The 135454-nt window shown below is 48.5% G+C and overlaps 2 protein-coding genes and 2 long non-coding RNA genes across 6 annotated transcripts; 1 reads left to right on the forward strand and 3 right to left on the reverse strand.

The window, feature by feature from the left end:
- Positions 1–26057: 26057 nt before the first annotated feature.
- Positions 26058–78962, forward strand: Gsn (gelsolin). Of its 3 annotated transcripts, XM_005082127.4 has the most exons (18): positions 26058–26140; positions 37857–37946; positions 54906–55110; positions 55562–55716; positions 61359–61520; positions 63606–63755; positions 64630–64719; positions 66108–66240; positions 67590–67678; positions 67825–68040; positions 70160–70293; positions 73184–73274; positions 74254–74424; positions 74942–75116; positions 75683–75807; positions 75992–76069; positions 77674–77734; positions 78560–78962. In XM_005082127.4, the coding sequence occupies exons 3-18, from the start codon at positions 54915–54917 to the stop codon at positions 78727–78729; spliced, it is 2196 nt and encodes a 731-aa protein (XP_005082184.1). In that variant the 5' UTR covers positions 26058–26140; positions 37857–37946; positions 54906–54914; the 3' UTR covers positions 78730–78962. The 3 variants fall into 3 exon arrangements, with proteins under 3 accessions (XP_005082184.1, XP_005082182.2, XP_021089713.1); XM_005082125.4 differs by lacking the exons at positions 26058–26140; positions 37857–37946 and adding an exon at positions 53380–53553; XM_021234054.2 differs by lacking the exons at positions 26058–26140; positions 37857–37946 and adding an exon at positions 53637–53675.
- Positions 33049–39455, reverse strand: LOC121136072. Its single transcript, XR_005873184.1, has 2 exons — positions 38730–39455; positions 33049–38588 (listed from the first exon to the last, which is right to left on the reverse strand). It is a non-coding gene; the product is annotated as an uncharacterized LOC121136072 (long non-coding RNA).
- A 6086-nt stretch (positions 78963–85048) lies between the features above and the next one.
- Stom (stomatin) lies at positions 85049–106061 on the reverse strand. The gene is made up of 7 exons (XM_005082124.4): positions 105903–106061; positions 97185–97288; positions 96150–96222; positions 94485–94567; positions 92102–92305; positions 91053–91187; positions 85049–86951 (listed from the first exon to the last, which is right to left on the reverse strand). Exons 1-7 carry the CDS (start codon positions 105991–105993, stop codon positions 86760–86762), a joined length of 882 nt encoding a protein of 293 aa, XP_005082181.1. The 5' UTR covers positions 105994–106061; the 3' UTR covers positions 85049–86759.
- A 4975-nt stretch (positions 106062–111036) lies between these two features.
- LOC121136070 lies at positions 111037–116785 on the reverse strand. Its single transcript, XR_005873182.1, has 4 exons — positions 116527–116785; positions 114147–114204; positions 113538–113716; positions 111037–111194 (listed from the first exon to the last, which is right to left on the reverse strand). It is a non-coding gene; the product is annotated as an uncharacterized LOC121136070 (long non-coding RNA).
- Between the last annotated feature and the right edge of the window lie 18669 nt (positions 116786–135454).

Here is a 135454-nt window from a genome sequence, read left to right on the forward strand (position 1 = left end):
GCTAGAACCCGTCTTATTAGAAGACAAGACATACACCCTAAGTTTCAATGCAACTATGCTTCCTTGTGCACTAGAGATTGTAGTACACCGGGAAACTTTCCTTTTTCCAAATTGTACTTGTTTTAAATATGCCGACAATGAATTGGGTGGTATCAGACTCCCCGATGTCTTGGTCCAGGTTGATGCAGTCAATCTGAACAGAGTTTTCTTTTTCACCTCTTGGGGTTCACTTCCAGGCCTTCTGTGACAGCCTGCAGGGTTCCCCTCAAGCCCCTCCTTTGTAAACATTGTAGCATCCCTGCTGTGCTCAGGAAACTCACATTCCCATCACTAAGAATAAAGGGCAAGCACGATTGCATTCTTCAAACAGGACCTATCAGCAGTCTAGGAAAAATCAAATCAGGAGTCCACTGGTCCATCTTGTGGTAGTACAGATTAGGACACATGGGATTGGGACAATGTAGGTTAATTTTACTGGGGAGAAATCACTTACATGAGAAACCAATATAACCCAGGGCCAGCACTCCGAGCGTGCAATCTCAGCTGCCCTCCGAGACCCCACGGGAACCCAGAGAGAGCAAGCCTGTCCTTCCTCTCAGACCAAAATCCCACAGGCTCATGTAGGCACCTGTGACCACGCCCAAACAGGCGTGGTCAGCGCCACAGGTACCTAGTAAGATCTCTCACTACAATTTAGTCTAGAGAAAAAGATTTAGAGTTGATACAAAACTATATACAAAGGCAGAAAATATCAAGTGTGCACAAGGAGAAGGAAAAATAAGATCATATACCCCCAAGATCTATTGTCAGTGAAGCAACTAGAGCAAATGGCAAGAACCACACATCCAGTCCTAGGGTAAAGGCATGACAGAGATTTCTATAGATTTCTAAGCTGGAAAGTTTAAGTCTTGTACCTATATCTCCATCTAGGAAGAGAGAACAATAATTGTGGCAGTCTAATCTTCAACCTCATCAAAGACTTGAGAAGAAGGATAGCAATTCTAGGGAAGGCAGGAAGTGCAGGCGAGCAACTCCCAGAAGGTGCAGTGAAGACTGAAACAGCAGCTACCTGGACAGTCACCCAGAGTCTCACAGCAGCATAGGGACAGCCAGCTTTGGCTAAGGCCTAGAGTATCTGACTGACCAACGCAGAAGCAGGGAGGTAGAACGGCTGTCTTACCCTGACTTGGCAATGTCCAGCAATCTTCTGATTTATCTCCTGCAAGCACAGTAGGACAGCATGTCCTAAGTCATCAGTCGAGGTGAGGGCAGTTCTTTGCCCAAGAGGTCATTAGTGGAGGAGAGAATGGACTCCAGAAGGAGTGACATCAGTGCCCAACATATTCTCGGGAAGCTTGGTGCTGTCAGGAGCAATTGTGTCTCATGTCAAAGGAACACTAATATTAAAACATTTAAATGCCATATTCTACAGCCTATGAAGTGTTTGGAGATCAAAATCTATGTCTGACTAATCTCATAGATATAAGAAATGTGGGTAAAAATGTTTGTAATCCTCAGGAACCTAGTAGTACAATGTCTTAAGCTTCTCAAAATAATTTAGCAAGGACCATGATTATGGCAATATAACTATATATACACATATATGTGAATCTCTAAAACAGGTAGAATTGAAGTGTCTTAATCAGAGACAGAACTGTAAAGTGCGACATGATAAAAATATCCTAAATGTTGTCAATACACAAAATATCTTAAACATATGTAAGAGCATATATACATAGAATATGATAAGGATATTTGTGCACCAAATATCCTGAATAGAAGGAAGACCTTACACAATATGACAAAATAAACATATACAAATTATCCAAGAAAGGAATACAAATTGATCGTGTGTAAGTTACATCTTACAAGAATCTATAACAATGTAAGTTGTCTGTAGCTAATAATTACTAAGGTAGTTCAAAAGAAGATATGTTAATCTACCTATATCCCATCCTAACCATACCTTTCCCAATCATACCCTAAATTTATCTAAAAGAGATACCTGAGTCTGAACATCCCCTTCCATACCCAACCCTAAACAACTAAAAGCCAACCCTACGCAGGTGTTTATTATCCCTTAATGCCAAAAGTAGGTAAACGGGGCGTTGTAGTCTTAGAATTACTTCCTGCTGAAATGGGATGACAATAACTCCATAAGATTCTGCAGGAAAAAATCTTTTTTAGCATAATGAAAGTCTTGAGAGGACTAGCTGTAACATTTGCACCTAGTCTCTGTGTGGCGGGAGATGCTTGACTCAAGTTCTATCTGAATCTCTGGCCAGAGTGTAATAAGAAGGTGCCCCATTTCAGCTAGCTAGTCTGGACTTGTCTAGAGCAATAGAGTCCCAAACCGGTTTTAGGGTAGTAATTGTCAGTTCAGATGTATCAAGTTGGATCAAGTGGAATCGATGAAGTGGGGCCCCATCTTCTTTCCGGAGAGTTCAAAATTGCTATTAGGAATTTTTTTGTTTGCTGTGGAGGATTTAAACATTAATATCAACACAGAAATTTCAACTTTTATAGGCATGCGTACCAGGAAAGGCAACACTAAGGATGAAAATAAATATGAGGGAAATTAGGCTTTCAGAGAAAGAGCTCAGTTTAGGCAAATGACAGTTCCTAGATTTTGTTTTCTTTTGATATAATGCAGAAACTCTGGATTTTATTTTAACAGCTTACTTGGATTTAGAGGAGGAGACCAGATCCAACTCCAAAGCCAGCGTTGGTTTAAGTGAATTGGGACTAAAAGAGTACTAGAAAGTAAAGAGAAAGAGGTTTTTTTGTATAGAAATAGTTTAGTAAAATTAGACATTGGTAGCCGGGCGTTGGTGGCGCACGCCTTTAATCCCAGCACTCGGGAGGCAGAGGCAGGCGGATCTCTGTAAGTTCGAGACCAGCCTGGACTACCAAGCGAGTTCCATGACAGCCTCCAAAGCCACAGAGAAACCCTATCTAGAAAAACCAAAAAAAAAAAAAAAAAAAAAAAAGACTTAGACATTGGTACCAGGTGTCAGATTCGTCTTTGTTTGATAGCTGTCCTCTCTTCTTTAGGCATCTACACATTCGGTGTCTTTTTGTTTTTTGGAGATGGGTTTTCCTGTTAAGACAAGCTCAATCTCATCATTGCCTTGTGCTAGAGAACCTGGCAGACCCATATGGGATCTGATGTGTGTATAGGATGAGTCCTATTCCTGATTGTTTCTTGTAATTGTGTAAACAATGAAGTTAATTCCGTACCATCAGGAATAAATTTAGCAGTCTCAATGTGTAAGATGACTCTCTCTGCATATTGAGTCAGTAACTGTATTGAGAGGGTCTGTGAAATCCATAAGTACCATGAGAATGGTGTACAACTCTGCCTTTTGTACAGAGTTATAAGGGCCTTGAACCACTTTACTTATATTTCCTGATTTATATCCTGCCTTAGCTGATTTGTTTGCATCAGTGTACAATGTAGGGACTCCAGAGATTGGTGTTTTCCTTACAATACATAGTTATGTATTTGATTCTCTCCCGACCTCCATGCCTGTCCTCTGTGGAGATGAACACATTAGTTTAGGAGCAGACTCTAATATTGCTATTTTTTTTTTTTTTTTGTCTGAGACAGTGTTTCTCTGTATTGTTTTGGAGGCTGTCCTGGAACTCGCTTGGTAGACCAGGCTGGCCTCGAACTCACAGAGATCCGCCTGCCTCTGCCTCCCGAGTGCTGGGATTAAAGGCGTGCGCTACCAATGCCCGGCTTTGCTATTTTATTTGTTGTGGTAAGAACACAACACATGACCTAGTCTTTCAACTTAATTGTGTGTGTCTAACACATTTGATGCAGTGTGGCCCCTGTTGTCATCTTAAGCCAAGGCACGGGAAGGAGAGGTGTTATGATAAAGCTCGAGGGGAGCCTTGGCAGGGGGACAAGCACGCCAGGCAGACAGGGCTTAGAGAGAAGTTTTATTAGAAAGGGGATGGGGCGGGGAGGAAAGAGAAAAGAGGTAAAGAGACAGAGAGAGGACAGGGGAGAAGAGGCAGGCAGGGAAAGTCCTGTCTGCCCCAGGGGAACAGCGGGAAAGAGAAGAGAGTGGAAAGACAGGAGCAGGAAAGAGGGGCAGGAAAGAGAGCGTGAGTGTGCGGGTCGGTCTTTAAAGGGTCCTTTGCACCTGTGTGCAGATTACGTAATCATGGAACCCTGGGCTGACCAGGGTCCTGCCTGAGTGCATTCTGCCCGGTGAAAGAGGCAGAATGTCTGAATCCTTACAGGCGGTGTCCATGTGTGGACCTGACTGGGAAACTCTGCATAGGCCTGGGCTTCCCAGAGCACTGACAAGTTTAGTCTTAGGAAGACTAAACACTCAAATCGGGAGGCAGCCATCCACTTAGCCTTTTCTTCCTTTACATTTTTAAGTTTATGATTACTGTGTGTATGGCTGGGGTGAGAGGCGTGCCTGTGCCACCGGGCCGTGTGGAAGTCAGCTGCACGGTCACTTTTCTCCCTCCTTCTTCACGGGAGCTCCTGGAAGGACCTCTGGTCATCAGGGTTAAGAGGCTGAGCTATCTCAGTAGCCCCATTTTTTTTTTGAGACGGGGTCCCACCATGTAGCCCAGGCTGGCATGAAATCACGGTCCTCAGTCATTCAAGTGCTGAGGTAACAGCTGTGCCACCATCTTGGTCACGGGGCTGCTCTGACTAACACATGTACCCCACGCTCTCAGGCATTTGAACACTTGGTGCCCATTTGGTGAGCTGTTAGGGGAGGTTGGAGGGTGCAGCTTTGTTGAAGGAGGTTTAAAAGCCTCCCCCACTCCAGTCTGTTCCCTTTGCTCTGTGCTCACCTTTTCAGACGTGGGCTCTAGACTCATCAGCCCCGAGGCCACTTCTGCCATCCTGACCCCTCTGGACCCGAAAGTTACAATTAACTTTATAAATTGCTTTGATCATGGTGTTTTGGTCACAGCAACAGAAAAGTAACTAATGCAGTCTCCTGTTTGGTGTTTTGTGACCCTAGGAGACAAAGTAGCCAGATGACACCTCAACCATGGAGGCATTCCCTAGGTAGGCTTTTGCTCTCAAAGGCTTTTTGGTGGAGTTGAGAGGGTTGTAAACTTCTTATCTCTTCATGTAGAGAGGTTAGCTTTGCTGCTTTGTTTGCTCTTGCCTGTGACTTCACCTGAGACTTCGTAACTAACACTCTGGGGTGGAAAAGGAGTTTGGTTGGCTCTGGGTTGACAAAGCAGGCAACTTCCTCTTCCTCCCAGAGCCCTGAACACTGCCTCCTCCCCACCACACATACCAAAAAAAAAACCAAAACAAACAAACAAACAAAAAAACTCTAAGGTCCTGTTGAGGCCACAGGCCACAAGAAAACCACTGGGCTGGAGGCACACATGTAGAAGCCACCTATAAGGTCCAGCTCAGTCAAACCTCCCAACCCAGCTGACACCAGACTGCAACCTCAAAGCGAGGACCACCCAGTGACCCTAGCCAAAAGCAGAGAGAGCACAAGAAGAAGAATGTTAAACTATCAAGTTGGGGGAAGCTGGTTACACCGTAATAGTTTAACAAAAGAAACCCCCAAACTGGAGGTGATCAGAGTCCAGAGTCCTAAGGCAGCCGACTCACTTCGACAGGCGCGTTATTTGGTGTTACTCTGGGCACTTCTACTCCTGGGCTCCTGAACCAGATGCATTGCCAGTGATTCAGTTTGGTGAAATTGAACAACAGAAAACCCCAGACGCGAGAGCTTTAAACAAACTGGTAGTTTCTTTCTCTCAAAAAAGCCTGGGCGAGCAGTCCAGGCTGGAACATTGGTCCAGCATGCCAAGGACACTGGTTTCCTTTTTGCTCTGCTCTACATGACATCAGCCTTGTGGATTAAAACCTTGAGGCCCTGGGTTGGAGGAAGAGAACAAAAGGTACTTTCTCCTGAGGAAGTGCGTCCCTCAGGCTGCGTTCCATTGGCCCTTGGGTCTCTCCTCGCCACGCCTACTTGAAAAGGGGGCCTCAAGACGCTGGCTGCTCACTGACTCTAAACCCTGCCACTTTGGGTAAGCAAGCTGCTGAGCGACTCTTGCCAAAATCTGCCTCCCTGCTGTGTCTGGGAAAAAGGGAAAAGCAGAGAGTTTTGCTTGACCCAGGCAAGAGCGGGAGCAGTTGCCTAACCCCTCCTTCCCCCAACTGTGTCAGAGTAGGGACTAGTGCAAGCCTCAACATGTGAAAATGGCCAGTTGGGAACCATGAAGATCCCATGAAAAACCTCCAGATGTGGTGGCTCACATCTATAATCCCGCACTCCAGATGGGGGACAAGGCAGGAAAAATGACTGGAAGCCTGTTTAAACTGTGCAGCAGCACAGCAGACATGAAAAATCTCTGACCTGCATACCTGCACTCACCCATACCTCCCGGAAATAAATGGAGGGAAAGGAAGGAGGGAAGGGAAACAGCCAGCTGACAGGAGACTGGACATGCTTCTCCACATGCAGCAAGCCTGCACCAGCAGAGCCTGTGGGATGCAAATGAGAGAGGCAAATGCACAGTAAATGACCCATGAAAGGGTTAACTAACCTCTGCAGAGTAATAATAGCCTTCCGGCCAAATGCTCTTTCCTGTTCTTGAGTGTACTGTATCTTAATAAATGTTGTTTTGGTTGTTATTGCTCTTTCTGTGAAGCTGTGGCTGTCTGGCCTTGAACTTACAGAGATCCACCTGCCTCTGCCTCCTGAACAAGGCGAGGAAAGCCAAGCGCTGTTACACCTTCCCAGCTGTCTCTAATTGCACAACCTTACTCATGTGCTTAGTGAGATCCTTTGTTTAGGAATCTGCACCTGTGATACTGAGCTCAAAGCAAACCTGAAACAAGCCCTTGGATAAGACAGAGAAAGGCCAGCCCCAGGCAAATGTTCCCAATCATCTCCTACAAGATTGTGCTACCATGTCTTCCGGTTGGTTGCAGGTCTCTCAAGGCACACAGTTCTTTTTTACTTCTTCTTCTTCTTCTTCTTCTTCTTCTTCTTCTTCTTCTTCTTCTTCTTCTTCTTCTTCTTCTTCTTCTTCTTCTTCTTCTTCTTCTTCTTTCTTTCTTTCTTTCTTCCTTTCTTTCTTTCTTCCTTCCTTCCTTCCTTCCTTCCTTCCTTCCTTCCTTCCTTTCTTTCTTTCTTTCTTTCTTTCTTTCTTTCTTTCTTTCTTTCTTTCTTTCTTTTTGGTTTTTGGAGACCAAAATTGCTTTGGAGGCTGTCCTGGAACTAGCTCTTGTAGACCAGGCTGGCCTCCAACTCACAGAAATCCGTCTGCCTCTGCCTCCTGAGTGCTGGGATTAACGGCGTATGCCACCAATGCCTGGCCTCTTTTACTTTTTAATTACATATTTATTTATATTTAGTGTATATGTGCATTGTGTGTGTTGGTGCACCACAGCATGTGTGGAGGTCAAGGGACAACATAAAGGAGTCGGTTCTCTCCTCCCACCATGTGGATTGAACCCTTGAACCCAGGTCATCAGGCTTAGAAGCAAGTACCTTTACCTTCCGACCATCTTGGGCCCTCAAGACACACAGACAGGCATCCTTGAAAGAGATAGTTTGGCTGGCCTATGGGGGAACCAGGGCGTCTTTGGAATATGGAAGTGGCATCAATGACAATCTTCTTAATACCCGATGGAGTGTGTGTGTGTGTGTGTGTGTGTGTGTGTGTGTGTGTGTGTGTGTGTGTGTATCAGGGGTGGGGGTTGGTCAGATCCTTCCAAAGAAGGGAGATTAGAATCTGTATCCAAAACAATGGTTTGGGGAGTGAGGAGGGGACAGTGAAGAAAGCATCTTGATGTTGGCTGCACATAAGAATTTATTTGCAAAAGACTTCCAAATCACGAGGCAGCAATGCCTCTAAATATGGCATCCAGTAAAGAGTCGTTTAGTCATCTGGAAAATGCAGCGCTGTGGGAAAATTCTGCCGCACAAGGAGGAAGGAAAGCGCTTCTCCCTGCTGCTCAGTTCCTCAGATGGTTTTCATCCATCCCCAAAACCAAAAAGCTCACGGAAACAAGAAAAGTTCTACCACGTATCAAGTCTCTGGCTGCAAATAATACAATTTAACCAGGGTGATTCACCAGCTCTTGGCTGAACTCTGTCTCCCCTGCAAAGAGACAGAAAGAAGGAGAGGCAAATCTGGGAAATTGAGGCTGATGGCTCCCCTCAAATGTTTCTCCGCTTGTGTAACACATTGGTTAAATTGAGAAACTACTTTTTCCCCTGCAAATAACTTTTGAGGTAGTTTATTGCCAGCCCCAAAGTGGCTCTTTCTTTTTACAATAGGGGCTCCAAACACAACTGTCCAGTTTCCTACAAGGTCGAGGTAGCCTGCTTTTTTGTTTTTTTTTTAGACAGGATTTCTCTGTGTAGTAGCCCTGACTGTCCCAGAACGCTCTCTGTGGTTCAGACCTGCCTCTGCTCCCCCAGTGCTGGGAACTAAAGGTATATGCCACCACCACTTGGCTAAGGAATCCTGATTGCTATTCTAAGTGGTTAGTTTGGGAGATATGAGGACCCTGTGCTTCAAGGCTTCTGGGGAAAATTTCCTCATTCTTAAAAGTAGCAGACATCCCTGTGGCCACCTTTAATCCCAGCACCCAGAGGCAGAGGCTGAGTGATCTCTGTGAGTTCTAGGTCAACCCTGTCCTCTAAGTAGAATTCCCGCCAGGTTGGGCTACCTAGTGAGATTCTGTCAGATAGATAATGATAGACAAGCCGTGTGTGTTCACTCAAATCACGTAGTTTGTAGAGTTTTGTTCCCAACAATTCAGGGCACATGGTTCCTCTCTCATCTGTCTCCAAGGTCGGCAAACCTGGATCTTCAAATGTCTGTCCTCACATTGCCTTCTCCGCCCTGATAAGATCTCCATTTCTAAGAATATCTGTAATTCCATGGGTAGAGGGTAACCTGCATCACCCAGGAGCCCTTTTCATGTCGGCAGTCTCAAATCATGTCAGCAAAATTCCCTTTGGCCTTATAAGGTAACATAGGTTCTAAAAACTAGGATTTAGGAATCTGTGGTGACTGGTAATTACCATATTAGCAGGGATTTAGCAAATTACCTGTGTAATCCTCCTCTCTTCTCCTTTCCCCTCCCTTTCCTTCCCCTCCCCACCCTTGTCGGTGTTTTTTGTTTGTTTGTTTTTTGAGGCAGGGTGGCTTTGGAGGCTGTCCTGGAACTAGCTCTTGTAGACCAGGCTGGTCTCAAACTCACAGAGATCCGCCTGCCTCTGCCTCCCGAGTGCTGGGATTAAAGGCATGTGCCACCACCTTTTTTTTTCTTGTGTGTAGGGGGTTGAGCAGGGTTTCTCTGTGTAACAGCTCTAGCTGTCCTGGAACTAGCTCTGTAGACCAGGCTGGTCTCGAACTCACTAGACCCACCTGCCTCTACTAAAGGCATGTGCCACCACTGTCCGGCTTCTTTTGTCTTTTTCTGGTGGTACCGGAGACTGAGCCCAGGGCCTTACATTAAGAAAGAGCTCTACCACTAATCTGTGTCACTGCGCTGACGACCTACCCTCCCCTGTCCCACCCCCTCCTTTCTTTAATTTTGAAACCAAGGCTCTCTGAGTCCCCAGGCTGGCCTCAAACTTGTAATCCTCTTGATTTGTCAGCCCTTTAAGTAGCTGGGAATATAGGCATGTACCCACTCTACCTAGCTCTTCATTTCATTTTTACTGAAGTGTGATTTGTACATAGTCAAATTTGCTGTGCAGCCTGCTGTGTGTGAGGGGTGGTGGGAACGGACAGAGAGCTGCCCCTCTGCTTCTTTTAAACATGCAATTTAGTCTCAGGAGGTGGCTTGGTGGCTTAGAGCACGTGCCGTCCCGGCAGAGGATTCAGGCTCAGTTCCCAGCACCCACATCAGGCAGCTCACAGCAGCCCGTAACTTCAGCTCCAAGAGATTTGATGCCCTCTCCTGACCATATCAGGCACTTGTACATACATGGTCCACATGTCCACATACATGGTGCACATACATACACACGTGTGCACGCATACACACAGATAAAAGTAAATAAAATTTGAATGTACAGTTAGGTGATTTTAACAGCTCATGGGAGGAAGTACACCATAGTCAAGACAGAACTGGGTCGTCACAGCACAGTTCATAATCAAGTCCTCTCTTCTCCAGCCCTGGCAGTCACCAGTCCATCCTCTGACCCTGTGACATTGCCTTTTTGAGAAAGTCTTGTACATGGAATCATGGGAGTAGGAAGTCTGCTAATCTGGCTGCTTTCCCTAAACACAGTTCATTTGCTGTCCACTTAAGTCACGGTGGACGGAGTGCTGAAAGAGAAAAGTGACTTCCACTCTCAGAAATTTGGAGTTGGGCCAGGTGTTGGTGGTGCACGCCTTTAGTCCCAGCACTCGGGAGGCAGAGGCAGGCGGATCTCTGTGAGTTCGAGACCAGCCATGTCTACAGAGCGAGTTCCAGGACAGCCTCTAAAGCCACAGAGAAACCCTGCCTCAAAAAACAAACAAACAAAAAACCAAAACAAACAAACAAAAACCCAAAAACAACCTAGGGGTTCGGAGAATACATGCTAGACTGTGGCCAGTTCATAATCACCAGCATTTGCATAGAAACAAACTACCTGGTGCTACTTTATGAAGGAAAGGACTGGGTTTCAAAGAGAAACAAGAGACTTTGTTAACCCAGCCTCCCTCCCTCTCTCCTTGCTTCCCCTCCTCTTCCCCTCTCCTCCTTCTCGTTTCTCTTCGTTCTCTTTCTTCAGGCCCCTTCTCTTCCCTTCCGTTTCTCTCCTTCTCTTCCCTCCTCCTCTGATGGGGGAAGTCCTTCTGTGTATATGTTGTTCTACTTGTTGATTAAATAAAGCACTGTTGGCCAATAGGGAAGCAAGATAGGTGGGACTAGGAGTCGAGGAGGATTCTGGGAAACTGAGGCACAGTCAGTCACAATATAGGACACCAAAGGAGTAAGAGGTCTGGACCCTTTCTCCAGTAAGACCACGTGAAAATACTCAGATTAACAGAAAACCAGTTACGGGCTAATAATTAAGTCAGAGCTAGCCGATAAGAAGCCAAGCAAGTGACCAACAGATTCATAATTAACATAGTGTCTCATGTGCTATTTGGGAGCTAAATTGGCAACGGGACCCAGGCGGCCTCCTCCATCCCTCCCATAGCATCCCCGAATTCCTGATGCCAGCAGGGTATGAGCTCAGAGCAGGTTCAAGGTAAAATGACACAATTATTCCCATGAGAGAACACAGCAGGGGAATCGTTGTATCCAGATCTGAATGGATGCCACATGGAGACCACAGGGGAGGAAGATTTGAACTTGAAGAGTGAGCAGCAGCTGCAGCAGCAGGCAGAGGTGGTAGGATGCATGCGGAGAGCATCCTGGGGAGAGGGAACAGAGAAGGCAGACACCATAGGACACTGGCGGTGGGGAGCAGACGGGGGGAGCAGCCCTGGTGAGAGCAGAGGGGGCTGGTCCCACCAAGGAGGGCCTTGAGAGCTGTGCCAGGCGGCTGCTGTAGACACAAGGAACTGACAGAATTATGTGTTTGTGAGAAGGGTCATTTGGAGGCTATTATGAGGGTAGATGATAAAGGCACCATGAGACTAGAAGTTAAGTCAGTTAGGAGGATGTTGCCTGTCTAGACCAAAAATGATGAAGCACTGTCTGAGGCAAGAAGTTTGTGAGGAGGGAGTTAGTTCATTGAAAGAGTTATAAGATGGAATAGAACTGTGTTGATGGAGGTCCTTGCAGTGTGTAAGGGGATGGCAGGGAATGGAAAGTCCTTCTCAAATTGTGTCCTTAACATCCATTGTTTGGTAGGAAGTGTTTGTAGTTACACATCTCTTTCTGAAGCTGTTTCTCGAGAAAAGTTTATGATTTCTATAAACAATGATTGCTCTTTTTTTTTTTTTGCATTCTTGTCACTGATCTCTGGAGTTTAGTTCTTCATAAGAGCAAAGTCAGTCCTGTGCTGTGGCCATAGGTACAGCCAGGGGCTTACCTTAGCATCCAGGAATGGCTTAGCACCCAGGTATGGAGTAGCACCCAGGCATGGTTTAGACCCAGGTATGACTTAGCACCCAGGCACTGATAACAGCTTTTCTCTGGAACCTTAAAACCAGAACAGAGGATAGGGCTAGCATTTTGAAAGGAATTGGAACCTGGGTAGCTGTTGGCTATGGCTCAAATGGTTGCTTTCTGAGCAGAAGAAAACCTAGGCTTGTTGAGTGAGAATAATAAAGCGCAGGCCCAGAGAGAAATAGATGGCAAAGTCTCGATTCTGCTTTATCCCGATGCTGTCCCTTGAGTCCCTTGTTCCTTTGGCTTTGGTTGGTTTACCCAACCCAAGGGGGTGCTATCAGCTTTAGCTATGGATAACATTTCAAACCCACACACCCGGGACCGCATCTGATGGCAGTACCTTTGTATTCGTGAAATTTACTCTCTAAGTAGTTCCCTTGTTTATTGTTCCTGCTTGTGTTATAAAAGAGGCTTTGAAATTGAGGCACAGCATACATAAAGCTTATGTTCATTTTCTTAAAGATCCACTGGCAGTTATTTTAGGATTACTGTCCAAACTTAAACCCAGGGCTGGTTGGGACAAAAGTGGCCAGTGGAGATGAACAGGTACCAGTTAATTCATTTTACCTTGAGGGATCAAAATGGAGAAGACAGAATCCAAACTGGGCTTACCGAAGTAGAAATGCGGTGGATGGAGAAGGAAGAGAGAAGTCAGCACGCACAGAGGCATGGAGGAGACTCTCGGGGTACTCACGCAGAGTGGAAGGCTCGCTGGAGGTAAACTGAGTCTGGGGCAGCATGGCAGGACACGAGACCGCAGGGCTACCAAGCCGGGGTAAAAGGTTGTTGTTGTTCTTGTTGTTTTTAATGTTTTTTTAAGATAGGGGTTCTCTGTGTAGTCCTGGCTGTCCTGAAACTCACTATGTAGACCAGGCTTGTGAGATATTTTTATTTCACTATGTAAAGATACATCGCGGTGATTGGTTTATTTTTTTAAGATTTATTTATTTATTACATATACATGCCATAAGAGGGCCCCAGATTGAATTACAGATGGTTGTGAGCCACCACGTGGTTGCTGGGAATTGAACTCAGGACCTCTGGTAGAGCAGTCTGTGCTCTTATCCTCTGAGCCATCTCTCCAGCCCCACGGTGATTGGTTTAATAAAAAGCTAAATGGCCAATAGCTAGGCAGGAGGTACAGGCAGGACTTCTGGGCAGAGAGAGCTCTGGGAAGCAGAAAGGGGGAGTCCCCAGCCAGATGCAGAGGAAGGAGGGCATGCAGGAGGGGAGGTGAAAGCCACAGGCACTGTCTCCCAAATGCTGAGGCTAAAGGCTTAGATTAAAACGATTTAAGTGTCACAGAAAACAGAGAACTTCCCACCCCAACCCGCGTGCTTTCCCCTTCTCCCAGTTTCCATCATTGTGGGGAACCGCCTGGTTAGTCTCATCCATGAGCTGTAAGCAGGCATCTCCCTATCAGTTCCTGGATTGAGCATGAAGGAGCAAGTACGGGTTGTACCTTAACTTTCTTGCCTTGCTCTAAAGACCAAAAAGGGTCCCAGTGATCAACTGCAAGGTAGCAGTCCCTCTACCAGTCTGGGTCCATGGAGTACAACGCTAGATACATACTATGGGCAAAAGCTAAACCTGTGTGATACTGAGCCACGAGAACTTGGAGTTTATTGCTTACTATAGTATAACATAACTTCCCCTGACATACGCCTGGCTTTGTAATTTTCTCCGGAAGTTTGACTGGTTTGACTTAGTCAGCATGGGGCAAATAAGCAACAGAGATTCATTCCTCCCAGTTCTGATGAGGCCAACTCTGGGTGGCCCAGCATGACTGTGTCCTGAGGAGGGCCCTCTTCAGGGTCACAGGGTGCTAAGTTCTCACTGTACGTTCATATGATGGACAGACAGACAGCTCATACTCAAACCACCTCCAAAGGCCCCACTTCTAAGTCCCACCACAGAGCTGTTAGGGTTCCAACCCGTGATCTGTGTGAGCATGTGTGAAACTTGACAACCTGTGTGAGCATGTGTGAACCTTGGTGAGTGTGAGCAGGTAACATTTTCAGACTCACCATGACACTCATCCAGATTGCTCCCACGCACCTATAGGGCCAATGTCACCGGGCGCTGTCCCATCCAGCAGCATTTGAGATCAAATTTGCTTCCCACTTTGCTGCTCCCCTTCCCTGCACTGAGCACAGGCATCTGGTTATCTTGTTACCGTCTCACTGGGTCCAGGGCCTTCTTTTCTTGCTTTGGGTTTAGTCTGCGAGCATTGTAAAGGACCGTGATGCCTGGAGCACTAGGTTGCTTGTTGGGAGCCTGCCCCTGCCTGAGTAGGCGTTCGGCTGATGAGCTGTCAGTGCTGACCGAGTGACCCATAGGGGAACAGGCTACACACACGCTTTCGGAGAGGGCAACAGGAGGGTCTCTATGGCCATGGCTGTGTCAGAGCTCAGGTCTAGCCTGCTTCTTGGAGCTCAGAGTCCCCCAAGGCCCCACTGTGAGGCAGTCACCTGTCTCGGCTGATGTACTTCTCGATAAACTGCTCCGGGTCAGCAGTCAGGGCTGACCAGGCATTGGTGTGAGCTTACTGCCAGCCCCTTCTGCCTGCACTCCCCCAAACTCCCCCTTCTCTGACCTCCTTGTGACCTCTTTTTCAGCATCTTTTCCTATTTAAAGGTGGCTTCTCGTCTGAATGCGAAATGTCCCCTACAGGTTCCGTGCTTGAACCCTCGGTGCCCAGCTGGTGGCAATGTTTTGGGAGGCCCTAGAGCCTTTAGGAGACAGGCCCATTCTCAGGGGCTGTCTAAGACTATCGGGAAATACTGACACTTACATCATGACTCATAACAGTGGCGAAATTACAGTGATGATGTAGCAGTGAAAATAATTTCATGGTTTGGGGGTCACCACAACATGAGGAACTGTATTAAAGGGTTGCAGCATTAGGAAGGTTGAGACCCACTGCTCTAGAGAATGTTTCTCTATATTCAGGGGCCAAAGAAGCGTTATGAGTTGGGGTGGAGGTGGGGGTGCAAATGTGGGGGGACAGGTGGGGGAGCCTATTTTCAGGTCAGACTTAACACTCAGGAGTTCATACAAAATAAAGCAGACAGAGGGTCTTGGAAATTTAATCTGAAGGGGGATTTTTTTTAATTTTTAAAAAAGAATTCTATGTGCATTGGTGTTTTGCCTGCATGTATGTCTGCGTGAAAGTATCAGATCTTAGAGTTACAGACAGCTGTGAGCAGTATTGTGGGGGCTGGGAATGGACCAGGGTCCTCTGGAGGGGCAGCCAGTGCTCTTAAGACTGGGCCATCTCTCCACTGCTGACGAGGGAATTCTTAATCTGGAGAAAAGAAAGACATACCATGCCCAAGGATGGATTCTGCAGAATTGCTTGTGGGTTAAGGGAAGTCTTTGGATAATGATGGTTAGGACTGAAAAACCCTGACGTGTGACAGACCCTATGAGAATCAACAATGTACAGCAATAATCACACCTCTAGGAACAGTAATATTATTAACATCTGGCTGTGTGTCAGGCACTAGGTTAAATGTTTTATGTGGGGCTGCTGAGATGCCTCAGCTGGTAAAAAGGCGTTGCGTTTGCCCAGCAAGCCTGACAGCCTGTGTCCCAAGTCCTGGACACCTGTGGCAGAAGGGAAAAATTGACTTTGACCTCCACATGTGACCCAAGGCATTCTTTTGAGTCTCCAGATAAATAATAATTAAATGAATAAAAATGATTTTAAAAAAAGTTGTATGTGCTTTAAAACAAAACAAAACCCTAAACTGTCTTACAGACTTGCTGTGTAACACATTGTGATTTGCAGTTTTCGGATGAAAAAACCTGAAGATCAATGATGACAAGGGATTTTCAGGTACTCTAGAGGGGTGTGTGAGCTCCCCGCTTACCCTCTCACAAGATGGGACGAATGAACAGCCAGTCCCTCCAGCCCCAGAACTCTGGGCCATTGGATCGCAAGTGGGGCCCTAAGTGACTTATTCAGAGGTCCATAAAGAGAATGTGGGGGATGAGCAAGGCGTGAAATAATATGACAAGGAGGTTAAAAAAAAAAGGACCGTGTGCAATCACCTACATGTAATGACCACAGCTGTGTGGAAATAGAAACGCCTGTGGGATGCAGAATATTCTAGGGCAGCCCCACGTTTAACAATCGTGGCTGATGACAGGCTTATGTGAGATGCTGTGCTCTGAGATCTGGCAGCTTGGGCACATACGACTACTTAAAGCCAAAGGCTATGCTGAAGACACCTAGACAGGTAGCGTTTTTTGGGGGAGGAGGGAACTAAAGGATGATATCCGATACAAATCTAGGATTAAGGAGCAGCCGTTTGAAGAAGCTATCCCAGTGTTACTAACTAATGTAAATGACACCAATGTCTTACCTAGTCATCAAGAGGCTACTCCAGTCATTGGTTTTCTGTGGTGAAAGGACCAACTTCAGTGGAAATCGTCCCCCCCCTTCACCCCGCAGTACAAGCAATCGGAATCAAAGGAGAAGCCTTAAGCTCACTTCTAGTAGTGAGCAGCAATTATCCATTGATTGTCTCCATCTGGTTTTTTGGAATTGTTTTTATTTGATCATTTTTATTACCCTGCATTCATTTAGCTCTTCCAGCTTGTCATTTCACCCATGGATTGGTTGGTCCGTCCATCCATCCATCCATCCATCCATCCATCCATCCATCCATCCATCCATCCTATGTCCTGAGTTCCGTACCAGCACTGAGAGCTCTGAGCAAGTTCCTGCCCATGATGGACTCGCTGGTGCATCCAGGACTCAGGGGCATATTAGAACATGTGATACCCCCAACTGGTTAGTTCCTTTCTGTGGACATGCCCCTGAGACGCTGTTTCAGCCAGGGCACAGTGCTTTCCCTAGGTGTTCTTTTTCCAGGGAGCTGACAGGCCAGTGGAGGAGACACAGGTGGGTAAGTTGTTACAGACAACCATCAATCACAAGAGATTTTAGCGGGGTTCTGGGCTGAAGAGTAATAGGATGGAGGAGCCCAGTTCTACAGGATAGAGAGGTGTTGAGGGCCCTGGGAACACAGAGAACAGCTAACTTTGGAGAAGTCAGAGAAAACCTCCTAAGGGGTCCCCCCAGAGGAAGCGTCCTAGTCTAGAAAGATGAGGAGTTTAGTGGGAGGCATGTTATAGTGAGTAGGAGAGAGACACAGAGATGGGGGGAGAGGAGAGAAAGGAAGGGAAAAGGAGAGGGGAGAGGAGAGAAGAGGGGAGGAGAGAGGAGAGTGAGAGAGAAAGAGGAAAGGGAGAGGAGAGGAGAGGAGAGGAGGGGAGGGAAGGGGAGGGGAGGGGAAGAGAGGAGAAGAGGGCAGGGGAGGGGCGAGGAGAGGAGAGGAGAGGAGGGGAGGGGAGGGGAGGAGAGGAGGGGAGGGGAGGGGAGGAGAGGAGGGGAGGGGAGGGAGGGGAGGAGAGGAGAGGAGAGGGAAGGTTGGGGGGGGTTGGTAAGCTGCCAGGGCACTAGCAAGTGATTCAGCAGCTGTGGTCACAGAGTTCTGGCAGGAAGGAACGAGATGAGGCTGCAGAGAGAGGCCGGATCACCTGTGGTCACTGTGCCAGGCAGGGCAGTGGGAACCGGTCTGTCTCGGTAGCGATAGCTGCCATGCTTACCAACCCCACCCAATCCGGGTTCTGGACATGTCGAATTCCTGGAGTCCCTCGCAAGTCCCTGTAAGGCCAGATCACACCACTAATTGTGTTTTATGTCATGACGAAGCTGTGTGCTTTAAAAAGCAAATCACAGAGCCTGGAGAGATGACTCTGTGGCTAGGAGCCACAGAGGACCCAGGTTCGATTCCTAACACCCACATGGTAGCTCACAACTGCTAACTCCAATTTCAGGGGATCCAATGCCTTCTTCTGACCTCTGCAGCAATCATGCATACATGAAGGCAAAACACTCATACATATAACATGATAAAATAATTGTTTAATTTCCTTGTTTTTTATTTTTTAACTTTTTATTGATTCTTTGTGAATTTCACATCATGCACCCCAAACCCACTCATCTCCCTGTCCCTCCATATCTGCCCTTGAAACTTCCTCACCAAAAGACAACAAAACAAAACTCTGGCCATGGAAGCTGTGGTGTGTCATCCAGTATACCCTTAGCCCAAATTTTACTGCAAATGTTCATTGCAACCAGTCATTGAGCTGGTTTGAGGCCTGTGGTTCTGCTACAGTATCACCACTGGACCCTTATCGGGAGTCCTCTTGGACATCCTGTTGTTGACCTTTGTTGTGGGATCCTGTGGCTTTGGGTCTGCAGGACTGGCCCCTTCGTGCATTCCAGTAGCTGATAGATGGGGTAGATGTTGGGGTGGGCCAACTCAAAGGCCTGGATCTGGGCTTGGGGTGGTAGCTGAGTGGGTCAGCCTGCTCACTTTCCTGCACCCACCCAGGGCCAGCTCTCCCACTCTGCCCAGGTGGGGGGGAGTGGGGGACAGGGCCAGCTCTCCAGTCTGCCACAATAAGATAATTTTTTAAAAATTTAAGTCCTTTTGGGGTACTTTGCCTCAAACTTGCCTTAAGGCTGCGTTTTTATTACTCAAGTGACGAATGTGGAGGACATCAGAAAACAACAGGTAGCCAGAGTTTGTAAGTGGGGTGAAGGATTACACCAACAAACTTTGGTATAGGGTTCTTAGCCAGCCGGGACCTTGGAGAATGGCTATATGAGAAGCTTTGGGTCCCCTGCACCTGCTCAGTGACCTGCACCTGCAAGGGGCCACTCAGCAGGAAAAGCAAAGCAGCATGCTTCTTGGGAATCTGTTATTTTATTGTCTGCACAGCGACTGCACCTGATTCTACTGCTGTTTCAGCTACAGACGGTGGCTGTGCAATCACCGAGGCCTTCTGTGTCGTGCAGGAACCACCTCTTCTGCTGCAGCTAGATGTAGTTTTTAGCTAAGCATCATTCTTTTTACCTATAAAGACACAGGAGTCAGATACTGTGCTGAAAAACTGCAGGCTCAGAGAGGCCGAGAAGCAACCAGATAACCTTCCTTTTTAGCCAGCGACCTAGGAAAGAGGTTCTTCCCTGATCCCAAACCAAAAGAGACCGCCAAACTCAAAAGTCCTCCACACTATTTCCTGTGCGCTTTTTTCACTTGGTTTTCCGAACTCCCTCTAACTCTCTATGGCTATTTCCTGTCGGCTAGATTTACTTAATTAACACAAACTTAGGGTTCATGGTGTGATCAGACGTCCCTCAACAGGGATCAGAGTTTGAGTTTCTGGAGTCTTGATTTCCTTTGCAGAAATAAATGAAAGGATTGTATCTGCGCTGAAGTCTTAGCACATTCTTACAAACTAAAGATGTTGCGTCAGATAGCCCAGAGTGACTTCCTAAAGGTTAGTAACCTGGAGGTCAGCTTTAGTGGGTCTTAGGAGATAGCCGCTGGCCCCCTGTCCTTGGGGCCGGAAGCTAGTACTCGGTTAGTGACCACAGCCAAGAGCTGGCCACACCTAGTGCCAGAAGCCAGGTGTGTGCTCTCTGAGTAGTCACTTCAGAGTCTCAGTTTGCAGATAAGATGCTGAGGTGCGTGGGTTGGGCTCAGAGAAGGGAGCTGCTCACCAACATTGTTTTGACTCCAGCAAAATACTGTTTTCTTCCAGGCAGTGGTGGCACACACTTTTAATCCCCGCACTTTGGAGGCAGAGGCAGGAGGATCTCTGTTTTCGAGGCTTGTCTGGTCTACAGAGTGAGTTCCAGGACAGCCAGGACTATACATAGAAACCCTGTTTTCAAAAAGAAAAAGAAAAAAAAAAGGGAGGGTCTCTTTTCTGCTGAATAGTGCTGAGGGAAGGGAGGGAAAAAATAAAACCCAGGAAGGAGGAAAAAAAAAGAGAGAAAAGCAGCGGAAGAAAGCCCTGAGGATGACAGAAAAGGAGGGGGCTATTAGCTTCTGCTTGGATTTTTAACAGCTTCTCTCTATGTGGCTCAGGCTGGCCTCCAACCCGTGAGCATGCTGCCTCAGCTTCTGTAACTGTACAGCATTGTCTATGTATTTGTTTGCATGTATATGTGTATTGGGGTGCACGTGGGCGTGTGTGTATAGAAAATAAGAAGTCAACCTGAGGTGTCTTTCTCAGTCACACTCTCTCTCTCTCTCTCTCTCTCTCTCTCTCTCTCTCTCTCTCTCTCTCTCTCTCTCTCGGTCTCTCTCTTTTATTTATTTATTTGAGTCAAGGTCTTACTATGTATACCTGGCTGCCTTGGAACTCTCTTCTGTAGACCAGGCTGACCTTGAACTCACAGGGATTCACCTCCCTCTGCCTCCTGAGTGTTGGGATTAAAGGTGAACACCTCCAAGTCTGACTCCAATTTATTTTATTTATTTATATAATTTTTGTTTTTCGAGACAGGGCTTCTCTGTATTGTTTTGGAGCCTGCCTCTGAGTGCTGGGATTAAAAGCATGCACCACCAATGCCTGGCTCCACTTTATTTTTGGAGTCAGGGACTCCCTCTAAACCTGGGTGCTTACCTGTCTGGCCAGCAGACCCAGGAAGGATCCTCTTGTCCCCTCCCCAGTCCTGGAGCTGCAGGCACAATGGGGCTTGTGGAGTGCTGGAGCTGGGACTCAGGCCCTCTGGCTTCTGTGACAAGTACCGACTTTCCTCAGTCTTTAGTTTCCTGACTAAAATCTCAACCTCAGCCCTGTCAGGGTCTCTGCTGAGTTTTGTTTTTTTCGAAGTTTTGTTTTTAAATCCCAAAGAAGGTAATGCATTGCCAGCCGATTGTGTTTCAACTCTAAGACACATTGCCACATCTGAAAAGCCATTGTTCTGTATGCTGACAATTTAAGTCTGTCATGGTACAGTCCTGTATACAAAGCACCGCCCCTCCTCCCACTGGTGACCTGCACGGACAGCCTAATGCCTTCTGGTATGCGGCACCCAGAAGAGCAGGGCTGGCCTTTCACAGACAGCTGGCCTGATTCATCCAGAACAAAGACTGCTCTTCCTGCTAAATCCCTGGCAGGCATGGGCTAGGAGCCAGCAGGGCCTCATGCCCTCCACTAGAATCAGTCTCTCTCTCTCCTCTCTCTCTCTCTCTCTCTCTCTCTCTCTCTCTCTCTCTCTCTCACTCTCTCTCACTCTCTCTCTCTCTCTCTCATTCCCCCTTTCTGTTTTAGTTACTTTTCTTTTTGTTTTTTTGAGACAGAGCTAGCTCTGGCCTGGAGCTCACAGAGATCCTCCTGCCTCTGCCTCCTGAGCACTAAGATTAAAGGTGTGCTCCACCGCCTCCCAGCTTAGTTACTTTTCTATCACCTGGACAAGACGCCGTGATCAAAGCAGCTTTTAATTAGAAGGAAGAGTTTATTGAGGCGTACAGTTTCAGAGGGGGAGTATATGTGTTGGGAGAACCCACAAAAGCCCTTGGCCCACACTCAGGAACCAAGTTCCTCCCCCTCCTTCAATGACACAGTGCTAGCGCCTGGCCCCTGTCATCACTAACAGCCAATCTGACCCCATATTTCCATATCCCCTGTGAAGCCCACTACCACAGCCTGTTCCACTGTGCATCTCTCCTCCCCAGCAAATCTCTTACATGAGGTCTGTTATGTGGTGTGACCTTTGTGGCATGCCTTGTTCCCTGGTTGCCAAGATCCTGGCTTCTGTTCCAACTTGGTCATTTTTTTCCAGGCGTGCAGCAGAGATAAGAGGCCTCCCCCCCTGCTGAACCTCGGTTTCTCCATGTGGAAAGTGGGAGTCAGAATGGTACTTGGCTGAACTGTTGCACATTTGGGCTGTCTTCAGGAGCAGCGAGTACTTTCAGCCACTGAGCCGTCTCTGGAGCCCCCTAGATGAAATACTTGTTGATACTGTATAGGGGCTTGATCCACAATTACCTTTCACGTTGGCCACAGAAAAGATTTGTGCTAGACACAGATCTGGGTGCAAAGCCCATTCTGTGGCTCTCCTGGCTTGCTAATTTGTGATGTTGAAGTTAATGAGGATCAATGCAAGTAATGCGATGTGTGGCAGCTGTAATTGTGCTTCTCATGTCGTTATTATTGTGAGTGTCATAGGGCCTGCTGGGAGCAGACTGAAAGGATGTCTGGTACTTGACAATGGGCTTGAGAGAGGGGGAGGCAGGGAGGGTGTGTGCTGTGTCACAGAATCAGTGGGCCTCCTGATGTCAGTTGTGCAGAAATTAAGGCACAATTACAGAATCATGCCTGCTAGAAACCCAGTGGTCTGGAAACCCATAGACCATGGGTCTCGTAGTTGGCAGGGGTTGCCTGGATCCCGGTCTAGCTCACAGGCACTTAGCACATAGTATAGGTATGCCAGGTCCAACCTCCCTCGCACTCAAACCAAATCAAACCAAACAGGCATGCAATAAACCAAAACAAAACAATGGTGCAAACACATTCCTGCCCAGGACACTCAAAACATTTGGGTTGGTGGTTCTTTCAACTCTCTCTCAAGTCCCACAATGTATTCCAATCCCTGCATCTGACCAAATGCATCTCCTCACTAATTAAACCACCGAAAATGTTCAGCCCTTGCTCTGGGCTGAACACTATTTGACAGTGGGGCTATAGTTGAAAATGAAGCGGACATATTTTCCCCTTCCATTGAGTCCCAGTGGAATGACCTGACTTCAGAGACTAGGCAGGTGGGGGCAGGGTGGGGTGGGGTGTGTGCTGTGCTGTGCTGTGCTGTGCTGTGCTGTGCTGTGCTGTGCTGTGCTGGGCTGTGCTGTGCTGGGCTGGGCTGTGCTGGGCTGTGCTGGGCTGTGCTGTGCTGTGCTGTGCTGGGCTGTGCTGTGCTGGGCTGTGCTGGGCTGGGCTGTGCTGTGCTGTGCTGGGCTGTGCTGTGCTGGGCTGTGCTGTGCTGTGCTGGGCTGTGCTGTGCTGGGCTGTGCTGGGCTGTGCTGTGCTGGGCTGTGCTGGGCTGGCTTTAGAAGGAAGGCTCTCAGGAACTGAAGTGTTGGAAGCTCTGACTTAAGGTTTTTGCTGATTCCAGTAAAGATTTCTACCTTGGCTAATTTCTGGTACCAGCACAATATCAGGAAGGTAGAACTGGGAAGAGACAGGAAATAGTACCCAATTACATGTAGTCTTTTAGCTGGACATTGGTGGCACACGCCTTTAATCCCAGCACTCAGGAGGCAGAGGCAGACGGATCTCTGTGAGTTTGAGACCAGCCTGGTCTATAAGAGCTAGTTCCAGGACAGCCTCCAAAGCCACAGAGAAACCCTGTCTGGAAAAACCAAAAAAAAAAAAAAAAAATAAATAAATAAAAATAAGTGAATAAACATGTAGTGTTTTTACCTTATGAGAATATAGCTAAAATGACCATAAAAGTCTAGCCAATAGTGAACTATGGTGAAAGTAATTTGGAAATCATGCTTTGAGAATGAATTTCCAGTGTAATTTATTTAATTATGAGTTTACATGAATTGTTATTTATATACATTGTGTTTAAATTGGCTTTAAAACATTCCTGGAGGCTTACCTGTGAGTTGGTGTGAGCTCGCCCTACTCAACCCTTGAAGGGCAGCAGGTGGAGTACAGCAGATTCCCTTGCTGCCTCCAGCTATGTCTCCCGGCATCCCCCACCAGCCTGTTCCACACCCTTGCAGAAGAGCTGCTCCCCTTTCTCACACCCGTTCTTTCTCTTCAATCCTTCCAAAGATGCCTCAGCCTTCTGTCTGGTAAAACTGTTTTTCAGAATTCCCTCAGTTATTAATTAACAAAAAAATTATTTTTGAGACGGCACTCATGTAGCCCAGGCTGGCCTGAAACTCACTGTGTAGTCAAGGATGGCCTTCAACAGCAGATCCTCATGCCTCTGTCTGCTAAGTGTCAGGATTACAACAGTCATGTAGCGCCTTTCCTGCTGTATCAAATACTGGGGATTGGGCATAGGGCCTTGTACATGCAAAGCAAACACTCTGTCAGCTAAGCTACAGCCCCTTGTCCTGGAATTGCATCCCTGCATCCACAGATGAGGGTATGAAAAGCCAGGTTTGGGTAGTATGAACCTGCTACTCTGGCTGGGTATGTTGAAAAAGAGGATATGGGAGGGATATAGTACAAGTACAGTCTCCTAGTGAGAGGAATCTGTGGGTGAGGCATTCTTGAGAAGGAAGCCAGCACCTCCGGATTGTGTACTGAATGACCTGTGTGGCCTTCACCTCTCTCATCTTCATTCTGTCAAAAGACTACATCAAGATTCTTCCGTCTGCAGGTGAGGATCCAGGGCAAACACACCTGACTGATGCTGGGCTTCAAGGAGTCCAGAAAAGAAAGAGGATGGGACACGGAACAGAAGGGGACTTCTAGAACCCCTACAAAGCAGACCTCACCGGAAAGAGCAGGTTGGAATATCCCCTGAGTATCTGTGAACACCAAGAAGCGAAGGAGCAGGAACATGTGAGGCCCTCCTCTGCAAGTGTCAATCAATGTAGCTTCATCCTTATAATTAATTTCAGGTGACAGCTCTGCACTTTCCAGCCGAGAGGTACAGGAGCAAGCCCTTTCGATCTGTCCCCTTCTCTCTAACATGAGGGCTTGAACAAATGTTCTTGTTTCTTCTGTTCCAATATGATGCCCTTCAGCTCCAGGGGACTCAGATTTAAGGTTCCTCTCCCATGGCTGACTTTGGAAACAATGTGCTAGGTATATCTGGATTCCCTGGCTTTGGAAACAATGTGTTAGGTACCTGGGTTCCCTGGCGTTGGAAACAATGTGTTAGGTGTGTCTAGGCGTTTGTCTCCCAGCCCATGGACCCTGCAGAGGGAGTGTGATCTTTCCGGTGTGTGGCACTCTAGGTTTTAGAGGAAATGAATCTGGGCAGTTTACCAAGCCAGGAAAGGTGGCAGAGTATGACACAGGACATTGACCACATAAGCCACATTGCAGTGTCCTGAGAGAGCAGGTGAGAGGACCAGCCAGCCTAGGATTCCCCAGGCCTTGCGGCTTTCCTGGCTACGTCTCAATGAAACACTAAGCTAGGAAATTCTGAGTTCTTCTTTCTCTGCTGCTGAAATGCCAGTCTTGGCACCTAGCAATTACTAAATCCCGGAACGTTTCACCTTGTGTTGGAGGGAGCTCTACTCCGGTGAACATGAGCTGCTGTCAGACTGGAATGGACATCCTCATTTGGTGCCATCCCCTGTGTGGTGTGTGAATTCTTCCAAAGGGAAGCCATGCGTGTACAGCCTGCATCCTGTATCCTGCTCCTTCATGAATACGCAGGTGGTATCTGGTGCCATGGGGAGAAGTCAGTTCTTACATGGCATGGAAGTGCCCTTCCACTCATGTTCCCAACCGGTGCCTTGAGGGAAGAGTTGCTTTTGCACTAATGCGAACATCTGTTTATGAGGGATGAGCCTCTGTGTTTGCCATTGTGCGAAGTATCTTTCCTCACAGAGTCGAGTCATGTCCCCGCCCACCACGAGAGGCTCATTTGACAAGTGGCTGCACTGAGCCTTGGATGTGGTAAGTTCATAGTTCATTGCCCAGAGTTCCTCAGACTGGACACGTCAGGATGGGGTTGCCTTGGCATTTCTCCTTCCTTACTTCTGGGTGACATTAGAAGAGATTCTCCTTCGTTCTCTTCAGTAGGGCAAGCTGCTGGAGGACTGCACATCACTCCCCTCTTCCTGCAGGCAGCTATTTCCCAGTCGGAGGGCTTTGCCACTAAAGGACCTCCAGGTACTGCTTTAGCTTTGCACGCAGACTACCCACTATTTGCCCCCAGCCTCACCCTGGTGAACCCCTGAGTCTGCTCCTCACTACCTTAGGCCCCTTCAGAACTGTCCTCCATGTTCCCGGCTTCAGTTTCCTCCTGTGGACCGCAGAGGGCTTGATTGATACCTCCAGGCGACAGAGGATTAATGCTAGCCTGGAGCCGGTCTTCATCCTCCCAGCTGCGCTCCTCCCCGCAGCCTGCCCCGCCTCGAGGGCGGCTCCGGTGCGCGCCCTGCCCACCCGGCCGCTCGCGCAGCGCACCCCGCCCCGACTCCAGGAACCAGCTGGGCACACAGCTGGACTGAGCAGCCGCTGTCGCCAGCGCCGCCGCAGGTAAGGAGGTTGGCCACCCGGATCCCGGGTTTTGGGGGTGGGTCGAGCCCAATCTCCTCTTCTTCCCGTGTGCATCCGAGGTCGGATGAGCCTGGAGTTCGGACCACGCGTGGGCATGGCGGGAGAAGGACGTGCTCGCTTACGAGGAGGGTGACTGGGAGCTAGAGGTGAAGAGGAGCGGTCCATTCCGCCACGCCTAGATCCTCAGTGCTGCAGGCACCGGACCTCACCTCGACCCGCCCCGCGGGTGTGGGGAACTGGGTCCGGGTCATAGTTGCTTTGGGGGTGACTGCCCATGCATGGTTTGAACAGTGGTCGGGTGAGGAGTCTGCGCAGCAGAGCCTTCATTCCTGAGCCTTCAGGGCCCAAACTGTTAGAAAGTTCCTCCTTGTATGTGCCTGACATCTCCATGACTGCACTGGAGGCATTTAGCTGTTTTATTTCCCGCCTTGCAGTGTTGCATTCCCTTCCAGCCTGGAGAAGAAGCTTCTGACCGCCTGTAGGGGAAGCCTCAGGTCTGAGAACTGGGGTGTGGGCAAGCAGGAGATCCGACTGTAGGTTGTCCCCTGCCCAGACACTCACCCCTTTATTCCATTCTAAAAAGAGTCTCCACAGAGCAGGGAGGAACCTTTTCACAGACCCAGGAGTTCTTCCTGGCCTTCCTGGGGATAGAAGCATTTTTGGAAGGTGTAGCCTCTGCCTTTGACCTCTGGGACTTTTCAAAGACTTAATCCTGCCCATCCTGTTCCCCAGGGACCACGATTCTGTCCCGGGCACCAGGACCTTAGAGCAACTTTATACTGACCCCCTCTGTGGAGTTGCACTCCATCTCCAAGTGTGACCCAAGGGCCATTGTCACATAGGGAGACAGTGGCAGGGCATGGGCCCAGGGCCAGCCCACTCCTCCTGACTCCTTTTGTGGCACCTTAGACTTGTGGGTGTTCCATGCAGTACTGGCCAGAGGTCTCATGCCACCCCACACTTGGGGGTGCCTGCTGGTACTCCTTCGGAGACTTTAAAAGGAAGAGGAAGAAGCATGGGAACAGGGAGCCGGTGGCGCCCAGCTTCTTTGAGACAGTCTTCCTTTCTTGGGCCTCCCTATTTATAAATGCCAGGGAAATCATAAGCAGCCAAGGGAGCTTGTTTTGGCGCATGTGTAAATGACCCAGCAGCAAAGGTTTCCGTGTGAGCCAGGGGAGGGAATTTATGCCACAATTTTCCATAGTCTTTTTATGAGGGCCTCACAAGAGCCTGGGGAAGCAGGCAGGCTTGCCTGCCAATCAGATTCCTTTCCTCCAAACCTGATGTAGTTGTGCTCTGGGTCCTGACCATGGAGGGGCCCAGGAGCCCCAGGGAGGAAGGCACTCTCTATACCTCCCATCTTGCCATATTTAGACCACAGGCAGTTACTTCAGCATAGTAAGAGGGGGTGACTAACTCAGTCTGGGTGAGCCAGGCCTTGGAAATGAGTAATAGTTTGCCAGAAGAAGAGGGATCAGGGCAGGAGCTGCTCCAAGCAGCAGGGACAGGTTTGTGCAAAGGCCCTGAGGTTTTCTGTGCCTTCTACATAGCTAGACTGGAGGAGGGGACAAGGCTGGAGCGCTGGGATGGGGACTGTGAGTGAAGACGCAGCTGGGTAAAGTAGGGACTTAGACTTTACTCCACAGGCAGTAAGATGCCAGGAAACCAAGAACTCATTGACCCGGTGGCTGATGCGGGGGTGCATGGGGAAGGCCGCATTAGAGGATGAGTCTCAGCAGGCAGGTCCAAGCCAGAGCAATACCTGTTGGGATGGCCAACAGCGGGTCCTGGAAACCCAGGCAAGTTTTACCTGAAAACAGATGGTAGACGCTGTTATTGTCAGTGTCTCAGGGCTGTGGATTTTCCTCTTAAACATAGTTTTGAAATAAAAAGACTATTGCTGTAGGTTCAAAATGAGGGGCAGGCTCGTTTGTCTTGATTGTCCCCCTCCTTTCTTCGGGGTGGACTGTCACAGTGAGCACTGTACCTGGGAGGGAGCACTCCCTGCTTTCTGGTCCTCTGGAGCCTGCGGGCTCCTCCTGACTCTGTGTGGGCAGTTTGGCTCTTAGATGACATGTGTCTGGCCACAGAGATGTTATCATTCTGTCCTGTAGCGCTTTGATGAAACACTGATCTTTGGTTTTCTTCAAGGAAACGCTTCTGACCTGGGCCCACAGCTGTTGAGTATTTGCTGACCAGAAATGATAGGCTAGAGAGAGAGAATGTAAGAGAAATTACAAGTGCTAGCTTAGGCGTGGGCCTGCATTCTTAGTTCTTTTTATATGTCTGTGGTGTGTGTGTGTGTGTGTGTGTGTGTGTGCGCGCGCGCATGCGCATGCATGTGTAAAGGCCAAAGGTCAGTTTCACTTTATTTTTTATGAAAGCTTTTATTTACTATTAATTTATTATTGCTGCATGTATGTGTGATGTGTCTGTGTGGGTAAGCACGCTGGGGTGCACATGTGGCGGTCTGAGAAAAACTTTGCAGAGTCAGTTTTCCTTTCTACCTTTACCTGGGTCTGGGGGCCAAACTCAGGCCATCAGGCATCTCTAGGACGGTACTCACTCTGCCCAGCCATCTCACCAGACCCTCCACTATTTTTTGAGAGTCTCTCAGTGAACTTGGAGCTCAACAGTTCAGCTAGGCTGACTGGCCAATGAGCCTCAGGGACTCATCTGTCTCTGTTCTTTCCACACTCAGCACTGGAGTGACAGATGTACGCCTGTGCACCCGGAGGTACAGATGTGCACCTGTGCACCTGGAGGTACAGATGTGCGCCTTGCACTCGGAGGGACAGATATGCTCCTGTGCACCTGGAGGTACAGATGTACGCCTGTGTACCGGGAGGGACAGATGTACGCCTGTGCACCCAGAGGTACAGATGTGTGCCTGTGCACCCGGAGATATGGATATGCATCTGTCCACTGGCTTTTACATGGGTGCTGGGACCTGATCTGCACAGCTCAGGGAAGGCTGGAGGGGCCTCACAGTTTTTTATAAGCACATATGTTCTTTTTACCATCAACAGGTTTCTAGAGTGTGGCTCAGTTTCCCATCTATTTTAGGAAATTGAGGCTCCTGGAAGTAGGCAAGGTCTTTTGTTAGCTGGGCACCTGGCCAGGACTGGCCCTTCCTTTCTACTCTTAGATACCCCAAAAGTCTGGGAAGAGTACCGTCTAAGAAAATGTGAGCTGAAGCAAAGAAAAGTAGATCCCAGGAGTTACGTGTGGCGGTGGTGGCGGGGAGGGGAGAGCGGTGCTTAGGCAGCTGAGGGATGTTAAGTAAAAATATCTCCTCCCTTTCACCCGAAATAGCGTGTGTCATATTGCAGCCTGGTGTGGTTTGTGAAGTTGGAGACCACAGGCAGGCTTAGTTCCTGCTGCTGCCGCCGGCTTCCCCTCCCCCCTCCTCTTGAGATGTGTCTACCAGCTCCTGCCCTGCCTGGGACCACATGGGCAATTGCAGGGTAGGGGAAAGGAAAGCAGTGGGCGTGGTGGGTGAGGCAGCTAAAGGCTGGAGTTGGGGTCCTGTCTGTGCCACTGACAAAATGGAGGGTAGGATTTGGCTCCTGCATGCTTTTTTTAATGGGCTCCAGTGTCCATTGGACACTTAAGTAGGCAGCATACTGTTAGGTTTGCCCAGCCTGCACGGCTTCTGAGTTGGAGGGCTTTGCGCTTGACATACCAACATGGTACCTCCTTGCCTAGAAGTGGCGGTAGAGCCAGATGCAGAAGCTCTGTGACCCTACTTGAATTTGGACAGAGTCTACAAGAATTTGAGCAGAAACCATTGCCCCATTTTGCAGACAGGAAGTTGAGAGTGGGGTTTCACTCCCAGACACTATTTCTTGGTCTCCAGTTCACCTTCAGCTTTTACTGTTTTGTTTATTGTTTAAATAGTCTTAGGGAGGAAGAAATATTGACTCTATTTTGCAGATGAGCAAACTGAGACCTTCCCAAGAAGAGTGAAGTGGCTTAACTTTTTCCTTACAGTAACCCTGATGTTTTCCTTATGTAACCCACTTTGCAGATGAAGAAACTGAGGCCTGGAACACTGAGTCTCCTTGCCCGGAGGTCCCTTCCCATGTCTTGTACTCTGTAATTAGTGCCACCCATTGTTACCTCTGCACAGTGCCTTGGCACCTCCTTCATTCAATGTTTGATTTAAGAAATGGGAACTGGGTCTCACGATACAGCCCTGGCTGGTCTGGAACTCACTCTGTAGACTAGGCTGGCCACAAACTCACAGAGATCCATCTGCTTCTGCTTCCCAAGTCCTGGGATTAAAGACATGGGCCACTAAGTCTGGTCCATTTTCTGTTTTGTTTTGTTACTTTTTTTTCCTGGTTATAAAAGTGTCCTTGAAACTGGCTTTCCCAAGAGGAATCCAGAAAGGGTTTGAGCCATGGAGCCTGGTAGGGAACTCTGATGAGGGGTCAGGCAAGTGGTGTGTGTGTGTGTGTGTGTGTGTGTGTGTGTGTGTGTGTGTGTGTGTGTGTGTGTGAATTCTTTCATTTTGCTAAATTGGTTAAGCAAACTGTGTCTTGTTGCTTTCCGACCTCAGCAGAGCTATCATTTGGGTCAAGTACTTATCTAGCAAAGGATACATGTTCCATGTATGTCCGCCTCCAGGGTGGGGCCCTTGCTTTGCCTGCTGTGGTTGGGCTGGATTCTTGTGAATACTAAGTAAATACTGGTTAAACTTGGGGAGTGGCTTGATGGCATTTATGCTTCGCCTCTTCAGTGGACCTTCCTTCCTCATGGTAACAGGAGCTTGTGATAGAAAATAAAAATATTTAAAGAATTAAAAACAACAAAATCTATCCATGACTGGCACCCAAGTGATCACTACTAACTTTTGGGTATGTTTTCTTCTGGGCATTTTTCTCTGTTTGTTTTTTGAAACAGGATTTCTCTGTGTAGCCCTGGCTGTCCTGGAACTCCCTATGTAGACCTTGAACTCACAGAGATCCGCCTGCCTCTGCCTCCTGAGTGCTGGGATTAAAGGCATGGGCCACTATTGCCTAGCTGGCATTGTCTTTCTTTTTTGTTTGTTTGTTTGTTTTGGTTTTTCGAGACAGGGTTTCTCTGTATCGTTTTGGAGGCTGTCCTGGAACTCACTCTGTAGACTAGGCTGGCCTGGAACTCACAGAGATCTGCCTGCCTCTGCTTCCCGAGTGCTGGGATTAAAGGTGTGAGCACCGATGCTTGGCTGGCATTTTCTTTTTAAAAATGTTTATTTTATTGTTTTGTGTGTATGCAAGTGTTTCTGTGTGTGGCGCATGCAGGTTGTTAGTGTACATGCTTGCAGAGGCGTCTGATCTGGAGTTGGAGTGACAGACGTGGGGCTGCCTGATGTGGGTGCTGTTCATGAGTGGTCCTGTGTCCCTACCACCATTGGTGGGGAAACCACAGTTTTGAAGGAGCACTGTAGCTGGCTATCAGTGCAGAAGGTCTAGAGACCATTTTCCTGAAACCTCAGACTTAGCTCATTCTCTCAGTAAATCCTTTTGCTTAGTCCAGTATCAGAAAAGGGTGGAGTAGGGGCTCTCGGCCAGTGAGCAGAGGGAACGTGGCTCTCTTTCCCGTGTCTGCTTTTCACCTGCGGTTTGGACCCGGAGTGGATCACCTCTCTGCAGAGGGAACTTGGTTCTCTTTGCACTTGCAGTTCAGACCTCGAACAGACCACCTCTGTGCTTTGGTTTCCTCAAGGGTAAAGTTCAGATTTCAACACTAGCTCGGTACATTTCTGTTAGTTTGTTGTTAGGATGGGGTTTCCTCTAGCCCAGGCTGGCCCTGAAATCACTATGTAGCTGAGGATGACCCTGAATGCCTACCTCCATCACAAATGCTAGGACTGCAGTTGTACACCACAGTGCCCAGCTGTTGGTGCCGGACAAGCACTCTGCCCACTGCGCCCCAGCCCCAGCCCCTTCTTAGGGGTCTGAGACGTGCCAACATGCCGCTTCCCCCTTGTAGGTCATTCAGGCTCTCAGAATTGATGCTTTCTCATCAATTCAAAGCACCCTGGATCTGGAGCAGAAGGGTGAGGGTGTTGTCTTTGTATGGTCACACGTTGTTGGCTTCTTGAGCTTCAGGTCAGGGAGAGGGAGCCAGTTGGGATGTGTCCTTCACAGTGGGATTTTCATGGGTTAGCCTCGGCTCTGTCCCCTTTGCACTTCCCCAGACTATTTCTCTACAAGACCATGAGAATACTTCATTCTAGAACACTCCTTTAGAAGCTGGGGACTACCTACCTGACTCTTTAAATGGCCTTTTAAAAAACTTGTAGAATTCGTGGTTGCATAAAATTCCATTTTGAGAGTGGAAAGTGATATTTTAGACGCAGCAGGGCTGCATTTGGGAGCTTTTTAGAAATGTGAAATCTCAGACTCTGCCCTTAGGGTGGCCATCTTTAGCAACTAAGAAAACAGGATGCTAGTTAAATTAGAATTTCAGATAAAGAATGAGTAATTATTTAGTATTACTATCTTTCCTGCAATATCTAGGGCATTCTTATAAAGAAAAATCAATGCATATCTGCAGTTCAAATTTAAATGGACACGCAGAGTTTTACCGGCAACCAGACCTCTCCTGGCTTCTCTGCACTCCTACAGGAGGCTCATGGGACTCAGCTATGGGAAACATGATGCGCTGGAGGCCTTCCCATCAACGCCCAAGCCGAATCCTTTTTGTAATGACTGCCTGTGTAAAACTGAGTATTTGTTGGGGGACTGATAATTCCCACATCACTCATCGGTGTGCATCCGAATGTTCCTATATTGTGTTTTCACGCTACAGAGAACTGTAGAATTTAATATATTGCCATTAGGCCCACACACGGGTCCCCAAAGTCCCCCACATTATGAGGAAAATAACAATCTATAGAGGGATGGAAAGTTACTTTATTTGTGGTTATGTCCAAAACTGAGGTGGGTCATTAGTCCATCTCCACCTGGTTCCCAGCAGAGTGACAAAATGCAGAGGAGAAGTACAGTTAGGAAATATGCATGCTAGCAGAGTTTCTCTTGGCATCGGGGTTTCTGTAGGTGGCCTGTCTCCACCGTCCACATGGAATTTTCCTGGAAGGGTTCCTACGCCCCTGTTACACCGCATTGTTAGCAGCTGAAGGGACAGATTCTTGGCTTTAGGAGAAGCCCTGGCAAGCCTCCGTTTCCTCACCACTCTCTAAGTGCCCATGCCAAGCTGCTGTCTGCCTCCACACTTGGGACGGTAGCATCAGCCTTCGTGTTCCCAACCCTGAGACTGTGTCTGTGGCGACTGCAGGTGCCACTCTTGACTGCCTTCTCAGCCGACAGGTTTCCCCATCTGACCTGGAGAGATGGGTCCCAGGAGCTGTCTGGGCCTCCTCCTCACTCTGGGGGGGACAGGAGCTGTCTGGGCCTCCTCCTCACTCTGGGGGGGGACAGGAGCTGTCTGGGCCTCCTCCTCACTCTGCAGGCGCAGGAACTGTCTGGGCCTCCTCCTCACTCTGCAGGCGCAGGAACTGTCTGGGCCTCCTCCTCACTCTGCAGGCGCAGGGTCTTAGGAACTGTCTAGTCCACCTCACCTCTTCAGGCCAGGGTTCCCATGCCCTGAGAGAGTGAACATGTTTCCACAAACACCCACCTAGCTCCCTGAGTGCCGTCACTTGTGGTATTTCAAAAGTACACATCTAAATCAAAAGCATTTCAGCTAGTGTTCAACCCAAGGCCTGGGGAGATTGGGGGACTTGGCCATGGACGTGCCCTTAGCTCATCTTGGCTGCTGAGTTTGGGTGAGTCATTTGCACACCTGTCTGGCCTGGCTCTCTAACTGGCTCCCACTCCTCTGTGAAATGGGAATGCTGCCTTCTCCTCTCCTCCCAAGTCAGCCTCCCTGCCTGGCTAGGATCAGATCTCAAGATCAAGAGAAGGCCTGGTCCTTCTCTTGGACCTGCGTCCTGGAGTTTGCTGCAGACCTGAGATCAGGGAGGAGACACTATGACACCTTAGATGTCTAATGATTTGAAGTTAGACAGAAACGATATTCTGAAGAACTCCCAGACTTATCATGTCCATAACCACCCACAAATTCCGTGAAAATGTAGGTAATGATTCCTTAGGACTGGGTTGGTACCTGGAATCTGCATTCTAATGAGCTCCTGCTGATGCTGTCAGTCCAGGGGTCACACTGAACTGGAAGATTCTAACCCAACAATGAAAGCTTATCTAGGTTATCTAACATGCTTGTAGCCCTGAGTGAGATCCCCAGCATGTTCTAAGGTGGGTGTGGTGGTGCTCTCCTGCACACAGTGGGTGTGGTGGTGCTCTCCTGCACACAGTGGGTGTGGTGGTGCTCTCCTGCACACAGTGGGTGTGGTGGTGTTCTCCTGCACACAATGGGTGTGGTGGCGCTCTCCTGCACACAGTGGGTGTGGTGGTGCTCTCCTGCACACAGTGGGTGTGGTGGTGCTCTCCTGTACACAGTGGGTGTGGTGGCGCTCTCCTGCACACAGTGGGTGTGGTGGTGCTCTCCTGTACACAGTGGGTGTGGTGGTGCTCTTCTGCACACAGTGGGTGTGGTGGTTCTCACCTGTACACAGTGGGTGTGGTGGTGTTCTCCTGTACACAGTGGGTGTGGTGGTGCTCTCCTGTGTAAAGTGGGCAGAAAGATCAAAAGTTCAAAATCATCTTTGTCTGTGTCTTGAATTCAAGGCCAGTCTGAGGTAAATGAGGCCCTCAGGAAAAAAGGGGGGTGGGCAATCAACTATAGTCAATTTAGAATGAATATCTAGAAGTTAAGTCTATGGATAAGGCATGAGCAGCCAGTCTAGATTCAGGGACTTTTGTTTTCTTCAGAGCTGGGCATAGGACCCAGAGCCTTGTGCTTGCTGGGCAAGCATCCCACCCATAAACGGTCCCAACCCAGGTCTTCCAGTGTTTCACCCCGGAGAGTCTGTCTACACATCCTACTGCCCCCTCTTCTCTTCCAACCCTGGTCACACTTTATTCCACTGTTCCGAGAGTGTGAGCAGTTGTCGAAATAGTTTCCTGCAAAGTCATGGAGAGGTGGAGAGGTAAGGCCCTTCAAGAGGAGAGACTGACTCACTGGGAAGCTCTGAAGGGAGAGAGCAGCTGGCCTTGATAAACATCTCCACCAGAAGGTTTTACATTTAAGATGATAAATACTGCTCTCGGTAAATATGTGAATGGCCACTGTTGCTGGGAGCGCTCAATCTACTTTTGCATGGCCCTGAGCTAAGAATTTTTAAACCAATAAACAAAATAAAAACATAAAGAAGAAAGTAAGGGAAAACAACAATAAAAGACAAGAGACAGCAGTGTCCTGCTGTGGCTCAGATCAGGTTCCCGGTAGCCCTCTGCAGAAGCCCTCTGTAAACTGAGCAACCAAAGCTTTGGGTCTTTCTCCAAGTGAGCAGGAGGCATAGCCTTATTTACAGGTTGATGCTGAGTAAAGCTAGACCCAAGAGCAGCAGTATGACTTGGTGGGAGCTGCCTAGCTGTGTGACCGGACCTATGGCATCTTCCTTCACCTCTCTGAGCCTGGAGTCTGGCTTGAAAAGATGAGAGTCATGCTAACTGCCTATCAGGCTTCCTATGTTGCCTGTAGAGTCTGATAGCCTGTAGGTGTACAGAAAATGACAACTTGTCACTGGAGGTGGCCATTTGAATCTTTGGTGTGGCTGGACATCAAGCCCAAAAGTCCTCCTGGTGACTTGGCAGGGGATGAGACTAGCCGCAGCTGCAACCTCCACCACCCACGAGGCAGAATACTCCCTCCTGGTAGCCTAGACGGAGGTCCCCTGGTGGCTTGCACACTGTCAGTGAGCACCCTGCCCAGAGGCTAGCCCTTTCTTGGTAGACAACTTGACTCTCGGTAGCTGCCTCCTCCCTGAGCTCTGAGGTTGTGCAGGCAGATGTGCAAGCAGATGTGCAGGCCAACTCAGAACCAGCGGCCTGCAGCTGGCCTTGTGGGGCTGCAACAGAAACCCCCCCTTTCTTGTTCCATTGGGAGTGCGTGGGTGGAGACCCAGCTAGCAGTGCCAGCCGCTAGCAGACCTTGTATTGAGTTGCTACAGCCTTCCCCAAAGGGGAACCCACAAACTTAGACTTAGCTGGGGTGGTCGTAAACGCATGAAAGCTGGTGTCCATCTCAGGGAGCCTGTAGTACTTTTCTTGCCCATAGATGGCAGCATCTGTACTGTGAGCAAGCTCTGTGGGAATGTGCCTGTGAGCACGCGTGTCAGGCATGTGTGCAAGCATATTGTTCCCTGACTTCTCCCAGGAGCATTTAGAGCTGCTGGGGTCCAGGATCTGGGGTAGCATACACAGATCTTAGCTTCCTGGGAGAGACCAATACAGAAAGAGACTGCTTCAGTTTAGTGTGGCGGAGAACCTAGTGGCTGAGGGCATTCAAGAAAACAGTGTATACAAAACTTATACAGAGGGCACAAGGGACGGAGCGCACCGTGTCTGGCTGGAGTCGGGCAGGCACAGATGGAGGATGGCACTGGATGAGAACTGTGGTTCAAGCGCTTGGCCATGACAGACCACAGAGAGCAGACATTGGAGAGTAGATAATGGGTCCTGGGCTTTGTCGGGGGGCTGTGTGGAGCCACAGCAGCGTCTGAGCAACCCAGCGATGTGGTCTGGGCCTGCTCTGAGGAAGTTTGCGCTGTGAGCGAGTCAGAGGCGGGCTGAGATGTCAACAGAGAGGTGACAGTGGGGACGGAGAGCGGAGGCGTGCTCTGGTGTAGTCAAAGGCTGAACTGCAGTGTTGGGAGTCAGCGCGAACTGGAACTTGTGGGGGGTGATGCCTGGACCCTTGTGTGGCTGGGAGAGGGTGGCCAGGGGTACCCTTTGCTGAATGGGAAGTGTGACAAAGGAGGTACACTTGGGAACACATGCAGCCCCCACCCCCAAGGCAACAGCTGAGACTGGCTTGGAGTTCATAGAATGCACAGTTGTCTGTCATTTTTAAAAACAAACCCCCGATGTGCTTTGCTGCCTCTAGGAAGGCCCTCAGAGGTGCCGTTTAACTCAAATTCCCCAGACCTAGATACACACGTGACCTCTGACCTCTCTGCCCACGGCTCCAGGTCTACTACTGTGTCACCTACTGACCCAAACCATCAGCAATGTCTGGGCCATTTACTATGGTTAAGAAGGGGCTTGTTGTATCCTCATCGTCATCTCAGGAGCCTGTGAGGCCCCTTTGTTTTGGGACCCTGGCTCTCTTCCTTGGCCGGAAGAAGCTGGTTTGGGTAGCGAGATCTCGCTCGAGTGGGCAGGAGCTGACTGGTTGATATGTAGGATTGAAGTTCTAGGTTGTCCCCACAAGGCAGGGGCCCAGAAGGCTCAGCTGTACAGCCCACCATTGGTCTGGGATCAGGATAGGATGGTGGTTCAGCCCCTCCTCTAACACACTTTGGAGGAGGCGTTTGCCAGGTCATACTGGGCCACAGCCTCAGAGGGAAGCAGTTCCTACTCCAAGGAGTCCATAGCCTGGCGTCCTGAGGTCCACTAGTGGCTGGTCAACCGTCCCCCCATAGTGGCTGGTCAACCCCCCCAGCAGCAGGTGTGGGCAGCACCGCCAGGAAGTGAGTGTCTCGTCGCTAGAGATATGCGGGGTAGGTGGGATTTACCCATGCGACCCCAGACACTGACCCTGAGATTTCTGGGCCCCTTTCCAGGTACCACCAGCTCTCGTTTTCCAGTGCCTCAGCGGCTGTTACAGCATCTCCTCACCGAGTGGCTCTCCTCTCCTTGCAAAACCCTGTAAGGTAGGTAGAACACAGAGCCACAGGCCACCTAGTGTCCCGGGGAATCTGGACGATTGCTGAGTGGAGGTCTGAACGGCCTTTGTGGATTGAGAGGTTTTCCCTGGTGGCCATACTGTTTTCACCACCTCATCTGCTCCTCACCAAGCAGAAGGCCAGCGAGAGCAGCCCTGAAGGCAGGCAGGGCAAGGCAGCCCCGTGCCGGCTCCCACCCAGGCTGCGCTTCTTGCTTGCTGTGTTTTCAAGCCTTCTGGGAGCCCTGTGGTGGGGTAGGTTCCCTCGAGGAGGAGAGATAGGAGCTCTCCCTGCAGGCTGTGGAGAGCTGGAAGAAGTTGGGTTGTGGCCACCAAGTCCCCTGCTTGTTGACCTTAGGAGGCACCTGAGGACTGTGAGTCCGGGAGGGTGAATGACTCATCCCCACCTGGCTGGCTGGCTAGGTGGGTGGGCCCACCTATCAGATTCCAGGGCGAGCCTGAGGAGCAGTGCTCTGGGAGCTGGGTAGAGTACGGAGTGCTGGGCTACAAGCCAGGAGGCCCAGATTCACTCACAAACGGGTCCTGGGCTTTTCCTCCTGTAAGGCAGGTGCTTTCGGTCCCCTCCTGGTCTAACGAGGCGGTGGCGGGGATCTGGCAGGCCTGTAGATGCCTGTGTGAGTTGGAAAGCCAGGAGAGCCACTGTGAGAGCATTTCAGCCAACAAAAGAGAGCTGCTAATTGTGCGAGGAGTAAGGAAAGTGCCCTCCAGCCTATGACATCAATGGACAACCCACGATGTCACTGTCACTTACCTGCATTTCGTAATCTTCCACTGCACCCAGCTTCCGGGCAGTGACAGGAGCTGACCACGGCTCTGTCCCTCTTCAGCTCTAGATAAGAGGGTCATTGATGGTCATCAAGGAGCCAGGGGTTTCTAGAAGGTTCTCTAGGCCCAGAGGCCTGGCCTTGCCTGGATCACACCTGACTTCTGGGGTGCCTGCTTCTGGCAGTCCATAAGCTGGGGTGCTTTTGCTAGCTGTGTCACAAGGCCCTTGCATTCTGGCTGCCTGCCCAACTTCTGAAAACACCACAGGGCCACAGCCAGGCCTGCTCGGGCCTAGCTGAATGTCTCAGGAGGCTCCTGTATCCCCCACATTGCGGCTGCCCGAGCTCACCTCCAGGAACGTGGGTGTAAGTAAGGCACACTGGTGTCCTCCCATCAGAGCCTCACATGTCCTTGTCCCAAATCTCTGGCACATTGATTCCTCTCCATCTAGAACTCTCTCCCTTGCTGCTGGAAGGCTGTGCTGTCTGTTTCCCGTCTCACTGCACCTGTTCTGACTTCCCACGGGGCTTTATTTTTTTAGCGGACTCTAGAATCCATTCATTCACGGAATCACGTGACAGATATCTAGGCTCTGAGCTGGGGGTTGGGGAAGGAGCAAAGAGTGAAACCTTTCTGTACCTCCTGGGTCTTGTTAGATGGTTATGCCTGCCATGGCTTCGTTTTTTTTCTTCGCCTGAGGAGGATCGGGTGGTTTCTGGGAACAGCTGGGAGGGAGGCACTTCTCTGGACAGGGCAGAGAAGCCTCAGAGCAGGATGGCAGGGTGAGCTGGGAAGGGCGAGCATCCCTCAGAGGGAATGGGGAGTGGCCAGGGAAGGGGCCAGAAGCTTCCAGGCCATGCTGCCCTTGACTGGATTTTACTCCAGGCTACTGGAGGCTGTTAGGAGCGTTCCAGTGGGAGACTTGGAGAACTTCATTAGTGGAACCATCACACACACACACACACACACACACACACACACACACACACACACACACACACACACGCATGCACACACAGGTGCACGCGCCCACACATACATTCAAGCACACACACACACACACATGCACACGTGCCTATGACCCTGCATGGTGTTGTTTTAGTGTTTTCCTCACTGTAAGTGTCCCGATGCTTTATGTGAGACCTGGTGCTGAGAAGTCCTAGGAGCTGTGCACTTTCCCAGGATCCTCTTGGCTTTTTGTCCCCAGGCCCCACCCTTTCCCAGTCAGTCCTTGCTGGCTTCTGGAGCTGGTGGTAAACTGCAAGAGGAGAGTCACTGTAATCCCGAGGGAGATAAAGGTGGCTGATACCCAGGTGTTTCCGGAGATGCCCACGGGGCCAGTCAGCTTTTCCTGCCATGGGATGAGCACTGGGGTACAATGGGGAGTTGGGTGCCCTAGGCAAAAGGATTATGTGAAGAGCCAGTCACCTGGAGGAGCCCTATGTGCCTGAGGACTAGTGAGTCATCTCTGGAGACTGAGGTCAGAGTGGCAGGAGGTGAGAGGCGGTGTCTGCAGAGACCTTCAGTTTTCTAGTCACTGGGAGCCATAGATGGCTGTTGAGGAGAGGAGTGACTTCAGTGGTGGTGTTTCAGAGCAGTCAGTGACAGGCAAAGAGGAGGGTGGGTCAGGGAGGGCAATGTGGGATCTCGTAGGAGAGAATGTGTGTTACCAGTGAAGCCCTGTCACTTCCCTTCATGAAACACGCTCGCGCGCGCGCGCGCGCGCACGCGCGCACACACACACACACAGAGACACACACACACAGACAGACACACACATACACACATACACACAGACATACACACAAACACGGATGCACAAACATACACACAAACAGACACACGCAGACATACAGACATACACAGTCACACGGACACACACAGACACACACACATGGACACACACACAGACACACACACACGGACACACACACAAACACAGACACACGGACACACACACATACACATAGACACACTGACAGACAAACACACAGACACACAGACAGACACATAGACACAGACACACAAACATACACACACACACAGACAGACATACACAGACACACAGACACACATACACACACACACACACACACACACACACACACACACACACCCAGGAATGCCCTACCTGTCTCTCTGTTCTTGCTCTTGTCTGGTTCTGTTCCCACTCTCCAGCTAGGCTGCCTTGAGTCAGACCTCTGCAGCCCTGGACTCCAGGAGTAAGAGAGTCTGAGTTAGTGTCCCTCAGACCAGAATGCGCCCGGTCCCTCCCGGCTTTGCTTTCCGCATCCATGAAGTAGGGCTTGGATGGCGATGGAGAGTGAACTGGGAAGGAAGGCCTGCAGCATGTTTGTACACGGCATGGCTGGGAGCCTCTCCTGTGAGGTGAAGGCCCTGCCCAGGTCACAAGCTGCCAGGTGGGGAATCCTCTGTGTCTGTAAGTCTGCAGTCTGAACCAGAAACATGATGTGCCCGGCAACGCTCACAGAGGCCACTGGGAGGATTTTGGGGGTGGGGCTGGGAATGCCTTTTGCACTGGTATCTGGCCCTAGGCCCGGCATGGGATTGGTTAGGACTTGTTCATCCTTTGCAATTAGCACTCAGGGTGGCTAGATCATCAAAAATCCCAGACAACAATAATAACAACCACAACAATGTTTAATTTGAAATGTGCCACAGGGGCAATGGATGTAGGTCAGACAATGGGGTGCCTGCCTGGGATTGGTTCCCAGCACTGAACTAATGATAAAAACAGTGATAAAATACAATTTCCAAGTCAATTGGAGCAGGACAGAATGAAATAGGCATTTGAGAGGCGGGGGCGTCACAGACAGACCAAGAACACCCCGGCTGAAGGGCCCAAAGGCACACATTTTGGGAAACTGAGTCCCAGGCAGAAGCAATGGAGGTGAGAAGCAGGTAAAGGAGCTTAGGCCCAGGTTTAGATGCCCACAAGGCGGGTGGGGCTCTTTGCTCAAATCCTCTGTCTCCAAGGACCGTGAACCTGGCTTCCTGAAGAAGTTTTGGCTAACTGTGGGGGAGAAGAGCTGTTTGTGCTTTGATGCCTGTGAAGCTGTTCCTGGCACAGCTACTTCAGGCCAAGCCACAAGGTCCGATTTATAGGCCCTTGTGATTAGCCTGGCCTGTGTCAAGAAGCCTTATCCCTTCTTCCCTGCCCAGCCATGGCTGAGGAAGAAGCCCTAGGGGGAATGATGAGTAGCAGGGAACTGAGGGGCTCTCTGAAGCCTGTTCAGGCAAGGCCACAATTTAGCTACCAGCTAGGCTCTGCCTGTTCTGATGCCCTCTTCTGGCCTCCAAGGGCACTACATGTACTTGGTGCAGAGACATATGCAGGCAGAACACCAGTAAGCATAAAAGTAAATAAATCTTAGAAAATAAAAGAAAAATATATTTATTTTTATTTATGCTTTGCCTACATCTCTTCAGCACTATATGCGGGCCTGGTGCTAAAGAGACCAGAGGGGGCTCTGGATTCCCTGCAACTGGAGTTATGGGTGTTTGTGAGCCGACATCTCGAGCTGGGAGCTGAACCCAGGTCCTCTGCAAGAGCAGCCAGTGCTCTTGACCACTGCCCTGTCTCCTCAGCCCATGTAGGGAGATAGTAACAGGCACACACATCGCATATACATACATCTACACACACACACCTGCGTACGTATGTGCACACACACATATATCTGACACATCTGCACATAGACACATCTGCATATACATACTTCTACACACACACCTGCATACACGTCTGCAGTATACATCTGCACACACACGTCTGCACACATCTGCACATAGACACACACATCTGTGTACACATATCTGCACACACACAGATCTGCACACACATCTACACACACACACACACACTTCTCGTGATGCCTGCTGCACATGGAGGTTTTATTTGCAGGTGAGGCTCCTTATGCAGTGCACTGGACATGTCAGTGGCTGAGAACAGTCAGGTTTGGGGAGCCCTGGCCTCCCACGCTGCCCTGACCTCTCTCCCTCCTTCTCCCAGCCCACTGGGGCTATCCTGTTCCCAAGATGCAGGGAGCTCTGTGCTAGGGATTGTTTTTCTTAAGAAGTTCCTTCTGTGCTGTCACAGCATGACTCAGTGCTCTGAGTCACAGCTGAAGGTGGGGGGGCGTGCCCCGCCCTGGGAGGGCGGCACAGGGGAAGGAAAGAAGAAAACAAAAACAGGAAGGAAGGGGGACCAGAGAGTCCCAACTGTCTTGGTGTTTGATCAACCAGACCAACAGGCCCCCTTGCCTGCTTAGCCTCAGTTTCCCCAACTGTGGTCTTGCCGAGCGGCTCCCGTTGGTAGCTGACTCTTAGAATCGAGTTTCTGGACCCCACCCAATTCTGCACATTCCACGGCTGGGGCTGGGCGTGGGAGTTTGTACTTTTTCCAGGCCCTCCCAATGTTATGCTTGCCTTCCTCCCTGTATGGAGATGTTCCACAGCCACCCTCTGCTCCAGCGGCTCCAACCCACTCGCGGCTGGGCTTCAGGTAGTCGACAATGGAAAGCTCCTGGTCCCCAGCTAAACACAAGGACTTTTGTGTCCACAACAACATTCCTGGAGTATAATTCATATAACTGGTTAAATTTACACAGAGTTTCTATATATATATATGTATATATACATACATACATATATATATATATATATATATATATATATATATAAACCCCACATTTTCATGAACTCTGATTCTTATTGAATTTGGGGTTTTGCAACCATCTCCACAATCATGTTTAAGAGACTTTTTCCCTCCCTCCCTCCCTCCCTCCCTCCCTCCCTCCCTCTCTCCCTCCCTCCTTTTGTTTTTTAAGACAGTATCACTGTGTAGCCCTGGATTCCCAAAAACTTGCTCTGTAGACCAGGCTGGCCTTGAACTCATGGAGCTCCACCTGCCTCTGTTTCCCGAGTGTCGGGGTTAACGGCATGCGCCACCACACCTGGCAAGAACATTTTCATTACTCCAGAAAGATCCCTTGCATTGCCCACAGCTAATCAGCGTCTGTGTCTAGCCTCCCCCTTTGAGCATCTGTGTCAATCCCTCTTCCCCTTTCTGGTCCTGTGCAAATTGTCATCATGCTCTGAGCGTAGGGTTCCTTCTATGAGAAGGGATCTCTGCACCCTCTTGCAGTCTGTTAGGATTTCCCCGGCATGCGGTTTCTTGTGCACAGTGGACAAGGGGCGAGTGGGCCCTGGTGCACAGCACACAGACTCATTCCAAAGCACTTACCTAGTATGTCAAATGCTGGGACGCACACACCAGTGTGTTGTCTACTTCAGTGTACACAGCCCTGTTGGATAAATGTTACTGTCCTAACGTCCCGGAGCTGAAGAAGGCAAGGCACTGACAGGACACGTCTGCTTTGGCAAGGTCACATGATGACAGAAGCTGGGGAGTGTGTCCTTAACTATGACATCATATTGCTCCTGCTCCTTAGGCTGTGAATACCCCTGACGTGAGGACTATTATTTATGGGTCTAAAACAAGGATACGGCATGTATTTCCAAGGCTGAGACACGGTCGGGTGGATGTAGTTAACAGCATGCAGTGGAGTGTATCAGTGAGCGAATCATGACAGAAGGCAAGAGTGACACACAGAGAGCCACTAAGTAGACCCTAGGCACGAGGTCTGAGGAACACAGTGTGTGAAGAAGTCACGCGGTGTGTATGCGACACAGCATCCAAGAGCGCAGACGTGGTCTGAAGACCTTGGTACTTGAGCTCTGGCAGTTATGGCTTCCTAGGCCCCCGTGGCCTCTGTCGTGGTAGGACGTGGGGCCAGCAAGCAGGCAGGAGCCTTTTCCGTTGTCTACCTCCCGAAGTCTTCCTGTTTCCTCCTGCTTCTGGATGCCACAGAGTAGGCGTGTTCCAGAGGAGTACTGGGGCCCCGAGTACACCCACTATCCCTTCAGCTCAGACAGGGGTCAAGGCATAGGGCCAAGCCCTTGGTTCAGGGAGAGCCTGCCAGGCCCTCAGCTCCCCTCTCTCCAAGCCAGACCCCCCCACCCCCAGCACTGGCTGGGGCCAGCACCAGTAACTTTCCTCTCTCCATTCTCCTTCTTATTGGCTCCCTGGCTGCTTTGCTGGCTTGAGAGAGATTGCCTCTAGGCCTTTGGGGAGCGAGAGCTGCACCATTGCTGGGGCCTGGGAGTAGATTGCTAACAGCTGCTGCGGGAGGCTTCGGGTTGTAAGGAACAGTTTCTTGAGCCCTCTCGGTACCATTTTATTCTGTTTCTTCTGAACAAGAGTGGCAGGGCCAAGGTCACCTAGCTAGTTCCCAGGGTTCCTGGGGCAGGGAGCTGAAGTCATACAGAGCCTAGGTGAGGTGGCAGAGGATGTCCTGGTGGTCACTGAGCTATGATGCTTAGGACATGTGGGCACCAGAGCTTAGAGGGCCAGGCCTGGGAGTCCTGTCTGTACTGGGGTCATGGAGGAGTCTAGAGCAGTGGTGGCCACGGGCTTACTGAACACGAGATCTTGTGAGTCCTTGTTCTCTGCGCCTCGATAGCCCCTGGCCTTCGTCTCTCCGTTGAAGTTGTTCTGGATTTTTAAAAAATTTCCTCAATAGTAGATGTAGCAAATCTGTGACATAAGTCTGGCCATTTTGTGTCCAAGGGCGGTGAAGTTCAGAGTGGTCGAGTTTCTTGTCACACTCGGTTTGTGAAGGTTGGGGTCTATGTTTTCTTGAGTGGACAAAGCAGCAAGTTCATAGAGGAAAGGGATTCTCCGGGTAGACAGAAAGGCTGGCTCTTCAGGTGTAGGCCAAGGCCCTTCCCTGGACAGCGCCTACATCCCTGGACAGCGCCTTCCCTGGACAGCGCCTTTCCTGGACTAGCCGCCACCATGCCTCTGGCCTTTGCTTTGGATGTGGACACTTAGAGGTCACGGGAGGGTATGGAGCAAGTGAGCTGCAGGCGTGTGAAGACTGCCAGGTGCTGAGGGGCCACCGTTGGACATCACTGGTGCTGGGCACCAGCTGAGTGGCACACTCAGAGCCAGGGGCCTCTGCCTTGCCAGCAGGGTAGCACTGCCACTCAGTTTCACGGAAATGAAATAGGATCATTGTAGAAAGGGACCACCTCCCCGTCCCTGAGCTCCTTCACAGCCCTCCCTTGCTAATGGCCTGTCACCTCCTGCCTCCTCCCCATGCCTGCCCCTTGTCCTCTCTGCTGCAGTCTGCAGTGGGGCATTCAGGCCATCAGCTCATACAGTGGCCAGAGCCCAGCACAGAGGAAACTGTGGGAGTGATCAGCTGTGGAGAGCATGGGACCAAATGGGACCAGCTGGGGGATGCGACACCATCTGGCCCAGTCACTGTATCCTATGGAGGTTGGCCTGGGGAGCCCCGCTGTTGGATCCTGGTGAAGAACGGACTTGGTCTCCAGATCAACTTGGCCAGATGCAGTGCTCACCTTTTCTTGTATCTGAGTCCCAACGTCTGAACAGTCTTGGAGAAGGCCATGAGTCCCCTTGACTGCATCCCTATTGGACAGCTCATTGTCTCTCAGAAAGAGACCATCAGATGAGCAGATGTTTCCCAGTTGTTTTTTTTTTTGTTTTTTTGTTTTTTTTGGTTTTTCGAGACAGGGTTTCTCTGTATTGTTTTGGAGGCTGTCCTGGAACTAGCTCTGTAGACCAGGCTGGCCTCGAACTCACAGAGATCCGCCTACCTCTGCCTCCTGAGTGCTGGGATTAAAGGCGTGCGCCACCAACGCCCGGCTCCCCAGTTGTTTTTATTGTGGCAAAGTAGACGTAACGTGAGACTTCACATCATGGGCATTTTAAACTCATGGTCCCATGGTGTTAAATACATCGTATGTCTTGCTCCTGTCATCACCGCCCATCCCCAGAACTCTCCATCTTGCAGAACTTAATTCCAAAGATGTGAGGAGAAAGACCACTGGTCCAAATCATCATTGCCAAATTAATTAAAGCAAGCAATTAATTAATGCAAGCTTTCTTATTCATGTACACGAGCTGCCTCCCCATAAAAGCGGAGTTCAAGAGATCAGCACCGGACATGAGGAAGACAAGGTTTACATTGCCTAGGGGCATGGGGAATTTGGAGGGCAAAGTTGGCAGGGTTACAGGAGCAGAACATAAGCATAACAAGTTAGTCAGAAGACCTGCTGAAACAAAGATATAATTGCAAGGTGGTCCTAACAAAGTAGCCTTAACAGCAGGTAGTATAACAACCTTTTGAAACAAAAGTAGGGCTGCAAGATGGTTAGAACATTTTGAAACAAAGATATGGCTGCAGTTTCCTGGAACAGGCAGTATAGAACCATTTGTAGTTGAGGTTTAGGTGGGGCATAGCCCAATCCTTGAGAAACAGAGGTTTAATCATAAACAGGAATGAACCTAGTTTGTCTTTACTGTAAGAAGGCTTTAACACCCAAGATGGAGGCAGGCTGGTTCATCAAACTGAAGCTCTGCCCTCTTGGGACAACGGCCCCTCGTTTCCCTTCCCCTTACAACGATCACTTCCCTGTGTGTGTCTATAAATCCGATTCTTCTCAGAGCTTCATGGAAATGGACTCACAGTATTTGCTGTTTTGTGACTGGCGTAGCATCTTTGAGGTTCATCCAATAGCAAGGTGTAATCTTTTTAAAGGTCACTGTTTGAATGTTTGTTAACTGTGTACTTGTTCATTAATAAACAGCTGGCTTGTTTTCATGTTTTAACTGTTGTGGGCAGTGCTGCCACGAACCTGGGTATGCAGATGTCTCTTAGTAATTTTGTCTGTCTGTCTGTCTGCTCCCCCACCCCATACATTTTATTGTTTGTTTTGAGATCCGGTCTTGCTAGCTAGTCCTAGGTGAGCTGAAACTAATTATGCAAGCCTGGCTGGTTTCAAAGTTGCTTCTGTCTCCCAAGTGCTGGCTTTACAGGCACACACCATCATACTTGGCAGGGAAGGACTTTTGGCCTCTAATTTACACACAAGAAAATTAGACTCAGACAGACAAAAACTCACCCAAGCAACTGACCCAGCAAAAATTGCAGCTTTTTCTTTACAGATGTCACCTGTACCAGGCTACACTGAGCCCCAGTGTGTTTCACTAAGGTTCAATTCCTTAAGGGTTACTCTTTTTCGTTTTTTAAGGGGTGTGTGTGTGTGTGTGTGTGTGTGTGTGTGTGTGTGTGTGATGTAAGTGCAGGTAACTGTAGAGGTCAGAAGAGGGCATCAGATGCTCTGGGGCAGGAGTCACAGGTGGTCGTGAGCCACCTGATGTAGGTGCTGCAAACCAAACTGAGGTCCTCTTCAGGTTTAACAGCTGTTCCCGTATTAAATTCTTATGACCGTAATGGGAACAGGATGTTACACCCCTGCCTACAGATAAGAAACCTGAGGTCTGAGTGCCAAGGTGACTTGCTCAGAGCCACTCAGCTAGTTAGGAGGTGGATCCTAATCCCTTGCTTTTGCTAGTGGGAGCCCGAATCCAACTCCAGCAGCATCTCTTGTCCTTCCTGCTCTGGCTGGGGCACTACAGACCCTGCCTCTGTCTGCACCCCACCCAGGTGTCCTGCCGATCCTGCCCCAAGTCACAAAGTCTGTGCTTGGGCCCCTTTGTGTCTGGGATCCTCAGGGGTTCCTACATAATTTGGGGGGGTGAGGGGCTAGGACTTAGTTCTTTGCAGTCCCAGGGCTAGTGTGTCTGCCTCAGGGCAAGAGAGACCAATGGTTACAGTGAGTCCTTGTGGAAGAGGCCTGGACTCTCATACATGGCCAAATCTTGTTGCTTCCAGGGCACTGAGCCAGGAGGTGGTAGGGCCAGGCCTCTTCCTCTGAATGTGCTCACAGCACTAGGTGGGGCTGGCCCTGGGAGCTAGGAGAGGGTCAGTGGCTGCAGTCCCTGGGGTAGACTCAGCCAAGCCCACTGGCCATCTTCCCAATAGCTGTCCACACCCAGGATAGACTTGGCCAGGACAGAGACCCAGCTGGCCATGTCAGGGAACCCTGTACTGTGAGACCCAGGCCCACAGACCTGAGTTTTAAGTCTAGGTTGTGGACATCACCTTCTTGGTGTTATCTACGATGATAGAAGCCCAGTGGCCATTACTACTGGCAGTCCTTTGGCTTGCTCCCATAGGGTATTACTGTCCCTGTCTATAAACGAGTGCCTGGAGGCTCAGGAAGGGAAATAACCCACTCCAGATTGCACAGCCCAGCCCGAGCCTGAGTCCCATTTGAAATCTGTAGTCTTACTCCTACTGCTGCTTTCATTTGGTAGGTGTGGATGTCCTGGGTTCAGGCCTCTGAGGGAAGACAAGCAGGCTGTCCACAGATGATGCTGTGTATCAGGCCTTGCTGTTCCAGGTGCCTGGCATTTTAAAATCCATTCCGTTTCAAAAGTGAGGAAACCGAGGCCTTGACTTCAGGTGCTGAGGCCTGTGCATTCAAGCCATGGGACGTGCCAGAACTTGTACGGGCCCCATTTGGTGTCACTGGGTTTCATAACAGCCTTCTCTGTTTACTGATCATTGTCCCTTCTGGCAAAATCCTAGGCCAGAAGGGTGGGGGCTCCCGGGGGAGCAGTGGGCCAAAAGCAAACAAGCTCTGGGAGAAAGAGGGAGCTCTTCCAGTGCTGGGAGATCCAGAGCTGCAGTGTCTGGGGTGAGGGAACAGAACAGGGAGGCGTCTTCCCAGCCCGCCAAGGCCTTTTGTACACTGTGGCCAAGGGTGAGGGTGAGACTTCTCATCCGGTAACCACCCTAGGCAGCCCACAGAGATCTGGAGATTGACTAAGTTAGTCAGAGAGAGAAGAACGGGTCAAGAGATGGTTATGGGGTCCTGACGCCAACCACAGGGAGGGAGGGGTCCACAGAGGGCCATGAGCTGTGCCACTCAGTCCTGCGGCAGATGCCGACAGGGTGGCTTCCTGGTGTGCAGGGGGCACTGGGCAGGACTCACAGACAGCCATGATGGGCGATCAGGGGAGCCCCACGGCCCAGCAAAGAGCAGGGACTAGGGCACGTGCACATCAGACAAGCTGATGATAACCAGGGTTACGCTCAAGTCAGAGCAAGCATCCCAGCCCTGGAGTCTGAAATGGAGGTACCGCAGCCTTTCTCCAGCCAGTGGCCATGGTCTGAGATCTTCTCAGACACGTGGTTATCCTGGGCAATGACATCAGGCATCTGGAGGGCTCAAGGGCTTTCCTGGAACCTCCGCTTGCCCTGGCCTGGGAGATGCGCTGGTGCCAGCTCCTCTAGAGACTTCTGCCTGCCTGCCTGGCACGGGCTTGGACGGGCTTAGCAGCAGCAAACCTTTTCCTGTGCAGGGTTGCTGCTCCCTGCCCAGGTGAGGTGGGGCCAGGTCTCCTGCTCCCAGACAGAACTGGGGCCCAGGAGCCCCAGACAAGGGTTTGAACCTCAGCAATGTCTCCTTCCACATGAGTGGCCGAGTCTCGTTCCTCTGTCATTGGCGTGTCTTCCTTTCTTTGGCACTTGCTCCCACTTGCTCCCCTGAATTCACACAGCCTTTCCCAAGTGGGGAACAGAGGAAGGCAGGGTCACCCCATATAGTGAGAGGGCTCGGGTCCAGTAGGGCAGCCAGGGCTTGATTCCTCACTGGATCCCGAGGGGAGGTGACAGGGAAGCAACATGCTGTTACTGATGTCAGAGCCTCACATCAGGGGTCCTAGGTGGTCTGATTCAGAAGGACCTGCCAGGGTGACCTGGTCCAGTGTTCCCATTTTGTAGATGGGAACCCTGAAACTCAGAGGCATGTAGGTTCTGGGCAGGATGTTGCAGCCAGGACCCGGGAATTCTGGGGCCAGAGTAGCAAGGCCTTGCCTTTTGTATAGATACTGACACCCAGAGAGGGACGATGAGTTGCCCCCGGTCACCCAGGAAGTCTGTAGCAGAGCTTTCACTAACACTGGGACACCCCCTTTCAGCTTCACTCGAACTCCCTGTTCCATTGAACTCAAGCCTCTCCCAGGCAGAGAACACAATAGAGTTGCTCCTTCAGTCTCCAGTCACTGATCCCTTGAAGTGATCTGTGGCTCAAACTCCATAGCCACATGGCCAGCAGAGCTACACCACCTCTGTGATCATTAACCTGGGGATAGGGACTCTGGGCTGGTGGTCACTGACCCCAGGGGTCGAGGCCAAGCCATAATGGCCCTCTGTTAATCACCAACTGGGCAAACTGGGGCCACAGGGCTCCCGAGGGGGCTGCTTAGCCAGCTCAGCTGCTGGCTCAGGTCCATGTCATTTCCCAAGTCAGCTAAGGGGCAAGTATCCCCTTACATACATTTCCAAAGCATTCCTTCTAGATTACAGTTCATAAGCAAACAAACAAACAAAACCAACAGCTCTATTGGATATATTCCTGTCACATCTTAGATCTTGTGCTTCAAGCTGTTTTGCATCGAGTGTCCCAGGACGTAATTTGTTGGCACACATAGTTATCTCACTGAAGTATGCAGTTCTGTGGTTCTTCCAGTGGTGTGAACTGGTTGCCTGATCATCATCATGGTGTAGGCTTTAATGTCCATCATTCTGAAAGGTTCCTGTGCTAATTACAGTGACCTGAGCACTCCCTCCAGCCTTGGGCAGCCGTGGAAGTGTCCAGAGTGAGATCTCTCTCTTCATCACTTCTGAGATACATAGGGCTTTATCTGCTTGGCATTTGCTGACCTTGCAAGGGTTTGTGCATCAACCTCAGCCTTACAGAAAGGAAGAAAAGAGCCATCATTGGGCATTTGCTCCTTGCACCTGGAGGTCTCGCCAGGCCTACTGTGTGCCTACTGTGTGCCTACTGTGTGCCACCAGGCACCATTGGCTCTAGCTATACCCTGCTCCCCAGCTGCATGGTGGTCCATTGTGCGACAGCTCCATCACTTACTTCCCCAGGACATTTTGGATCCTTTCCAATTCTTTTCAAACAATGCTTCAATGAATATCCTTGTCCATTGCAAGCAATTCTGTAGGGAATGTTGTAGTGTGTGTTCCGAATATGCACAATCAGTTGTTATCCAGAGAGGTTAAAATGGCATATGCCATCAGGAACGTTTTTATTTATTTATTTGTTTGTTTGTTTTTCGAGACAGGGTTTCTCTGTGTAACAGTTCTGGCTGTCCTGCAACTCACTTTGTTGACCAGGTAGACCTTGTACTCACTGAGATCCACCTGTCTCTGCCTCCCAAATGCTGGGATTAAAGGTGTGTACCACCACCAACCCACTAAAAATGTGTATTTGAGTACTGTGGGTTTTAATCAACTCTGAGTTGAGTCCAGGGCAACCCGCTACAGGCTCCACAGGCTTCCTAGACCACGGAGCCCAGAGAACTCAAGGCTTCTACAGGACCTGATAAAATTCGGAGTTTTCAGGAATGCACGAAGACCTTGGGGAACCCACCTTCCGTGCCAGCTTCACCCCTCACCCCACCCCTGGGCGTGGCCTGCGTTTGCCTGCCCATTGCTCATGTACTGTTCCCCCCCTGGGATGCTGTTCTCAGTCCCAACTGTCCCCATAGGCTTCACCTACATCCAGTCCCCTTAAGTGGGAAGAGATTGGGGGGGGCAAAGTTCAGTTCTATCGGATAAGAAGTCATGCATCATGCAGTTCAGGCTCCACAGGGAGCTGAGGGGAGTGAGTGTCATCACCCTCAGACCAAGCTATCTGAGCAGGCCTGAGCTAACCCTCTGCAACCTCTATGCTGAGAAGGAGTCTGAGGCACAGTATGCAGGCGTCCCAACTAGGTCCCCAACTTCCTAGTGATGAGCTGAGTAGCAGGCGAGGGCTCAAATCCTGGCTCCCCAGGAGGAGAGGAGAGAGGGCTTGAAATAGAAAGCCAAGGTTACAGAAGGCAAAGGAGGTGAGATGTCGTCTGCTAAGAGGGGTAGATAAAAGTGTCAGCCCCAGCAGAGGCAAGTGCGTCCAGTCAGCAGGCAACAACTTTGTACAATGAAGTGACTAAGGTTTGCAAAAAAAAACAAACAAACAAAAAAACAACTTAAAAAATGTTATTGAAAGAAAAAAAGAAATGCCATTTTGAGAAAAGTAGAACCACGGATTAAGACTTCTGCTCCACTGGTGGGGAGCCGGAGCCTTTGCTCGTAGTCCAGATGTTCAGACCCAGAACTATCAGAGGCAGCCGTTGACAGTACTGTATGAGCTGTCCTCCTAATGGGTTTTCGCCGGTCCTGAACTATTCTGTCCCGATTCCCCCTCTGTGAAATGGGCTCTCTTAGTGTTTACTCTGAAGAGGATGCTCCAATGAGCCTTTGAGTAGAAAGCGCCACAAACGGTTAGTTCGTGCCAAGTGTTTTTTGCTGTTTTGTTTTGTTTGTGTAGTTTTTTGCTGGACCTGCTAATTGCGTCAACAAGAGGGGTTTGCATGGGTCACGGGAAAAACCAGCTCTCGTGAGTTAGCACCGGCTGTATGTTAGACCACATGCGGGATCTCCCGCTTCGAAACTAGGGTCCAAGGGGTGACCGCACCCATTCCGGTCGGTGTGAGAACCCAGATGTCTCCGAGATCCAGGACAGATCCCCGCCTCCCCCGCGGGCCACAAGGCCCTCCCTGCGGGGCGGTCCCCAGCTGGGGCGGGATGGGGGCGGACGGCTACTTAAAGGTTGGGGCGACCGCGGTGCCGCGGCCGGCAGCCTGGGTCCTCACCGTCGCCATGGCTCCATACCTCTCGCTGCTCTGCGTGCTGATCCTGGCACTGTGCGCACCGTCGCCGTCCGGTGCTGCCACCAGGTTGCGGGGCGAGGCCGGAGTGAGGGCGCCCCAAGCTCGGGCGTCTGAGGCGCGGGTGAGTGCCCTGGGGGACCCCGGAGCTCCCCGAGTAATTGTCTATTGTAAGTTCTTGCAGATACAGCGCTAGGAAAAGGGGAGTAATTCAGGTGTAGAATGGAAAAACTGTTTTGTTGCTTTGTAAGTATGTCTTGCTGCTTCGGGGCTCCCGGGGGGCGAGGGTGGGGGCCCCGGGCCAAGGCTGTCTCCCTCCCTGCAGGCTAACCTCACCTTGGCCGGGTCTTTCCTCCGCTGCTGATTCAGATCCCATCTTCTTTACTATGTCTAATTTCTCCTCTCTGCCCTACTTCCCTCCGTGATGGTCTCTTCTCAGATTCCCCATTTGAGGTCTGTGTCGCCCCCCCCGCACCCCGTTTTCCCTGTGAATACCTATGGACGTGACTGTAACTAGTCTCCCCTTGTCTGTGGCTCCCCCTCCCATCCCCCACCCTCCCACCTCAGTTTCCCCTTCATGTTCTCCCCTACCAGCCTGACTTTTCCTCCCCAGTCTGTTCTAACTTCCCCCACCAGATTTTTGTTCCTAGCAGACCTCCCTCTGGCTGAGGTGACCTGCTGACTTCCATCCTTAGGCACCAACCTAACCTGCCACCCGCCACCCCCAGAGCATGCCTGACAGCCTTGCCTACCCTTACCTTCTCCTCCTAACAGGTCCCTGAAGACTTCAGGCTCCATCCTTACCCCTTTTCCAAGATGTGGAAATGGGGTGGGTTCCGGGGTGGGGCAGGAGGGAGGAGGCAGACAGCTCAGGAGGCCACTTGGGCCCACTAAGCCAATCCTTTCTTGGGGTAAGACAGAAGATGGGGGTGGGGGGCTGAGGCGATCCTGTCTCTTCCAAAGAGCAAAAGCACACAGGCTGTGTGACCTGGGATCAGGCCGCCTTCCTTTTGGATCCTCAGTTTCCCCGTTTGCCGAGTTGGGGCAGATAATAAGTTCTGAGCCAAGGCGGTGCAGGAGGAAAGTGAGCCGAGTCTCTGGGGACCAGGAGAGGTGCCCCTGGCATCTGGGAGAGTCTCTACACACACTAGTGCTCTGGGAGCCCAGGGACATGCCTCTGTGTTGTTCCCCCACTGAGGGTCCCAGAAAGAAGTCTGCCTCTCTGTGCCTTAGCTGTCCCAATTGGCAAGGGAGGAGAGCGGAGCTCTCTGCCCCCTCTGTAACAGTAAACAAGGGAGAGTGGCCGGGGTTAGGGCACACTTAACTCCCAGAAAGGGGCTGATGCTCCTCCACCATGGGCGAGCAGGAGGCTCAAGTGAGTGCCTCCTGGTGCTAGTACCTGCCCTCCCTCATGCCTGGGGTCCCTCCCTGCTGAGACCTGCACCCCTGCTCAGGCCCGACTCTGTCTCTTTGCAGCCCAGCACCATGGTGGTGGAGCACCCCGAGTTCCTCAAGGCAGGCAAGGAGCCTGGCCTGCAGATCTGGCGCGTGGAGAAGTTTGACCTGGTGCCCGTGCCCCCCAACCTCTATGGAGACTTTTTCACGGGTGACGCGTATGTCATCCTGAAGACAGTGCAGTTGAGGAATGGGAATCTACAGTACGACCTCCACTATTGGCTGGGTGAGTGAGATGCTCCTGCTCAGCCCCCAAAGTGTGGATATACCTGGGGACTTTGAGTGCTATGGATGTCAGGCCTTGGTTAGTGGTTACATGCCACTACACCAAAGAGCCAGCCTGGCCAGTTTCAGGTCCAGCCCCACCCCCTGACCTGTGATCTGCCTCTCACAGCTCACCAGTGTTTTTATAGTGTGGACATGCTGACAGGTACGCTAGGTGACATGGGGACTCTTGGAAACTTCTCTTCACAGGCTCTTACATTGGCTCTGATCTGTTTGTTTTAGGGTTACCCCATTATACAAATGGAATAACTGAGGCTCTTGAAAAGTAGGGAGGGACTTGTCAAATTTCTATAGCCAGGCCAGAGTAGAGCCGTTGGCTCTGGAGGCCTCCTCCCCAAAGGGCCGAGACTGCCTTCCTGATCCTAGTCTCATGCTACCCTGATGTTCCCTAGGCAACGAGTGCAGCCAGGACGAGAGTGGGGCTGCGGCCATCTTCACCGTGCAGCTGGATGACTATCTGAATGGCCGGGCTGTGCAGCATCGTGAGGTCCAGGGCTTTGAGTCATCAACCTTCCTCGGCTACTTCAAGTCTGGACTGAAGTACAAGGTGGGTTGGTGTTGACTTTATTTGGCTGGCCAGGGCTCACAGTCTCCCAGCCTTGGCGAGCCAAGAGTCAGGCTCGGGAGGCTCAGCCATGGGGTTTGAACCATGGTCTCTCTTCCCAGTGTGGAGGCCTTGGACGAACCAAACTCCCTCTCTGACCTCTGGTTCCCCCACCTTACAATGAAAAGAAGGGTCTTTCCATCCTGCCTAGGTCACAGGGAGGCCACGGGTGGCCTTCTCACATCCCCTGAGGGACTTGTGCCAAGTCCCAGCGCCACACCTGTTGGGCTTTGGTGACAGGGCCCTTGGACTATCTCCTTTCACCCACACCACCCCCGTTTCCCCTAGAACTTGGACTTTTACACAGCCTGTACCTAAGCTTCTGGCCAGACAGGAGCAAGGCCAAGCTGGAACCCTGGAAACCGTACCCCAATATGCTGTCCGACCTCCAGCAGCCCCTGACACCCAGAGCCTGCCTTGCCTCTCTGGTTGCTGGAGAGCCAGCTGTACCTGCCCTACAGTCCCAGGGGGAGGAGCTGGTGCAGAGGTGCTTGGGAAATGTCCTGCAGCTCGGCTCCCAGCAGGGTTCAAGAGTTCATGAAGCTCAGTTCTTTTCGTTTAGGGTAGAGAGGGGATTTCAAGTTTAATGAAGCAGACGAGTCTGGATCTCTCGTTTTATGGGGGCTAGGGCAGCTGAAGTACGGAAAGGTTGAGCAGTTAGACCAGGGTCTCACAGTGAGTTAAATGGAGCTGAGATCAGAATCCAGATCGCCCGTCAATCTCCCGGTGTTGTTTCTACTAAACCAACCTGTCTCCCATGACCGGTTCTAGGGAGGACATATGCCCTACCTATGCCTCCGCCACTCTCTGGCCCTCAGAGTCCTCTCTGTCGATGCAGAAGTGTCCCCCTCACTCCTAGGGGAGGGACAGGGATTTAGTGACGGGAGAGTATCTGGGAGACTTCAGTAACAAGGGAGGGTGTGTCCTGGACCAGCAGCTCAGGATGGGTGGGGCTGGGCTGGCTTTCTTGGCATGCACCCAGCCCCATTTGCTGGGTTACTGGGGCTGAGCTCCTGCTCCGCCCTCCTCCTGCCGCCCTCAGGGTCCTCGAAATCCCAAGGAAGGAGGGGTGGGGAGCCGAGTCCCGTTGCAGAAAGACCAGGATGGCCTCTCCAGTCATTCACTCAGCACACAGGTTTCAGGATCCTAGATCAAGCTATGCCCTGGCAGAAGAGGAGGTCAAGGTCACCCTCTACTAGGTAGTGCACCCTCGGCCAGGCTGAGCTTCAGGAGGCCTTGCCTAAGTATCTATAGCGGGGAATAAAGGGAAGGATGGAGAGAGGGAAGGCAGACCTGTGTCAGCACACACTGTGGCTGTCACGATGCAGGTGCCATGCTGGAAGCCCGTGTGACCTTGATTTATCCTCTATGGTATCCCCAGGAGGAGACCTGAGGTTCCGGAGAGTCACGTAACCAGTGGTGGAAACCCAGCCTGGGCTCCCCTCATTCTGTCAGGCTCTGCACTGAACACTGGGTTCCAGGGTGGGGTGGGTCGGATGGCTTCCTTTCTAAGGCCACCCACTTAACTCGGGGAGGAGGAGACGGGGAGTCTAGAGGACTCAGCTCTCGGGATCACAGCTGTCCGGCTGCCTGGGTTACCTGTTGTTTTGGGGAAAGCTGGGAAGACATAAATGTGACAGTTGTCATGGACACCAGGACAAATCTGTGTCAGGCCAGAGAACGTCGCAGACCCATAGGTACAGTATGGGGAGGCTTTTCTATAGGATCGCATTTTGTTCTCACATTGCTGGTGGGGTGGCTGTGTATTCCCTTTTTATGGGTGAGAGAGCTGAGCTTCTGTGGGTTGTGCCTGTAAGCCAGTGGAGCGTTCTTACATCTCTTGCCTTTTCCTGGGTTTATTTCACGCCGTGAGGTACTGGCTGCGTTGTGTAAATGAGGAGAGTGAAGTGCAGGCTTGCAGGGCGTCCTGCCCAAGGTCGCACAGCCGGTGAGGGATTGAATGAGAGTCTGACTGAAGTGTGCAGAGTCTCGCACAGCTGAGAGCTCGCTCAGAGTGGGTGCTTCAAGAGTCCTGACCTTCCACCTTAGCTCGTCCCCTGCACATCTCACTGGCCTCTCCTGAGTCAAAGGGATTTTCTGGAATGTTCCTGACCATGCTCTGAGGAACACTTGAGAGGCGGATCCCAATCAGGGCTCAGATTTGTGGTTCTGGTCATGAAGGCAACTGGTCCCTGGAGGACAGTGAGGCCTGCAGCCTCCTGTTCACCACCTCCTGCAGGTCCCCGGCCTCCCTGCCTCATCTATTATAGATGCCGAGGAGCCGGGCTTGTTACACAAGACTTGTTTCTATGAAAGCCTCCAGGAGCTCCTTCTGTCCTGGATCAGAGAAGGGCCAGAGAGGGGACACGGAGCCGCCAGGAAGAGCTGGCCTTACTGTCCTGTCACCCTGATCATTCCTATCACTGTCCTGGGTGGGGTGGGAAGGGTTCCAATCCTTTGTTGCTCACCCTCCTGCCCCCCCCAACTTTCATCGTCACCCACTACCCTGGGGACCTCCCACCTCTAAGGGCTGGGTTATTTTTTATTTTTATTTTTTTTTTTTGGTTTTTACGAGACAGGGTTTCTCTGTATTGTTTTGGAGGCTGTCGGTCCAGCCTGGCCTCCAACTCACAGAGATCCGCCTGCCTCTGCCTCCCGAGTGCTGGGATTAAAGGCGTGCGCCACCAACGCCCGGCTAGGGCTGGGTTTTTTTTAAAGTCATATGCTTAAGGAGAATCTGGCCTGTGAGTCCTGGGAGCCTAGACCATGGGAGGCTGGGAACCAGACATCTGCTGGGCCTTGTTCTAGGAAAGGGCTCTGGGTAGAGGATGGGTAGGTCCAGCCTCTGCAAGAAGGTTTTCAGTTGTTTATTTTTTTATGGGAATTTTAGTGCCCTCCTGCCCCCCACTGGCTGAATAAGGCAAGCTTAACACAGACTAGGCAACACTAAGGAGCAACTCTCAGAGGGACTGTCCTGGGACTCTACCCCGGAAGGCACAAACCAATGGCATTGGGTTACTTTGGTTCTTTCCACAAACCTGTCTGTCAGCCTGGTGTCTTTAATTTGGAGAATGGCTCTTTAAGCAACTCACCCTGTGGAATTTTGCTAGAGGAATTTGATGCCAATCTCTCGCCACCCAAAGATTAGATAAATGGCAATAATCAATCCTTTAAAAAAGTAATAGAAAAATTCTAAAAATTCCCATCCTTTCCACTGGTGTCTTATGAGAACTCGCTTAAGTGTGTGTGTGTACATGTGTATATGTGTATATATGGGTATATGTGTGTAAGTATATGTATGTATGTGTCTATGTGTATGTGTGTATATGTATGCATGTGTGTATGTGTGTATATATGGGTATATGTGTGTGAGTATATGTATGTATGTGTGTATGTGTATGTTTGTGTCTATGTGTGTGTATATGTATGTGTGTGTACATGTGTGTATGTATGTGTATATAGGGGTATATGTGTGGTATATGTGTGGTATATGTGTGTGAGTATATGTATGTATGTGTGTATGTGTGTATATGTATGCATGTGTGTATGTGTGTATATATGGGTATATGTGTGTGAGTATATGTATGTGTCTATGTGTATGTGTGTGTATATGTATGTGTGTGTACATGTGTGTATGTATGTGTATATAGGGGTATATGTGTGGTATATGTGTGTGAGTATATGTATGCATGTGTCTATGTGTATGTGTGTGTGTACATGCGTGTATATATGTGTATATATGGGTATATGTGTGGTATATGTGTGTGAGTATATGTATGTATGTGTCTATGTGTATGTGTGTGTATATGTATGTGTGTGTGTGTGTTTGTTTCCAAGTGTCATTTCCTGGGTCAGCCACTGTGACTAGAGTGTATCAGGACACTCAGGCCCACAAGCCACGAGAAACCAGGTGTTCTATCACTTTATAAACTCTGTAAAGAAAGAGAAGCTGGGCTTGGCAGCACAGGCCTGTAATCCCAGCTACTTGGGAGGCTGAGGCAGGAGAATTTCAATTTCAATGCCAACGTGGGTAATTTATCAAAGAATTGAAAAAGGCTAAGATGCATCCTGGTGGTAGAGTGTTTGACTAACATGCAGATGCCAGGTGGAGAGAGAGAGAGAGAGAGAGAGAGAGAGAGAGAGAGAGAGGAGGGAGGGAGGGAGGGAGGGAGGGAGGGAGGGAGGGAGGGAACTGATGAGGAGAATTCCTGATGGCTGAGATTTATGACACAAAACAACCCTCCTTTCTTTCAAAGAGTTTTGTTTTGTGTTTTGAGACAGGGTTTCTCTGTGTAGCCCTGGCTGTCGTGGAACTCACTCTGTAGACCAGGCTGGCCCTGAACTCAGAGGGATCCGCTTACCTCTGTGTCCCGAGTGCTGGGATTAAAGGTGTGCGCCCCCACCACCCAGCCAGAGTTATTTTTTAAGTAGCAGAATGAAAGGCATGCTTGAACAGGTAAAAAGATCCAAGTGTACAAAGCAGGCAGGCAGTCTCTCTCGTCCCCACCCTCCCTGTGTTTGAGGGGCCACAAAGCAGGTCTTCTTGGCACCCACTTATTTGGAAAAGCTTCCTGGATTCCCCATTCTTGCCACCCAGCGGAGTGAAGCGTGGTTCCTCAGACTCTAGCTGTCAGTCCCGGGCTGATGGGCAGTGAGGCTGCTTCCGGGAAGCCAGAGAACATGGGGTTGAAAACCAGCCAGCTGGCGGGGGAGCCCAGATGTGCTCTTAGTCCTCTTTTCTGCTATGGCCACTTGGCCTACCCTCAGACCTTAGAATTATTCTTTCTATGATGGGAAAAGTTCCTGGCCTGATATTGACGTGTGGACTTCCCAAGTCACGAGTGGAAACTGCAGACATTGCCCCGCTGCACAGTGAGGTCATCCTTACCTAGTGGCCCCCACAGCTCTGCCAGAGTGCTCTTGGGAGTGTGAGAGCACTCCGTGAGTCAGTGGGAACGGAACACTTTGAATAGGACTTACGCCCATACCACGAGTGGACACCAGAGGGCGCTCCAGCCCGAGCAACGGGAATCTGCCTGTTCTAGATGCGCGACCCTTGGAACCTTGGCTGTGAAAAGACCCGATGTTGGGTTTATAGATTTGGATACACTACGTTTTGATCACGGCTCCACCATCCATCTCTCTGTGAGGGCTTGGGGAAAATCTCTTCGAGTATGGGCTCTGCTCTCCTCGCTTGTGAGATGCGTGGCACTTGTGGCGTCCGGGTATGACCCACGCGACAAGCACGTCCGTAGCACTTACTGTGAATAACAGGAGTCTGGTTTGGAACGGCTGCCTCTCCCTCCTCGCCTCCATCAAGTTTGCATGTCTAGTATCAGACTTAGCACTGGAGGGAGGTAGGCAGACGGGGCATGGCTGGGGCGGTCTGAGGACCCACAGAAGCCCGGAGCTTCCACCCCTATGGTGTGTGCAACAGGGAGAAGCCCTCTAGCAGGTGGGGAAAAGCCTTGACTGCACCACAGGCTTGCCGAGCGCACCTACGGAGTGTCAGCCCCGTGCCACCTCCCGGTCTACAGTCATGGGATCTTCTCCCCTGGATTAACACTGTCCCCTTGACTTGACAGAAAGGAGGCGTGGCTTCTGGATTCAAGCATGTGGTACCCAATGAGGTGGTGGTGCAGAGGCTCTTCCAGGTCAAAGGGCGCCGCGTAGTCCGTGCCACTGAGGTGCCTGTGTCCTGGGACAGCTTCAACAATGGCGACTGCTTCATTCTGGACCTGGGAAACGTGAGTCTTGCCCGCCCTTTTCCAGGGCCACCGTGGTGAATTTGGTGAGCCCTTAGTGCGTGAACACCCAGGGGACAGGCCACAGGGACCAGGAGACCCGGAGTCAGGCAGACAGACCCAGTGTGGATGAGTCTGGAACTCAAGCCTCTCATGCGTGTGTGCACAGATCGCAGCTCGTAACCATTACTTGCACAATGTTTTTGGTATGCAAACTTTCTGATATCGCTTGAGACACATAGCCATATGCCTTTTAAAACACAGACACTCATCTCTAAGCACATGGCAGTTATGGGCAGAAACTGTAGGCTCTTATCCACACGAACACCATGATGAGTGCCCAGACAGGCATGCAGACTTGGACCCACAGCGCACCTACACATGCATATGTTCCTGGTATGTGACGGTAAATGGGTGATGCTTCCTGCTTGCCTCGTGGTTCCACAGGGGCACAAACCTGCACATGGTCATAGCCAGGCATCACACCCCAAAACTTCCTACATATTATGCCCCTGTGGTTTAATGTCCTACCTTGACTTAGCATAGGCTTTTTAAAAAATGCCTTATAATTATTTTATGTGCAATGGTGTTTTGTGTTTATTCTGCATGTATGTCTGTGTATTGTGTGTGTGCCTGGTGTCTACAGAGGCCAGAAGAGGGAGTTAGATCCTCTGCAACTGGAGTTGCAGATGGCCATGAGCTGCCATGTGGGTGCTGGGAACTGAACCCAGGTCCTCTGCAAGAGCAGCCAGTGCTCTTAACTGCTGAGCCATCTCTCCAGCCTCAGTGTGGTTTTTTTTTTGTTGTTGAAGTAAAATGGCCTGGCATGTTCTAATCCTGGCTGCTGTTCTATGCTTTCCACCCAGTGAATGTACTGCCAAACTCCCGTCTAACTGTAGATTCCCTGGAAAGCATGGGTGGCTCCCTCCCCGTACTTCACCGCTTTCAACACAATAGGCTCGCTGTATGCTCTTCTGAGAGTACGTGCAGGAGACCTTCTTCCTCTTTTGTGTTGAATTCCTTTCAACCTTGCGTTTCTGAGATCCCTCCATATTGTTGCATTTCGGTGTAGCTCACGCTCTCCTTGCTTGGTGAAGGTCAGCTCCATAGGTGCTCTGTTGTTTCATTACCGTGTTGTCAAGGGTACTTGGGTGGTTTCTGGTTTGGGCTGCTCTGAACATTCTAGTGCGGGTCTTTTCAGGCGAATACCTGCACTTTGATGGGAGTGTGGCTTCTAGTAGGATTGCTGGCTCACAAGGTGTTCTAGTTTGCTCTCCGTTGCTGTGGTCAACACCATGACCAGAAGCAGCTGAGGTGAAAGGGGTTTGTTTCAGCTTACCCGGGAGAATTGCTGCTAACCCACCAGCCTAGGGAAGGTGCTCCCATAGTGGGCAGGGCCTCCCCCATCAGTCACCAATCAAGACAGTCACTCACTGACGTGCCCACAGGCCAGTCTGATTTTTGGCATTCCTCAGCTGAGGTCCGTCTTCCCAGGTGACTCCAGGTTGTGTCAGGCTATCAATAAAAACTAACTAGCACACAGGCGGGGTGTAGGTCATGGGAGATGTAAACAGTGCTTGCCACCAGCAGGGGTCTCTATAGCAGAAGCTTGGAGACTACACAAATTAAGTAAAAGCTGATTTAGGCACACAGGCTGGGCATTGACCGGCTGCTTTACAACATGGCCAGTGTCGACAGGCAAATGGTCCTGTGCAAAACAGTCGAGAGACAAAGGTGACCTGCGCTGTAGCAGGAAAAACCGAACCTACATGAAAGATGTTATTTCCAACACAGCCAAGGCTGCCATCAATCTTCAGAGGGACAGATTATATGCAGTCCGTAGCAGCCAGCAATCTCGATGTTGTTGTACACGTCAGTATCCTCAAATGCAGAGATCACTTCATTGCCCTTGGGAGGTGTGTGTGTGTGTGTGAGTGTGTGTGTGAGTGTGAGTGTGTGTGCTCGCGTGCACGCACTCTGCTGGCCCTGACCTGGGCAAGCACAGACCAAGGGGCGCTAGTACATAGCCACAGTCTGCACACTGTTATCTTCCAGGCAGGCTGACCTCCTGGGGTCTCTGTCTTACAGAATATCTATCAGTGGTGTGGCTCCAACAGCAACAGATTTGAAAGACTGAAGGCCACACAGGTGTCCAAGGGCATCCGGGACAACGAGAGAAGTGGCCGTGCCCAAGTACATGTGTCTGAAGAGGGCGGAGAGCCAGAAGCTATGCTCCAGGTGTCTGTGGGGTGTGGGAGGGGATGAGCAAGGGGGCAGGCTACTCTTACCTTCTTTAAGAAGAGTTACTTAGTAAGGCCCCTTCCCTGCCCCTGAAGACCTGGCCTGAACATTTAGGGAGTAGGAAGATAGCTCCCTGCAACTCTCCAGCGAGGAGGACCCAGGCCTTCCAAAAGAGCAGCTTAGGAAAGAGATTTGTTGAGGACTACCTGGAACTATTGAGACCCAGCCTCCACGTCTTCTCTGACATTCCTGTTTTCTGCTCATTAGTTAACAGTATGATGGGGTTGTCAGCTACCTGGCTTTGACGGAGGCGATATTCCCCAGGAAATGGAGTGGGGGAATGTCTGCCTCTCACTCGCTGGGGGCGAGTGAGAGTTCTGATTTTTGCAAAGAGCAAAAGGATTTTATGGGAGAAAGGAGAAGATCCCAGACTTCAGGGACAGTGGTGGGATGTTAAGGCCTCGAGTGACCGAGCAAATAAGCTTGAAGTGACGGCTCCAGTTCTGACAGCCTCTTAGAAGCTGTTTGAGCCGGTAAGCTTGTCTCTCTCGCTCTCAGCATCTCTGCTGTGCGTGGAGACTGGTGAGTGAGAGCCCCTCCACTCCTGGTGTCTGGTAGTGGGCTCCAGTGCAAAGCAGGTGACTGAGGGACGGTCCAGCCTGGAGGCAGACCACCGAGAGGGAAGGGCGTTGACAGGCAAGTCATGAAGATGCCAGGGGACAGGCAGGTATGAGGCGGCCAGGGGACAGGCAGGTATGAGGCGGCCAGGGGACAGGCAGGCTCCTTCTGTGTAGCCTGGCCTCCTGGGGAGCCCTCTCAGGGGCCTTCATGCTCACGGTCACCCTTCTATCCCATCTGACACCTTCTCCAGGTCCTGGGCCCCAAGCCAACTCTGCCTGCAGGTACCGAGGACACAGCCAAGGAGGATGCAGCCAACCGGAAGCTGGCCAAGCTCTACAAGGTGAGCCCCAGGGTACCATTTCTCATACGAACAGGGTCGGACTGGGGAGGCCTGAGGCTCCACCATCCTCAGCTGCTCTGGATGGGGGATTTTGATGTCCCAGGTCCGAGGGAGTGCTTGTTGTTTTCCTGAAGCTAGGGAGTAAGAGGATGCTCTCTGCCAGATCATGCAGTACTTGGCTCCTGGCCCCTCCCTGAAAAAAGAAACAAACTTTTGTTGTTTGGGTTTGGGGTTTTGCTATTATTTGTTTGACAGGATCTTGCCTTTCTGTGTAGCCCAGGCTAGCTTTGATCCTCATGCCTCAGCCATCTAAATCCTGGGTTTACAGGTGGCAGGCACCACTGGGCCCAGCCAAAGGGTCATCTTTGCAGAATTTTGTAGGGTTTCTGGGAGTCTGGGCCGGGAGAGGGGGATGAGAAAGCGTCTTGGGACTGGGGTGAGAGTGAAGGTTAGTGCTAACCTTTCTGATGCCGTCTTCCTTGTGAGCCTTCGGATGCACTTTTCAGTGCTGGGGCCCGTCCCAGGGCCTTGGTGTTTGTGAGCATCAGCAGACTGGTGCTAGCCCTCGCCCCTTCCCTGTCACTTCAGAGTCTGGGTGAGGCTTGTGGGCTTTGCTCTGAGGCAACCCCCAGCTCCACATCTCCCTCTCCAGGGACGTGGCAGCCTCCGCTTACTCAGCCAGTCTTGTGAAATTTGACTAGTGGGCATCTTGTTTTTTTTAAGCTGAATGAACTCTTTGTATTAGAATGTCTCAGATTTGCAGGAATAATGAAAAGATAGTCTGTATACCCTCCTCCTGCTTTTCCTTAGCATCGTAATGTAAGTAGGCATACTTGTCATCGAACAACCGAGATGGGGCCAGTGCAGTCAACCAATCAGAGGTGTTGTCCTGATTCTCCAAGCACAGTCCAGAGTGGCACATCGCGTTAGGCTCTGGTCATTTTTCTTCTCCTTAATTCATGACTTCAAAAGCTTTTCAGCAAACTCTACAACTTCTCTGAGGCTCTACACCTTTAACTGAGGCAAGGTCTTGTGCATCCCAGCTGGCCTTGAACTCACTATGCAGCTGAGGATGACCTTGAGTTTCTGATCCTCCTGCCTCCACCTCCTGAGTTCCAGGATTGCAGGCGTGCACCACCACAGCTGGTTTATGTGGTGCTGGGGGACCAGAACCCCAGGCTTTGTGCATACTAGGCAAGCAGAGCTACAGCTGACCCCAAGATCCTCCCTTGCCTCCGTTTGCCCCCTTTCCCGTTCCAGGTGCGGAACCCATGTCGTGTGCTCGACTACATGCTTGACTGTGCTGCAGAGCTGGGTGGGCCTGGATGTTCCTCTGCCCCTCTGCCTGCCTCAGGTGTTCACAAGGTACCCCCTTCTCATCCCCACAGGTCTCCAACGGTGCAGGCAGCATGTCAGTCTCCCTCGTGGCTGACGAGAACCCATTCGCCCAGGGAGCCTTGAGATCTGAGGACTGCTTCATCCTGGACCATGGCCGAGATGGGAAAATCTTTGTCTGGAAAGGTACGGGGCAGGTGCCCAGGTTCTGTTGGTCTGCCGAGGCTTCTCGGATCTCAGCCCCAGGGATAACAGTGCGGGAGGCAGCTGGGACAGTGTAAAGCAATCAGGATCCTAAGCTAATGCTTGGCTTTGCAGTTAGTGGAGCCTGAGTCCCTGTTTGGGCCCAGATGAATGTTTGTCAAGTGTGTGACAAGGTCGGTCTCTGAGAAGTTCATTGACACCATGTAAAATTTAATGTATCTTTAAACGGTGTAGCTGTGTGGGTCCGAAACTCCCGGGCCCAGTGCGTTATTGTGAGGCTTGCTCTCCGCTGGGGGTGGGGAGTCTCTGTGGCTGGAGTCTCTCCAGTGAGGCTCTTGGGCCTGGCTGTTTCTGAGAGCCCAGAGTCATCTGAAGATTCCCCGCATCCCTTCCTCAGATGCATTGAGACTGGTGCTGAGAAGGGGGAGGGAGGTGGTGGCTGGAGACAGCAAGAATTTGAGAGACTCCCTGAGCCTGGGCTGGCTGTCACCGAAGGATCTGGACACGAACTGGCCAAGGCCTCTCCTGACTCCTCCAGAGCTGGAGCAGAGGCCCCGCTGTGTGGAGGGGGGAGCATGTTACCTTGAACGGAGGCTTCCCATCAAGTGTGCAGCCTGGTGTTTGTACCAATGCAGCAGGCCAACTTTCTGTGACCTCTCTGAGAATCCCATTTCCTTATATATGAGGCGGAACAACACCCCTATGATTTAAGGGTGTCCTGTGGATTAAATGAAATAATCTTTGTGCAATTATGGTACCAAATCTATGTTCAGCAAGTGGACCACAGTGGTTTTCATGGTTGCAGTTATTGGCCAGGACCTCAGAGAGGGAACTAGGAGTCCTCAGCTCTTAGGGGTTGGCCTCCCTGGCTATGGTCTAACTTTAAGGAGAGTGGGGAGGCAGGCCGGCTGCCCCTTTCCCGGGACCTCTGAGCTGTTGTCTTAGTAAGGGTTTCTATTGCTGTGAAGAGACACCAGGACCACAGCAACTATTTTAAAGAAAATTTAATAGGGACTGGCTTACAGTTCAGAGGTTTAGTCCGTTATCATCACGGCAGGAAGCATGGCGGCATGCAGGCTACATGGAGCTGGAGAGTAGCTAAGAGTTCTATATCCTGACCTGCATGCAGGCATTAGGAAGAGAGGGTGACACTGGGCCCGGCTTAAGCATCTGAAACCTCAAAGCCCACCCCCAGTGACACACTTCCTCCAGCAAAGCCACACCTACTCCAGCAAGGCCACACCCACTCCCTATGAACCCATGGGGACCATTTTCATTCAGAGCACCACAGCGGCCTGCTAACCTTGCATCGTTCCTTTGACTTCCTGCAGGCAAGCAGGCCAACACGGAGGAGCGGAAGGCTGCCCTCAAAACGGCCTCCGACTTCATCACCAAGATGGAGTACCCCAGGCAGACCCAGGTGAGGGTCTGAGGCCAGGGAGAGGCGGGTTCAGCGGTGGTAAGGGATGGAGGGGCCCCCATCCTTCTTGGGGACTGGATGGACACTTGAGGGGCCCTAAGAGCCTTGCTAGGCAGCCTCGCCACACCCTACTCCTCCCTTCCTAGGTTTCGGTCCTCCCAGAGGGTGGTGAGACCCCGCTGTTCAAGCAGTTCTTTAAGAACTGGAGGGACCCAGACCAGACGGACGGCCCCGGCCTGGGCTACCTCTCCAGCCACATTGCCAATGTGGAGCGGGTGCCCTTCGATGCTGCAACACTGCACACCTCCACCGCCATGGCCGCCCAGCATGGCATGGATGATGATGGCACTGGCCAGAAACAGGTATCGGAACCACAGTTTATTAGAGTAAAAGCCTGGCTCTGCCAGATCCCACAGGCCTGGAAGTCCTCTGCCACCTGTCCCGGTAAACCAGCCGAAGGGTGGCAAAGGGCAGATGGGGGTTTTATCAGTGCAGCCACATTGAGGAGAACTGGAAAAGGGCCCTGGTGATCCCCAGGTCCTTCTTCACAGCATGGACTCGAGCTTTAGGGTTAAACAGTGGGAGAGTTGGGGCTGGAGGCGTGTGTAAATAAGCAGCCCTGGTCAAAGTGTGGCCTGGTTAATCACCTCAGATCTGGCTCGAAAGGAGGTCTCAGGAGGTCCCTGTGGTTAAGGCCAGTTAGACTCCAGGGTGCTACCTCCCCCCCCCCTTGAAGAATCAGCATCATCTGGGGTGGGTGAGAGAGCGTCACAGTTCCGGGCAGTGACGATCTCTGCCCTCAGTCTCGAAGGCAGAGGAGATAGCTCAGCAAGACTCCCCTTGAGGGAGTAACACATCTACATGCAGAGCCGAGTGACTCAGAGTAAAGGAGACTCAAGCCAAACGGAAGCCTAGAAGTCCTTCCGGCTTCAGTTGTCCCCGGTCACAGGCAGGAGCCAGGGCTTCTTAACAGAAGTGGTTTCTGGATGCTTGTCACAGTATTGCTGTGCCTGGGCCAGCCTGGGCTGGGTGTCTCCCTTCCTCCCAGGCTCCCATGGCTCATGTCCCCACCCTCTATCTCCCTGGGGGTGTTTCTTTTGTGTCTTCCACCATAGTTACTGTGGATGAGACTCTTTTGTTTGTTGCTTGTTGGCAACAAGCATCCCCTGAGTACCTTGTATCTGCCAGGCTCTTTGCCAGGCTCCCGACCCCATCCTTTTCCCTAGGAGAGCCTGGATGGGGGGGTGAGGTGGCCACAGCCACAACAGAATCTTGAAATCTGTTGTTCCCAGAGCTGGAAGGAAGCACAGGGGATTTGTGGGAGCGCAGGAAGGGCAGTGGGAATGGGGTGACCGGGGTTGGGTATCACAGTAGTAGGGTTTACTGCTGGGGTGGGTATAGGAGACACATCCCAGGTGTGGCCACTGTTTGAGGAGCACAGTGCTTATCCCAGTTTGGTGCTGATGCCATTCATGGGGTGTGGCAGTAATCAAGTGTTTTGGGTGTTCCGGAAGAATAGGTAGGAGGCAGAGACTCGAATCTTTAGTATGCCTGGGAGGGGTGGTTGTGGAGGGTCGGGGGTGGGTGGGGGGGGTGGGACGACGAGGCACCTGGGACCAGCGCAGGCGGAGGTGTGTTCAGAGATGTATAGGACCCAGAGTCCGGTTCAGCCCGGCGGGATCCTACGGGATCATCTTTGTATGGCATCGTTACTGTCCTGGACGCGATTACTTTGTTACTCTAGGGTGTGGGGAGGGGGTAGTGAAAGTATTTAGCGGGCAAAGAGTTGAGCCTGGCTGAGCCTCCCGGGGCCGCTTACTCAAGCTCTCCAAGCCTCACTTGCTCACTTGTAAAATGGGGTTGGTCAGAGTCTCCACTTTACCACCAGGTGGCACTGCAGGGCCTCCCGATGACTGAAGTCCTGTCACCGGATCTCTGCAAGAGATCTGCCAGCAGGGGTCATTCTGAGGTCACCCAGTGATGGCCCCCATGAGTGAGATGACCCATAAAACCCCAGTGATTCCATAACAATGAGAATGGAAATGTTGGAGCTGTAACGGTAACCCTCCCCCTAGCAGCCTATGCTGCTAGCCGGCTTGCGGCACGGGGCGTCATGGCATCTTCATGCCTAGAATTTAAGTCTTCCCTTAACTGTTGTCACAGAGGTTCTGAAGTTATATGACCTCTCAAGGGCTGGGGCTTAGGTCTGACTCAGGCCTGCCTCAGTCTTCTGCTCTAGAGCTATCTTGAGGGGCCTCTGAGGGGGAAGCTCAGGGCTGACTGCGGTGGGAAGAGCAGGAACCCTGGGGTCATGGCCCTGCCGTGCCTCTCAGCAGCTCTGTGAGTGGGGCAGATTGTTTAACCGTGCACCTGTGAAAAGCTTGTCCTGGTACCTATACTGTCTACCATGCTGGGGTCTCCAGTGGCCCGAGGTGACAGAGGGGCACACTGCGGTATCTGACCCCAACTCCACCCCTGCAGATCTGGAGAATTGAAGGCTCCAACAAGGTACCTGTGGACCCTGCCACCTACGGGCAGTTCTATGGAGGTGACAGCTACATCATTCTGTACAACTATCGCCACGGTGGTCGCCAGGGACAGATCATCTACAACTGGTGAGGGACCGGGGCTGTCTGCTCGGCATTGGTGGGAGTGTGTGGTTCTGACTGTGCCTGAATCTGGTGTCAAGACGAAGAGAATGAGTTGACCTGAGGGAGTCTGGATTGTAGAGGCCTGAGTTCGGACAGCCATACCCTGCTGGGACCATTCTCACCTGTAGTCACAACTGTAAACTTGCCATCAGAATATGACATGCTCGTCTTAGGGACAGAGACACACCAGCCCAGCAGCTCCTGCCAATCAATGCTAAATCCTAACACCAGCTTATCCTTTCAGAGGGTTCCACTGTAGCAATACAGATTATTCTGATTTACCTAAACATGCAGTATTATTATATATGTCAATTACAATAATTATTTGGATAATTGTCTTAAAGCAGAACGCATAATCACGTTGCTCCAAACCCAAGGCAGAGTCCAAAGGCGTCGTTTCTGAACTTTTCATCCCACTGTGGCCCTGTTGACTCAGCCACCAAGCCCCGCCCTTTCCGTTTGACCAGTTTGGCAGTTTTTATTTATCCTTTTTTGCATAATTACTGGAAGGATATGTAATGTAAGAAAATGCTAAGTGCCTTGGTCTGTGGCTTGCCTTTTGGCTAGAACCTTCCTGGAAACTGACAGCTTCCCGATGTAGGTGTGCATGTCTAACAACCGTACCATGCCTTTGGGTTGCTATACCGCCATTGATCAACGAGCTCCCCACACCCAAGCATACTCACATGCTAGTCACCCGCTCTCATCAGCACCATCAAGATTAATAACTGTTAGCAAACAGTCGAATGTTTAGAGAAGTCTCTCTGTGGTGAGTTCCCAGAAACAGACTGCCAGATCAGAGTCAACGGACCTGTCATTTTGATAGATAGCCCCAGTTTCAAATTCCTGTATTCCTGCCAGCTACATGCAAGAGTCCCTGTTTCCCTGGCTCCAGCTCAGCAGACTTTGTTGTTAAACTCATGGATTTTGGTCTGACAGTTTATAAAGGGGTATCTTATTGGACTTTAAATTTGTATTTGGGGTCAGGAGTGGCAGAACACTTTCATAGACCCAGGTAGCTCTGGGTCACACTCCCCTAGCACCCAAAAACAAACATTAAAATGGTGGTCGCTCATACTTCTCATACCAGCACTCAGGAGGCAGAGGCAGGTGGATCTCCATGACTCAAGGCTAGCCTGGTGTATAGATCAACCCTCACATTGGAACTGCTCCCTGCTGCAACCCTCACATTGGCGCTGCCCCCTGCTGCAACCCTCGCATTGGCGCTGCCCCCTGCTGCAACCCTCGCATTGGCGCTGCCCCCTGCTGCAACCCTCGCATTGGCGCTGCCCCCTGCTGCAACCCTCGCATTGGAGCTGCCCCCTGCTGCAACCCTCGCATTGGAGCTGCCCCCTGCTGCAACCCTCGCATTGGCGCTGCCCCCTGCTGCAACCCTCGCATTGGCGCTGCCCCCTGCTCCACCTCACGGCCCTGGCAGCTGTGGGCCAGGCAGATGCAGGGCTGCACACTTGTCTGTGACTACTCAAGCATCACCGTCTCTCCATTCCTGTGCCTTTTCTGGCCCAGGTCCCAACCCAAGACCCTACGGGCATCTCCAGGGCCCAGGATCCCACAGGGTGTTTCCTCCTTGTGTCCCCACAGTCCTCTGGGATATATGGCCTTTCCCTTGATGGCCATAAACCCCTGAAGAGTGATGCTCAGGTATCATGTACCTGAACTCAGTTTGACAACCCCATACTTTTAAAGCAGCTAGATAATATGCATACTACTGGGGGGACTTGGAGGGGGATGGAGATTGGGCCCGGACCCTGGACATACTAGGCAAGCTACTACCACTGATCTATGAGCCCAGCATTCGTTTTGCCTTTTATTTTGAGGCAGAATCTCAGTAATTTGCCCTTGCTGGCCTTGAACTTGCAATCTTCCTTCCTCAAGCTCTCAAGCAGCTGAGACTACAGTTCAACACATAATACAGAATTCTTTTTTTTTTAATTTTTTGAGACTGGGTTTCTCTATGAAGCCCTGGCTGCCTGTAACTCACTCTGTAGACCAGGATGGCTTTAGAGATCCACCTTTTTTGTCCTGAATACTGGGACTAAAGATGTGAGCCACCACAGCTGGCTGATATAAAATTCTTAAGAAGGCTTTTTGACTTACGGTGTGTACCAGGTACAGTCAAACAAGGCCCAGCCTTGGCAAGGAATGGAGTCAGCTGCCGGGCGTTGGTGGCGCACGCCTTTAATCCCAGCACTCGGGAGGCAGAGGCAGGAAGATCTCTGTGAGTTCCAGGCCAGCCTGGTCTTCAGAGCGAGTTCCAGGACAACCTCCAAAGCAATACAGAGAAACCCTGTCTCAAAAAACAAAACAAAACAAAAACACAAAACAAAAAAAGAAAGGAAGGAAGGAAGGAAGAAGAAAGAGAGAGAGGAAGGAATGGAGCCAGGGGACCATGGGTCTCCCTAACACTCCCTCTCAGGGCTTTACCACACGTTTCTGGGAACATCCAGGCAGTCTTGCACACGTCCCCATGAGGCTATGTCTGGTGTCTTTCCCTACAGAGGGCACATGTCACACCTGCTGTTTCTGACCCTGATTTTGAGTCATGGTATCCTCTCATGGCTATCCATCAGGGGATGACCCAGGGAATTCTCCACAGGCACATATAGGATGAGGGAATCTACCTATTATGCTAGGACCCAAGTAAGAAGACAGTCTGCTGAGCTAGGGGTGGGCAGGTTGGTGAGGCTGTTGTCTGGTCCCCCCACAGCCCCTATACTTCTCCATCCCAGTTCCATCCCTACAACAAGGAGGCTCATGGGTTACCGGAGTTCAGGGCGAGGAAGAGGCCCAGGGCTCTACACAAACCAGTGCTAAGTCTCTCTCCGTCTTCTAGGCAGGGTGCCCAGTCTACCCAAGATGAGGTCGCTGCGTCCGCCATCCTGACTGCCCAGCTGGATGAGGAGCTGGGAGGAACTCCTGTCCAGGTGAGCAGGAACATTGTCTCTCAGGGCTTCAGCCAGGGCTCGGTCTGTCCTCTCATTTACCTTCCTATTTATTCATCCACTCATCCATACATCTGCCCACTCACCATCCATCCATCTATCCATCCATCCATCCATCCATCCATCCATCCATCCATCCATCCATCTTTCTATCTATGCATCTACCCATGCAACAAATACTTGTGCAGGGTTTTCTATGTACTAGGCTTAATGTCTGCATCCAGATCTATAGACATTGTCTTTACTGGGCATTGTCTGCATACCCTCCCTTGGCTGTGCAGCAGGGGTGATACAGTTGACTCCTGCTGGGCACATTTAGGACAAGGAAATCCACATGCTGTGCTTAGATCTAAGTAAGAAGCTCGGGACAGGGGAGAGTTGGGAGCTTGGGTCTGTGTTGGGTGCAGCAGGGTTCTGGAAGGCCCTTTGCATCCCTCTGTCCTCTCTCTCACTTGTCTAGGACGGACATCAGTGTTCTGGGAGAATGTGCCCAAGCAATCTGTCCTTCCTTTTAAGGCCGCATTTGCAAACTGGGTTCCCCTGGTTCTTGGACCAGACTCAGGGCTGCAGGACAAGTCTTCGCAGAAGCGTAGGGTGGGAAGACAGCCAAGACAGCAACCAGGGACCTTGGCAGTGACATCATCTCCAGCTTGCCCTACTCAGTGTTCTGGTGCTGCCAAGTCACAGTGCTGCCGTAGTCAGATGTGGAGGGAACGGCCCAGGACCACATAGAAAAGCTGACTTTCAGGGTTGGAGAGATGGCTCAGTGGTTGAGAGCACTTGCTGTTCTTCCAGAGGACTTCGGTTCAGTTCCCAGCACCCACAAGGCAGCTCACAACTGTCTGTAACTCCAGTTCCAGGGACTCGAACACTCTCAGACAAAACACTGATGCACATACAATAAATCAGTTATTAAAAAGGAAAGAAAACAAAGCTGATTTTTCTCCTCTCTCACTGCCAGAGCCGAGTGGTCCAAGGCAAGGAGCCTGCGCACCTCATGAGCTTGTTTGGTGGGAAGCCCATGATCATCTACAAGGGGGGCACCTCCCGAGATGGTGGCCAGACAACCCCTGCCAGTACCCGCCTCTTCCAAGTCCGAGCCAGCAGCTCTGGAGCCACCAGGGCCGTTGAGGTAACACCAGGAGGATTGCCCTCCTGACGTCTAGGCCCCTGAGCAGACCTCCAGAGACTCAGGGTTGATGCGCCTGCAGATTCCTCAGGGTTGAGGAAGCAGATTTTCAGGGCATCCTGCCCTGGCAGCCCCATGCCCTATCAGGATTCCTTATACACTTCCTGTCACAGGCAGCTGACTACCTTCTCTAGAACTCTTTCTGCGCAGCCCTGACTGTGTTTCTGATTCCGCTGTAGTAGACCACAGTGGTCTCTGAACGGTGGATAATCACTCTATTACCTACTTTGTTTTGAACATTCACCTTCTGTTAATGCAGCCCCAAATTCCAGATCGTTCTTACTCATCACAATGCATCCGAGAAGCGTGGGTGTTAGCCTGAGCTCTCAGTGTCTAAAGTCTGAGCTCTGTATCTCGGAGGGGAAGAAGTCTGTATGCTGCAGGGTCCCCGGCTGTCAGGAGGGCTGGGCTGTGTTTTCCTTCTTCCTGATTGAGTGTGGTCTGCCCCACCTGCCTCCAGGTGATGCCTAAGGCTGGTGCTCTGAACTCCAACGATGCCTTTGTGCTGAAAACCCCGTCAGCTGCCTACCTGTGGGTGGGTGCAGGAGCCAGCCAGGCAGAGAAGACCGGGGCTCAGGAGCTGCTGAGGGTGCTGCGAGCCCAGCCTGTGCAGGTGGAGGAAGGCAGTGAGCCAGGTGAGAGCCGGGGCCCACCGCTTCCTCCACACCCTTCTCTGGCGCCCTCACCTTCCATGGAAGCAGTGAAGGGTAGCTTGGTCTGCAGCCTGTCTGCCCGGCAGAAACTGCTGTTAGGATAGATGTCCTGTGCCTCCTAGCCCCAGGTCGGTGGCTGATGCTCACTGTGGCTTTTGAATACTTGAAATGTGGGAATGAGCGGACATGAGGAAAGGGCCACAGACAGACAGACCACACGTAGACAGAGCAGGTCTTGTAGAAAGAATATGGAAATTGGACTTAGAGAAGATTTGAATCCTGGCTTTCCCATTCCCAGGCTGTGTGAATTAGGTGAATTGCTATGTCTGGGCCTCTGTGTGCTGGGTGGAGATCCTTAGCCCCGCCTGTAGGGTTGTCGTCTCCGCCATGTGTCTTATGCCAGCTTGCCCTCTCTGGGCCTTTGCGTCCTCTTCTATCTTGAGCCCCTGGGATCTTAAAGCGGAGAGCAGCTCGCTGGATCTGGGGTCTGGTGAGATGTGCTCATGGGCTATGGTTTCCCTTGGCAACTAACGTGACCTCCCCCTCAGATGGCTTCTGGGAGGCTCTGGGTGGCAAGGCTGCCTACCGCACATCCCCAAGGCTGAAGGACAAGAAGATGGATGCCCATCCTCCTCGCCTCTTTGCCTGCTCCAACAGGATCGGGCGCTTTGTGGTGAGTCTGGAGGAGACACCTCCGCTTGTGCCTGGGGAAGTAGGCGGGCTCAGGGGTCAGTGAACCTCAGAACCTGGAGACACGGTCTGATGGCCCAGTGCAGGGGACCAACTCTGCGTTCTCATCCTGGGAACCAGTGGGACCTCATGATGCTTCTTCCCTGACCTCCTCTGACTCTTCTCAGATCGAAGAGGTTCCCGGCGAGCTTATGCAGGAAGACCTGGCTACTGATGACGTCATGCTCCTGGACACCTGGGACCAGGTGAGTGGAGGAGAGAAGGAGAAGGCCAAGGTAGAGGGAGAGGTCGGACTCGTAGTTCCACGATGAGCCAGAAGGAGGGCATAAGAGATGAAACACCAGGTCTTTCCAGGGAGGTCCTGAGTGGCTGTAAGCCACGGCCCCTCTGTCTGAGCCTCCATCTCCTCAGAGTAAAATGGAAGTGGTGGGCTGTGCCTGGCAGGTGCATGGCCTTCGGGAACTGTAAAGCACTGTAGAAAGGCAGGTCGCAGAACCCTGCACCGCGCCCTTCTCCCCCATCCTCAGGGGAGTGTGAATTCGGGCTTTAAGTCTGCATGAAGAAAGCTGGACTTAGCAGTGTGTCATGTGCAGGTATAAGCTCCCCAGCATATTAAGGCTTGTCACTCCCCAGCTCTGGATCCTCTCACGTCTTCTGCTAGGGTAGCTGCTGTGAAGGACCCAGCAGGGATGACATGTGTTCATTCATTCAATCATTCATTCATTCACCTAGCATCAATTGAGCATGGGAACAGTGCTCTGTGGAGAATTCTGGGAATGAAGGATTGCATCAAGTTGATCTCCTCTGCTCCTCTGGGATGTCCCCCCTCCCATGGGAACATCAGCTTAATAACCCCTTCTATCACATGCCTGCTCCCAGCATCCACCAGGCCCAAGCCTGGCTTTCTCCCTGGGGCAGCTTTGGGGCAGCTTAGTGGGAGGATCAGTGTTTGCAGCCTGAGCCAGCCTTGCGCTGCGATGACTCTAAGTGAAGCAGGCTGGGGTGAGGAGACATGAGGAATGGTGTAGCTGAGGCAGACTGGACCTGCCCTCCGAAGGGACCCACCTCTCAGCTTCATCCCCATGGAGGAGACGGCCCAGCTTCCAACCCTCCTGTGTTGTTTTATCTTCAGCACAGTGGCTGTGCCTTAATCTGTGCCAGTTTCAGTCAGCAATTACAACTCCTCAGTCATTGTCCTGCTTCTCTGGCAGGGAATCTGTTCCCCCAGGTAACAGGAAGCTTTAACTAAATCTCTGTCGGTCTGTTTGTAAAAAAGACTTGAGATTCAAAGGCTGGGGTGAAAACCTTCTAGCTCAGAGAGGTTGAGTAGCCACTAGCTAACCTTCTTCTCTTGCTGGCCTCTCCCAGAAAACCTGTCTTTCTGCTTTGCCAAAACAAAAAAGCTGTGCCACTCAAAACCCCTCCCTCCTGCATTCCGTGAAGTCCCGAATACCCCTTGAGGCTCTATGGTTACTTTCTGTCAACAAGTTGCTAATTCAGCCTCCTGACCCAATGTCAATTTTATTAATGCAAATGCTAACTTGGGGTTCACAGTGTGATTGAATAGCCCCCAACACTCTTGTGATTTAGGAGAAGTTGAAAACCCAGACTCACATGCCATCATTGCTAACTAAACTCAAAGGCAGTGCTATTCTAGGTGAACACACGTTAATGGCAAGCATGTTTGCTGGCCCCTGCTTCCAGCCGGAGTCCCATACTTTCCAGTTGCTGTCTAAAGGCTGTTGGCTGTGGGGGGTGGCGTCTTTTTCTGACACCCACCTCCACCCTGGTTCTTTATTGGCAGTGACTGCCGCCAGCACCTCTCATGTGATTGTCATTTCACCTCCAGGTCTTTGTCTGGGTTGGAAAGGACTCACTGGAAGAGGAAAAGACAGAAGCCTTGACATCTGGTGAGCACCCAAGGCCCCAGAGGGGGTGGGGTCTTTGGCCATGGGTGGGGAGGAGTCGTGAGCTGTGGGTGGGGTCTTTGGCCATGGATAGGTGGGAGCAGTTTCTGATGCTGTTCTAGGAGTTAGCATTACTTGGGGTGTTGTCCCAGTGGCCTGAGGCAATCAGTTCATAAAGATGAAGGTTTATTTTGAAAGTTTCAGCCCAGGTGGATTGACTCTGGTGATTTTGAGCCTGTGGGGAGGCACTGAGCTGGGGAGTGTGTACAGAGTAAGGCCATAGGGACTTGGAAAGGGTGGGGTCTCAGGTCACCTTCAAGGGCATGCCTCAAGGAGCAGAAGACACCATCTCTTAAGAGTTCTCACTGCCCCCAAGGCTGAGGGACATTCCAGGTCTAAGCTGTGGCAGTGTGAAGACATAAATGTGTCCCCTCAGAATGCCTGAGGGGTTCCCAGGGGAAGGAAGGCACGGAGGCCAGCCCATGTGCAATTCCCAGCATGCCCAGGGATTCCCTTGTTAGGGTCCCTGTGTGAGAAAGCAGAATCTTGGTAGCTAATCTGGAGGCTGAACTGCAAGACTGGTTTCTTTGTTTAATATCCTAGTCACCGGGGAAAATGATATACTGGGGAAGGGCAGAGAACTCTGTGAAGCAGGGGTTGGGGGAAGCCCCTGTTCTTCCCGTGTGGGGCCGGTCCACCTAAGGTCTTTGCTTGTAGGCGATGGTGATAGTCAGTAGGCCCGAGACCACACTCTCTGGCAGTCCCTACTCTCCCCCTGAGGAGGAGACACTAAGAGTCCCTGGGTTTCTTTTCCATGTGTGTCTGCAGCTAAGCGCTACATCGAGACGGACCCAGCTAATCGGGACAGGCGGACCCCCATCACTGTTGTGAAGCAGGGCAATGAGCCGCCATCCTTTGTGGGCTGGTTCCTCGGCTGGGATGACAACTATTGGTCAGTGGATCCCTTGGACAGGGCCTTGGCTGAGCTGTCTGCCTGAGTAAAGGGCCGGAGCCACCAATGTTACCAGTCAGTGCCTTTGAGAATTGTTCTCCTCCCAGAGATCATATGGCAAGCAGGAAAACTAGGTTGAGTGTGTGTGTGTGTTTGTTTTTTGTTTTTGTTTTTTTACAGTAGCCAAAGCCAGCCCTGGGTAAAGTCAGGGTCTGTACAAAATTGCCTCAAGTATCCATGCTTTGGAAATTATGTTCAATAAAAGCCTTTTGAAGCGTGTTCTCCCAGGTGTGCCGCTGTTTTCCCGAGGCCATGGCGCCACCCACCCAACCGTGATAGTCTCTGAACCTGCTCCTCGCCCTGAGGATGCGCAGAGGAACCTCACCCACCTTGTATGTGCATCTTGGTCCTTGAGGAGCGGATGACACACTGCTGGGGAGTGTCCTGTTAGCTTCTACTGCGACAGTAGTAAAAAAAAAAACTTGCTTATAGCCTGTCACGAAGGAAGTCAGGGTGGCAGGACCTGGAGGCAGGAACTGAAGAACAGGCCATGGAGGAGTGCTGCTTACTGTTGTTAAATATCTAAAGTTTACCCAGGAACAGACACAGACCGTGAGCCAACAGTCCCACGTGGAGTTTATTGGTAGACAGGGGGACAGGGGGGTGAGAGGGAACCAACGAGAGAGAGAGAGAGAGAGAGAGAGAGAGAGAGAGGGAGGGAGGGAGGGAGAGAGGGAGGGAGGGAGGGAGGGAGGGAGGGAGGGAGGGAGGGAGGGAGGGAGGGAGGGAGGGAGGGAGGGAAGAGGGCCAAAGGAAGTCTGGCTCACTGTTTAGTCCCACAGTATTTGTTTAGTTTTAATTCCATGGTATGGTCTGCTTTTTTTTTCTCTCTTTCAGTATTGAATCCCAGATCCTGTGAAAGTTAGACAAATGCTATACTCCCAACTCGCTCTGTCTCTGTCTCTCTCGCTCTGTCTCTGTCTCTCTCTGTGTGTAGGTCAGAGGACAACTTTGAGGCTATCCTTCTCGCCTACAGTATGTGGGTTTCAGGATGGACCTTGGGTCACCAGGCTTGAGCCTTGGGGAGCTTCTTCCCCCCCCAACCCTGTTCTGTTTTACTTTGAGAAAAGGTCTCACTAGGTTGTCCAGGTTTTATTTGAATTGCAAATCTCCTCAACCTCCCCCAGTCTGAGATTCTAAGCACGTGCCACCAAGGCCAGTTTTTTGGTTTTTGTTTATTTTTTATTTTTTGCATAGTAAGTTGTATTTGACAGAGTAATTTTAATCAGTCTTAGGCATACAATTCAGTGATATCACACAGACATATAATGTGATATAAGCTGTAACTACTGCCTGTACTCAAACTTTAAAAACATTTTTAAAGAGTGTTTGCCTGTGTGTATATATGTGCACCGTGTGTGTGCAGTGCCCGAGCAGGTGAGAAAAGGTAAATGTAGCTCCTGGAACTGGAATTGCAGACACTTAGGAGCTGCCCTCTGGGCGCTGGGGATCTAACCTGGGTCCTCTCGAAGAGCAGCCAGTACTCTTAGCAGTTGACCTGTCGTCTCTCCAGCTCAATCCAAGCCTAAGTGCCCAATGATAATAACAAATTATAGTAATACTGTGTTTTCAAGACAGATTCCTCTGTGTAGCCCCGGCTGACCTGGAACTAGCTCTGAAGACCAGCCTGGCCTCAAACTCACAATGATCCACTTGCCTCTGCTTCCCAAGTGCTGGGATTAAAGGTGTGCACTACTACCCCTTGCTTCTAAGTGCTTCTTATTAAATAATAAGTCCCCCACCTCTCTTTCCATCACCCTGGGAAATCTCTATTCTTTTGGCCTCAATAAATTCGCCTATTCTGCATACCTCACCTAAGAGGAGTCATGCAGTATTTATTGTCCGTGTCTGGTTTATTGACTTAGAATTATGCTTTCAAAAGCAACCTTTGATCTACATTGGTGGGTGAATACTATTCCATTGTAGGTACATAAGTCATGTTATTTATCCATTCATCCACCTTGGGTGGTTGGATTATTCCACCTTTTGACTATTGTGTACAATGCTGCTGTGAATGCAGGGCATTCTGAGCCAGCTGTCAAATGAGTTGTATATCACCTGAGAGCATGTGACTTTTGCCTCCCTGATCCTGTGCACTGTCGTCAGGAGGGGGCTTGGCCTTGACAGCGTAGGAAGTGGTCAAGGTGTACTGTCGTAGAGACACCTCCTGTGGCGTCTGCAAGTACCTGTTTCCTATGGCTGCTCCCTTCTGTTCATTCTATTACTCAAAACACTCTTTGGTGAGATCTCTGCCCTGGCAACTGCCGTAGGCAGAGAGGCTCCCGGATTTGTCGTCTTTGGAACACAGGAGAGGTATTCCTTGGTGTCCAGTGTAGTCCCTGTAGGCAAGAATCTACTGGTGTTCAGAGCATCAAAACTCCCTCTTGGGCACTCCCACGAACTGGAGGTGCCAGACCAGTGCAAGGGACTCAAGGGCAGAGCCTGTCTCCTCCCCTCTTTCCTTCTGGATTCTTCTGGCCACGTTTTCCTGTCTTGGTCCATGCCACTCCACGCTATAGAATGGAACTTGGTGGGGAGGGGAGCTACAGAACAGAGCCCAGGGTGAGGTTTGGATGGCAGGAAGCCTATGAGAGTTGTATTTACACAGTTTCCAACTCTGGCTGGGCCCAGAAACTGTCCAGGGAGCTTTTTAGAGGCATGGCTCCCATGGGGCCTTGTCTCCGGAGGTTCTGAGTCACTGCCAGAGCAATGAGGGCAACAGGAGGAATTTTCCAAGTGGAAGAAGAGATGGGCTAGAGATGAAGGCAGGTCATCGAAAGCACGGGTCTGGCAGAAACAAAGGTGGGGTGCTGGGGAGAGAGGGGTGCACTCGGCAGACGTGGTGGAGCAGCTTGGGAGCAAGCAGTGGGCGGGGCTTGGACATCCCCCTATGCCTGCCTTGCTTACCTCCAAAGGGTGGCTCTTGGTAGTAAAAGCAAAGGTAACACCCTAAAATTCTTAGCAGAAGGGAAGACTGCTCCTAGGGCCTGGGAGCAGTTTTCTCCCAGAGATAAAACAGTTTATCTTGGAGGGAAACTCACGGAGCCACACCCATTAAGCTCCAGACAACACAAGAGCTTCAGATCTATTAGGGCTCTCCCTGCCCAAGTTTATGCAAGCTGCTAAGGACTGCTGGGAGACATACGCAGAGAAGCCAGGCTGCCCCAGAGACGCTCAATATTCCAAGCCTGGAAGAGACAGCTCCATGAGCTCCTGGTTCCCGGCTTTCTGCACTGTCACCCATGCTGGAGTGAGCGCTTGTGATGCAGCTATCTCCAGGTCATTTCTGCTCTTGTTAGTGACCCCGGTAAACCCACTTGGTTCATTAAGCTGAACTTTGGTGGTCTCCTGAAGAGCTGGTGCTCTATCTGGGAGAGTGGAAGCTGGTTCACACCTCGCCAGGGTCAGTGTCATACAACAGGGCCTTCCCTTCAGGGAGACTGAGGTTGCTGTGGACAAAGCCAGTTTACTTCCCTGAAATCCGTGGGTCTGGCTTAACTCAGTGTGGGATTCCTTCTAAGTGGTAGAAAATTACATGTACAGATCCTAGTGCATTGTGGGAGTAAGCCTGCTTTGTGCTGGGTTGAAGTGGATGGAGAACCAGCCCAAACCATGCTGCCCCAGGAGCATCTGTGAGAGTCCAGAGTCTAGAGCCTATGGTGTCTGACTCAAGCCATTACGGGTCTAGGTTTCCTACCGGCTCTGTTGGCTTTGAGCATCAGAAAGGTGGTGAAGTGTGTACAGGCAGTTGGCTCTCAGCTATGCATTGGCAAGCTGAGGAAAAGACAAATTCGCTGTTTGCAAATGCTTCCCTGGAGAGGGAAGGAGCTGCTTCCAAGGCCACAGAAAAGCTCTCTTCAGTTCTCGGGAATCCTCATGCCCTTTCCTGGCCAGACCATAGTCAGTGGGTCCATCTGGTTGCGGGGTGAATTTCTCCTCTCCTGACCATTCTTAGTGGAAGCCCAGGGAACAAGGCAGGGGTTCTGAGGCAAGTTGACACAGCGGATGGCAATTTTGTTGACTTTTTGGGGGGCCAGATGCTAAAATAAAAACCTTAACAGTAAACTCCTGCTGCTTTGTGGTGTATAGTCATTCCCAGAGGGTTCAGCTTCCAACCTGTTTCTCCCTCCCCCAGAAACATCTTAAGGATTTGCTTACTTGCATTTTTGAGCATTTGTCTGTGTGTACATGCAGGCCTGGTGCCTAAGGAAGTGAGAGAGTGTTGGGTCCCCTAGAACTGAGATGCTGCTGGCTGGGAGTTGCCTGTCATGACACGTCAGACTGCAAAGCTCCCTCATCTTGTAGTTTTGCTGAGGCCATTTCAGCTGTAACTAGAATCTGGTCTCCTTGATGGAGAATCCCATGGACATTACCCAGCTCTCGTCTAAGAAGCCAAGGCCGGACGTCCCAGCTAAGTTATTTTAGTGTGGGGTCGGCTGCCTGCCTGTGCAGATCCTCCCCAGCTACATGTTAGTTTCAGTCCAATTGCTTGTTTCTGCGAATCCTGCCCCCTGAAGCCTGGGCAGGCTGCCAGAATGGGGTTTCTTTTTGCTTTCCTTTTCTTTTTTTTTTCTTTTTTTCCGAGACAGGGTTTCTCTGTATTGTTTTGGAGGCTGTGCTGGAACTCGCTCTGTAGACCAGGCTGGCCTCGAACTCACAGAGATCTGCCTGCCTCTGCCTCCTGAGTGCTGGGATTAAAGGTGTGCACCACCAACACCCAGCCAGAATGTGGTTTCTGCCTTCAGAAACCTCATGCTCTGGACACTCAGCGATACATCTGGGTCCCCAAATACCTGTCCCAAACAGCTAGACTTTCAACTGGTTATGAATTATGCCTGAGTGGTCATCTATGGTGAACGCTCCATGACTAGGTGGGTGCTGGAAGGGAGCCCAGGTTTCTTTGCAAGAGGAGCAAATTCTAACCTTTGCGCTACCCAAGAATCTTTAAAAATATGTTTTGTGTGTGGGGGGTGCACGTGCATGGCTTGGCAGCCCTGTGGAGATCCGAGGACAGCTGGATCAGTGTTCCCTCCTTAAGTGTACAAGTTTGTGCTCCCCCATGCCTGAGTTTCCAAAGATGCTCTGCAGCTTCTAACACACTCTCAAAAGGACAGAGGATAGGAGCCATCCAAGGTCATGGGGCAGAGTGGATGGTGCAGGGGGAGCAACCCTCAGCTGCACGATTTTCGAGCTGGGAATCTGTAGAATCCTATGAGGCACTTCTGTGATCTTACAAACAGGACTCGAGCCCCATTTAAGTGGTGAGAAAACCCAATGATAAGAAGCACAGCTGAGTGGAGAGGCTGAGTTGATGCCACCTTCTGCAGCCAATTAACAGCCTCCCCGTTCTCACTGAAGTACTAAGTGCCATGGATGTGGACACACCAGGAAGAAATAAAAAAGGTTTGCCGCTGAAAAGTTGTGGCCAGGCATGAGAAGACGGTGTGGGGACTCTCAGGGAGGATACCCAGGTGTGGGGACTCTCAGGGAGGATACCCAGGTGTGGGGACTCTCAGGGAGGATACCCAGGTGTGGGGACTCACAGGATGGATACCCAGGTGTGGGGACTCTCAGGGTGGAAGCCAGGTGTGAGGACTCACAGGGAGGATACCCAGGTGTGGGGACTCTCAGGGAGGATACCCAGGTGTGGGGACTCTCAGGGAGGATACCCAGGTGTGGGGACTCTCAGGGAGGATACCCAGGTGTGGGGACTCTCAGGGAGGATACCCAGGTGTGGGGACTCTCAGGGAGGATACCCAGGTGTGGGGACTCTCAGGGAGGATACCCAGGTGTGGGGACTCTCAGGGAGGATACCCAGATGTGGGGACTCTCAGGGAGGATACCCAGGTGTGGGGACTCTCAGGGAGGATACCCAGATGTGGGGACTCTCAGGGAGGATACCCAGGTGTGGGGACTCTCAGGGTGGAAGCCAGATGTGGGGACTCTCAGGGTGGAAGCCAGGTGTGGGGACTCTCAGGGAGGATACCCAGGTGTGGGGACTCTCAGGGAGGATACCCAGGTGTGGGGACTCTCAGGGTGGAAGCCAGGTGTGGGGAGATGGACAATGTGGGGATTCACAAGAAACAATGTAGCTGAAAGTACTATAACCCTGTGTTTTGTGTTTTCTGTTTTCTATTTGGGCTGTGTTGTGAACCAACTCCTCTCTTTGCCCTGAATCAGTAAGGCTTGAGAACCTAAAGCTGAAGTTAAGATTTAAGGGTCCCTCAAGTATAAATGCAAAGTCAAGTGAAATTCTTCAAAGCAACAGTGCCGAGGTAAACAAGAGTCTCTCAGAGGAAAAGTGGTTACAGGGCACACACTTTATTGTACACGGCTAAGGTGAGGACTTGTGAAAAGCCTCACACCATCCCCATTTCCCAAAGCTCAATTTTCTCCACCCCTCACTTTGATTTCAGCCTACTGGATTACTAATTCACTAGCACAGAAGCAAAGGCTGGTTGGTGTCTGGAGGGAGAAATTTAGAGAACAAGTGTAGCATACATTTTCCACCTCTGAGAAAGTGTTTTCACAAGGACACGGGTTTTCTTGGTCCTTAGTGGAGGGCAAGTTGCTTTGTCCAAACAGATGAAGCCACCATTTTAAGTTCAAAATGTAAATGCAACTTGAGTCCTGGGTGGAAATACTCCATACACCTCTAGAAAACCCAGCTGGGTCCAAGGCTCAGAATCGGGGTGCGAGGGAGGGAGGCTCCACGTGGGCCTCGCGGTGCACAGCTATGGTGGTGTGAACCGGGATGCTCCCGCCACAGGGAGCCATGCTGCCAGGCTTCTCCAGTGAATCAAAACCTCAAAGATGCTGCAAGACTCCCAGGTCAAGGGGAAGACGTCACAATAAGAAACTGGTCCAGAGGGACTGACCACTTCCTCTGCTGGCATCAATGTTTTGTACAAAAACAACAAAAAAATCTAGTCACACATAAGTGTTCTCCCTCTGCACTGGGAGCTCAGGGATGGCATGCCCCATGTGCTAGGAATTTCTTGAACTACACAAGTAGGATTAGTAATCACAATATTTCACAGTACATAATAGTTAATAGTGTGCAGACAGCAAAATATAATGGCTTTCTTAAGATTTTTAAAAAAGTACTTTGGTATTTAAGTTATTCAAATGGGCATATAACAATTATTTATAGAAGGTAGAAAGTTATCTTTAAAAATCAAAATGATTTAAAAACCAGATACATGAAATAGGCAAAAGTGAGAAAAAGCACTTCCGTGACAAGAATTTAGCTGCTTTTAAAGGCGACACAGAAAGTGGGGGTGGGTGGGGGCCCGAAGGGTTTGTAAAACTGCACATTCTATTTTCAAAAGGACCCCACGGTGGGGAAGTGCGGTCCCGGGAGGGCCAGCCGAGCCTCTTCATTGACTCTGACCATTTTCTCGGGCTCTGACAGGGTCACGAAAGAGGAGAGGATATTGTAAAACACAGTTTGGGCTTGGGTTGGGTGGATGGACACTAGGGAAGCATCCTTCCTGTAAGAGTCCCTGAAGGGAAGGCACAGGTGGCCCAGAGAAGAGGGTGACACAAGTCTTCACTACGCAGAGCGTTTGCCCAGTGGGGTAGGTGGCATTTGCCCAGTGGGGTAGGTGGCATGTCTAGGCTATGCCCATTGCCCTGGCTTGACTGCTCACATAGGGCTCAGAACGACTTAAGGTTAGAAGGGGGCTCCAGTCTACCACAGAATAAAGACACAGATGTAGGTAAAGAGTATGATTATCTATCGTGCATAAATCACCAGCTCTCTTGGTATTTACAAGCCAGTGAAATCCAGAGTCTTGGGCATGTTAAGCAAGTGCTCTATTCCTAGCTCCAAAGCGAGTCTCTCAGCTGCTCTTGGGACTCCTGTCCCTTCTAAGAGCACCTCACTCTATATGTGGAAACAGGGAGGGATGGGGTCAGTCAAGCTTCCTGCTAATCTCCCTGCCAGTGAAAGGCTAACTTGGTCCCCACTTTACCCTGGGAGGGATTCAGCACAGCTCTACAGCACTACTTGTTCTATTTAGAACCCATGAGGCCCTGCAACATATCGATGGGCAGAGGAAAGACAATGGTGGAGTTTTTCTCCGCAGCGATAGTGGTCAGGGTTTGAAGGTACCGGAGCTGAAGGGCAGCCGGAGACTCGGTGATGACTATGGAAGCCTCTTTCAGGGCTCTGGACGCATTCATTTCCCCCTCAGCTGCAATCACCTAAAGAGGGGAAGCAGAGGGAAGTTGGCAAACAGCATGGTGCTTTGCGTCTGGTTCACATGCCTCAGGCAACATACGGGACTTCCCAGGAATCCACCAACTCCTAGACACTCAATGCCAGATGGTCTTTCTCTTGAAACTGAATTCCTTAAGATGTGTCTGGCTCAAGGCATTTTCTGTTATTGCTGCCTGCCTCCCATTGAGCAGGGACTCCCAATCGTACTGAACAGGGCTTTGAACAGTGCACAGCAAAGCGGTGAGCAACTGACTGCACGTCAGGTGGAAATCAAAGACAGGAAGACTATTGAACCAAAACCTAGCAGATCTTCTTTGATAAAAGACGGCGGTGTGAGTTTCAGGACGCTAACTTGTGCGCGTGCTAGGAAGTGCATGGTAACAACCAAAGCTCCATCTGTTCATATCAGTAAGGTTTCTCAGCTCTACAGTAGCAGGTGCAAACCATCCTCACACACGTGACTGACCCCTCACTCTCCTTCAGAGGAGAGTATCTAGGAGAGGACTCACTTAGGAGAAAGTCTGAAACACTTCAGAGCCCTCTTCATATCTACAGGAAGACTTCATTCTAGCCCATCCTAGGCACAATTCCGTAGGACGATAAAAATAAGTTGCCTTGGTCATGGTGTGTCAATACAGCAATAGAAAAGCAGCTAACCCACTCCTCTTGAAATGGGATTCACATTTCCTGGCATCACCGTGAGGCAGACAGAGCCGGGGAAGCCAGTGCTGGATGAGTGGAGACTGAGAAGACCAGTAAGGAACAAGCCCAACCTGACGCATACATACATATGGTTTCTGGTTTTCGGGACAGGATCTCACTATGTAGCTCTGGCTGGCCTGGTACTCACTATGTAGACCAATCTGGCTTCAAACTCACAGAGATCCCCCTGCCTCCGCCTATTGAGACTGATGGGTATAGAAGGGGAAAAGTCAGGATCTGAGTCCCAAGTTTCCAAATTCTGGTTGCATGAACAGTATAATTAAATAGATAGGGGACACCAAATGCTGCACTCACTGAAGAAATGATCCAATTTATAGGATTAAACCTTCAGTTTACTGAAACAAACTATCATGTCCCACCTTGGACTATGAGATGACGGGCGAGCTCCAGATATATCTCAGAGAACTGGGCAATGGGGTTCTGAGGCAACCCCTGGAGAATGCACAAATACACCCCACTAGGAGTGGGGGGTCAGACTTTCTTTCGTGTCTTCTCATACATCCAATCAGGCACATTTTAGTCTGGGCATGGACCACAGATATTCCCACCTCCAATCAATAAACAATTTATTGGCCAGGAATCCAGACCCACTATGATGGGTACACATTTCGTTCATCAAAAAGCTACTCTGAGCAAGCTACCAAGGATAGGACCATGATGCTGCAGGCTTTGTCTAGATACAGACATGAACACGTGTGTACAGCATCTCAGAGCAGAGCAAGCTCCTTGAGTCTGATGGGGTCTCTGGCCAAATGTACAGCAATCCCATGTAAATCAACACTTCATTTGCAACATTTATCTTATCATTTGTTCTGTTGTGCTGGAGACTGAACCTATGGTCTGCACATGTTAAAATGAGATTTAGGTGGCATTTAGTAGCATGGCTAGAGAATCTGTTGCGTGTCTTCCTGTGCGGACACCTTTGAGTGGCTTCCTTCTCTCAAATTATGCCTGGGAGCAGCTCTTCATTCATTTTTGCTCCGTATGTTACTACCTGTGAACAGCCACGCCTTTATCCGTCTGACTCAGGATGGGTACTTGGAGAGTTTCCAGGTTGGGGTGAAGTGTCGCTATGGCACACCCCTGGTAAACATGAGCATGCATCTGTAAGATACGCGCTGAGGAGGGCAGCTACTGGCTGCAGGCTCTGCAAACATCCAGCTAAACTCCTTCCAGAGTGACGGTACCAACAGGCATTCATTCCCACAGCACAACACAAGGGTTCCAGCTCCTGCCTCCCCACTCCTGATTCCTCTCTCGCTGTGTTTTCAAGCCATCCTGATGGATATCTAGGGAGGCATCTGCCTGTGACTTGACTATGAGTTTCCCTGAGGCTAATTAACTTGAGGGCTTTCATCCTGGAGTCTGTATCTATGGGTCCTCTCACATCTGAACTCTCTCTTCTGGAAACTGCTACTGAAGAGGCGGTGCCTTCTGTCTCCCATGAGAGCTTGAGGGCAGGCAAAGTCACAGCTATTACAGAGTTACGTATGTCACTAGTGTACTTTTCAGAAGTAGGCCCAGCCTTGAGGACAGGTTCGTGTCACAGTTGTCAGGCTAACCTGATAGCTTCATCTAAGGGACAGCTGGTAGTCAGAGTTCTAACTGGCTTCCTTTATCTTTTCCTCGTTATGAAGGACGGCAGAGACTGTTGAGAAGGCCATGGAAGGCCCATGGTGGGAGTCCCAGAGGAGGAGGGAAGGGAAAGAGGGGAGTAGAGAGTTCCCATCACTTATCAAGTGTGGGACCTTGAGGAACTCACTCTGCTCTTCCGGGCTGCAGTGTTCACCAACTAGGGTGGCAAACAAGTTTTTTGAGGCCTGACTCCAACCAGTTGGGGTTGTTATCTGGAGTGTGCCAAAGGATTCTCATAAGGAGTCTAAGCTCAGGGGAGCAGCGCTGCTGCTAATTACTGACATGGGACTAGAAGGCTCAGGTTGAGGGCAAGGCATTGTCACCTTTGGATCCTTTAAGTTCGATATTCTGTGGATGAGAAATTATTTTTCAACATGGTATAAAAATGGGCTTTTAGCTAATGACAGATAATAAGGTAAAAGCAACTCCTAATTTTCAAATAACTGAATGGTAAGAGGAAACTTTTAATAACACTGTACATATATTTTATGTAAAATTTTATTTAGATATTTTAGTTCCTGAAAGTGATGGTTTTACATGTAAGAAAGCCCTTGAGACTTCTTCAACATCCCGAGCATCCATGAACATCCCCAAAGACATGAAGACTCTGGCTGAGGCTGCTCCTCTGTTTGGTACAGGCTGACTAAGAGAGTATAACGGCCAGTCTGAACTGGTATCCTATGAGATGGACAGGGCCCTGCAGTCAGCGAGTCATCAACTACTCCTGTATTCTGGAGATGAGAGACTGGCTGGCTCCTGTGTTTAGGAGAGCTGTCAAAGGCACAGCAAACCCTCCTGTGAAAACTGCTCTTGATGTTCACGGGGGAGGGCTGTGAGGTCATGCTGGGGTGTGGCCTCCACCCTGTTGTGCCAGAGAGAATCCCCCTTCTATACAGGAGGCCTGTCTTTCATTGCCTCCTTAGGAATACTGTGAACTTGGCAGTGAGACATCTTCCGCCATGGGATATTTATTTAGAGTGAGACAAGGCCGGGGTTCATCTCTGGAGAGGCCTGCCTCTCTTTCTTTGGCTTTGGTGAGATACCTTCATATTTTGATATATTATCTTCTTAAAAGATACATTTTTTTGAGGTTAGCTTAACAAGTATTTTCTCAGCACTATCAGAAAGGCCACCCATGTAGGCTTGAGACAAAGACAAAAGTGAGATGAAAAGAAAAGGGAACAGAAAGGGAGCTGTGGGGACAGGAGAAAGAAGAAGCAGCGTGAAGGAAAAGGTCCCGGGAGAGAGAGGGACTGGAAGCCTTAACAACAAGGGAGGGGTGGGCGGCAGCAAGCTGGGGCAACGGGCCGTGTTCTGCCTGCCCATCTGCCTTTGATAGTGAAGCGAGGAAACAAAGCCTTCGGCTCACAATCCCTGAGAAGGATACAACCATAACAGACCAATATTCCTGAGACCTGAGTGAAAAGGCCAAGGTATGGGGCGGTCTACGTTGTGTGGATCCACTTGTGCCGATAACCCAACAACCCGGTTAAAGAAAATGCAAGTATAGACTGGGAAGAGGGCTCACCAGATAAAGCGCTTTCTGCAGTCATGAGGACCAGAGTTCGCATTTCCCAGCACTCACATAGATGAAATGATGAGAGGAGCCACTAAACATTCGAGGCTGTTTCACTCTTTCAATGAGAGTGTTTTATTACTATAGAATTCTAAAAGGAAATCAAACTAGAACAAAACAGAACAGAACTTCAACAAACAGGAAACAGTACCTTGGCTCTTGCCTCCCGGGCAGCTTCTGCCTCTGCAGCCATGGCCCTCTGGAGCTGGACTGGGAGTTTCACGTCCTTTATCTCCACACGCTCCACCTTTATGCCCCAGTCGTCAGTGGCATCATCCAGGGTGCTCTGGGAGGAGAAGAGACAGCAAGTGAGGCACCAACGCTCCTGTCCAGATGCCAAAAGCAGCAGCATCCGCTGGCATGTGTTGTCCATAAGGTTTGGTGACAGCGGCAAAGAGACAGCACCACAGGAAGGCTGAGCAGGGCTGGAGAGCGAAGAAACGGCTCCGTTCTATTACTAAAGAGCTGCTGCAGGTGTTGGCAGACTTCTAAGGAACCGTTTTATTTGCAGTCTCCACTACAAATATTCCAGTATTCTGCCCTGTTCACAGGTCAAGAGCAGTGTGGGTAATATACAAGCGAACAGCTGAACTGTATTCCAGGGAAACACTATTACAAATGCAGCCGTCAGTCCAAGTGCTAAGCTTCCTTCATTAGTGGTTTGTCTACGTGAGTGAGTTAATGTGACGCCAGGTAAGCCGTGCTTCACTCCCTCTTTAGAAGGGCAGGAATGAACCACACAGGTGTCACACAGGTCATCTGTTTTCAGCAGGGAGGTGGCAGTAATGCTTAGCAGAACTGCACGGCCAGCCTGGGCCACGGAGCAGGTAACAGGGCACTCTCAGCTGTAGGGACAGCCTTTCCAAAACAAAGCATCTACCCCAGTCAAGGCTGGGAAGCATGGAGGGCATGCGGGGATTGGTGGACTTGTCCACAGGCAGAGTTTCACAGTGTTCTTGCAGAACAACCTCCAAACTGTTATGATCTATGATGAGGATAATATGGGTCCGGGGAAAAATAAAACACCGGAAGGAATTTAAAAATAGCACGCATCTGAGTGCCACGAACCCATGGGTGTTTGTCTGGAAACATTTCCATGTCTGGAACCCTGAAGAAGTAAGAAGGGATCCACCCCTGTCTGGTGGCCGTGGGCTCAGCTTGGTTTCTCTCCGTGCTAACTGGCATGGGTGCCTTCCTCACCTGCATGTGGTGTGCAATCTCCTCCCTGTCAGACAGGATCTGAGACAGGTTCTTGGTGCCCAGGGCATTCCGCAGTGTGGTTTGTGCCAAAAGGCGGGTTGCCGAATCTGCATTGGTGATATTTGCCACAGCCAGGGTTGCATTCTGAACACGGTAATAGACCACGCCGTCCACACTGATTGTCACTGAATCTTTGGTGAGGACCTACAGGAGGACAAAGGCAATCGCACACCAGCAAGGCTTCTTCATTGTCACGCCTTCTATGAACCCTCGAGTAAGGGATCAGAAGGTCAATTCCTCCAGAGATTTAATAAAAGTTCCTATTTATACCACTCCAGGTCATTTCTTCCCATCACTCAACGCCTCCTCAGTGGACTTCCTGACTCTCGCCATCAGGCACAATTCCTGTGCACATCCCCTGGCCCTCTGTGCAGAGATGCTGACTAGAATGTGTGGATGCCTGTTTCTCCTCTTTTGTTGTTGTCTTTTTTTGAGACAGGGTTTCTCTATGTAGCCCTAGCTGTCCTGGAACTCACTCTGTAGATCAGTCTGTTCTCAAACTCACAGAGATCCGCCTGCCTCTGCCTCCTGAGTGCTGGGATTAAAGGCGTGCACCACCACCCGGTGTCTGTGAGTTTTTTCGGGGCAGTTTCTCTGTGTTTCTCTATTGGACAATGTGCCTGACGCACGGCAGAGGGTTCCTAAGTGAGAGATGAACTGAAATGAGGTCCTCGAAAACGAGCCACGCAGGAGTGGGGTCCAGAACCCGAGGTGACCCTGTTTGCACCTGGATTGAGTGGGCTACATCGGGCTGTGAGCCGTGTGACCTGGCAGCCCCTCATGTGTAAGGGGAGGCTGGCAGTGTCTCGTCCCATCCATATTTTTATGACAATCAAGGGAGGAGGTGCCGTGAAGGAAGCTGACCCCAGCTACGTCAATGAAAAGTAATAGCAACAGCTAGCCAACCTCACGGCCCTGCCAGGCAGCAGTTTGTTTAGTAATCTAAAAATACCTCTAAGCTGGAGAAGTGGGGAACCTGATAAGGAATGTACGGTTCGTTACATCTTGTGTGACTACCTCTTGTGCTGTGATGGGGAAATGAATGTCCCCAGATCTTGCCACTGTGGCTGCCACAGCTGCATTTGGAGCTGCAGTATCTTTGCTCACTGTTTACTGTGGGCAGTGTTTATCTCCCTTTGCAGCAAGAACACAGGGGATGGGAAAGAGTTGCTCGCCAAGTTCCAACCCACTCAGGATTGGACATCTGCAAAAGGCAGAAGTTCCCAGCAACATGCCAGATGACTGCAGTGTTCACACAAGAAAACGCCACACAATCCCCAGCCCTCCAGGGCCTCTGGGGAGCCCATCTTCCTGAGTAAGAGGGAAACATGCAGAGAATCTGGAGATGTGTGGACTCAGAAGTCTACCCATACCAAGTGCTTGGATCAGTACCAGGAAGGGAGTTCCCAATCTGGGTTCTGTGACTTACGCTAAGAAAGCTAGGCTCCGACATCACCCAGGGAATACTGCTCTTCCTGCTCCCACAGCTAGCCCTTCAGCAGCCTGGGGGCTCCTGTCTGCAATGGTTATTATGTCTCCTAACATTTGGGTACCAAATGACCACGACAGAGCTGGTGCCCAGCGCAGTGAGCCCTGAGCTGAGGGGAAAGCAACAGAGAATTCGGAAGAGCCGGGCTCCGAGGATGTCTCACTGTGACTACATCCTTCCAGGAAGAGACTGTGAGTGCCAACTGTGAGCTGTTTGTGAAGAAGCCTGAAAAGGCGTGGAATGACCACAGAGATTCCTAAAACGAGCCGTTTCTAATTCTTTGGCTTCTAACCAATTTATCTGGAATGTTGAACTAGATTGGATTTTTTTTCTGTCAGAAACCATGGAACAACAATGATAACTCCATGTCCTTGGACATCTTACCGTGTTTCCAGTAACAGCCTCAGGTACTGTGCTAAACAGTTCCCACGAGGTCTCGCTTACCCCTTATAACACCCCCTCTAAGCTGGCCTCACATTACAACCTCCACTTTACAGCTGAGGACATGGAGACACAGAGAATTTCAGTCACAGAGATGGGAAAAGAGAGGGCAGTCAGGGCTGGCCTCCCAGGTCAGGCAGCCACGGCCGTGTGTGTGTGTGTGTGTGTGTGTGTGTGTGTGTGTGTGTGTGTGTGTGTGTGTGAGAGAGAGAGAGAGAGAGAGACAGAGAGAGAGAGAGAGACAGAGAGAGAGAGAGAGAGAGGGAGGGAGAGAGAGACAGAGAGAGAGAGACAGAGAGAGAGAGAGAGAGAGAGAGAGAGAGAGAGAGAGAGAGAGAGAGAGAGAGAGAGAGAGAGAGAGAGAGCCCCTCAGCCACGATGGGAACAGCTCACCTCCTGAGGTGGAATGTCGAAGGAGATGGTCCTCATGTCCACCTTGATGAAGGTGTCAGTGCACGGCAGGATAAAAAACAAACCTGTAAAACACACACAACATCAGAGAGACACCATCAGCTTCAGCTTACTCTTGATCGGTTCTAAGGGACTCAGTCCCGAGAGCTGCTTTTAACAACCCTTGTTCACTTCTTACCTAAGAACTTAGATTTCTCTCTATGACCCGTTTTCCTGAGCCACAAGTCCTGCACGATGTAGGGCTCACTCTGCCTCTCCAGTCTCCTTCCCTCTCTTCAGGCCCTGCATCCTCGCTGCCACAGTTCCTACAGCATCTCTACTCTGCTACTGTCTCCCTACATGGCTCTGCATATGTTATTTCTGTCAGAGTTACCTCAGCATTCGACAGGGCAGCCATAGCTGTACATGCAGATAGTTACAATACTTGAAAGGCTGAGGCAGGAGGATTGCTGAGAGTTTGAAACCAGCTTATGGTACAGAAAGAGTTTCAGGTCAGGCTGTGAGATAGTGCATCAGAAAGAAAAGAAAAGGAAAACAAAAAAGAAAACAGAAAAAACCAGAGGGGCTGAGATGGCTCAGTAGTTAAGAGTGCTTATTGCTCTTCCCAAATGACCCAAGGTCAGTTCCCAGGACCCCACAGACAGCTCACAACTTCCTGTAACTCCAACTCCAAGGGCTCTGACTCTATTCTGGATTCCGAAGGCACCTGCACTCATGTGCACATATAAGTATATACTTTTGTTTATTTTTTATTTTTATTTTATTTTTGTTTTTTTGATACAGGGTTTTCCTGTGTAGCCTGATTGTCCTGGAACTAGCTCTGTAGACCAGGCTGGCCTTTAACTCAGAGATCTACCTGCCTCTGCCTGTCAAGTGCTGGGATTAAAGGCATGCACCACCATACCTGGCTAACTTATAATTTTAAAATAATAAAAATAAGTATTTTAAAAATAAAATAAGTAATAAACAATGGGAAAGCTATTTCTTCAGGTCAGTCACTCCTCTCTGTCTTCTGTGAATTCTCTTTCAGGGTTCTGTGGCTACTGTATCAGAACACTAAATGCAGGCCCAGCTCTCTGCTTCTTTGTTGGTGTCTGGCTGTTGGACAGCAGGCCCTTTGATTAGGGAACTGTGTTCTGTTTCTGGGCGTGGCGGCACACTCCTGCGAGCTCAGCATCTGATCAATGAAGTCTTTCCTCGGTTGGGATGCTCATGCTCAGCTCCCACAGCTGTGACCAAGGCCAACCATAACCTAATCGCTCTAAGCAGATAGTAATGGGAGGAGCAGAGTAGAACTCAGACTGTACAGGGTTACTGACTGCTACACAGCTTCCGCTGCAAGCAAAGGCTCACGGGGGCTCACGGGGGGTTCACCGGGGGCTTACGGGGGGCTCACCAGGGGCTCGCATCAGTGGAGAGGGCTCAGCAGTTACAAGCACTTGATGGTCTTTCAGAGGACCTGAGTTTCATCCCTGTCACCCACACCGGATGACTCCCAGATTCTCTAATTCCAGCTACGGTGGATCCCATACCTCTGGCCTCTATGGGCACCAGCACTCTTGTGCAGATAGTGACCCCCTCACCATATACACAAATAGGTTAAAACCCACAGCACTTTAGTTTCCAGACCAAACTACTAGCACTGACCAGGTCCTTTGGCGCCTCCTTGCAAAATGCGACCCAGTCTGAAGATGATGACTCTCTCGTACTCCTTTACAATCTGGAATAAGCACAGGAATGAAGTCACTGTGACGAGCACACACATTTGTGGACACAGCTTCTTTAACATGTCTCTGCTGTGACCAGGTTCAGAGCCTCCTGGCGTTTTCTTCATTTCCAGACAGTGTCCATAAACAGCCATCTGGCATTGACTCTTTCCAAGCACAGTGTTTATTTATTATATACATGTTTTTATACTTCTCATAAAAGCAATAGACACTGGGAGTTGTGACACATGCCTCTAATCCCAGGGCTCTAGAAGTAGAAGGCGGAGGGTGATGAGTCTGGGCCAACCTGCACTACCTGGAAGTCCCTACCACAAACACAGGATACACACACTGGTCGAGGAACGCTGGGGACCAGAGTAAAGTAGGGGAGATCCTTCCCCAGACCCATCCTCAGCCGTCAGCATCCCTGCTGACTATTCTTGTTTTGTTTGCTCAGAAAAGCTTATAGCTCTTCTTCTGATTCCATTAATTATAACAAAATTTGTCAGAAAATGCCGGCAACATATTTGCTATTTCGGGAATATGCAAATGACAGTTATTTGGTAGGAATCAGTGACTTTGTAGGGAAGCACTGTTGGGGAGCCAGGCTCTGCAGTCAGGATGTTGAAGCAGGCATCCACTTAATCCCTACCATCATCCTAAGCAGGGGCTGCCGTTCCCCAGTGTGCAGGTGAGGAAACACGGCAATGGTGCTGTCAGCCAGCCCACCAGCCCTGCCATCCTAGCAGGGACGATCTCACCTCCTGACACAGACAACTGTTGCGTGGTGATCCTCACTTTGCCTGTGAGGACTGAGTGGACAGGGTGGAAAGGAGTTTTAATAGAGACTATAATTCATCAGCAGAACGTGTTTTCCAGAAGAGAGATGAAAGAAAAAGAACCACAGGCCAGTGTGGTAGCCCTCTGTCCCATGGATCAAGTGGCCCTGTCCCAGAAGTGGGAGAAATGCTGTTACCTTTATGCAAATCAACACTGACAGCGGGAAGGTGATAACCATGACCAAGAATGAGAACGCCACCAAAATCCATCCACAAGGTCCCAGTTCTGCCTTGGAGTTATCTGTTGAAACAAAACCACACAGCCTGTGATGGGCACCGCCGCTTCAGCCCCACCTCTCCGGAACAGCTCTGTGCCTGCCAGGCTGCTTTACCCGAGCTTCTGCTCTAATTCTCACACAGACCTGAAATACGAGTACCTACTCATTTCTCCCAATACCATCAAGTTACCAAGCAGATGCGTTTCAAATACCACTTATTTTTACTTTGACTCGTGATGCGAAATAGCAAAAACGGAGACTGTGCAGCTTCTAACGAGATCCCCATAGGGTGAGGAATAACGAGAGCTCTAACCAGGCGGGAACAAAGAGACAGAATCCGCTCGCTCCGGAGATTTAAAAATGATAAGGAGGGAGAGGGACACTCATCAGGCTGGAGAGGGTGGAGTGGGGCCACCACCACCACTGTCAGCGTCCTGACAGCAAGGACAACAAAAAGGCAGAGACAAAGGAAATGGTATTCCAGTTCACGGAGCAGCATGACTCACGACGAAGCCCACGACACAGGCACCAAACCCCACTACAGAGTCTTTATACAAATTGCCTCTGCACCCTGTTACCCATTTCCTGACTAGTAAAGGGGCCGTGTCTGGTTTCTTACTATTAAAAACAACGCTGGTCTTCCTCCCTCTTCTGCACATAGAGTGCTTTTGTCTGATTACAGATGCAATACATACACACCCTGCTGCAAAACCATGTAGAAAGGATAAAAAGGAGGGGGAAATTGCTTGAAACCCAGAAGCAGTAACTATTCCAATATGTTCTTCCAACCTCTTTCCTGGTTCACACTCTATTTTGAAACTCAAATAAATAAATGTTTTTCCCCTCTAGCTGCTGCTGGTTTACACCTTTTATTAGCCTCTATAGCCATGAACTTGTGCTTTTCCTGCTTTTGATTTTCTAAAAGTCAAAGTTGTTGCTCTACTGAGGTTTACAAGGGGCCAGTAAGATGGCTTAGCAGATAAAGGTGCTTGCTGCCAAAATGGGGAAACATGAGTTTGATCCCTGGAACCCACATGGTAAGAGACGACTGATTTCTGCAAATTGTCCTCTGACCACCACGCACATGCTGTCACACTGGTCTATGTCATGTGTGCTGTGGCATGCATGCACACACACAGAAACACATTTTAAAAAAGAGTTCAATAGTTCTACAAGTTAATAAAAAAAAGTGCAGACAAAGCCCAGATACGTACACGGCATCAGAGGTGAGGACCAGGCAGTCAGGTGTGTAGTCTGAAAACTGGACACGATGTTATGGTGGAGGCTTCACCCCAGCTCCACCAATCTCCTTCCAAACCCTGCTGCATCTCAGAAGCCCAGTAAATGATGACCCCTCCCCCAGAGATGCTCAAGACAACTTCCACAGGGTATTTAAACTGTCCCCAGAAGACAGACTCGTGCTTTTCCTGTCTCTCTTTCCTGTCTCCTCTCTGGGGGACTAGAAGGCCATTCAGGAGCGTTGTATCCATTAAACATGGTCTCACTCTTTTTCTTTCTTTCTTTCTTTCTTTCTTTCTTTCTTTCTTTCTCTCTCTCTCTCTCTCTCTCTCTCTCTCTCTCTCTCTCTCTCTCTCTCCTCTCTTTCCTTGCTTGCTTCCTTCCTTCTTTCTTGTTTGTTTTTGTTTTTTGAGACAGGGTTTCTCTGTATTGCTTTGGAGGCTGTCCTGGAACTTGCTCTGGATACCAGGGTGGCTTTTTCTAATTCGGTTTGCTTTGGTCTGATTTGGATTGCAGCATCGGCAGAGAGGCTTATCCGGCTGTAGAAACTTTTCACACAGTCTTGGACAATGCTTGGCTAGAAATCCTGAGTTTGATTCCTGGCCTCCATGCTCACAACCCCTGTAACTCAAACCCCGGAGGGTCCAGTGCTTGCTTCCATCCTCTAGAGACACTGCATGCATGCTTCGCACACACTCACCTACAGGCAAAAGACTGAAGCAAATAAAAATAATGAGCCAGGTGCAGTGGTGCACACCTTTAATCTTAGCGCTTGGGAGGCAGAGGCAGAGCTCTGAGATCAAGGCCAGCCTGGTCTACAGAGCAGGTTCCAGGACAGCCAAAGCTATACAGAGAAACCCTGTCTCTAACCACTAAATAATAATAATGAAATAAAATATTTCAAAAGGACCTAAGATAATATATCTATACATTTAAATTTATTATTAGTCAAATTGAACTTACCTCAAGAAAACTAACATAAAACCAAACCAAAACATAAAAAGGTACAAGTTATACAGTAACTTTTGTTACCTGGCTCCAGGGAAAGTAGGAGTACCTCCCTTGTAAGCTTCTAGAACAATGTTCAGAGAAGTGTATGCTGCTATCCATTGTGTACCAGCTGGGTTATTTTAAGATGAACTGGAGCTGGAATAACTAAAAGCCTTTAGGAGTAATGGATCCCATTCACCGTTGAGATCTAATTACTCTACAGTTAAAAAATGCATTGCATTTCCTGTGTTGAGAAAGACCAGAGACATGTCTCACATCTAAAATTAGGACACTGTCACATGCAGCATTAAACAAAGGGAAAGGATGGGCTGAAGAGTTGCTGCAACCATCTGAGTTGCAGTATTCAGGCCAAGCCTTTCCTTTTCCTTACCCAGAATGTGGGTGAAACACTTTATGTTGTAAACTGTCATGAGCAGTATTGTCTGGGAAGAGACAGATAGGATTCTGGGAATTTTATCTTAAAAACACATGCTATTCGTGTCTACTAGCACTGTTTTTAGGAGTAAATAGTCAGTGAAAGTAAAGCCTTGGGAAATTTTAACTTTCTTCTTAAAGCATTTATATTCAAGATACAACTGCCCTCCTCTTGTTCCTCCTTTTTAAACACCATCATTCCGCAGGAAACTGTTAGGATTTATCAAGCTTTTCCTTGAGAGGGGCAAAGAGGAAACAGACTCTGCAGCCCACAGAGTCTGAGCAGAACTCCAGTCTCCCATGGCATTACACAGACAGCCATGGGCAGCCACAGGTGTGTGCAGGGATCATGGCTGCATTCCAACAAAACCCACGGTGTACACTGAAATCTGATTTTCATGTGTAGCAAAACAGTCACTCTTAGAAATGCATACAAATGTAAAAGTTGGACTGAAGGAGATTTTTTAAATATAAAAACCATTTACAGAGACTGGAGAGATGGCTCAGTAGTTAAGAGCAAATATTGCTCTGGTAGAGGACCAGGGTTTGGTTCCCAGCACCCACATGGCAGCTCGTAACCATCCATAACCCAGTGCCAGGGGATTGATGCCCTCTTCTTGCCATAATAAGCACTAGGCACACATGTAGGACACAGATACGCTCATACACATAAACAAAATTTAAAAACCTAACCGGGTGTTGGTGGCGCATGCCTTTAATCCCAGCATTCGGGAGGCAGAGGCAGGCAGATCTCTGAGTTCGAGGGCAGCCTGGTCTATAGAGCGAGTTCCAGGACAGCCTCCAAAATAATACGGAGAAACCCTGTCTCGAAAAAACAAAAAAAATTATAAACTTAAAAAAAATTCCCAAAAGGTTATTCACCTAAAAAGAGAGCTAGCTGGCTGATTTCTCGGAAGTGGGCGTGGCATAAGAGAGTCTATGAAGCAGAGGGGCTGGTATGCAGCAAGCCCTGGAAAACACTGGCCAAGGCGGTAACTGAGTGAAGCAATTGCATTTTTTTCTGGGAAGAGAAAGGGAAGCTCCCGTGTGAACCAGTCTGAGGCCTCGTGCCAGTAGGGGATTCCAGAGGACACCTCAGGCCAGTCTGTCCTAAAGGAATCATCAGTGGCTTTCCTCAAGTGTTTATTCTTAAAAAGCAAAAACAAAACAAAACAGGCCACAGATGTTTTCTTCTCAGGAAGGGCTACACATGACCCCTGTGGAGAAGCACAAGGATCCTTCAGAAAAAGAGGAAAGCAATGGGCCAGTGAGTACTATAGTACTAAATTTAGACTCAGCCCAAGATTCACCCCGACAGGACAGGCACTTCTTGTGTTGGTGTTTCTTTCTCCTCAAGGCATTTTTATTTAGATATCTTAAAAATATCCATAGTTGCTGGGTGTTGGTGGTGTACGCCTTTAATCCCAGCACTCGGGAGGCAGAGGCAGGTGGGTCTCTGTGAGTAGGAGGAGAGGCTGACAGGCCTAAAGAGTTTCAGAACAGTCAAGACTATGGTAGAGAAACCCTGTCTCAAAAAAGAAAACCCAAAAACTCTTCGAGTGAAACATTGTGTTCATTTAAAATGGAAATAAAAAGCATAGGACACTTTATCAGTAAATTCCTAATTCTTTCCTCTGATGAACTGCTAAGACATATGTAAGGTATTGCCAACTTAGTGCCTGACTCCATCCAACCCTACCACTCCATTTTCTTATCAGTCAAATGGAAGGTAGTGCAGTACTCATTTCAGTGTTATGAAGACCAAATGAGAAAATAAAAGGTGACACTTTAAGGCCACTATTTAATAGCTTATAAGGAATAAGTGTTTTACTGGGTGGATTGCCTTCTTGGACCTACATACCACAGAGAAAATATCAAGACTAGCTATCCTCTTGGGGGTTCTATCTCAGGGGAAGGAACAGATCATATATGGGGCAGCAAATTAGTTTTAAACTTTGTCAGAGCATCTGTCATATACCTCTCATACTTTCCCCTAAATGCAAACTGAATGGGAAGTGAGTCTAGCTGTCATTAATCTTTTTATTCTTTGATTTCTCCATGAAGTACTGCCATAGCCATAATAATCTTTGAAGTTTCAAAAGAAAATTCACATATATCTGGGGGAGGTGTCTCTGTGACTACCATGGCCAGCAGATGGTTTGATTCATGATTGATAAAAAGGCAGTTTGGTTAACTCAACTTCGTAGCCAGTGTTGGTTCCGACTTTGAGTAGTTTAGGCATATTCAAGCACAGTACAATTCGGTGGAAGAAATTCCTGATGATAATTAACTCAATCCTGTGTGTCAATAAAGCTTAAGACATGCCTACACTGAAGCTCTTTGTAAAGACATATTCCATAAAGATGGGGCCAGATTGACTAGGAAAAAACAAGCTCATGAGAAGGCCTGGGGATCTGGTTTGGTCTCGGCCTCACATAGTGCAAAAGCCATCGAGCTTATACCCATCTCTCTCAGCATTCGGGGTGGAAAACAAGCTTTATCTCTCTCTTTGAATACTCAGCCTCTGTGCTAGCATTCCTGGTCTCCTAGTGCTTCTCTGTGAAAAGCACATAAATCTTATTTGATAGCCCTGGGAGAGAGGGAGGTCAGGTTATGCCTAACTGAATGATGACTCTCTGGAAGTTGAGGAACTGGCATTTCCTTTCACTACTCTATCTTTCCATAAGTGCTCACTTCAGTGGACAATAAATTTGGTATCATTTTTATTGTCTCATACTTGAAAGCATTTTCTTGGTTGTATTTTCAAGGCTCCATGTACTAAACTAGCAAACAAAAGTTTGAGGTTCAAGTTTCTTTAGTAGTCCCAGCATGCAGACAACAGCAGAAGTGTGTGAGGAGGGACCTGGTCACACTTCTTTCTTCTTGATCCTCCGCTCCTTCTAGGCATAATATATTTCCTTGCCAGCTATAGTTCCTTTATTGTTAATGCAAACCTAGATAAGCAGTCTGTCTATAGTAAGAATATATAATATCCTAAAACCAATGAACAATAAAAGAAGCCATCCATCAACACTTGATAACATGATTTACTCCTTTCCACTTGCTTATTTTTTCAGCATTTTGTTCAACTACTATGGACTTCATACCGAGTTCTTTTTTTCCCCAAACAGGGTTTCTCTGTGTAACCTTAGCTCTCCTAGAACTCACTCTGTAGACCAGGCTAGACTATGACTCACAGAGATCAGCCTGCCTCTGCCTCCTGAGTGTTAGGATTAAAGGTGTGCACCACCATACCTGGCTCATACTGAGTTCTTACAATGAGGCTAAACATGAGAGGGTCCCAGATGAATCCAACTGATAAATTACAATACCATTCAATAAACATTATGTCAGAAGTATGTACAGGACTCTAAGCAGATACTGCTATGTGGTCATAATAGCTTACAGGAAATTGCTTTTCTGTGACCTCTTTAAAAACTCATCTTTCATCCTTTCTGAATCACTTTATCAACATTTTACATTTTCAAAAGCAGACTAGATAGTCAGTTACTCTATCTTTTACAGTGGAAAACTTATACTCTTCAGGGATACTGAAATCTATTTAATCATAAACAATATATACACAAAAGCTTCTGTACTTTTGGTTTTCAGTTGGAGTTCATTTATTACCACTGATGTTTAATTGAGGTCAATTATTGAAGTTACGCAGTTCTCCCCAATCTGATCGACTGTAACAACTGAAATAAACACATGAGTCCCATGATTCTGCTTATTTTCAAGAGATCCTCCCAAAGGGACTTATCTTGTTGACAAGGCTGTTCATTACAACATCTCTGCAGTCCCCTACACTGTTCCACTGGAAACCGAACACACTGATAAACTTCCTTCATTACTCCTCGCTTTGGTCATATTTAACTCTCTAGAATGAATTCTCTACAAAGACACAATGACATAAGAGTTGGGGCCCTGTAATTCCATTGCTTCCATCAGAAGCCATCCTCTGGAGTGACTTTATCCAAGAGGTCCTGACTTACGCTTGGCTCCTCTGGGCTTCTCTTACTCTCAGTGAAGTCCTCCAGTTGCACCAGATAATACCTTGGAACCTGCTTTATGGATTGCTATTTGTAGAATCAGGAAAATGACTCAGAATGTCGGAGCTTGGGTTGGAAACTTGGTTCTGAATTTTTTTTGACTATCTGTAATTTTATCATTCCAACTCTGAGTTTCCTTACTGAATGATGGGGAATAAAGACATTTCCTGCAATTGGATGTTTTTAAAGCATTTAGTTATGTTTGGCACGTGACACCCATTTGAGAAACTCTAATATGTTATAGTGACAGATTTCTTCCTCATGTTAAATCTCTGAGGAGTACCATCAAAAACAAACTAGAAAGTTGGAAGGTAAGACGCCTCAGCATGCAAAGCGCTGGTTTGTCAGCAAGGATAGCCTGACTCTGACCCCGGACCCTGCATGTCCGAAGGAGAGACTGACTCTTGCAAGCTGTCTTCTGACCTCCCAAGACAGCCACACACACACACACACACACACACACACACACACACACACACACACACCAAATGTAAAGGTTTTAAAAAAAATGACAAAAACCAAGCAAAATTTCATTTGTATACATACCTCAAAAAGAGCACAATCGTTTTCACTAGTTCTAAAAGATTTCTGTCTAAAACAGCTAAGTGTAGACCCAAGAAAAGGGATTAGAACTAACAAGCACACTGCACTGTGACAGAGAAAATGATCTTTCAGTGCAGAGATCATGTTTGGTCGCAGGGTGCTGCTCCAAATCTATTTCCCGCTTCAGGGTCTCCCAACATACCCGCATTTTTGTCTGGGCACGGCGTAGCCTACTAAGTGTGGGTTTCTGTTTGTTTTGCTACTATTCTCCTTAATTTTACTAGACTCCTATTTGGGGGAGAGAGCAGAGAGAAAGACTCACACACCCATGCTTTTATGCAGGGACTCTTGCCTGGTGCTCTACTCCTATACTCTGGAGCATCCTGAAGTTCTCGAGATACTCCTGAGAATTAAGGGAGGTGTTCCTGGCTTAGGGGCTGGGATTTACATGGGAAGACACGCTGCCTTTGCAAACAGTTCACACGGATGACAGTGTTCTCTGCTGGAGAAGCCCGGTCTCCTAAATCTCCTCCACTGTGCCATCCTCTCTGAAATTCCACCTTCAGAAGTGATTCCTTTGGATCCGTAAAGTTCCTGAGAGGTTTATTATCTTACTGGCATCTCTCGACCCCAAGGAGTTATCCAATTTAAAGGCTCAAGTAGGTGATTTGCTCAAGGACTAATTTCTTCACAGGGCACAGGATGGGGCCTCTTCCAGACTAGGAAGAAAGGGTGGCGGGCACCGGGCTATTTACCTGAAAGCGTGATCTCTAAGACAAAAGAGGATAGGATAAGGCAGACAACGGAAGGAAAGCCAGAGTGCTCCTTTCTTCTGCTTACACGCCTAGCCCTTTCCTATAAAACTTAGTTTCCCGAAGCTGGGGACGCGGGGGTTGGGGGGGAGCAGGTGGGAGTGCTGGTCCCCTCTCTGGTCCAGAGGAGTGGGGGTCACCCATGTATAGATCGGGACGGCTTCCCTTAGGAGGCGCAGGGGCAGGAAAGAAAGGAGAATGGGCGAGGCTGAACCCGCGGGAGCGTCGCCTCTACCACCGTGACTGCCAGGGACTGCCCCGTCCTCGTTCATGGCGAGAGATAAGGAAGGACTGGCACCTGGCGTGGCATCCAGGGCCCAAGGATAAGCGAGCCCCTGCCTGCTAGGGTCCCGAGGAGCCATGGATACACGCCACTGCCAAGGGCGCGCCTTCTTGGCCGTCATGCAGTTTGCACCCCAGCACCCCGAAGTCATCCTTCACCAGCCCGAGGGGAAAAGGGGAAGGCCGCGGCTCTGAGAAGTGCACACACAGTGCAGGGAGACGCGCCTTTCGGGGACCCGGCTGTCAGCGGGCTCAGGGCGGCTGTGCCAGGGACGAGGACTCACCCCTGAAGGACTCGGGGAGCCGCTGAGATGCGGCGTGCTCAGTACGCCGTTTCTCAGACATAGTGCTGGAGTCGGAGTCGCTCTTCACCATGTCAGTGCCAAAGCCAGAGACTCACAGAAAGCCGTTACCTACCGCGGGGCTCGAGCTCCGGGCGCAGCCCCGCCTCCCGCCGGGGACCCTCCCAATAGGCGCCCGGGAACGGAGAGGACACGCCCCTTCCCGCCCTCCCACTCCTACCAGCCCGCGCTAAGGGCGTGGCCTGAGGGGGCGTGGCCCAAGGGGGGTAGTGTCTGCGAGGCAAAGTCTCTGAGAAAGGCCCCGAGGCTGGAATGCTTAGGGCCCCCTGCCAAGGTCTCGCCCCAGCTTCTGGAGGGAAGATCATTGAAGATTCCGGAACAGGGCAGAGCCCAGGAGCGGTTCTAGACCGAAGCCTCCAGCGGTCGCAGGCATCAGCGAGGAGGAAGGAGCGCCCAGGTGTAGCAGGGTGCTGAGGCCAGCCTGGGGGCACAGTGTAGGTGGTGTAAGAGGAAGGAGTCCATCTCGAGTTTATATTATACCACAAATAAACAAGCTACGGGTGTTGTGAAGCAACAGCACAGAGAACCGCTTTGGCTAATAGAACCAGGAAGGCGTCTATAAATAAGGGTGTGGCCCTTGGGCGTCCCCTGAAAGATGACAAGGAGCCAACGTTGGGAATGCGGTATTTTTGTTCATGAGAGCAAGGCCTGGATTCTAACATTACATGTTTACAGTGTCCAGGCTGTGGAAGGAGTCTTTGCCAGAATACCCCCAGCCTCCAGTAGCCTCCTTTGGGGTTCATGACTGAAAACCTTACAAGGTGACTGACACCATGCCTTTAATCCCAGCTCTCGGGAGGCAGAGGCAGGAAGAGTTCTGTGAGTTTGAGTCCAGCCTGGTCTGGAGAGCGAGTTCCAGGACAGGCTCTAAAGCTACAGAGAAACCCTATCTCGAAAACCCCCAAAACAGAACAAAACCCACAAAAACCCACTGCCATTTTATTCTCTAGACCAAAAAACAGAACAAAAACCACGAAAAACCACTGCCATTTTATTCTCTTTGGTTGGTCCTAATGCAAACTTCTCGGGGAAATGTTGAGGTGCACAAAATCAACTTTTAAAATCATTTTATTTTGAATAAACACAGAACCGCAGGAAACAGAGGTCAGAAGGATCCTCTACCCAGGTTACTTCGGTAGTTGTCATATTTAGGTATAGTCTCAAAACAGGAAACTAACCCTGGCAGAATAAGTACATAAATATGCCATTTTTCCGCACAGGGAATTCTTATGACCATGGCTAGAAAGATACAGAGCTATTTCATCATTGCCCAGATCTTCCTCTTGGAAACACTTTTCTTTTTTTCAGTGTAATCAGTGTTGGTTGTGTAATTTCAGATGCTGTGAAATGATAAATGTTCCTTATAGCTGTTGTCCTGAAGAAAACAGAAACACATAACAGTGGAGAGGGATCCAGACAACCTTTGTTTGAGGGTGAAGGTTCTAGATTTTTAAACCTTGTGATTTAGCTCTCCCCAGTTGACTTCCCATAAAATAGGTCACATACATGCAAAGAACTGTTTATAGTCCTGGGGATGGTGTCACAGCTCATATAATCACATTATTAGACCTTTATAGATCAGCTGTTTTGTAGAGAAGGAGAGGGCTATAGTAGTTTAACGGTCTGTTCTCTTGGAGTCATCCTTGATAAACTCCACAGCTTCATTTATTCCTCCACTCTGCCATAAGTAAGGCCCAGAGGCATGAACCTCCTGTATCTGCTGTGCTTCTCAGGGAAGCAGAGCAAATAGGAAATTCAACCACCTTGCATATTGTGATAAGGTATATAGGTCTCACAGCTTTTTACTGGAAGAGAGTATTTGTCTGCACTGCTCTGCTATGAAACAGAACTCTCAAGGCAATCTCAGCCAGCGTCATTTCTGAAGCACCGCCCTTTGGGACAGAAGCTTTGGGTAAACATTTGCCGGCACTTAGTTCAGATTGCATCAGTTCTAGCATTAATTCTCAGCCCCAGATGAAGAACAAACTTTTGGGAATAGATGAGAGTTTCCAATTCTGAGTTAAATATTTTGACGGACACTTGCCAGTAACACTGTTATATATTGGCAATCACAAATTCTCTGTGAATGCTTGGTTTAAATAAACTTTAAAAATAAATTTTAGGGGCCTCAGTGGGTAGGAGCACTTCTTTTCTTTCAGAGTTCAGTTCCCAGCGCCCACACAGGGCAGCTCACAGCCACCTGTAACATCACCTCCAAGGGATGCATCTGCTCTCTTGAGGCCTCTGAGAAGACCAGACACACATGCAAAGCACTCAGGCAACACACAGATGCACACCCACATGACTGTGCACGCGCGCGCGCACACACACACACACGGCGCAAATATCTCCCTTTAAAACTTCCAGAATGATTAGACGTTAGAATTTTCTAAGAGGACTGGAGATATGGCTTGCTCCCCAGTCATAAGGATGGGAGTTTAGATCCCAGTGACGCTGTGGACCACTGAAGCAGAGGAAAGGTGTTGTGTGTAGGTGGACGTTTCTGTCCCACCCAGACCCACAACCATTGAGGCCCAAATACACAAAGGCTTATATGAATTATAAACTGTCTGGCTGATGGCTCAGGCTTCTTACTGGCTAGCTCTCTCTTAATTATTGCCCCATTTCTATTAATCCATATATCTCCACATGATCTTGGGCTTATTGGTGAATACCTGGTAGCTACTACATGGTGTCTCCCTCATGACTGCTTCTCTGCATTCCTCTTCCCAGAATTCTCCTAGTCTGGTAACCTGCCTATACTTCCTGCCTGGCTACATCCTGCCTGCCTGCCCAGTGGCCAAAACAGCTTTGTTTATCAACTAATAAGAGAAACATATTCACAGAATACAGAAAGACATCCCCCATCATCTCCTCTTTTCTGACTAAATAAAAAGGAAGGTTTTAACTTTAACATAGTAAAATTATAGATAACAAAACAGTTATCAAGCAAGAGCTATAGTTAACAGTATTTAGTACATTAAAATTTGTCAAAATTTAAAGAAAATATTCTTTCTTTGTGAGTCTAAAGTTATACATGTAACTTATCTTTTATCATAACTTATGAAAATAATAACCATAACTACCTGTCTTCAATTCCATCAAAGACCTCAGAAAGATAATATATAAACTAAAATTAACAGAGACATCTTGCTGCCTGGACAGTCACCCAAAGTTTCTCTGTAACATTGGGGTAGCCATCTTCAGCCCATAGGCCACAGTGTCTGGCAGACTTTCTAATGAAGTAGGAATTTGTTCTGTCTTGTACTGGCAAGGTTTGTCAGTTGCTTTCTTCTGTAAAGCAGGAACCCAGAAGGAACATCCTGTCTCTTGACAAGTTCCGCAGTCACTTTCCTTTGTAACCTGCTTGTCTAGTTTGGACAGCATGCTTACTGTCAGAAGGTGAGGACATTTTTGTCACATTGAAGGCAAACTCCTTAACAAGTTTCTTTGATGCCTATCTTCCTCTCTGATGTAATTGGTGTTGCTAGGAATGGTTATTGTCATGAAAAATCCTAATAAACCATTTTAAATGCCATATTCTATAGATCTTTGAAAAGTTTTGAAGGATACCTATCCATTTGAAACATATCTCTGTACATCTAACTAACATTACTATAAGTTTTGACTATTATAGGTCACTATCTATAATCCGTATTTAATTATACATTACATTTTTAAAAGAGCTGTATAAACACAATACCTAAACAAGAATATAAATGTACGTATAGTAAAATTGACCTTAAATTTGTATCAATAAAGCAGGGCGGTGGTGGCGCACGCCTTTAATCCCAGCACTCGGGAGGCAGAGGCAGGCAGATCTCTGTGAGTTCGAGGCTAGGCTGGACCGACAGCCTCCAAAATAATACAGAGAAACCCTGTCTTGTAAAAAACAAAAAAATTTGTATCAATAAACCAAAATCCATACAATGCAAAGTATTTATTTCTATAGCATACAGAAGGACATGCCCCATCAGTTATTATCATCAACTATATAGGATAATAAGGGAATGTGGCTCAGTAATTAGCTATTACAATCAAACTTTTAGTCACATTAGGTATGTTTACAAGGTCAAACAGCTATTTTAGAAAGGCAGGTCATCTTCAAACACTTCATTTGATATACAGAATATGACATTTAAGGTGTTTTAATAACATAGGTTCTTTTTTATGACAATGAGACAAGTCTGCTCCTGGAAGTACCAATCTATGTTGGAGAAGATGAAGGACATCAAAGAAAGATGGGGTTTGCTTTCTCTGTGGCAAGGGTAAGCCACTGGGCAAGAAAGTGCCCTTGTTTCAACTGCTGACAGAGTGTCGTCCAAACTGGACAAACAGGACACCAAAAAGAGTAACTGCAAACCTTGTCAAGACCAAGTGGTCTAGTCCTTCAGAAAATCCTGCCTCACAGAAAAATATGTCATAGATGCTAGGCCTATAGGTCAAAGATGGAAGCCCCAATGTCGCAGAGCAACCTTGGGTGACTGTCCAGGCAGCCAGCTGTGTCTGTCATTTCTCACATTTTTTTTGGAAGTCATTTGCTTGTACTTCCTGCTTACTCGGTTAATATTATTTCCTCCTCGGTTCTCTGAGGGAGTTGAAGACTAGATAGCATAGTTACAGTTTTCCTTGTTTACCAGACTCAGTCAAAAAACTGACTAAAGATGTGGTAAGTGCAATAGTTTTGAAAGACATTAAAGGATAATTTGATGCAAACTAGAATAGAAAGTAAATTAGGTATAAAACTTTGGACTAATCAAGAAAGAATAGATAATGGAGTATTTTCTCTGAATTTGTCAAATGCTAATGGACTAGACATTGTTAATATACTTAGTACCTGTATATATTGTATACACTTATTACATATAGTTTTTCTTATATTAGTTACAACTTTTTCATTTTTAGACAAAAAGTGGGATATGTGGTGATATCTTGCTTGTACAAATAAAGCCTGTCTGAAGATCAGAAGATGGAGCTTGTCACTTGAGGTCTGGAGGTCTGTACAGACAGACAGGAAGTCAGAAGGTTGGGTGGAGACAGTATATAAGCAGGGAGAAACAGGAACTCGCTCTCTTGTCCCCTGAGATGCTAAGGAGGTAAAGGTGGCTTTGGCTTGCTCCTTCTTCTCTCTGATCTCTCAGCATTTTCCTCAATATCTGACTCCAGGTTTTCATTATTTAGAGCAATTAAGAACTTCTTTTTACAAACTTTAGCCTTAAAAAAATGGAAACTTAGGTAAGTTATGAATAAGTAGAAAAGAAAATTGCTTACAATTTTATCACTTCTAACAAACCTATTGGAACCCCCCCCCCATTTTTTTATATGTCAGTGTTTTGCTTTGGATGTGTCTGTACCACACGTGTGCTTTGGTGCCTGCAGATCTCAGGACAAGGTGTTAAATGTCCTGGACCTGGAGTTATAGATGGTGATAAACCACCATGTGAGTACTGGGAACTGAACCCAGTCCTCTGCAAGGATACGAATACTCTTAACTGCTGAGCCATCTCTGCAGCCCTTTCATAATTTTGATGAATTTTAAAAAATGTTTTATTTTTAATTATGTGTATATTGTTACATCTCAATTCCAGGCAACTGAGGTACCTATCTAGCATATCAAAGCAGACCTGGTTGCCAGGTTCTCCCAGAATCCTTCAGTCCCGACCTGTTACAGGGAATGGCTGGCCTACCCCACCCCCTGCCCTAAACTTCTCCAGCCCAGGGCCTGGGCTTCCCTACCCCCCAGCTGCCCTTCCTTATAATCCAGTCATTTTGGTTACTCTGCCCTTTATGGCACGAACCATTGCTAACTGACAAAGTTCCAGAATTTTAACTCTTCAGATCACAGTTCTCCAGCACCTTTTAACTTTGGTTTTTAATGAATCTCACTATGTGTTATGGGAGTTCCCTTGTGCCCTTTCTTCTGGTGAAGGATGAAAATGTATATGATGGCAGCGTCTCTAAGTAAGCAAAATATTCTTTGGACAAAATTCCTGCCACTGTGGAGCCATATAGCATGATAACTTTGCCTACTCTTACCCAAGTTAACACCAAAATTCTAGAAAATTTAGATAAGCAACATATACTTGATATTTGATAATTAAGATTTATAAGTTCCTAAGGTCTACTCAGGTTCACAGCAGTATTTAATAGGTTTTCTGCTCCCATAGTAAGTTTCTCTGCAGATGCATTAAGTCAGATCATGCCAAATTGAAAAGGTATAACAATAGGTTTATTTGAGTAAAGCAACTCCTGGGTGAATTCTCCAGTCTCAGGGATTGAGGCTGGAGAGGCTACCCATCTGAACTAAAGCAAAGAGATTGTATAGGTTGTAGGTAAGGAGTGATGACATGTATGCCACAAGCTGGGTCTGTGCCCACACATGGTCAAGAACTGAGAGCTGTAGGAGGGGACTTGGGCTGCTGGCAGCTTCAGGGGAGGAAGCTGCAGTAGCAGCCAAGAATGTGGAACTATACTTTTTGGTGCCTTCCCTTTGTTCAGAGGCTCTCTGTGCAGGCAGAGTTTGGAGAGACACAGGAATGGGGCTGCCCAGACAGTGCAGGGGCAAGCTGGAGGTCTCAACCAAATACCACAACCTTTTTGGGTTAATCGGCACCAATTCAAATTTGGCTGCTTCATGTTGGCATGGGACAACTTGGGTAGGGGGAGTTGGGAGTTGGTGGGTTAGTGCTCAGCAGGAGGCATGGGTAAAGAAGCATTTGGTTAACTGCCATTCTGGAGACCTCATGGATCTGTTCCTAGAGGAAGGGGACAAGGCACGGTGCTAGGAGAAAACAAAGACAGACTAGTACCACCAGCCTTATGATCCGGGCTAGCCATGGGAAGAGCGAAGACCGCTAGAAAGAACGGAGCAGAGATGTTTGAGGAATGACTCGATATTAGTTTACATCAGGCCAGATTTGTTGATACAGTAGCAGCACTCTTTTCCCAGGAACATGCAGGTGTCTGTAAAACAGCTGGAACAGATTCACACCTTGGTGTCACAGCAGAGACTGCATGCGGCTTTGGGTTAAAAGGAATGAACATTTTCCCTATGTCGAGAGAGCCTGGTTTTAGCCTGATGAAACACACCTTAGAGTCTATTCTTACAAGACAACCAAAGGAAGTTTAAAATCTTGAGCTTATGACTGGATAGTGAGTACTCATTGCTCTTGTCAGTTTATCAGTGCTAAAGCTCTGAACCTCTGAAATCCCAGTACAACAACAGCATAGAAAGGGGACAGAAATCCAAAGCATCTTCACATGCCTTAAGTCATTTACTTACACATTTACAACTTGCATTTATACATCTTAAATCTTTTTCTGTGTTTTTATCCTTTACTATGGAGCCTGTGAACAAGGCAGATATGACTAATGAACTACCAAGTGGTTGATTGTAACCTTGTAGGGAGGAAGTTGTTAACTGGCAAAGCTATCACTAACCTAGTCATCACATACTCAAGGTTCCTCTGCAATGTTGGGACATCCACCTTTGGCCTACAGGCCTAGAATATTTGACAGACTTTTCTGTGAAGCAGGAGTTTTGAAGGACTGTCTAACCTTGTCATAGCAAAGATTCAGCAGTTGCCTTCTTTTGTGTCCTGGTCGTCCAATTTGGACAGCATATGTCAGCAGTAGAGGCAAGGACAGTTTCTTTGCCCAGTGACTGTGCCACAAGTGAAAACAAACTGTTTGGAGGTTTTTCAATGCCTGTCATCCTCTTTTGGAGTAAATTGGTGCTGCCAGGAACAGACATGTCTTACTGTCATGAAAAGCCTTGTTATTAAAACATTAAAATGTCCCCATGTCCTCCTCTCCCCTTCTCTTCTCCCCCTCACTTTCCTCCAGCTCCCTGTCCCCTCCCCACATGCTCCCAGTCCACTCAGGAGATCTTGTCCCATTCCCCTTCTCTGGGGTACCATGCATATCTCTCTTAGGGTCCTCCCTATTTCCCAGACTCTCTGGTGGTGGAATTGTATGCTGGCACTCCCCTGCTTCATGTCTAAAATCCATATATGAGTGAGTACATATCATGTTTGTCTTTTTGTGACTGGGTTACGTCCCTCAGGATGGTTTCTTCCAGTACCATCCATTTGCCTGCAAATTTCAAGATTCCATTTTTTTTGTTGTTGTTTTTCTTCTGAGTAGTACTCCATTGTGTAAATGTACCACATTTTCTCTATCCACTCTTCAGTTGAGGGGCATCTAGGTTGCTTCCAGGTTCTGGCTATATTAGGGGAAGAATAGAGGAGAGCAGGATGAGAGACACCATAATAGAGAGAGTCATTATAGGTTTGAGGAGAGATCTTGCACTAATGAGATTTCTAGAGATCTACAAGGATGACACCAACTGGCATTCTCAGCAATAGTGGAGAAATTACCTTAAATGCCCTTCCCCGATAATGAGATTGACAACCCTCTTGTATGCCATCCTAGAGCCTTCATCCATTGACTGATGGAAGCAGAAGCAGACACCCATAGCTAAACATTGAACTGAACTCCTGGAAACCAGTTGCAAAGATGGAGGAGTGATGAGCAAAGGGGTCATCACCAGGCAGGTGAAACCCACAGAAACAGCTGACCTGAACAAGGGGGAGCTCATGGACCCCAGATTGATGGCTGAGAGGCCAGCATGAGACTGATCCAGAACCCCTGAACGTGGGTGTCAGTGAGGAGGCCTCAGCAATCTTTGGGGCCTTGAGTACTAGATCAGTATTTATCCCTGATATCCTAATGGACTTTGGGAACCTATTCCACATGGAGGGATGCTCTCTCAGCCTGGACACATGGGAGAGGGCCTAGGCCCTGCCCTGGATTTGACAGACTTTGGATAGTCCCCTCACCCTCCCTGGAGAGTCGAGTGGGGATTGGTTGGGGGGTTGGGGGGTTGGTGGCAGGCAGGGAAGGAGGGGAGGGAGAGAGACCTGAGATTGACTTGTGAAGCAAGCTTGTTTCTAATTTAAATACGAAATTTAAAAACTTAAAAAATAAAACAATGAAATGACATATTCTGTAAATCTCTGATGAGTTTGGGAAACTTTTGTCTATTTAAAACAAATAGATTGATTGACCTTGAAAATATAACTAACATGACTGTAAGTTGGATTGTTATAGATGACTAACTACTAACCTGTATTATCATAAATAGCTTTCAAGGACTAGAACTTGGCATTTTTCAATGAGCTGCATAGGTATAATACATTAAACAAGACATAGAAACATATAATACAGTATAACAAAAATAACCTTAAATTTATATCAATATAAAAATATCTTAAACAAGAGTAGAAACATATATAAAATATGTTCTAACAAAAATAACCTTAAATTTGTATCAATATGCAAGAATTCATACCAATGTAAAATATTTGAGATGAATAGTTGCTTTTAAGTTTAGATTCAAAACCTGTCTTTTTTTCCCTATCATTCCTATACGTCTTTTTTTTTCTTTCAGGAAGAGATCCTTGAATCCAACCTCCCTTGCTTAATTTCTTCCCTGACCATGACCAATAACAACTTGTAAGCAACTCCTTAAACAATGATAGACATCCATAACCCACCTACTGACCAAAACCATCTACCCCACCTTTTGGGAATGTGGACGTTGTGTTGTCTGGGGTGATGGTATCTTTAGGGCACCCTGAGAAAATGGAGATAACGATCAAGTCTTTGGGGTTCATCTCAGTGTGGTGGGCAAATACAAAGCTTATCTGAAGTCCTGGAGTGAGTAGTCTATGAGGATGGACCATCTTAGCTAACTGCCTTGAAATTGTTCAGAGCAGTTTGTAGTCCAAACTGCTCTGAACACTCTTTGGATGGAGTTTGTTAGCTTAGTGGATTTACCAACATCCAGGTAGACATCGTCTTTGTGGGACCCCATCATCTTTTTGGAGACTTCCAGAGATTGCTGTTAGGAATGGTCACAGTTCATTGCAGCAAACTTAAACATTTCAAATGTCATATGCAGCCAATCTCAGAGAGGTTAAAGGAGAAAACACAGACAAAACTTTCTAACAAAATAGGCATACACAACTTTCTCCAGAAATAGACAAACTTCTCAACAAGACAAACAAAACTTTCCAATCAGAATTAACCTAATATAGTCAAATTTCTAGCTTATTTTATGGTTTCTTTTCAAATTTAGTATTTGCAGATATGAGAAACCATAGCAAACATAGTTCACATCCCCTCTGGCCTTCTACAACCTTCTACATAACTTCAGTCCATTCCTCTGATCCCTCAGGCATTTTTACTTCAGACAAATTCCTCTTTTTCCTGCCCTCTCTCTCGAATTCCCAGACAACCTAAAACTTTCACCAACGTCTTTCTTATGGTTTTCCTCAGTGTCTAGAATATATTTTATGGCCACAATATATTAAACAAGAACAGAAACATGCCTATACCATAACAAAAATTCTCTAAATTTGCATCAACACATAACAACCTGTACCATTGTGAAGCATCTGAGACTAACAGTAGTTTGTTTTTCTCACCCTAACCAATAAGAATTTATACCCGACCCCTTTAAATGAAGACAGATATTTATAACCTCTTGGATCTGAATGACCAAGGCAGCACTACAGCATCACGACACAGTCACCAAGAGCCAAACCTCAGTCAGGTTTGGACAGAAGTCGGAGGTGAGCAGTCCCCAGGGCAGGTCACTGGAACCCCATCCACCAGCATGGTGGCAGATGATTGTGAGCCTCTCTGGTTATAGTAATTAGCCCCAGACTCTCTGTTCAGCGTTTGAAATCCTATTGGGGCACACCTGCCCCTTGCAAGCTGTGACTGGCAGCTCTGCTGTAACACTGAACAGCAAGACTGCATATCCCAGCTGCCCAGCCACATGAGCCCCACAGCCATGCCCATGCTTGTATGGCATGCCAGGGCAAGCCTGCCGCAGCCTGCCCACATTGTCCTCGGACTACAGGCTGAGAACAACAGAGGTATGTGGTCTCTTTTCAATGTAATTCTCGAGGGGGGTAGAGGTTATTTGCCTCATCCCTTTCAGGAAAATAAAGGAGGTTAGTATACACAAATAGAAACAAGACAACTATCCCGACAAAGAAACACAGAACACAGAACAGAACAGTGACAGACAGAACAAAATGACAGACCAAGACAAAGAGCGCTCACACATCGACTGAGATTTCAAAATGCTCACATGTTGGGGGTCTTGGGAACCAGGGACAAGTGGGTCTGAGAAAATGTTCAGGCAGATGGAAACCTGTGTCAGACTATGTGATGTTCTCCAGAACAGTTTCTTTCTGGAGTCACGAGCCTTACAGATTTTAAAACCAGCACACGTACCAGGCATAAAGCAAGCATACTATGAACACACTGTTCACATGTTCATACAGAATAAAAAAGAGAACAAATAGTACAACAACATACAAGACAACAAATGTCTCTCCTGATGCTTGGAGACAAAATCGTAACATGAGAGGGGCTTGATCATCTATATGAATTAACAAATGGGATGTACAGCCGGGCATTGGTGGCGCACGCCTTTAATCCCAGCACTCGGGAGGCAGAGGCAGGCGGATCTCTGTGAGTTCGAGACCAGGCTGGACTGACAGCCTCCAAAACAGAGAAACCCTGTCTCGTAAAAACAAACAAACAAAAAAACCCCAAAAAAACAAAAAACAAACAAACAAACAAACAAAAAAACAAATGGGATATAATCCCACCCAAAAGAGTCCTGAGCTGTCTCCCAGGTACTCTACCTGTCGTCTCTTGAGCATCCGTGTAGACAGGCTACTACAAACTCTGACCTGCTTACGAAAGGACACCCAAAACTGAAAGACACGAAGTGAAAGTAAACACAGAAAACTGACCGAAGGCTCCAACAGGCAGTGGTCCCTGTGAGTTTGGAAATCCCAGGGAGCCCCCAAATGTTATGCCCAGCTCATGAGGTCCCACCAAAATCACCATGGAGTCCGTACTCATACGCAAAAGCAAAGAGTCATTATTCAAGCTGGAACTTGGACTCTCCGTCTGTTGAGAGCAGAGAGCAGAGAGTGCCCAACCTGGTTGGAGTAGGTTTTTTTTTTTAAATCATGGTAGAAGTTGGGGGTGAGGGGATTTACTGGGTTCAAAACCCTTATTTGTCTGGGGGTGTCTTGGTGAAAGGGGAATAGGTGTGTTCTAAACTCAGGGACATCTGGTGGTCTTATCTAATGGTTGGGATGTTTGGGAATGTCAGGTACATCCCCGTAGATGTTGGCCCTCCCTGGATGATATCAGTTTATGGCTTTTCCTGGAGCCAGGTGCTACCTGCCAGTAAACTAAAACTTGGGCCTACTTTTTAGCTGGTTTTTATTAAGCCTGCCATGGTAACTTTTCTTCCCAAAGTCAGGCATTTAGACAAATTCCCATTCCATCAGGGGCTTGAAGAAAGTTCCTACTTGCTAAAATGGAGACAAATTCTAATCTCTGGCAAGAGGAACTTGAGGCCCTTTCATTAGTATATGATTGGTATCTATTGTCATTTGTGAAGCACCGGTTAATGCTAGCTTCCTCAACCCCTGATCTTAAGCCACACCCCAGTTCACATGCCTCCTTTCTCCCATTTACTCCTATGTGCAACTATAGAGTTTTATTTTCTTTTTTAATAGATGAGCTGACAGTCATCCCGATTCACTCTCAGATTGTGCTTGTCTCCTCCTCCTCCTCTCTCAGATTCCACAAAAGAAAAATGAAAATAGCATTTGTAGCTAAAAAGCAGAATATACATTTTTATTGCGTTTTCTTTTATGTTGCTGGTGTTTGGTTAGCATATTCAGGCCACCTAATTAAATACTGATTGATCACAATGATAATGATAACATTAAGACACAGAGGTGTGGTTGAAAGATGTGCTATGAATCCATAACTGAATGAGTCCTAATGGAATTTAATCAGTCTTTTTTCCTGTGCTCATAAGAAATGCTTCAATAGGAACAGGAAGTTCTTAGTTATGGAGAACTCTATACTGCTGACCAGGCTGCACTTGCTTCCTTTAATGCTGCCGGCCGATCAGATGCCTGGCAGAAACAGGAATAACAAGCATCAAATTTGTGCCATTCTGTCCAGGGTGGCACATCTGATGTATTTCTCTGGGTGAGGTAATGCTAATTTACTGCACCACAGTAGGTCTTTTTTGTCTCTTCTTTTTCTCAGGAAATTGCTCTAGGATGTGAGTCAGCACTGGGGGATTTGTTCATTTGGGGTGTGGCAGATCTGTTACGTCACAGTATGTGGTAAGACATCAGCAATCCAGCTTTAGGGGCTTATAGTGGTGGTGAGCCTTTATCACGACAGCATTGTCGGTACTTAACAGATTTGTCTAATGTGCACTCTTACTAATTTGCTTTGTAAGTTCCCTTAGTCAATGTTTACTGGAAATCTGCTACCTGCCAGATGGTGTACTAAGTGTTTACAGTGTATCAATAAGCAAAATGACAACCATTCCTGTCCTTATTGATTTAGTATTCTCTTTTGCACATATTAGTTGTTAGAGTTTCTGTAACAAAGTCTCACCGACTGGGTGGCTTACGCACCAGAAATTTGCCTTTCTTATTCTAGGGCAGTGATTCTCAACCTTCCTACTGCTGCGGCCCCTTAGTACACTTCCTCATGTTGTGGTGACCTCCAACCATAAAGTTATTTTCCTGCTACTTCACAACTGTAATTTTGCTAGTGTTAAGAATTGTAAATATCCGGTATGTGACCCCTGTGAAAGGGTTGTTCTGGCCCCCACAAGGAAGTTACAATGCACAGGTTGAGACCCATTGTTCTAGAGGCTTGAAGTCCAAGACCACTGTGTTAGCAGGGTTGATTTATTCCTAAGCACTGTAAGAGAATGATTTGTCCCAAGCCTCTCTCCTTGATATGTAAATATCTCATTTCTCTTCATCTTCACATTTTCCCTATTTGTGTATAGATTTCCCTTTTATTAGAACGCCATCATATTGGATTTCAGTCTACCTTAACAACCTAATTTCAACTTAATTACCTTATAGATCTTGTTTTCAAAGACAGCTCTGTGCTAGGGTACCAACACCAAAGTCATCAAAGGCTTTAGCATCTGAATTTGGAGACAGTGTATTTTAACTCATAATAACATACAAGACAAGTGCCTTCCCTGCTGTGACAACTGTGTTGCTGTAAACCATGTGCTAAAATGAACACTTCTTCCCTCAAATGTATTTGGTTGGCTATTTTACTACTTTATACAGTGACAAGAAAAATGACCAAGGCAAAACTCTCGTACAGGGAAGTGGGCCACTGCTGTGCCGACCTTGACTGTATGGTCCTCCAGTGTTAAGGTAGACTGAAATCCAATATGTTGGAGACAACAGAAAGCCTGCTCATAAGCACTAGTCTGGCTCATCTACACCATCTACACACCTGACTGCTGCTTCTGGGAATTGCCCGGGTCAGAAGAAGGCTCTGCAGGAGTTTTGTGAGTCACTAGGCCACTCTATTATGCCCAGTGGCACCCAAAGTGTCAGTGGTTAAGAATGTTGCATGGCTTCTTTAAGGAAGACTTAACAGGAAATTTATTGAACAAATATCTGAGCTTGCAACTATGTTTATTTCTACTGATAGAACCTTATTCTTCTTTTGAGAAGTTCATATCTTGCTCTATTGTGCCCTGCTAGAAATGGAATGATTAATATGGGATTCTAAATGGTTACTGTCACTGCCCATCATGAACCATAGTTGTTTGGGCAATACATTAAATGTTGTGCCAAAGCTGGACATGTACAACAGCTGTCCGTCATCAAATGGAAATTATTTGTAAGTTCAGACTCGAGTGAGTCCAGAAGACACAAGGTTTTACATGAATGCCTACATCGTTCTGGCACCTACTGGCTGTAGCATCTACTTTTGCTGCCTTGTGGTCTTTTCCTTACCTTTCACTTAACAGTTGTATGGGGAGCTCCATATAACACAGAGACGGAAGAATGATAGTTTGAACTTCATTCATAAAAGGATCTCTATCTTTGCTAGCACAAGCACATTCACTTGGGGGATGCTGCTGAAGAGGAATAGTCAAGACAAATCCTAGACATTAAGACATTAGGACCTTGAGCAGAGTATCTTGCTGTCACTATGGCCAGGAAGTTGAGGTGGCCTGTGACACAGGGCTGCATTTACTGTGAGAGGCAGATCTTTAGTCATTAGTCAGAAACTTGAAAAGAACATGTTTGAAAGACATGACAAGGGAGCTTGATGAAGGGATACTTGAAGAATGGATGTTTGAAAAATGAGCACAAAGGAACTAGCATGAATACTTACCAAGCACAGATACCCTGGGAGAGGCCTTGTAATAGAGGTAGACAAGATGTCCTGTGGCCATCATTCTTTATCTTTCCACACACTGTGTTTAATGGATCTGTGCCCAAACTGTCCACGATGGCAGGAATAGAAGTTGTGGTGGTTTGAAAGAAAATGGCCTCCAAAGGGAGTGGCACTACGAGGAGGTGTGGCCTTCTTGAAGGAAGTGTGTCACTGTTGGGGCGGGATTTGAGGTTTCTATTGCTCAAACTTCCCTCAGTGTGATAGTTGACTTCCTGTTGCTTTCAAGATGTAGCACTCTCAGCTCCAGCACCACCTCTGCCTGCACAATGCCATCCTCCCCATCATGATGATAATCACTGAGCCCCTGAAAGTGTAAGCTGACACCCCAGTTAAATTTCTTCTTTATAAGAGTTGCCATGGTCATGGTATCTATTCACAGCAATAGAGAACCCAGAATAGAATAAGACAAGCACAAACTCAACAACATGGATTCCCCCTTTTGAACTAATCCATCTGTTGGTGCTGTTGAGTGGCTAAATTACCAAGAGCAGAACCTAAACTTTGATTTTCCAATGTGTAGTACCATTTATCAAGGGGTCAGGCAATCTTTTGCTGGTAGATTGAGTAGTTCATCCTTCCCACCATGAAGAACTTTTTTTTTACTGTAATAGACAAGCTGTTGGGCATAAATTCACTTTTACAGTTCAGTTGTGTTTATGCAAGTACAGCCACAACATCCCTGTCCACTGTCATGATATTCTATTTACACAGTTTCCGAGAGAGTGTAACTAAAATTTTTGAGCTATGGAAACCGTTAATCTGATCATGTACACCCATCATCCAAAACCAACTAGCCTGATACAGTTGTATAGCCTACTGAATTGGTGAAGATGTTTGGAATTATCAATGTGTGGTGCTTCCTACAATAACACAGGTCCATTGTTAAGAAGTTGAAGAGAAAGTAACTTCCTTCATTCATATTTTCTACCCCCAGCTCCCAGCCCCCCCACCCCCGCCAGAATTGTGCTTTGTAGGGAGATTAAACCTGGTCAGTTAAAAGAAAAACAGGTTGCTGCTGAAATGAGAGAAGGAAAACTCTCTGAGGATAATGAAGGTTAAGGGCAAACTACAATGATGGTGGATTCTATTATTTTGTAGATGTTAGCTCAGGGGAAAGAGAACATGAAATAATCAGGGAAAGAGAAAAGACTATGACTACACTTAGCAGGGAGGTAAAGGATGTCTATAACACAGGCTTTAAAACCCTGAAGAAAGAATCTGAGGAAGACAGATGGCGGAAAGGCCTCTCATGGCCGTGGAGTTGCACTTTAGTACTATGAAAATGGGCACAGTGTTCTAGAGATTGGAGAAAATATGGTACACAAATGTACCATGGGTTTACTTGGCCATAAAGAAAAACCAGATTATGTCATTTTCAGGAAGACAGATACAACTGGAGATCATCTACCGTGATAAGTGAAATAGGCCAGAACCAGATCTGTCTACTTCTTTTCCTTTCATATGCATAATTTACATTCAAATACATATATGTGTATATGTATCTGTGGCTTTTACAGTGTTGTGACTTACAGAACACACTCATATCCAAGTAGCTTATGTTAGTCAAGCAAGGGAAAGAATGAATGGATAAACCAGTCAATGACAAGTTTGGAAATGTTCTTTGGACTCAGAAATTAGTGAAAATAGGAATGATGGAAAAATGATAATTTATTAGTCTGTGCTGGAATACACATATATTTAAAAGTAGAAAGGGGATTAATTTTAGGAAAAGCAAAAGGACCAACAGGCAGGGACTATTTGGAAGAGACCCTATGAGAAAAACACAGAGTATCTATGTATGAAAATATCATAATGAAACATTGTTTTACAATGAATATACATTAATTTTTTAGAACTATTGAAAATACTTGCACTTACATGTAAAAAGCCTGGTTTGAGTTTAATTTTTTAAAAATAATTTTAGTGTTTTATATGTATGGGTGTTGTGCGCCACACGCATGCAACACCCGTGGAGGCCAGAAGAGGGAGTTGGATCCCCTGGAACTGGGGTAACAGATGACTGTGAGCTGCCTCTGAGGTGCTGGGAACTGAACCTGGGTCCTCCGGAGGAGCAGCCAGTGCTCACAACTCCTGAGCCATCTCCCCAGCCCCTGGTCTGAGTTTACATGGGGTCAGGAGGATCTAGGTCTACTATAGAGTAGTTTTGCTCTGGATGCTGGTTATCTTGGATTTAAGACCTCCAACACTGTAACTAAGACAAGATGGACCCCATAGCCTAATGTGAACTGGTGGGCAAGTTAGTGACAGCTTATTCTATGGCCCCAAAGATTTCTAATGATTATGATCCAGTCAGAGGACATTTAGTGGGGCAAGGAAATGGCATTTCTTTTTTCTTTTCCCCCCTTAGCCCTGGCTGTCCTGGAACTCACTTTGTAGACTAGACCCACCTGCCTCTACCACCCAAGTGCTGGGATTAAAGGTGCACACTACCACCCGACATGGAAATAGTATTTCTTAATGTTGTTGTGTGGTGACTGCCATTCAGATCTATCCCCCCAGCAGATCGAGTCTAGCATTCTAGGGACAGTAGACTTAAAGTGAGGTGTGAAGGTGCTGCCCTGTTATCTGTGACTCCTTAGAAGAATGGGAGTGTGGAGAGAGACTCCTTCAACAGGGTGGCTGCTCGTTGGAAAGTCATGGTGCCTTGGTGACTTTTTCAATTGGTGACTAGTTGGAAGAATAGCAAGGATTTGGGTGAACATTGGGGATAGAGGAAAAGAATCTGACGAGCTTTACTGGAACAAAGGAGAATGGAGAGCAGACTCAGCTCACAGAAGGCATTAATCAATGACATTCAAGTTAATTATCACCAAGATAATTATCATCAGTAGGCTCTTCTAGAAGCCGCTCCATTTCAGAAGTGATAATCAGTTACTTTCTATTCTGCGCCATCTAGTGTTCATTCCCATGTACTGCTTGGGTCCTGCTTAGGATGAAAAGAAACGCAGAAGGCCCTTCCTTGTCACCCTGCTCCCATACTCCAGGGTTTGCTTGGTCTTGCATCTAAAGCACCAGCCTAGCTTGGTGAGTTGCCCACACCCAGCCCTCCCTCCCATGCTGTCCCCATACTCTCAGGAAGCCTAGCTCAGGCTGTCTCCTTACTCCTCTGTCCCCCAGTCCCCACACTCCCAGGTGTAGTTCAAGTATTACAATTGAGCACCAGCCCAGGCCAATCAGCCACATGTCACAACTGCACGCTTTCTTGTTTACCATTGAATTGAATCACCCCTGTCTCTCCAATCAAAAATCAACTCTGAGTATGCGAAGGACTGACTTACTAACTCTTTATATCTATCTAAAATCAAACAAGTTTGGACAACAACAAAACAAACCTGAATTTCCACTCAACAGAGACAGGCAAGAATCGCCTCTCAGACAAACAGCTAATGAAAGAAGACCACAAGGCCAGGACATGTTTGAAAACCACTAATAATAAGAAAGACCAAGACGATAGTCTCCCCTGCATCCTCTAGAACATAGAAATGTCCCCCAATATAATTATCTACATGAAACTCAGCACACTTTTAAAGAACAGTCATAAACATGATCAAAGAATTCTAGAAATTCAAAGAAGAAATGAACAAAAAGAATTAGAATAGACTCTTGTATGAAGTTCAAGAAAATACAAATGTACGTCTGAACGAAATGATGAAATAATTTAGGAATTAAATTCAGTAATCAGAAATAGTGAAGAAAATTCAAGCTGAAATGAGGACAGAATTACAAACTCAACAACCCAATTAAGAAACTCAGGAAAGCCTAATCAGGAGAACTCAAATCACATAGAGTCTAGAAAACAAATGACCCAACTGAAAAATGGGCTATGGAGATGAATAGTGAGTTCTCAAAAGGAGAAATTAAAAATGACTAAGAAACATTTTTAAAAGTTTTCAACATCCTTAGCAATGATGAAAAATGAAAACTGCTTTGAGAATTCATCTTGTTCCAGTCCCAATGCCTAAGAAAAAAAAACAAATAACCCAATTTAAAGACTGGGTGTAGATCTGTTGCGGAATAACCCTTCTGCACACTGTGAAGATGTGTTACTCTCATTGTTAATAAAAAGCTGATTGTCGGATAGCTAGATGGGATTTTGGGACAGAGAGAATGCTGGGAAGAAGGAGGGCCAAGTCAGAGGAGTCCCAAGGAAGGAGCAACATGACAAGTTCATAGATGAGAAAACCTAGCCTCAAAGCAGCACGTAGATGAATAGAAATGGGCCAATTTAAGTTGTAAGAGTTTGTTAGAAACAAGCCTAGGCTATCGGCCAAGCTTTCATAATTGATAATAAGTCTCTGTGTGGTTATTTGGGAAGTAATTGGTGGTATAAAGCACTTTGGCAGTCTAGACAGAAAAGTCTACCTACACAGATCTAAACAGAATTCTCAAAAGAGGAAACTCAAAATAGCTAAGAAACACTTCAAGAAATGTTCAAAATCTTTAGCCATCAGGGAAATGCAAAGCAAAAGGACTCTGAGATTCCATCTTCACTCATCAGAATGGCTAAGATCAAGAACACAAGCTGCAGCTAATGCTGGTGAGGATGTGGAGCAAGGGGGAACACTCCCCCATCGCTGATGGGAGTGCCAACTCCTGCAGCAACTGTGACAGTCAGTATGGTGGTTCCTCAGAAAGATGGGAATCAATCTTGCCCAAGATCCAGCTGTACCACTCTTGGACATATATCCAAAGGCTGCTTCATCCTAACACAGAGATACCTGCCCATGTCCATTGCTGCTGTATTCATAATATCCAGAAATTGGAAACAACCTAGATGTTCCTTAACAGAAGAATGGATAAAGAAATGTGGTACTTTTATGCAATGGAGTATTACTCAACTGATAAAAAATAACAAAACCATGAGATTCATAGGCAAATGGATGGAACTAGGAAAAAAAATCATCCTGAATGAGTTATCCCAGGCCCAGAAAAAAGAAATATGATATCTATTTGCTTACATGTGGATATTAGTTGTGGCTAGAATCTATAGAACTGCAGAGGTTAGGGTTAGAATAAGGGACTAGGGGGACAGAAACATCTTGTTAGGAAAGGGAAATGGATTAGATAATGATGAATGGGGGGCAGACTGAGAGAATCAGGTGAGGAGTGAGAGGGAAGAGGGAAAAGGGAGTATGAGGAGAGACAACTAAAATTAAGGGCCATTTGAGGGGTAGTATGGAAACCTAACAGTAGAAGCTTCATATATGTGTACACACAGACACACACACACACACACACACACACACACACACACACACACACACACACACACACAGCCCAAGGTGATCTAACAGAAATGGCCAAATAACAGAGACAGAGCCCCAAAATGACCGTCTCTTGTTACCAAATGTTCAAGTTCCAAGATTGGGTCAAATCTAATTGAGGTTTTGGCCTAAGGGGTCCCAAACCACCCAGGCTGTTGCCAAGACTACAAGTTGCTCTCCATAAACTGACTGCAGGACCCCATTGCTGAAGACAATACACGACTCATTGAACGTGGAGACGTCAAGCTGGTACCTATGGAGAGCCTTCATCCCTAGCACTTTGGTACAGCAAGATACTGTGCACTCTACCACAAGAGAAATGTAACAACCCAGACACAAACTCTTGGTTTGATAGTGGTGTCCTGCTGTTGGGAGCCATGTGGCCTAATTTCAGACTAATGGGCCCCTGTGAGGAAAAACCTTTAGAGATGGTCTCTTATAGGCAAGAACCAATGGACCCCTGGGCAGTATAGAATAGTGCTGGGACTGTGCTGCCTGCATACTCTCTCTCTCTCTCTCTCTCTCTCTCTCTCTCTCTCTCTCTCTCTCTCTCTCTCTCTCTCTCTCGTAATGCTGATTCTCTTGGTGGTTTTTAGTGTCACTTTGTCAGTAACACATGGGACATGTGTAATCATTCCCAGAAACATTATTTTTTTACTCTGATATTTTCCCCCTAAAATTCTTTGGGAACAGATGCTTCTCAGGTTTCTTATCTGGAAATACCAGCTGTCAACCCAGACCCTGGAAACTTTTCTGATTCAGTACTGACAGGATCTGAGGCAATAAAAGTTAATGGGCACATATAAGAAAGCAACACAGGGCACATTAACTACATTTCCTAATTCTGAGGAAAAATATTAAGATTGAAAAAGAGTTCCTTATCAAAGGTCACCCTTTATAGAGAGGCTTAGGCATGTGGAACCCTTTTGCAGGATCAGAGAACAGTTGGAGAAATACAAGCTAATGGTATACATAGAGTTTATAGCAAATCATCCCTATTTCTGCAAATGTGCTTTGCTAAGTAATAACAATATTGGTGTTCTTGAGAGTGTGTGCCTATGTGTATCACCTTTTTAGCTTTGTAAGGGCAGGATGTGCCCAGCTCAGTATTTAGCCAAGCTAACAAAATGCTAAGCATTGGTTTTGGTTTAAAAGTTGTTTTGATGTAAAAGTTGGGAAAAAACATATTTGTTTTTTCTGGAGTGTTAAGAGAAGCTTAACAGTTTGCAGTTTCTCAACAGACCTGCTGCATCAACCTTCCGGACCCATGAGTTTTCATCGTGAAGCCAACAGAGAAAAAAGGACCCATTTAAAAAATTTGGACATTGGTATGGACTATGATGAGTGACAAAAGCCTCTTTTCAATATTTGAACAGGACATGGTCACTTTGAAATATCAGACTTGGTGGTTCCTGTTTCTGGAATCGCGCCTAGGCCAGTGTATTTTTCTGGAGAAATGCAACTTGTCCTAATGCGACAAAAAGGAGACTTTGACTCAAGTCGCATAATCAGCTGACGTTAAATCAACAAACTGCATCACCACCAGAACAAATTGGTGCTCTGTGGATAGTGCAACAAGCCTATTGTTCATATTTTTCATAATGCCACATGTGTAACATCAATGATTGTACCTAATGTATCTGTGCAAGTGCACTTTCTAAATGCTTTCATGAGCAGATCTTGGAACGATTGTAAATGTAAATCACATGCGGGTTACCCTTGTAACAGAATGTAAATCACGTGCATGTTACCCTTGTAACAGATGAAGGCTGGTAGAATGTTATGGCCCAGATCTGGTGATGGGTACGGTGATGGAGAGGTGCTATGTCAATGGGGGTCCTGGGAATGGTGGCAGTGGCGGTAGGCATTCTGGCTTTATGCCGAGCTCAAATGTGCCTTGTTCCAGAGGCAAAAGATCCGTAACCAAGTATTGCTTAGCTTAGCCCATGGCAATCCCGATAGCCATAAAGCCTTACTACAGATGATTCTAAGGTTGGGGCGCTCTATTGATGGGCAACCTGTGGGGAAGACCCCTCCCACCTAAGACAGGGGTTAAGGTCCCCCAAGGACGGGAAAGGGAGGGTGACCCTACTTGACCTAAGCCAGGAGTGCCTCATTTAAAAATAAAAAGGGGTGAATTGTGGGAACACCAGACCTTGAGCAGAGACCCACTTCCCCTTCTGCCTGGGAGTAGGCAGCTGTAAGACAATGTTTTACTAAAAACATGTTTACTAAAAACAATACAATGCCCGGGGCAATAAGTTCCTGGAAAAGGCCTGCCCACGGAAACCGCCCTGACCTCGACCTTGTCCAAAGACTAACCGCCTCTTCTGCCACACCCAGATCAGTTTTTGGTGTCAGAGAGAACCAGCCAGGGTAGAGGAGAGAGAAGAAGCTTTTCTGGAGGGAGCCTTTCTTAGGAAGTTTGCTTGAGCCTTTTTGGGGCCTGCTTAAAGTTTTCTTTACATCGTTGAACAAGTCTCTGTGTTGTCAATCCCCGACACCCTCCGCACGTTCTCAGACACAGGCTGCGCAGCAGACGCGACAGGAACAGACGCAGAGACCCACAGGCAGACATCATGCATAGAGTGAGAGACCCACAAACACTCAGCCCTAAACGGGATGTCTCCATCAAATCCCTCTCCTCAAAGAGAAAGAGTGCGAGCGTCAGAAGGGATGGAGGACACCGGGAAAGCAAGGCCCTCTAAACCAACATGGACAAAGCTCGTATGAACTCATAGAGACTGAGGCAGCCTGCACAGGGCTGCATGGGTCTGCACCATGTTCTCTGCATGTTATATATTGTGATTTCAGTTTAGGGCTTGTATAGAATTCCCGAGTGTGCAAACAAGTGGTTCTCTGTTTCTTGTAGCTTCTCTGGGACTCTTTTCCTTCTGTGTGTTTGGTCAAATTCCGTTGTGGAATATTTCTTACACTGTGTGAAGATGTGTCACTTTGATTGATTTAATACAAAGCTGAATGGTCAATACCCAGCACCAAGATACAGAGCATACAGCATGGGCTTTACAAAGTAAAGGTAACCATGCCATGTAAAAGGGGTGGGATAAAAGAAATGGGTTAATTTAAGTTATAAGAGCTAGTTAGAAACAAGCCAAGTTTTCGTAATTAATATAAGTCTCTGTGTCCTTTTTTTGTGAGTTGGTACCCCAAAGAAAATCCCAACTACATATGGCATCCACCATGAGGGCATGTATTTCCACATAGGACCTGAGAGTGTCCTCAAAACGCACACATGGAGCCAGATGCGGCTGCCTAGTTCCTCAGTCTCTCGGGCAGGCTGCGTCTCTCCCTGCCACTGCCTGTGGGCTTGAGCTGACAGTGCACCATAAGCTAAGGTGTACCGTGGGTTTAAAACTCCACTCATCTGGTCAGGGGATGCTGCAGGTGCCCAGTAAAGTCTTTAAAGGAAGAATGAAGTAACACAAGATGGAAAACATTATCCACACAGGGAGTTTGGACCTTATATGGTGCTTTGTTAATTTTGAATTTTTAAAAATGGTAATAAGCAGAGAACAGCAGCTGCTAAGAACTGGATGGTGGAAAGGACTGCTGAGTTAAACCAGCCTGTATACTTCAGGGACGTCACGGCTTCAGAATGCAAGTTCAGGATGAAAAAATGTGTTGAAGAAGAGGTTATGATTTTGTTCCTACAAAAAATGAAAGGCAGTGGATTCCTTCAAGGTTAATAGAAATCAGATTTGATCTGGGGGAGACCCCCTGAAAATCTTGGATACAGACATAAAGAAATAAACCTAGAAAAACTAGGTGATGCTTTACCTGCAGTGCTTAAACATAAAACAAAAAAAAATGTCTTTGGCTGGCTTTCTTACAACGCACAGTCCATACTTGTGTTAATACAGATTTGTCTGTTTACCTTTGATAATTTGAGTCTTTTCAATGCAAGGAGACCAGACACCAATGAAAACAGGTGGCCCAGGTGATCCAGCCCCTCAGAGTACCTCTGATTCAGTTTCCTCAGAGTTCTGCATCTGGAGCACTTCAAGGCTGCTAGCTGAGATAATCCAGCCTCGTAGACTACTCCAGCCAGGACTAACGATAAGCCTTGAACTTTCACATTGCACAGAGACTGGACGACAAATGTTACACCTAGTTCTCCCAGGACTTCACCATTATCCTGGTTTTCTCAGGATCTTCTAAAGATGTCATCATCTACAGACAACAGGAAGCAATCTACAAAACATTCCCAAGAGGCGGGGTGGGTGGTTTTGGTCATTTGGTGAGTTATGGAGAGTAGTCATCATTTAGGGAGGATGGTTACACACTGTTATTGGTAAAGGTCAGAAAAAAGCTAAACAAAGGAGATTGGGTTCAAGGATCTCCTTCTGAAGAGAGAAGGGGTACAGTACAGAAATGATGGGATAGAAGGATGGATCGCTGTGGAATAATCCTGTTGTACGCTGTGAAGATTTGCCTCCACGGGTGGTTTATTAAACGAGCTGACTGGCTGAACAGAATAAGATTAGGCAAGAGAGCCAGACTAGGAGAATGCTGGGGAGGAGAAGGGTGGAGTCAGGAGTCACCAGCCAGACGCAGAGGAAGCAGGAGATGAACGCGCTACGCTAATGAATGTGACAGAGTGTAAATAAGGAATATGAGTTAACTTAAAATGTAAAAGCTAGTTAGTAATAAGCCCGAGATCTTGACCAAGCATTTATAATTGATATAAGCCTCTGAGTGTTTATTTGAGAGTGGCCATGGGACACAGAAACTTGCATTTACAGATTGTTGAGTCTACTTTTGAACAGCCACTAGTCTCAAATATTTTACATTGGTATGGAATTTTGCATATTGATAAAAATTAAAGTTATTTTTGTTATGCTATATACATATTTCTATTCTTGTTTAAGGTATCGTACACATGGAACTCATTTTAAAAATGTAATGTAAAGTTTTAGTCCTTGAAAGTTATTCAGGATAATAAAGAAACACAGGTTAGTAGTTAGTCATCAATAACAATCAAATTTATAGGCATGTTAGGTATGTTTTCAAGGTCACACAAAATATATTTTAGATACATATATTATCTTCAAGCACTTCAAAGGCCTACAGAATATGTAATTTAAATGTTTTAATTACACATGGCTTTTCATGACAATGAGACACATCTGCTCTTGGCAGCACCAATTTACTTAAAAAAAGGCTGGTGGGCACTGAAGAACCTCCATATGGAGTTTGTTTTCTTTGTGGCAAAAGTCAGCCATTTGGGCAAGAAACTGCACTCACCTTGACTGCTAGCAGTATGCTGTCGAAACTGGACATGTAGGACACAAAGGAAAGCAACTGCTGAACTTTGCCAAGACAGGGTAGGACAGTCCTTCAAAAATTCCTGCTTCACAGCAAAGTCTGCCAGAAATTCTAGGCCTGCAGGCTGAAGATGGATATATGGATGTCCCAGCATTGCAGAGCCAGCCAGCTGTTTCTGTCATTTCATAGTTTTAGAAATTGTTTAATTTGCCCTTCCAGTTTGCCCATGTAATATTTTATCCTTCTCAGACTCTGATAGAATTGGAGATGAGATAGTTACAGTTGTTACAGTTTTCTTTGTTACCAAATTAAAAAAAAACTTACAAAAGGGATGTAAAATGTATCAGGCTGAGAGACATAAAAGCTTAAATTGCTTATCTAAGAAGATGTTTTGGGGTCCAAAAAGATACCTTTTAAGAAGGTAATCCAAGTTATGATAAAAATGATTTGTGTACAAAGTTTTAAATTCATCAAGATATGATAGATAATTGAGTATTTTTCTGAATATGCCAAATACAAATGGACTGTATATTGTGAATATAATTCTTACCTGTTCTTATTGTTTATGGTTTTATTATGTTCAAGTTAAAGCCTTTCTCTTTTATTTAGACAAAAGGGGGAAATGTGGAATATTCCTTTACACTATGTGAAGATGTATCACTCTGATTGGTTTAATAAAAAGCTGACTGGCCAATACACAGGCAGAGTTTCCAGACAGAGAGGATGCTGGAGAGAAGAAGGGGGAGACACTAGGGTACAGAATGAGCAGCATGGGCTTCACAAAGCAAGGGTAACAACATCATGTAAAGTAGGTTAAAAGAAATGGGTTAATTTAACTTATAAGAGCTAGTTAGAAACAAGCCCAAGCTATCTGCTTAGCTTTCACAATTAATAATAAGTCTCCATGTGGTTATTTGAGAGCTGGGAGGCAGGACAAAGAAAGACTCACTAGTGTTAGTTTTTGTTTTATTTTATTACATTTTTGCTATTCTTTTAAAAAAGTCCTGTCCTGTGCTTATTGCTTGTTTAAACATCCTCACCTCAAGCCACTGGTGTCCAATGATCAGTGCTTTGCCTTTCCCTAAATGTCATGGAGAGAGCAACCTGTGATGGTCAATTCTATGCATCAAACTTGAGTGAGTCAGAGTGTGAACAGACAACTGATAAAACATTATTTCTGACTGCATCTGTTAAAGTCTTTAAGGAAAAGACTAGTGTTTTTTTTTTGTTTGTTTTTGCTTTTTGTTTTTTACGAGACAGGGTTTCTCTGTATTGTTTTGGAGGCTATCGGTCCAGCCCGGCCTCGAACTCACAGCCATCCGCCTGCCTCTGCCTCCAGAGTGCTGGGATTAAAGGCGTGTGCCACCACCGCACGGCTGAGACTAGTGTTTTAATCAGTAGATCGAGTAAAGATCCACCTTACCTGCTAGCAAGGGAAGTAAGAGGTAGTGTGTGCGTGTGAGCGTGTGTGAGCGCGCGCGCGTGCGCGCGCGTGTGTGTGTGTGTGTGTGTGTGCGCGCGCGTGCGTGTGTGTGTGTATTCTTTTAGCTACATCTCCTTAGAGAATACTGTCTATATGTATTCTTCTATATGATTTGGAGAATGATCTTCCATAGTCATACTTTTTGTTTTGAATGAATTAGTTTATTAAGTATATAAAAAGTCACAAATTAAAACAATAAATATCAAGGGTGGATGGATATATAGCAAAACATCATCAGATTTGCTTCTCAGATCATGCAGCAGAAATCGACTGGAAAGCCCTGTTAAGGCAGCCAGATGCAGTTCCCAAAAGTCTGGCAGAGTCAAAGGTTTCCTCGGTGGTACTTCCAGGTGAAAGAACAAACGGCAGCAGATAACCTCATCTATGTGGCGGCTTATCCAGCACACATCCACCAGGGAAGTTGAAGCAGGGCTTTCACAGAGGCCAGAAGGTGAGGATGAAAACTGAGCCCTAAGATGAGGCCTCATCCATGGAAAGGTTCAGGAATGGGGTTGCAAAAGCCAGGAGGGCCTAGAGGGGCTGTGGGATTATGGGCAGCTCCAGAGAGAAGATGGGAGAAGCGGGCAGGAAGGGACAAAATAGCCCAGTTGGGCCTAAGGAAACTGCAGGATTGCAGCCCCGAGGGTGGCGGGATAGGGTCAGGTGAAAAGGGCCAGCCATAGCTTTGAAGACTGTGCCTGGAGATACCTCTGCCTCCGAGAGCACCAGAGGGGTGCCAGACACTCAATGGTCACTTCCTCAGACTCAGAGAAACGTTCATACCCACCAAAGTGGAAGCTTACCTAATCGCCGTTGGTGTATGGGGGTGCTGAGCCGTCCGTGAGGCTGTTTCAGGTGGACCAGAGATGAGGGATAGAGTCCCAGTGCGGTTCGGATGATGACGGAGAGCACAGGCACCAGGGGAGCCTATCCGAGGTATGACCCCCAAATGTAAGCGCTGCAGCTCAGGTGGAAGTCGGGGACCAAGGAACACCACAAAGTCACTGTGAGCACGGCAGCTCTGCTGCAGGAAAAGGCTTCCCCAGTACAGGTGCAACAACTCCGCTCCAGCGGGGAAGGTTTCCCCAGCCAAGCGGTCACAGCTCTGCTCCCCTAGGGCAAAGTTTTCCCAGCATTACGGTTTCTGCTAACGCTTTTACAGCCCAGCTCTGCTCCGCGGACACTGACACACAGCACAACAAACCTCACTCAAGAGATTTTTTTGGGGGAAGGAAAAATCCAGAAGGGTGGCTGCCTCCAAGGTGAGAGCCAGCAGCAAACTGAACAGAATACAGAGTTTATCTATAGGATTTCTGGGGTGGGCGGGATGGCTTTTCTAGGGTGGTTTGAGACTGGTGGGGTTTCGTGGCCGGATTCCACGGCAAGCTCAGGGACTGGTAGGAGTTTCATGTTCAGGGATCTCAGGCATTGGTGGGATTCTATGACCCGACTCTGAGGCAAGCTCAGGGATTGGTGGACTTTCAAGTCCTTGGTCCTGGCCTTGGGGGTCAAGTCAGGGTCAGAGTGTTTTTCCTTAGCCCTTTTCACCCAGCAAAGGGACCAGCCCCACTTGCTTACCTGCTACTGAGGACACTGCAGCCTGGCCCTGTGGCTCCTGTCTGCAGGGGCCTGGTCCTGCTAGGTGGGGTGTGCTAGATGCTCTACTCTGGGTCAATCAGCGCCCGTGCGCTGGCCAGCACCTGCGGGCACATCACAAGGGCCTCTCCAAAATGGTGGTTTGCTGTGGCAAGGACAGCAAAAGGGAAGGTCTGCAGTAAGGCAAAGTCACAGTGTTCCTTAGGTTAGTCCTAGCGGCGCGTGCCCTGTTCCCTCTGGAAGCCACTCATGCAGTCAGCCCTCTCTACGGTTAGACCTTGTAGGGGAGCACACTACGTAAGGTCGTGAATGCAAGAAGTGGCTCATTGTAGGTCATTGTAGGTCTCCCCGACCCAGTCACCGGCAATTTCCATTAACACTCCATTGAAAGAATACTAGCAGTACCCCTGCTTCTCTCCCATAAGCGGAGATACAAATAACCTACTATGACTCCTTAAAGTCCAGTTTTTGTAACT

This window comes from Mesocricetus auratus, unplaced genomic scaffold (genome assembly GCF_017639785.1).
Source record: "Mesocricetus auratus isolate SY011 unplaced genomic scaffold, BCM_Maur_2.0 Super-Scaffold_100047, whole genome shotgun sequence".
Lineage (NCBI taxonomy): Eukaryota > Metazoa > Chordata > Mammalia > Rodentia > Cricetidae > Mesocricetus > Mesocricetus auratus.

Coding starts and splice junctions, on each gene's coding strand:
- Stom (XM_005082124.4), bottom strand. CDS start 105,993: ATGGTGAAGAGCGACTCCGACTCCAGCACTATGTCTGAGAAACGGCGT. Junction 97,289..105,902: donor GCTCCCCGAGTCCTTCAGGG/GTGAGTCCTCGT, acceptor TTGTTTCAACAG/ATAACTCCAAGGCAGAACTG. Junction 92,306..94,484: donor TCGACATTCCACCTCAGGAG/GTGAGCTGTTCC, acceptor GTCCTCCTGTAG/GTCCTCACCAAAGATTCAGT.
- Gsn (XM_005082125.4), top strand. CDS start 53,422: ATGGCTCCATACCTCTCGCTGCTCTGCGTGCTGATCCTGGCACTGTGC. Junction 55,717..61,358: donor AGTCTGGACTGAAGTACAAG/GTGGGTTGGTGT, acceptor TTGACTTGACAG/AAAGGAGGCGTGGCTTCTGG. Junction 73,275..74,253: donor TGGGAGGAACTCCTGTCCAG/GTGAGCAGGAAC, acceptor TCTCACTGCCAG/AGCCGAGTGGTCCAAGGCAA.